The following is a 144,179-nucleotide window of genomic DNA, read 5'->3' as shown; positions in this document are numbered from 1 at the left end:
GAGCTAAAACATAGTGCATACATTGAAAAAAAAACCCTGAATGATCTCCCTGACCAGTTGTGAAAGTGAAAAGAAAAAGCCTCTCATATTTAATAACAATCAGGGTGTTTTTTTTTTTTTTCTTAAATTTCCAGTATCACTTTCAATTGCATCGTTACAGCATGATGCTGTGCTGAGATCAAACTCTTTTTCCGGGGGATCTGGACAGAATGGCGGCATGATTACGTCACACAAACAGTGGGTAAAAAGAGTGATTACAAGAACTAAAAAATATAAATTAAAACATTTACACCTTCTTTAAAACATCTGTGACTTTGGGTTTAAAATACATTTTTTTTGTAGTTCAGTCCAAGCAGATGGAGCTGCCCACATAAAGGCCCTTTTAGAGAGCTCTGCATGTGTACCCTTGGTAAAGACACGAGCAGGGAGCCCTGAGAGCGCAGGCTGTAGTTTGACATTGCTGCTGTAAGTAAATATGAGGGCAGATGTAATGGAAGCTGTGAAGAGTTTACTGTTCAGTTCTTAAAATCCAAAACTCTGAAGACAAACATTTAGCTATAAAAAGGATTAAATAATGACAGTTTATTGCATAAAAAAAACGCAAGTCCAACATACTAAACAATAAAGTATGTTGTTTGTCTCTACAGCTGAAGTTTAGTTAGGTATAGGCAAAAAAGTACTTGGAAACATAATTGGGGTTTAAAAAACGTTCTTAGGTTTAGTTTTTTTTGCCGTGATCGTGGTCATGGTTAAACGAAAATGACGAGTGATCTCTTGTGTCTACTTCACATGATTTGCTGAACCCTCCATCCTCCCCTCCTCCAGGTTTGATGGCACTAATATCATCATACATTCACCTTTTTTTCCTGACAAACTGAAGTATGATTCTTTTCTTTTCAGTTTCATCTCAGTCGTTATTTTTGGACCCATGAGAGTACATGTCGTGTCTTATCCCACACTCAGAAAATACAGCAACAAAAACAGCTTTCCCATCCTCCCCTATTCACTGTTTTGTCACGAATGCTGAATGACGGACAGCGCGTTTCCATTGCACCAAAAACTGCAAGCATAGATCTTCCAATAAACTTTCCAAAAGTGTGCCAATATGCAAAACCGCAGCTGTGAACTATTCTGACAACCCCTGAGAGTTTCCTCTTCCTCTCCTCACCTGCAGTCTGTGCTGGGTATGAAAACGTTCCTCCCCGCTGCTCACTAACAGCTCGGCGTGGTCAGAAAATCCTCCTGATACCACTGAATATTTTTTTTACTCAATCTTTTTTTTTTTCAAACCTGACGGTACATTATCATAAATATGAAGATCATTCTGTTTTTTAAGTTGTATCTCAAATGTAAGTTCACTGATGTGTTTTTCAAATTTTAAAGGGAAGGTTTACCCCAAAATCAAAAAATCATTTTTTTCCCCTCTTAACTGTAGTGCTATTTATCAGTCCAGATTGTTTTGGTGTCAGAAGCAAATTGCTAGAAATATCAGCTGTAGAGATGTCTGCCTTCACTCCTATAGAGTGGAACTAGATGGCACTCAGCTTGTGGTGCTCAAAGCAGCAGCAGCAATCTCTGTTTCCAGAATTCATGACCCGGTTACTCGGCGTAATCCACAGACCTTGTTGTGAGCAGTTTCATGCAGGAACTATTTTCTTTCTACCAAACTACATCCACTAACTGTATCACCGCATAGAAGGCTGTGTGCATCTACTCATGGACTAGAGGCTCGTGCTATTGATTGCTTTAGATGTAAATATCAAGAGATGTGAAGAAGAATCACATGACTTGGACTCAAGTCAGTCACAAATTTGATGACTTTAGACTTAACAAAATCACACTCACATCACAGACTTACAACTCGACTCGGACCTAACTCCAGTGACTCACGATTTCACTTGGACTTGAGTTTTTTGACATGAAAATACTTAAAACCTTCCCTAAAATTTCAAAAAATAAAAGTGTTTTATTTAAAAGGTGTGTAACAAATCAATTAATTTCCCTTCATTTGTGAATCAGCTAATGCCAGTTCTTAATTACTGAGCGCCAGTTGGAAAAAATTATACCAAAGATCATTTCATTTTTGTAAAAAAAAACAGCATGGTGGTCAAAACAACAAACACATTTCAGTTTGCAAAATGGGTCGCAACAACTGCCAACAAGCTTCTTTAAACAAAAAAGTACAGTGAAAGAAAAAACCATTTATGATTTTTGTAAATTTAATATATTATTTCTCTGTTTTTTTATTTTAAATCTAAATCTAAAATAATCAAATGTGTGTCTTGAATGTGACTTGAATCCAAGTCATGTGAGTCTATACCTCTGATAATTACATCCCTTGCTGTCACAAGGTGTAGTTCGGTAGACAGAAAATAGTTCCTACATGACTGCTCACAACAAGAATTGTGGATTATCTTGGTGTATTTTTTAAATGTATTTGTTTGGTGCTTTGAGCACCACAATCCGAATGCCATCTAGTTCCATCAAATTTGAGAGAAAGCAGACGTCTCTACGGTCGATATCTCACTTGAAACAATCTAAACTGATAAATAGCACTACAGGTAAGAGGGAAAATATATATTTTTTATTTGGGGGTTAACGGCCCCTTTAACTTTAACAGAGGGGAAAATGCTGAGTCACTTTGCATTGAACCACACTGCTTCAGCACAGGTCAGACTCTAATCAAATTGACTTATTGGCTGCTTAAAATGTTTTTAGGTACATTGAGTTGTTGCTAGTGTAGTGAGGTGTGTGCAGAATGGGCCTCAACAGAGAGACAGACAAAGACTCAGACAGAGAGACTCCTAATCAATAGCCCCTTAATGGTCATCTTTATAGCTGGACAATTGTCCTATCAGCCTGGCGCTCTCTGTTCTCCTCCCTTGCACTCGGGGTGTGGTGGTAGTCAGCCTGCCTCTCTCTGAAGGACGTCCGAAGAGTTTCAAAGGCGATAACAAATCAAACTGTTCCCTGAATCTAATATCAAACAGGCCTGGTGTCAGCATTTATTAGAGAAATCAGATTCTCCCCCTCCTCCATCCCCTCGTCTCCCCCCCTCTCACTCTCCCACTTGCAGTATTCCAACACACAGCGGCCCTTTGAAGTCGAAAGAATGCAGGATCGCAAATTACCCAGGAGACGCAGCTGATAGTCTTTGAAGCCCTCCTTTGATAGTGTTGTTTTTTGTGCTCCCCCTGCATCTCTTTCCCTCCATCTCTCACTTGCTTTCTCCTTCGTTCCACACACAATGTAGCCTGCAAACACTAATCTGCACAATGGTGCGATTACACACTCACACATACTATAACACTTAGATTCAGTCAGACTAATAAGCCTGACCTGCTGAAAATGGACAGAAACATTTTAAAGGAAAAGTCAAAGCGATTCTTGAATCCTTACGACTTTCTTGTATGGATTTATTGTTTTGCAGCGCAAGTGATGGACCACTCTTCTTCTTCATCTTTCTTTGAGGTTTAAACAGAGAACACACAGCTCTGGTTTTGATCCACCTGCCAGCATGAGGATCTTAGTGCTGCTGTAACTCAAACTCTGGGCCTGTGGCATCGCCAGCTCCCTCTTTCCCCAAAGAATGACAGATGGAAAGTCCATGGGCATGATGTAATTTTCCCTTAGCCATACTCTACTCACAACTTCCTTCAGTATCCTCTGTGCAGATATAAGCTGTCATGGAGCATTTCTGTTTACTCTGGTCTCTCCTCGGTACATCTTAGGGGAATAAATGTAAAGGCACTCAGAAGTTATTTCTCTATATCAGACAGTCTGACAGCTAATGCAAGGACGTATCTGCTTAGGAAAACTGACAACAAACTCCCACTTGTTAAATGGCTGTTATTTGGTTTAGGGCTGACAGAAAGAAAGCAAAGTTGTTGTTTTTGTATTTTCAACAGATGACAAGGAGAAAAACATTATGTATAAGCTGGAAAACTGAAGGGGAAATTTTGTTCAGCATATTGCCCAAAAAATAGTATTCTCTGAAACAAGTCCAGAGGTGCCTAGTACCATTGGTATAGGGTTTAATTTGTGCCAAAAATGACACTGATACAATACAATTCAATACAGTCAGATTCGGCAGTTCAGTACTAATATTCGATGAGTCTTTTTTTTTCGTATAAACTTTTGAACCTTGAAAAAGGCTTAGCGGGATGTTGAGTGTGACAGCGTTCATGTCATATAGTAAACAAGCTTACGGTGCTAACAAAGGCTCACAGATGTGCAACTTTTTTTTGTTTTTTTGCAAACATAAAAAAAAAAATCACACAAAAGCCAGTAACTGTATCGTTTTAAGTTACTTTGAGCTGTAAATTCACCACTTCTGAGCAGAAGAGAGAAGATAATGTTATCACAGAGCTTTACACTGCAGAGCGTCTCTTCCTCTGTGCAGCTGCAGCATGTACACAGCTCCATGTATCAAAGAGTATCGAGGAGGTCAAGAGCGTTCACTCCTCAGCAAAATCTGGGGAGCAACATGCGCTCAGAGGGACAGCACACTGACTGGCAAAAAAACAAAAAAACAACTGCTTGACGTGAAGCAATCTTAGTCGACTGAGGGATCTCTGGCTTTAAAGGAGCAGCCCTGCAATACTTTTAAAACATGCTATCTACAAGTCAGCTGCACTTCTGACCAAATTACAGCTTTAAACTTCTCTTGCCTTTGAAAGTTAACCGAGCTTTGAGTTAAGTCTGTGCTGCACATTCACAACACTCCAAAAGCTATAGCCCATTCACGGAATAATCTGACATTTTGGGAAATATACCTGCTCTTTTGACAGAGTTAAGTAATTCGCAATGCAAGTTACTACTTTTTCAATGGTTAATATGTATTGATCAATAGATTATATATATTTTCAAGTGGCTGCCAACACTGGTCTTCTCATCTAACTGGCTGAATAAGCGTACATTCCCAAAATGTGATACTCATCCTTTAAGGTAATCAGCATGTTAAGAATGTATCCATGAAAGGTTTAGTGGCGATGTAAAGGTTAAAAACTGCTCTGCATTTATCAGTCAGATGTTGTGTTACACCACTATTATGCAACTGTGACAAAGCAATTGCACATCAACAGCTGTTTTAACCACAAATGAGGGCACACCAACAGAAGACATCAACAAAAGTATCGCACAAAGCCAGCGTGATATATTTATAGTACAAATGAATCCGCCCACAGGTTGCCAGTTTCATGTGCAAAACAGGCCATTATTTCGTCTTATGTTATTGGCAGCTTCCCTCCTGTGAGAAACAGCAGGATTAGATGTGCTGTCTATCGGTGATATGTTGTAATCCAGTCAATACTTCCAAGGACACTTTGACCATCTATGTTCTAATCTCTGGCTTTTTCAGTGGGCACTACACCGACTAGACTGTCATGACTCACCAACACACAACATTGAGTCATTATGTAAATGTGCACCGGGCTGAGGGCACTTTTTAAGTAGAAGTGAAGAACTTTTCTTTTCTTTTTTTTTAAATTTTTTTTTTTATAAATGTCAAATATCTTTTAAGTTTTCTTCCTTTTCATGTCACAAGATCTAAAAGTTTCGTAATAGTTCTGAGCACGTATAAAACTGATACCACACTCTTCCTGTTCTTTACTTTTAATCACCAGGGAATTCAATGCATCGTCTCCACAATCCAGATCATTTCCTAAGAGATGATGCAACCATTTTGAATTCCAGTGTAATGACAGTCCATTGTAGTTGGGTTGTAAAACCCTTTCATAAATCTTAAATGGCCTCTGCTTCATTAAAGACATGTTACTCAAGAGCTCCTTAGTGCGCTTTTGTGTTTGACAGGTTTGACAAACTCGGCTTCACTTTTGAATGATGTTCGAGGAAGTGATTGCCTTCCTGCGAGCACGACATACACTTGAAGGGCAATGTGTAATGTGGCGGTGATGACGGTAACACGCAAACACGCACCCGCTCAGAGTGTCTAACAGTGGTTTGAAAGTGCATATTCACACATACCCTCCCTGATGTAGAGTGCTAGCTGCATTCGCTCTGGTGGTTTGGGAGCCTCACGTCCACTTAGATAATTAACAGTGATCAAGGGTCGTCCTGCCTGTCATAGTTGCCTCATGTTACTGCCTGTTCAAAAGGACTCAAACTCACTGGCCTGAGCTGAAAGGAAAGCTACACACAGGCTCATATTCACATCCAATAAGCTCCACAGTAAATGTGAGTATAGGTTTAGGAGGTGGGGGCTGGAATCTGACTTATTTAATATGAACAAGGGAAGATCAAGCGCCTTCCACCCACATCCACCGAAGGCTTTGATAAGGGACCCAAATTATAAAGCACACCATGTATGCCATTCTAGCATTACATACTTAAACCCTGTTTAAGACTATGAGATCTAGATTTTTTATATTTATTCAATTTGCCCATTTTGGTATTGTTTTTAACAGATCTCCCATAGACGATTGCATGATATTGATGTTTGCATGATGCTCTTTAAATAGATCTAAAACAAGAACCATAATAGGCATCCATTCATTTTGCAGCAGAAAGCTAAAGCTGCATTCACACTACAGGCAACACAGCAATAAGCGTGCCCGTGCTACATTATCGCCAGGTTGTTGTTGAAGTGTTGGTCAAGCGCTTGTTTTTAGTCATGAAAATCTATCAATCTGTACTTATGATCAGCGTCTGAGCTCCATTTTAACATCTCATGTAACCGCCCTGTGTGCACAGCCAAACCACACTACGTGGTTTTGCACCACATGCACTGTGGTGCCAGAGGAACAAAGAATGCCTTTGCACTCATAAAAAGGAGCATATCTTAAAATCTTAAAAAAGTACCTAGTTAAAATAACTGATGGAGTGTAATTATTTCTTAAATGACATAAACAATTGAATCTATTTTGTCAATATTTTTTGTGTGTTTTTAATTAGTAAAATCTGATGAAAAAACATATTTTTTTTTTTTTAACTTTTATACATTATAGTTTATCAACTCACATAACCAACAACTGCACTCATTACTATTTTTGCTCTTGTTTTTTGTTTTTTGTTCTTTTGTTTTGTTATATAGACTATATTTTTAATTCTTTAACTCGATTTTTAACTCTGTTGTGCCTGTGCACTTTACTGTTTGCCCTGTCCTGTCTGATATCTGTCAACGCATGGGATAGTGAGAAACGTAATTTCGATTCCTTTGTATGTCAAGTACATGTGAAGAAATTGACAAATAAATCTGACTTTGACTTTGACTTTTGACTTTGACCTTTTAGTTCAGTTAGTACAGATTTTAAGGATATGAAACATTTGACGATACTCCAAGAAACAACATCACAATGAGCAAAACTACCAGCGTAGGCACTGATGGATCACTTCTATCATAGAGTTTAATGAGATTTTTTTTAAAATGCCAACATACACTACTGTAAAAAAAAAAAAATTCAGTGCATGATTGCACAGCCATTCTAACACAAACACTCATGCAAAGAATCCTAACCACATCTCAGAAACCCACCAGCACCCTCGCCAGCTGGTTATTGTGGAAGGTTCTTCTCCACCACAGTGGAAGTGCTACTCGTCAATACCACATTGGCTTTTAGCACTTCTCCACTATTTCTCCAAGGGGACAGAAACCAACCGCAGAAAAAAAAGTGAGGAAAGAAAGAAAGATGTTCGAGAGGGCAGACCATGTTCTCGGTCATACCGTGTTCTTTTTTTGTCAGCCCCATCAGATGAGCTCAAGTATCCCTGCATCACCACCACAAAATGTGTTCTCCTGGATGGAGGATAAAAAGGATGTTATCAAACAGTCTTAGGTATATTAAGTGGCTATGGGTATGATGTTTTTCTCATTCATGATAGTTTGGAGCGGCAGAAGCTGGACCATTTATCCACGGTTTTTAGCGATCTATTCCAACCTCTCTGCTCGCTGGCTAACTAGTCTGGCACTCTCAGTCACAGCACATGGTGTTAAGGTGTTAATACTGTCTCAGGTTGGTGGGAGATATGTCCTCTGAGGTCATCTTATTGTTGCGGGTATAAAGAACAGCATCAGCCGTTTCAGTAAAAACCCAAAACAACCTTTATAACTCGGATTTATAACTCGTCAATTGGGAGCAAAGACGAACAATAAGGTGGTCCAGGTAGATGGACAGGTCAACAAAAGACGGAAAACAGCCTTCCTGTTTCCTTAACCAAGTAGTTATTTTAAAGGAATACGGCACTATTGTAACTATCAGCCTGACATCAATAATTACTTATGTGTGTATTTATCTTTTCCCTCTTAATTTACCAAATTTTAATCGCTATGTTTAGATTAGCTGAGCTACTCAGCAACGTGTACTGGAGTACACGTAACACCAGTTGGGAATCACTTTGTCTCCCTGCTGCTACACACTGGACGGGTTTGTAATAAGATGACTTAACTTTGCAAATCATGGAGTGGTTCAGGGGGCCACATTCATAAAGGTTGAACCCTATTTGGTTGAAACCACTGAGCCACTGGGATTCCCCGTCTTTTTGAAAGTTTTAATCATGTTTATTTATTTATTGTGGTTGTTTAATAGATGTGGCTTATTTTGTATGGAGAAGTTGTAACGCAGTATGTGTGCCGGGACACTCGAAAGTGTCAGAGGAGTCTTTTTTCTGTGTCGCACTGTTTAATTGAAGCCACTGGTGTGCTTGGTGGCATGTTGTGTGCTCTTGCCCTTTACACAGCCGGAGAAAAGTCACTGAGACTGTGATGTTGGTTTTTCTCTGAAAAAGAAATCAAATAAATAATTGCGAAAGTTGAACCCACATTATTTATTCATGGGTAAAACTTGGAGTTTAGGAACAATGTTTTAGACCTAAAAAAGCAGTTGGCTAGTCGATCGACCAAAATACAATCAACTTTTTTGTAAACACATTAATGGTGAAATTAAAGCCAAATATAATCTGGTTCCTGTTGTGTGGATTTGCTGCTTTTCTTTAGGGGATAGTAAACTGAACATCTCCTGGATTTTGGACTGTTTGTGGGACAAAACAAGACATTTAAAGATGTCACCTTGAGTTTTAGGAAATTAGGAATTTTTTGTGATATTTCATATTTTATTAACTGTTACATCAAAAAAAATAATCAGCGGGTTGATGGCTAAAGAAAATAGTGGCAGCTTTGCGACTTTGATTTATCCAGGACTCTGAAAGACGAGATATGTAAAGGTCAAAGCAACAAGAAATAAAAAAATATGCAGATTGGTTAATAGCGATAATGTAATCATTCATACAGACTGACATTCACTCATTCAGCCACTCGTCCCTGTTGTCAGCTCTAAAGGAAACAAAAGTGTCCTCCCTTGGCTGGACTGCAAACGCTCTCTCCCCTCCACAAAGCACATTAAAACAATGCCGTAAGCACCGCTGTGCGTCTCTCAAGGTTTCAGCAGTGCAGTAATGCATATTGTACGCTCGTAGAAAACAGCCTGCCGCACACAGGGGCACGGCGTCTTTTCATCTCCACATTATCGGCATGAGACTGCTAATGAGAGCTGTTGTATTTGCCTGTAACGCCATCAGTTTGATCCTATTGAGCCTAGTGAGCACGCAGCCAGTTCTTTGCCACAATGGGACTTGGAAAAGATGTGTGTGTGTGTGAGTGTGTAATTAGGGTTGAAGAAGAGGGATGGAGGGGTTAAACTCAACGCTTTGCAGAACCACGGTATCTGGGAGAGGAGACGAGAGAAAGCTTCTCTCTCTGCACAGTGATGCGCAGAAACATGGGATGAATTATTTTTCTTTACTCCTTTCTTTGGTATTTCATCATCCTTTAGTGTTGTAAGGCCAGGAGGGAGGGAGGGGGAGACCCCTCTGTTGGGACGAAAGGAATCTAATCTTAAGATTGAGGGGGTGGAATTAATATACATTAGAAATGCGGAATAGAGGAGGAAAACAAAGAAAGATAATTGTCTGATGACCTTGTTTGCCTTTATTTCACTTATGTGGACAAAGCGTACAAAGATATACTTGGGGTAGTTTCTTTGCTTGAAAACAGCAACTTCTGTGTTACTGTGTCAGTGCGTGGCTAAACTTCAACATTTATTGCTTTCTACAGTGTAAATTGTAACCAGTTTGTTTATATGTCATTTGTCAGCCTGAATAAAGGGCTAAAATGTACTTTATTGGTCTTTAGGTCTCCGGCTAAATCAATAAGAGAGTTTTATCTGTTTTATTAGCTTTCAGATAAACAATACCACTGGTACTTGAAGGGATATTGTGCCTATTTTTAGCCAGCTTTGTATCATTGTGGGGTGGGTAGCAGTGGTGGAATGTAACTAAGTACACTTAATTAACTACTGTACTTAAGTACAAATTTGAAGTACTTTACATGAGTGTTTTCTTTTCATACTAGTTTAAAGTTTCACCCCGTTAGGTTTCATACGTTTAACTTCACTACATTTATCTGACACTTTAGTTGTTTTACAAATTTGCAAACAAAAAAAGCTTATAAATTACAATGTCTGTTATAAATTAAATTCTCAGTTTATACAAGTACAGCTGCATTGATTACTTTATTAATCAGTCAGTAAAATCTTTGTGGGTGTTTTATTCATATTTTGATATAATTTTGAGATTTTTTTGGGGGGGTGTTCTGTTTTTTTTCTAATCATATGGAGTTTTTTTTAATGTTTTTTTTCTTAATAATGTTGAGTTTTGGGGTGTTTTTCTATAAAAAAAAAAAAAATAATTTTCAGGTGTTTAGGGGTGCTTTTTTTTCTATCTTTTGATCATTTTAATTTTTGTAAATTTGAGGGGTTGGGGCATTTCTTAAAATAATTTTGAGTTTGGGGATGTTTTTTAAAAAAAACTTTTTAAATAATTTCTTGAATGATGAATTTTTTGAGTTTTTTTTTCTTTTTTTCCAATAACTTCCTGGGGGCTTGTTTATTACCAGCGTGCTTTTGTAGCGTAATCCCATCAAATGCTTTTGTTGACATCCTCATTGGTAGCGGCATCAACAGAAGACAGAAGGATACCTAGTGCATAACGTATAGACGCGGAAGTAATGAGACTTTGGATGAGAACATGTTGGTGCAGCGCAGTGCATTCTGGTAGATGTAGGTTTTCTACCTCTTGAGCAAACGCAAACGCCACAGCCCTTGTCCTCTTTTCTTGTCTAGTCATGTAGCACTAATTTAAGAAGTACTTGTGTCTTCCCCCTGCATAGGCAGCCCAGATTTATGAAGAGACCATCTTTCCAGCAGTCAAATACTTCTTTAATTTATTCTAAAGCTACTGTTAATACAGTCTTTCTCTTATCTGTTTGTTTTACTGCTCACTGCATTAGCTCTAAGACTGGTTCATACTACACTCCGTTTCTTAAACTGTATTCTGAGCTGTGAGAGACTATTTTACCTCTGCGGTTTGCACACTCAGTTTGAACTGTAGAGCACCCCAAAAATATTTCCAACTTATGTTTTCTTGTATTAATGTTCCTCTGTAGTTTTCCAGCTCCACTGGAAGAGAGGCGCCTCCTTTGGTGTATTTCTGAACTTTTGAATAAATATTCAGTCAGAAAAAGATTTAAGTGAATAGAAGCGGGCTGTTAGCAGGACAGTGAAACATTATGCAGGACTGTTGTTGTCTACAGTATGCACAGCACAACTCAAGCTTTTTATCTTAGAAATTAGAACAAACTGAACACTAGCACAAAGAGCAGTGGTGGGGTTTAGAGAGGCAGAGAGAAAAAGAGGAGGTAGCATTAAGTTATTCCAGTTCTTGTGGAAAACAGGCATCATTTTGCAGTCTTGCAATCTAAAACCTTATCCATATTAGATAAGGCTCCATGCAGAAACAAATTCAGGAAAAAAAAAACTTATTAAAGTTTGGATTCCTTTTAAGCTACAAGCCTGATTATCATATCCTACAAAGCTGAGCAGATTACAGGAATGCATTCTGCATCTAAAGGTGGATTCATACAACAATCTTACAAAGGCTAATGCTAAATAATGGTTTCAAACTTTTTTTCATAAGCAAATGTTTCTAGCCTAACCAGGAATAATAGTCAAATTTACACATTAATGCATGTGTATTTGTCATGGGGCCCCTGGAAGGCTCAATGTCTTTTGTGGCTCTGGAGAGGCTTTGTAAAGTCTGAGAAAATAACCCTGATTGTGTTATCAAGTCTGGGCATATGTCGTGTTCTCGTCATATAGATGGATGGCAGAGATGGGACAGATTCCTATCTATGGATGGAGCGAACGTTGACATCATCTAGACGGCTCACTGATTACAGAGTTGGGCTGTGGTTAAAAGGTCAAAAAATGGCCTTTCCTAACCACTTCTCCTCGACCTCCATTGAAAACATCACAAGGTCAAGGAAAGATGTGAAGATATTTTGTCAAGACTTGAACATCTGGATCAGAAAACGGTAAACACATGTTAAATTATGAGAGAAAAGGGGAGATCATGTTGTGGGCGAGCAGCCTGCCCCAAATCCCAAAATGTGCCTGAAGTTCACTAGTTCATTAGTAAAAATGAAACTGCCTCTCTCTGCGTTTGTAGTTCTTTTGTTTGTTTTAGAAAGGGAGAGACCTCTGTGGATAATACAATGAAGACTCAAGGATATCTAGCCGGGAGAAGTTTCAGCTGGTTGCAATCTGCAATTGACTGCTAGAAGCCACCAAATCCCCCTAAACTTCTCACACTTCAACTTTAAGATATATCAGACAGATTTTGTAAAGCAGCCACTTGTTCACACCTCTTCACATTTCTCACACTTCAGTCTCTCCTCAAAATCTGATACATAATTCTGGACACTTTCTGATCACAGAGTAATGCTTGAAGAGAACTTCTGGCTCATTTTCTACAGCTTAGAAATACTCTCCTATGGATGCTGTATGTCGTTTGTATATGTGAAAAGAATCGTTTTTAATTGGTTAATAAGCAGAAAACTTTCAGAAACTTTGTACACACTGTGGTTTGGTGCAAAGTCTGAATTACCTTGTTTTTTGTTGGCTACCAAACTGAGACAAAGAAGCGTGTGACATCAATTTAAACAGCTAAGTCACTTAGTATTGGTGACTGTCTGCTCATGCAGCCACTGCGGGGTACGCATGCTAAAATGTAACAAATGTCTACCAAAGAGAAATACCGCTTGAAGTCAAGATATGACAGAGCCTATTAAAACTCTGAGCGGCTCAGTTTGACAAGTTAGAGAAAGATATCTATATACAGTACAAGTATCCCCCTCTCCCAAGACTGCTGGACTGTGCATCCTGCTCAGAGCGGAGCGGGGGAATTGCAAACCAGAGACGATATCAAGCGCGCTGAAGAAGATGCAGAAACAGTCATTCATATTTCATAAGCGGAGCTTTATGCATACCCCCCCCACCTCCCTCCCTCCTACCTTTAACGTTTGCTTATTAAATTCGCAGCTGTCAAAGCATACCTCAAAGCCTCGGCGCACACACACGAGCGTACACACAAACACATGCAATTATTCTCAAAATCCTGGGTGTGCAGTAATGTGCTCACACAAGGCGCAAGTAACACACACGCACGCACGCACGCACGCACACACACACACACACACACACACACACACACACTTTCTCTTTCCATTCCCAAAGCTGAGACAGGTACCCTGGCTTTAAACTCATTACTTTAGACAAGGTTTTTAATGGAGGCTAGAGCCGGGCACACCAAGGTACAGAAATGAATGAGATGGAAAGAGAGAGAGAGCGAGAGAGAGAGCGAGTAAACTGTTATTTTCAGTCACCCCGACACCCTCGCCCTACTTGACCACAGACCTAATTTTTGTGAGGAGGTAAAGCGCACCAGCTGAAGAGAGCCTGAGGGCCACAGAGCAAAACATGCAGCCTAACTCCATGGCCGGACCATGAGACAATGGGCCCCTGGGCACAGATATGCAAAGGGCACCACCACCTCTCCTGCACAGGAACAAGACACATAGACCTTGTTGTGGTTTTGCCTCTTTTTGTATATCGTTATTCTCCTTTTTGTGGTTTCCTGACTCCTTGTGGTTGTTGTGTGTCTCTTTGGGGGTTTTTTTGTCTTTTTTGTGTCTCTTTAGACTGTGTGTCTACTTGTGGTTCTTTTGTGTCATTTTGAAGTCATTTTGCATCTCTTTATGATTGTTTTGCCCATTTTTGTAGTTAATTTGTCTCTTTGTAGTTGTTTTGTCAGTTTTTGTTTTTATTCCATGTCTATGCAGCTCCTGTGCATATCGTTGTTGTCATTTGTGTCTCCATGTGGGGTTTTTTGAGTCTCTCTGTGGTTACTTTGCCTGGTTTAGTAGTCACTTTGTGTCTCTAGTGGTTGTTTTGCCTGTTTTTATGGTTGTGTTGTATCTCTGAGGTATTTTTTTGTCATTTTTAGCATTTAGTATTATTATTATTTTATTAGTATTTTTTGTCTTTTTTTTATAAATCATTTTTTGTCTCTTTGTAATCATATTATGTCTCCTTGTGGTGGTTTTATGTCATTTTGCAGTCATCTGGATCTTTCTGTTGTCATTCCTTGTATCTCTAGGGTTCTTTTAGTCTTTTTTGTAGTTATTTTGTGTTTCTATAGTTCCTTTGCATCTCTTTGTTGTCATTTTGCATCTCTGTGGTTGCTTTGTGCCTGTTTTGTAAGTTGTTTTTGTTTTGTAAGTAATTATTTTGTGTCTCTTTTCAGTTCCTTTGCATCCCTTTGTTTAAACTTACGTCTCTTTGTGGTTGTTTTGCCAGTTTTTGTAGTTATTTTGTGTCCCTTTGCAGCTATTTTGTATTTCTCTGTAGTTTTTTTGTAGATATTTTGTGTCTCTTTGTGGTTATTTTGTTGCTGTCTGTGGTCCTTTTTTAATCTCTGTCTGGATTTATGTGTTAATTTGACATTGTACTGTGTCGTGAGGGGGTGGGGGGGTGGGGGGGGTGGCCTTCACCTGAGCAATGTCAAATGTCCAATTAACACATACATCCAGGAAGTCACTAGGCCCCTTCAATAATTCATCCATGCCTAACTTACATACATACTCTCAAGTTTGGTTTTCCACTCTGCGCTCATGAAAATCAAACTTTGTGTGACCTAGCGTTGCCTCTGTAACGCAGCAGACATTTGCCACCAGGGAGTCATTGAGCAACACCGACGCCTGGGGTGTCATAAAGACAATATTGCACCAGCAAAGTGCTAAATGACAGTGAGCTCACAGACACAGTGGAAGAAGAGTGGCGCAGATGCACTGATCAATGAGCAATCAATACGACCCTGCCAGGTAATCACAAAGCACGGTGATTAACAGCAAACAATCAATTGCCATTAACCCCTGCATGTACCAGTTAAACGACGATCAGCGACGATGTGCGTGATGAATGCCAGAAATTATCAGAGGCTCTTTAACATCCGTCTGTCTCTGTAAATGTCAGCAGGCAGAAAGATTAGATCTGTGAGTCACTGTGTTTAACCCTACTCCCATGTCTGGCCTGACTAACAGCGCATAATGAGACATAAAACTTTGACGCATTGGGCAAAACTCTCTAAAGTTTGTGAAAAAAGTCCTTGTTGAGGGTGTTTTTGTGCACATTTCACCTGACATATTACTGTCAGTCTAATTATACAAAAAGAGGAAAAAAATGAGTGGACAGAGTTCCTCAGAGAGACAAATATAAAGAAAAGAGTGGATTTTACAGGCAGCATAAAGAAACAGAATATGAGATATTGCAGTTTCTACTGTTTCCTCCTTCACACCCTCACACTCCCATACAGGCATGTAAGCACACACCCACACATGGACACACGCAGACGCTGGATCATTCTCACACTCGTGGGTGTGACACAGCTACATGCAACACGCTAACTCCATGTTTGCACGAAAAACTGAGGTGTCGAGGATAAAATAAATCACTTCTTATTGCCACAGATAAGAGACATTTGTAGCCCGTTTTTCCTGCATTCACAGCCATCAACAGCTTTCACCTATTTTAGTGTTGAGAACCGAAATCCACTCTGACAGCCGTTGTTAACAGGCAAAGTGATGCATGAGCGTGTTCAGATGCAAGTAATTTGTAAAAAGCTCAATTTCACTGCAACTAATGAGGAATGAAAACACTTCAACAGTAGTTTTCTGGATGTATTACTTAGTTTGTGCCAGAAGAGGGAGCTCCTACTGGGGCCATGCAGCATCCAAACACTTTAAAATAGGTCAGAGAAGTCTTTCTCTCGCTCACACCTGGCTGTACCCACTCGCTTCCTCTTCTCTCTTTAAAATCCAGCAACACAATAGCACCCTGTTCTTTCTCTTCCCCCTCTTTACCCCCCGCCACACCGACTTTACCGAGCACTTTAGATGTGCCCCCCCCCCCCCCCCCCCCCCCCAAAAAAAAAAAAAAGAAAAAAAATAAAAACAAATAAAAAAAAAACAAAAAAAAAAAACACCAAAAAAAACATTATATAAAAACAACAAATTAAGTGGGTTGGAGTGGGGAAAAAATAAAAACAAAATTACAAAAAAAAAAAAAAAAAAAACGAAACAAAAAAACAAAAATTAAAAATAAAAAAAAAAAAAAAAAAAAACAAAAAAAAAACAAAAAAAAAAGACAAAAAAATAAAAAAAAAAAATCAAAAAAAAATAAAAAAAAAACCCAAAAAAAATAAAAAAAAAAAAAAAAAAAAAAAATAAAAAAAAAAAAATAAATAAACAAAAAAAAAACAAATATTTAATTAATAACATAATATATAATAGAAATACGAAAAAATAAATACCAAAAACAAAAAAAAAAGATAAATAAAATAGAAAAAAAATAGCAAAAAAATACCACATAGATAAAAAAAAACAAAAATAAAAATAAAAAATAAAAAAAAATAATTAAAAATAAAATAAAAAAAAAAATAAGTACATAAAATTAAACAATAAACTATACTAATAAACAAAATAAAAAAAATAACAAACAAAAAAAATAAAAATTATTCAACACAAAAAAAAAACAAAAAAAAAAAAAAAAAACAAAAAAAAAAGAAATTAACAAAAAAATTTTAAAATAAAAAAAAAATAAAAAAAAAAAAAAAAAAAAAAAAAAATAAAAAAAAAAAAAAAAATACCAAAAAAAAAGCAACCGAAAAAAAAAAAAAAAAAAAAAAACAAAAAAATAAAACAAAAGGGAAAAAAAAAACAGAAAAAACTAAAAAAACAAAAAAAAAAAAATAAAAAATAAAAAATAAAAACAACCCCCAAAAAAAAAGAATAAAACAAAAAAAACAAATAAAAAAAAAAAAAAAAACAACATAAATAAAAAAAAAAAAATTAAAAAACATAAAACCCAAAAAAAAAAAACCAATAAAACCAAAAAAAAAAAAAAAAAAAAAAACCTAAAAACCCCAAAAAAAACAAAAAACAACTTAAACAAAAAAAAATAAAAAAAAAAATTAAAAAAACAAAAAAAACTAAAAAAAAAAAATTAAATAAAAAAACAAACTAAAAAACAAAATAAAAAAAAAAAAAATAAAATAAAAAAAAAAAATAAAAAAAAACAACAAAAAACTAAACAAAACAAAAAAAAAAAAACAAAAAATTTTTAATAAAAAAAATAACCTAAAACGAAAAAAACGATACAAACAAAAGAAAGAACAAAGTAAAACAAATAAAAACTTAAACAAAAAAACAAAAAAAAAATAAAACAAAAATAAAAAACAAAAAAACAAAACAAACAAGTAAACAAAAAACCTAAGAACAAAACACAATCAAAAAACAAAAACTACAATTTACAAAAAAAACCACCATCAAAAAAAAAAAAATTAACCCACCCCTCCAAAAAAAAAATAAAGAAATATAAAAACCAAAGCATATTGTGTCTTGCGCCACCATCTATAATAGTTTTACTCTGTTTATGGCTGTGAGCGCCGGAAACCCTGTTCCACCCTTCTTCTCCTCTCGTCTCTCCCGCTCGTTATTGCACGGCTCAGCACAACTCCCAAACTTCAGCCATCACAGAACTCTGACAAATATTCCACACCACGAAGGACTCACTGCTTACTTTGCTACCACGCTAACCTTGAGCTCGTGAAGGATGCAGGAAGCAGGATGGATGCTCCGTGTGTAAGTGTGCCGTTTCATCAAATGCAGATCAATATCACTGCAAGGTCACTTTAAAATTCAATTAATATGAAAGTGAACATCCCATGAGCCCTCGCCACCCCTGGGGGGCCAAAGCCAACATGACCCAATCCCAGGGCACATGGGTGGAGAAATGGAGGAGATGTGGATAAATTCATATCTGTATTATTAAGCACAAAGCCTTGTTTGGAGATGGGTTTGTCTGGAATGAGTGTCTCACCAAGTCCATGTTTTATTAACGGTCGTGAAGCAAGCCAGCAAAAGCATATTGTGTCTTGCGCCACCATCTGTGTGTATTTTTCTTTGCATGTGTTTGTGTGCGACCAAATGTGTGTTATTTGCGTGTGAGCGCCTATCCTGTCATGCGCAGTGCCTCATTAAGGTCAGGTAAGTGCGTGCAATCGGACTGCTTCGGATCATGATAGTTAAGTTTTGCTGCGTTGAATAACGGTATTGTGCCGCCTCATGCATCCACACAAGGGCTGCATTAAAATATGCATGTCGAGCCACCACTCAGTCTTAATATTTAAACCAGCCTGGAGGTGAGGCCCGCTATAACACAGCCTGACAGACCGTGTGTACAAAACACTGGCTGCCTCCCATATAAACTCACTGGGTGCGCGCACACACATGCAGCCGAGCGGTGCGGTCGCGAGCGACAAACAGACAAACACATACACAAGAAAATAAACACAAGCTGGTTTAGACAGAGCCATAGATAAATCCATAAAATGTGCGTCCCATATGGAAGGAATGCTTTTATTAGCTAAGTCTGAGCCACAGGGGCTGCTGGGAGGTCTGTGGAGCTGGACCGCAAGGGATGCGACCAGCGCTCGTTCATAGCGAGGCGTGGATGAGGAGTGGCGGAGAGAGAGAAAGAGAATGTGACCCACAGAGGCCCAGGTGATCCAAGCGTTAATTACCGTCTGCTAATTACGAGAGAGACGCATCATTAAGCAGAGTGAGCCACCGGAGGGCTCGAGGACTCCCTGTCTCTCCTCTTCCCTTCTCCTTCTTTCTTCCTGACCCCGATCTTCTGTCCCAATTAGCACTGCCCTGCTCCCCCCCCTTTTCCCTCCCTCCCTCTTCGCCCTCCCCTGTGTGTTTCCATCAACACTGCTGCAGCCGCTGTCTAAACACAGGCAGCATTGGCGGGACGCACCATAGGCTGCAGGCACCGCACCTCCTCGAACACGCGCACGCAGCCATTAGAGGAGACAGCGCTAAAGAGGCAGTGTAGACACCTCTGTCTTCTTGCACAATGACTAATGTGGCGTCACAAGCTGTCATCCATGCCTCGCTGAGTCTTCCTTTCTCCCTCCCTCATTGTCTTGAATTTCTATCTGTAATATGATCTGTCTGCTTCTTCTTCTCTCAACTCCCTCCCCCTACTATTCAAGTTTTTTTTTTTCGTTACACAGCACTTGAGTGATGGCAAAGTGTGTGTGCTTCAAACAACTCTGAAGTGCAGGCACTTTCAAAGAAACAGCCTCAGATTGTTTGAGGATGAGATGCAGTAAATGACAGGTTTGGCTGTTACGCAATCTCTCCCTCAGCCCCCCGGTCCCTCTCCTGTCCTCTGCCTCTCATCTCGCTCAAGATACGTGTTCCCTCCCCCGGACCCCCTGGGGTTTGAGGTAGGACAGGATCAGCTGCCGAGGGGTCAGTTCTGAACCTTCTGCCAGCCAGACCATCTGGAACCCCACGACCATGAGGTCCGGGGCCGCGGCCCCACCACCAGGAAGGCGGAGAGGAATCAGAGGTAGAGAGAGGGGGAAGATGCAGATGAGTGAGAGAAGCGGAGAGGAGGGAGGGGGATAATGAAGATGAGGCGCAGGGAAAAGTGAGAGAGAAAGATGGTAATGGATGAGAAATGATGGCGGTGAAGGGAAATAAGGGCGGAACAACTTTCTGTAACAAAGCTGAGAGTAGACTTTGCTGTGACATGAAGGAGATGGTCTTTGACTAAATGCAACCAAACTCATGAACCTCATTAGTGCACAAAGATGGAAATCAAGTCTATCAAAGTCACTATACTTTGTTATTACACGCAACAGCAAAAAAAAAAACAACAACTGTTGACCTTCATTCATTTGGAAGAGCCTCATGTGACATTCATATTTATAATTACGAGCTGGAATTGCCTGCACGCAGCTCTCAACACGGACGTGGCTGAGCCGGTGGGTAGGACCAAACGGTGCTAGCAGCAAACTACATTCATGCGAACACACTGACCCGTCACTGTGGGTCAAGTGTGATTAGCTAGGCTGTGGGACACACTCACTTGCCGACTTTCCATCACAAATTTGAACAAAATTTAAGTGATAAAATGATGATAAAACACAGTTGTGGGACGACTGCCTTTCCATTCAGTGACATTATGCAACTTCTCTCACAATGTTCTGCAACTTCTCTTCTGGTGATAACAAGAAGCATGGCAACGGGTGTTCGAAACATTAGCAGGTTTATTTCTATTGCAGCCACCGCACTAGCCGTCATTATTTCCAACTCAAGGTGACAAAGGTGTGTTATGTGATGATGGAAAGGCGAGCCCCTTATACGTGGGACCAGCCACGTATCAGGGATTTCTGCAAGGTGATAATTCAGTGTCTTTAAGCTTATTGTTTTCATTTTACAGTCCACAACTTTACTGTTTTGGTTCACCGTCACCCATTTTCACTAGTGGTGCTTTCAAAAGTAGTACAAACCCATTTTGCGTAAGCTTACAGACAAAGTTAACAACTAGCCAGTGAACACAGTGAAGCATTTAGCAGCTACAGAGTCACAGACTTAACTCAGGAGTTGGTGGCGACCAAAAACAGTGCTAAAAGGAGAGGGAATGTAGGACTTACCGTCATCAGGTGGCCAGAAAATGCTGACTCCAGTGAATGCTGCATCTGTAAAACAAAAAAATAACGTCAGTGTTGAGTCAACACCATGTTTCCACTGACCCCAAGTTGCCGAATAGTAAATGTAAGTTTTAGTATGCAGTGTGCTTTAAAAAAAAAAATCAATGGAAGAGAATTTAGCACCAATAATTTCACCTTCCAGTAATGTCATGTTTTATTGGCTCCAGCATGTATTTCCAAAGCATAAAAAATCCAAAGTCACAGATAATGTGCTAATTAGTGGATCCCATGTAATGTGTTTATCTTGGCAACCCACCAAGGCACTGGCTTCCTCGCTGGTGAATAAATGTCATGTAAACAATAGCAAGACATGCAAATAATTTATGTAGGACCGCTGTGGTCAAACCACCAGGAATGTGTCCACTGTCCCCACCAAGCAGAGAAACACAAACCTCTCATGCTAAGCTGTCATACTATCTGCAGTTTCAGACATTCAAAACACCTTTAAGTAGCTAAACTCTAATTTAATCAAACATTACTCATTCCTTTTTTTTAAGATACTCGTTTTGACAGGTTGTTATTTATTGGCACTCAGTTAAATCTTTTGGTTTTCTCCTCTGTGTAAAATAGGAAAAAAAAAAAAAACATCAAATCACCATGAGAATTGAAAAGCTTCCCAGAGAGACATTACAGCACTTGCGTGTGTGTGTGCAAGCTGCCAAAAATAAGATGAAGAACAAACTGGTCAACACTATCAAAAGCTAAAATGACTTACTGCCACACAAATATTACTGCAAAAAATATAGCCTGTAAATTAATCATTGAAGAATTACTCATGGAGTTGTGTGGTGTCCGTTTGTCACACCAAAGAGAGAAAAAACTGAAAGTGAAGGAAGAACTGAGACGAAAATAGAAGTGACCGGTGTCTCTCTCACAGCTGTGACTTCTGTCTTAAATGAGCCAGGGAACTGTTGACTGTCTCTACACATGCTCTCACTGCTACAGAATCTGTTAGAGATGCGGAGAGCTTAACTCATACAATGAAGTCTTTCATTTGATGCATGATAAGATACATAAACTGGTGCTCAAAATGAAAAAGAAAACACCTCTGAATGACACCTGTGCACATTTTCTTTGGTGTGCAGCCTCACCACGCTGGCCAAATCCAATAGCCTAACGCATGTTTTTTCTCTCAGTTTTGGCCTTTTGTTCACGCTAAGACAGCAATTTTCACACCAAAAAATGTTCAAAACGTTTTCTAGTGTTGATAAATGCAAAAAAACCCAAACCCAAACACCCACACATTTCAATCTGTGCATGAAAAACTGAGCTTTTGGACGTCTATGATACACTCACGCCTTGTTGGATGTTGCTACAATTTTGTCACGTTTGCTGGCCCTATGAGTAGAAAAAAAAAGATTTTTCTTTTTTTACTCTCTTTTTTTGTATTTGGACAAACCTACCTGAAACCTAATGTAACCTAATAATGTTTTAAAACATAGTCAGTGTTTTCAGATTGGGCCATCTAAATGCGGATGTTTCTATTGGCCCTGACACACCAAGCCAAAGGTCGTCCGTCAGTGAGCGTCTGACGCTGTAGTTTTGGCGTAGTGTCCCACGCTGTTGGCGCTAGTTGGCCCTTGTCGGCTTTAATTAAAGGCCAATTCAGCATGTTGAGCTGTCTTGGGAGACAGTTCGAGAATGAAATCACTCTGTGGAAATCACTCTGAGGCTGCAGTTCAGCTCAGTGCACAAAAAGAGAAACAGAAGTAAGGAAAGCAAACAAACACCCAAACACAGACAGTGGCGCGTCCAGACTTTCTGAGGAGGCCCAAGTGGGGCCCTGGCTATATATTATATTATCATATATTGCAGTGTCTTAAATTCCTTTTTATAGTTTAGTTTTAAAGTTAAATAGATCTAACAATCACAACACAACAGACACTTCACAACTGAAAAAAAAGTAAATAGTACAATATCAAATATAAAGTGCTTACAAAATAAACTGCCAAAAAATTAAAATAAATTAGCTTGTGTGGACAAACTTTTTAATAGTCGTATCAATCTACTTGTATGTGAAGTATTTCAGGCTAGACATTACTTTGGCACATTACCGCCTCTCAGGTTTAAGACTGAGTAACAACTATGAGCAAAAATTCAGAAAGCTAATCATAAATATAACCAGGCCACTCCCTAGACACGCCCCTGAAGACAAGAGGGTGTAAGACTGTTATATTTGGTAATATTAGTTTTTTTTAGCCAGTGAGCTCTTAAGCAGAAACAGTTTGTAATTATTTGTGTTCTTGTTCGCTAACACAAGGTAAATATGCTTTGTACTTTTAATATCTAGGTGTGTTGTTAATGTGCTAACTGGCTAACTAGCATCTTGAATCCTTTCTGTCAATGTTCCCTTTTTTTAATGAAGAATGCAGACTTCTCTCGGCCTGTTGCCATGGAGTTACTTCCTCTCGTGCAGGTGCATAGGGTACACACTAGTTGGCCAGTGGCTATAGTCTCTACAGTCTGTTCAAATGCACATTTTTGGCAGAGACACAGATGACACAGGCGACATGATGTAACGCAACATTCAGCCTTTGTTGCCACTAGTTCCTTGATGTCGGTTTGGTGTGTCTGGGCCTTTAAGCTCTATTCATATGGGACTAGTTTTACCAGGGGTCCTACTGTGATTAAGTGGTCCCCAGGCAATACTAGTCCTGTGTGAAAAGGGCTTTAAGTCAAGATGAAATACAAAAAAGCCCTTTTAACCCTTTTAGATCACATCCCCAGTCATATTGGACACCTATTTAAGAATATATGCCACAAAATACTAACATTGCTTTTGTGTCTGTTCAGTAAATATAAAGGTACAAACAAGTGCTGATTAGTTTATCTTAGTACAAAGACTGGAAACAGCGAGCCTAGTTCAGTCATCAGACAACAAAATCCTCCATCCGGCACCTCTAAATCACTCATTAAGATGTTATATCTTGGTGGCTGAACAAGAACAACAACAACAACAACAAAAAAAACTCCTGATCATCAGCAGCAGGGAATTCCTCTCAAGAATGACGACTGCTTGTCCTGCTTCAGTCATTTTATGTGTTGCCAAAGTTGTTGTTTTGAATCTAATTTATGTTTGCAATTTGTGCTTTTGTTGCCGTTTTACATCAGTGAACTTAAAATAGATAAAAGTTAGCACTTGTGTTTCGTGGAGGATTTGACATTGTAACTTTGTAGCTAATAATGTATAACTGAAGTCAAAGTTGAGCCAAACCTTGCACAAACCTAGGCTATCTATAAAAAGACACAAATACTTTTGAAATTGGTGCTATGTGACCAGAGAAATCATGGAAAAATGGGGCTTTTGCTTAAGAGGTAAAAGGTGAAAAGGTGAAATGGTCTGTGTGAAACATAGCTCAGTAAAACAGTAAGCTAAAACATGTTTTTTTTTTTTTTTAAGATTATTTTTTGGGCCTTTGCCTTTATTTTAGACAGGGCAGACATAGCTTTAAAGGGGGAGAGAGAGTAGGGATGACATGCAGCAAAGGGCTGAAGTAAGGCTGGAAGGCTGGAATCAAACCCGCGGCCACTGTGGCGAGGACACAGTATCTGTACATGGGGCGCCCGCCCTACCAACTGAGCTACTGGGCACCCCTAAAACATGTTTCTGAAAACAATTTAGGCGAGAAATATGCCACACAGTAACTTTTTCGGCGTCGGATTTCATTGTGCAGGAAGCAGTGTGGCGCCCACTTCCTGTTCACAGACTCTCACCATTATGAAAACATTTTAGGTAAGAAATAGACAGTGCAATAATATAATCTTGATTTATATTCGATCAGCGCTGCCTTGTTTCAGTGTTTGATCAGATTTCAGTCTGAGTTTGAGCAACAGAGAGAGGGACAGGTGTGTCTCTTGCACAACCGTACACTCTTTGAGTACGTGTCGGGCAGCGATTCGAGCAACAGCCCTGTAAATTAAGTCATTTGGCGGAGTTTTGCTATGGGGGAAGGGGGGATATCTAAGCAATGGTTAGATGGAGGAAATGTTACCACAGTCCATCTACACATACCCACATTCTTTTGTTACAAAGCTGGTAAAAAAAATTGGCTCCCTTTTACAGGGAGGTGAAAAAAATAACAATATTCTTTATTGGCTGAGACACACAAAGTATTTCACTGTTGCCCAAACTGAAAAGTAAAATTTGCACACAGTAAAGGTGGATTTTACGAACCCACGGGGGTGAGATATTTATTTTATTGATTCGTGTGGATGATGCCAAACTTTCAATGACAGGCGACTTTTAGTAGAGGACAGAGCAAACTCTGAGTTGTTTGTTTGTCAGGGAACGAGTGAAGGGATCGCAGCTGCAGTAGGGGGTGGGGGTGGGGGCAGGAGCAGCTGACCTGTTTGCCTTTTACTCCCCATATTTTTATATTTAAATGCATATGCATCACAATGCCAACTGCAAAACTTTTTTTTCTCTGTTCTAAGTAACAAGCAGGATGATGCAGATTTGTCCTCATATAAAACCATTTTTCTCAAGATGTGTAGTACTGTGTTGACAGATGCTAATGGTTGTTCTGTACATTGCATGCTGATGCATAAATTAGACTGCAGCTTGTGTTGATCAGGCTGAATCTGGGCTACAACGGAGCGAGGCGAGGACTTTGGTGTGTTCATACTGCAGAGGCTCCCCGTCAGTACAGGTCAGTCAAGGATGGCTCGATAGCGGGCTTAATATTGCAACAGAGAACATGAATAAAACAAACCTGATACTGACAGTACCACTCCCTCCATCCATTACTTACAACAGCAAGATTTCAGAGCAGTCCTCTAGGTTTGGGAAACCAGACACCCTTACAGTTTGAGGCCCTCGGTAGTCCCGGGAAGTTAGGATGCATGTCGTGTAAACACAATGACTTAATGCAGATCTGACTTAAACGGAGCTGTCAATCAGTGGCAGTCCTTGACCCCGGTTGGCTGATGAGGGTTCTCCTGAGGCCTGGGCTACCGTAACCGTCGGACAGTTGGCTGTCAGAGTTACGCTCATCAACAATGCAGCTCCATTACAATCACAGAACAGCTGGAACATCAGGAGGATGACATTGACAGATTAATGTGCAGCGGAGAACATTTATAAGTAGCTGCAATTACATCCAGATCAACTGTCAAAGCAGTCAGAGGAGTCAGAGGAGACAGTAAGGAGTTCTTGCAAAGCCTGATCAGTGATTTTACAGATATCATATACTTGATCTGTGTGTCCTGTGTGGGCAGACGGGTGGGAGCGCAAGCACAAGGCCTGATGATATTTAAATGTTGACAGCATGCCTAGCGCCGGTGTCCTCAGTCACTCTGTCTGCATTTCATTTCACTCCTCCGAACACGCTGCATGAAATCAATGTCCATGAAGCCTACTCATGCTAAATGACACAACCGGCAATATAATTTGTGTAATTTAATTCTTGGAAAATGCTCTCATTTGTGTGATTACAGTGTTCATCAGTACTCTGCAATCATATTTCACTGGGATTTGGAGAAGTGGATAAATAACTGATGTATAATATGCAAACTAGGGGGAAAAAAATGGACAGTTTCAGCTCCATTACAAGCAAAATCACTAACCAGAACGCTATTATTAAACCATTATGTCACAGTCTCTCCTGCCTCTTGTCCTCTCACCTGACTCACTTCCTTTCAATATGCAACTCCCCTTGTCACCAATGTCCTTGTTCGTGTGTGTGTGTGTGTGTGTGTGTGTGTGTGTGTGTGTGTGTGTGTGTGTGTGTGTGTGTGTGTGTGTGTGTGTGTGTGTGTGTGTGTGTGCGTGTGTGTGTGAGGTGTCAGCATTTTATCAGGAATCGTTGAGCTGATGGCCTGTCACCCCACCTTAAGGACGTGGCGAGGAGAGGCGAGGCTCACCTTTGCCACGGCTGACATTTTAATTTGTCACCGTTGGCCGTCCTGTTTCCGTCAATAGTACATCAATGCATCAGAACAAACGCCGAGGCACACAAGGGGATTTCTGGATTCAATATTATTGATACGTACGTCTGATTAAGGCTTCAGTGCCGCAGCTGCAGAGGTAGCCACTATAGGTGTGTCAGGAGAGGAGCGAAGAGCCGAATGGGGGAAGAGTGAGAAGAAGACAGATCACAGCGGAGGAGATAATAGAAAGGTCAAATCTTCAAACATATAAATCTCCATTAAAGTACAGGAATGTGAGGTCATTAAGAGTCCAGCAAGAGAATTACAACAGTTTCCCAAAGCAATGCTTCATTCTCGTGGAACATTTTTATATTTCAGCATGCTCTACTCTCGTGAACTCATGGACAGCATATCTTCACTGCAGTGATTCACCTGCAACCGATGAGTTCAAAAAGGCAGAGTTCAAATAATTCTCTCTGATGACATCTGTCCGCGTCTTCTAAGATAGAGTTTCAGAATGATTTTGTTACAAGAAACACTAAAACAATGTCCTGTACAGTAGGAGCAAGTTTAGATCACTGGGCTCCTTAGCCAAGAAATTAATACCAAGAACCTATTTTAGATAATGTGTGTTCAACAAGTCAATGTGTCCACAGCTATGTTAGCAACTCAGCTCTTAAAAGCTCAGTTTTTCAGTTTGGCAGCTTCTACAAATGGGTTCATAACGCTGTTGGTGGTTCATTCAGCACACAGAAGCCTTCAGGCATTTTCGTGTCGTTGGCTGGAAGACGTTAGTGTCGAGGAAGCACCTTCATGGAATGCAAAGTCAATGGAAAGCGATGGATTATTTCCCCCTGGTGGCTGCGAGACTTTACATGTGCTCTTTCTACATGCTGATGTTTCGCAGGTTTACCATGTTCACCATCTTCTGCTACGCAAAAAAACAAAGTACAGCTCAGACTGCTGAGAATATCTTTAACTAAAAGTCACATATTTGGTCATAAACTGAAGTATTTCATCTGGAGTTGTGTTCAGACCAAAGACGAATGAATGTTTTGCACAGCACAACTACATATAAAATAAAAGCAAAGACTGGAATACCAAGCAGAAACCACCGGGGCTGAAAAATAAAGCCACCACGAAAAAGTTAACCCCCCAGACACCCATGGTAAAATCGCCAACTTTACAGTATAAATAAACATGTTAGCAGCCTGATACAAAGAACGGTTTTGGTCTCTATAGCTAATTTTAACATACATAACAACTGTACGAGGGGTGAAATTTTATATAACTCTCCTGTTTACATCTTCATAAGGCTTGAAGTTACATATCCATTGCTCCACCCTCACTTCTGGCTACATAAAAACAAGTTGGCGATGCCTGAAATGCTATATGTAAGGCCTTAAAAAAGGAGTCCACAAACCAATGATTGCCCCATTATTTTATACAGTTTACAGTGAATATGTGCCGGTAGGAGTTGAAATGTATCAACTTAAGCAAAAAATTCAAGTGACGCTATATCAGGAAAGGCAAACTTTTTGTCGTCATCTGTGGTTACCCAGAGCTCTACGACTAAACGTTAGAACTAGACGATTCCTGATTGTGGATTTTAAAAGGACAATATAAAAACTATAGTTACGAACAAGAAAAAGCAGAAAGCCTTTTAATAAGCTGATATCTTCCAGCCAACACCCCGACAGCAAAGTTTGTATTTAACTCAAAATTACTGATTTTACCCCCAGGACATGATACACACATTTTTAACTCCACAATATTCAACACAGAAAAAAAAAGCACTACTAGTGGTGATGAAAACTGGTTACCTCCTTTTTTCTTTTTTTTTTCCTTTTTTTTAAATGTGGGTATAACAAAGAGAAACGATTTTGCCACACAGAATTCTCAACAGGGAAAGAGGCAGAAAAGAAACACAGAGAAATCAGAAAACCTAAATACAACATCAAATCACCAAGATGCCTGTTCGTATGGAACTAATATCATGACATCTGTGATTGGAGAAATATGGCAGATCATTTTCAGCAGAATTTTTACTTAATTAATCGCGGACATGGGAGATTCGTACAGGATTAACATCTAAGATGACGTATGTGATTATTACAAATTGGGAGGGTTTTGGGAGTTGGTCTTAAGTTAATACCTAATGTGAGAAAATAATGGTTAGTTGAAGTTCGAGAATCACCTGAATGTGGTATCTATCTATATTTACTGGACAAAGTGTTGTTTCTTAAAAGTCCTCAATCACTTCCCTAACTCTCTTAACATGCAACACTTTACTCTAAACACTGATACACTGATACACACACACACACACACACACTCACACACACACATTTATGCACCTTTTCCCTGGCTTGCACAGTCATTAAGCCCTCATAGTGGCGTCCGTCAGTGCGGCCGAGACACCTCTCCCAGACGTCAATACAGGTTTGGCACACCTTGGCCCACGGTGCCCTCTGAGACCCCACCAGTGTCCTGCACGTGTCAGCAGAAACAGAAGCCACTGTGTCAGGCTGCTGTTCCCTCCCTCCCTCCATCCCTCTAAAGCCCTCCATCCATCCCTCGCTCCGTCCGGTCCCAGGGGCAGCAGGTCAATCCTAATTGTATGCTAATCAGGGCATTGCGTGCGTCTCTCTAACTGCTGACAATCGATGGGTGACATCAAGGTATTGTAGCCAATGCAAAAGAGAGCCTCCGGAGTAAACAGGGAGGACAGGATGTGGATGCAGAAGAAGTGCCTGTCAGTCTCAATGGCCCTCACTCTATATACTCTATATCCACTTTCTTTACTATAATTTGAGGGCTATACAAAATAAAAAAATAAGGACAAACTATGGCGGAAGTAATCCCTCTTAAATACCACTTATTAGTTACTAGGAGTGTATTTATCTGCAGAGACTCTGACCTCTGCCTGTATATTCAGATTATACTGTGCTGGCAACAGCCACAGCCAGAGGGTATGTTTTCAGGTTGTCTGTCCATCTGTCCTATTCTCAAGAACGCAATATCTCAAGTATGTCTTGAGGTAATTTCCTCAAATTTGGCACAAACATCCACCTGGACTCAAGGAGGCACTGATTAGATTTTGGTAAGCAAAGGTCAAGGTCACTGTAACCTTCACATATTTATGAATACGGTATCTAAAGAACACCTTTGGGAAATTTTCTCAAATTTGGCACAAACATCCACTTCACTCCATGATGAAATGATTAGAATCTGGTGGTTGAAGATCAAGGTCGCTGTGACCTCACAAGCTACATTTTTGGCCATAACTTGAACATTCATTTGCTTATTATGACAAAATTTCTCACAAATGTGTAAAAGGATCAAATTAAGAATTGATGACATTTTATATCCAAAAGGTCAGAGGTCAACTTCCCTGAGACTAGGGGTGTAAATCACTGGTTTCATCACAATAAGACATTAAATCGACACTTTGGACAACTATACGATATTTCATGATATTAAAAAGTTGATACAATTTCGATTCAATTCCATTTAGGGGCCTGCGATCAATATGGGCCGATAGGTGCTCATTTCACACAGTTGGTTACAGGAAAAGCTGTCACCCCTTTGATTGCCTTTAGCCAAAAAATAAAATAAAAACAACAGACACATAATTGGAAATAATTAAAACTGGTTCATTCTGTATGAGAACGCTTTCTGGAAAAAATGTTTAGCAGCTGGCAGTGTATATGCAAGCACTGCAGGGAGGAGGAGCCAAGTTTGAATGTTGTGTTTACAAACAGTAAGTGAGAATTCCTGCATAGTGTACCTTTAACTTGCTCAGTAGAAATGTTTCATTAAAGCATAAATTTGACCCATATTATCAATCCACTGCATTTGACAAAAAATCAGATCATTTTATGAATAGACTTTTACTCATCCTGAACATAATGGCTGTGGCAATTGTGAATAAATTATGCTGCAGACTCAAGGTCTCCATCCACTGCCACCGTTGTGTCTCTCCATTTGCCTCTCACTTTCTCCCTCTCTCCATCCAAACACATTATAATGACTCCCCTCCATAGCTCCGATAAATCTGTTCTGACTCCCAGTTAAACCAAAACTGGCAGTTCTAAATGAATGAAACATGGATAAGCGGCAATGACACATAATGTGATGAATAAATCCCTCAATATGGGATGTGGGTTTGTAATAAGCCACTCTGTATGGGCGTATGTGTTTGCTTACGTGAGAACATGAAAGTGTGAATGCGTGTTTCCATGTGTGGTGACGAGAGCACACACAAGTTCACCAGCTGCAGTGCAACTTCTAATTTGAACTGTATTAATGTCTTCAATGGTGTCCAAATCTTGCTGAAGTATTGCAATGATACAGTCTGAAAATTACATAAACATGATATGGCTGAATAATTCAGTGAATGTTAAAGGGATAGTTGTGATATTTTTGGGATTGTATGGGTTACGTTACTTATCCACAACCAGTGTACTGCATACAGTAGATGTCAGCCAGCCCGCTCCAAGTTTGGAGGAGCATACTGAGGTCTTACACTGAAACTAAGCATATGTACTGCTGGGGACTTGGTAAGCATCAAAACAAGTGACAGGACAATCTGCTTAAGTCTGACATATTTAAATCTTTCTGCTTGTAATGTCCAGTAAAAATATTTCCTTCTGCAAATATATAGGCCTAAAACCCTGTCCCAACAGCAAGTAAGTGCCTCTCTGTCCACAAAAAGTCTTTTAATTGTTCATATCTGTAAAGTCATGTAAACAAATCACTTCACCTATCAGTTGTGCACTCATGTAAACAAACCATGTAAGATATCAGCCATGCGCACAAGATCATACTTAACCACATAAAAGATGGGTGAGTACCTCCTATCTTCCTATATTTGTAATTTTTAAACAGAAAACCTGTTTTATTTTGTGATATTTACTGGAAATGACATACAATGTAGTCAATAGCAAGTAAGTTGTTGTTAGTGATGGTCTTTAAAGGAAACATTCACCTTGCCCTGTGATTGACAAGTTGCTACAACGGCAGTGTCCGCAGACTCTCAGTCAGATCCACCCCTCTCTGCTCCACAGCTCCACTCTCTCATCCAAATATGGTCACTTCTGACAATTAACAAAATCAAGATGGCCATGGCCAAAATACCAACCTCATGTTCCAAAACTCCAGCTGACCGTCTTTATGCCCATTATGATAAAAGCAGTACATGTTAAGTCCAGGGTAAACAATCAATATTCTCACCAGTTCACAAACTATGTAAAAGACATCTTTGCAGGTTTCATTTCTTACATTTTCTGGTCTTTGTAAAACCAAAAGTAAGCACATCCAGAATGTCGGCAATAATCAGAGAATCTAGATATACCACCACGTGGTTGCATGCCTCCGTGCACCAGTCAAGCTGCACTTTACATCCATCTCTGTGAAAACATGGACGCTTCACACACACATGATCTTTCTTCGGCATCACATAAGATACAATCAACACAGCTATTTCATTCTTCAGTCCATGTGGATGTTTGTGCAGAAGTTGAGGAAACTCATTAAGGCCATCTTCAAATATTTTGTTCACGAAAATGAGACGAATGCAAGGTCAGCGTAATCTTGATCTTTGAGCACCAAATTCTAATCAGCTCATCCTTGAGACTAATAAATAAGTGGTGCCAAGTTTGAAGAAATGTATTCAAGGTTTTCTTGAGATATTGTGTTCACAAGAATGAGGCAGATGAGGTCATAGAAACCTTAACCTTTTACCTATGACCACTAAAATCTAATCAGCTCATCATTAAGTAAATGTTTGTGTCAAATTTGAGGAAGCTCCCTTGAGGTGTTCTTGAGACATTATGTTCATAAGAATGTGCCGGACAGCTGGACGTACAACCCAAAAACATCATGCCTACATTATGCTTCCGGCCTCAGCTATTGCTGGCACGGAGGCATAAAAAAGTTTGGTTCTTCCACACAAGTTTGGACTACCTGGGGAGTCATTCATTACCATTCATTCTTTGCCTGACTCATTTTTTTCGCCCCACCAGATCACTTTAGGGCATGTGGAGGGATGGCCATCAATTTAAGACCCAAGTTTAAGAAACCAGAACTATTCTTTAACCTTCTGTGCGTGCTACACCTCTCAAAGAACACTTTTTGTCTTTTAATCTATCACCGTTTCCCTTCTCATGCCTCCACCCGATGAAATCTTTTACTCCGCTACCCCACCATCTTTTCTATTCCTCACACATCTCTGATCCCACACAATTATCTCCCAAATCCCTTCCCAACTCCCCCTCTCCTCTCCTCTTCCCTTCCATCTCTGTTTCTCGTCATTTATCCACCCTCATCTAACCCGACAGGTCCCATGGTTCTCTCCCTCCTCCACTTCCCTTTGCTGCACCTCTTTCCCCCCTCATCTTGTCCCAGAGGCCTCCTGATATCAGGGTCAGTGTAATCCCGCCATACGTAATCTCCAGTTTAATCCTCTCAATCTCCCACGATTAAACACAAAAAGATGTCCGAACAAGAGCTGGAAAAATTACGGCCCATTGCGCAACAGGCTCCATGGTTGCTTTGGGAGGAGAGCGAAGGGGTGAGGAAGAGGGGAGAAAGGTAATAAAACAGGACAAGGTTTTATCTAACCTGTGTAAACACCTTCTCTGCTGGTTTACCCCAATACTGGAGACTCAGTGAGTTTGAGTATTACTGGGGCAACAGAAGGTCATCTAAGGTAATGGGACTGAGTGGGAAGCAGCACGTCTGCATTTCAGCAGAGGAGAACAGGGTGCCTTGAGGTTAACAATGCAGAGATCTTCACCATCACTCACTAGTCTTTCATCTCTCTATCCCTTTAACCCCCCTCCCTGCTTAAGGAGGCAGCGTGAAAATCAGTTCATCATGACACTCTCTGTTCAACATCTTTATCACTCTTTGTATAAAAGACCTCTGTGTTTTAAAAACAACAACCCTCGGTGTACAGACAGAATGGAAATCTTAGTCCAAAATCAAAAATTGCCCTTGAAGAATAAAAAGGGTAAACTTTTTGTTGCAAGTCATGACAGAAAAGCTCCCCAATGTGAGGCCCTTCTGTCATCCCACAGGTACACACAAGGTCATAAACTTCAGTTGCAACAACACACAAACTGTCACACACAGTCAGACTCAGCTGCTGTGGTCATGTGTGTGCTCCGTGATGGCAGCGGGCCAGACCACATGTGTTCTGGAGCAGGGGCGGATCTGGACCCCGAAGGGGAGCAGGGGCCATGTGATGCGCTCCAGTTAGGAACGCCTGGATTCCCTGCTGACAGGGGCACGGCAGAACCGACCCGACAATGCCACTCCGGATCGATCCCGCAAGGACAAAGCAGCTGTTTTGAGGGAGAGATGAAAATGGCCCCGGTGACTGGCCCACTGGTGACTTCTCACCACACTACTGGGGAGAGAGGTGACCTTTTTGGCTCTGGATTGCAGCAGCTGCTGTGATCTGAAATTTCTGAATCTAACCCAACACAAAGAAGGTGAATGGAGTTTTGTTTGATCACAGCTTGGGAATGAAAAAGTTAAGGGACAGGGCTGGTAATATTCCTTATGTTAATTTTGGTCACCAAATGATCCTGCTTATAAGTATTGCTTCCACAGACCAGCTTTGTTGTTCAAAAACTATTTAAAACACATATATGAGTGACACCGCTGTACTGAGTGACACTTTTCCTAATTATTAGGGCTTTACCTGCCTAAAATGATGCCAGTCGAATTGGATTTGGCTGTTAAATACGAATATACGATTGGTTTTGTTTTACAGACAAAGTTTTAACGTTTAACAGGCTCTGCGGTACGCTCGATATAACAGCGGCATTCACATCAGAGGGGCAGCCCTACTAATTATAGTGAACATGGGCACTGTAGTTTTGGTCATTCAACATAGTGTTGTCACAACACAGGAATTTCTGACTTTTATAAGATACCCTAAAAAAATATCCATATTCAATACCATTTTTCGATATCACCATTGCTGTTTTTTGTTTGCATTTCACACTTGCTTCGGTAATGAAAATATGGGCCTGTTGTTACCATGGCAATAAAGCCCACTTGAATTAAACTGAATTAAGTTGGGAAGACACAGTAAGTGAGAGAAGCTGGGGCTATAGGGGGCACTGCACTCCTGCAGTTTATAAACTTGCTGTGGAAGAGCAGAGAAAACAAGAAAGAAGTATTGATTATATTGATACTGCAGAAAATGAATATTGAAACTAGTGACAACACTAATCCAAATACATCCAGTCTGACATCCCTCTGTCTTCCACCCAACTCGGACTTTCTTGCTCTCTCTACCACATTTTTATCATTATTAAGCCCGTCTCACACAGATGCTGTAAGGTACCTGGTGCGTTGGTAACAGAAGACAAGGGCCACTAACCAGGCTGCTGTATCTGACCCCCTGGGAATGAAACCAGGTTGGAATTGACTTGTAGGAAATGGTGTCTTTTAAATTTTGCTAAAAACAGAAATAATCCATAAATTACATCAGATTGTTTTTTAAAAAGCTAACATCCCTGTCATGACAAAATGAATTAACTGCATAATGTTCCTCTGAGCAATGCTACAAGACTGGATTTTTATTGATACTTAACTGACAAATGTCTGTCCTGGCCTGGATGTTCAAGTTTGACTCCTGCTCTCTACTGACTGATGTACATTGCCAGTTTAAGCAAGGAAACCTAGTACCTAGAATAATGCCAGTCTTTTACTTTGAAAAATTCAACAGCAACATGTCTTTGTGTCCCTGTTATCCTCAATCATCCACACAAGTGAGTGTGAACAGTTTTCTCAGTGACAATCGTTCACAGTGTGGATGTCCTTGTTAATCTGGTAACAGGGACATTGTCTCTGCAAGAAGATTTTCCTGTTAGATTTTTCAAAATGTATTTATTCAATGCTGCGACTTTTTAATCAACCCTTTAACACACACACATGCACATATAGAAACATGTACTGTAGCTGTTAGATAAGGTGTAAAAATCTAATTTCTCTCACCCTCTCTGTCACCAACACAAATACACACCACCTTCTTTACAAACAAACAAACAAACATTGCACAATTTGATGGTCACCGAGGACATTTATCACAGGCCTCTTTAATGGGGAAACTTGAGCCGCGGGGGGGACAATGACAAACTGTACGACTTCCGCTTCTCTTCTTTCACACACTTATGAGAATCCGATACGACTAGAGCAGCACTGGCCCTATTCCCTTCCTCTGCTCAGCACTCCATCCATGTGGATAAGTGAGCACAAATACAGGGAGATGGTAAGAAAGAGAGAAAGAGAGGGAAGAAAGTGGTGTGTGTGTGTGTGTGTGTGTGTGTGTGTGTGCAACATCAAGACTGATAGAAAGCGATGGAAAAAGGGTGAGTGAGTGCAGCAGAGAGCAGAAAAAGGAGGAGTGTGGGGAGCCCGGGGGGCAGCATGCAGGAGCGGAGAGGGAGACTTACAGTTTTTTGGGAGACATGATTTAAAGTGAAAAAGATAGAAGTGTTTGAGATGAGAAGATGAGTTGAAAAAGAGTGAAAGAGAGAGTGGAGGAAAAGTCGGAGGAGAGAAAGAAAACAGCTGGCTTAGAGGAATGCGGCGGCAGAGGAGAAAAAACCCCCACATGTGAAGACGAACCTGCATAATTCATGTTCTGCTCCTTTTAGAAACAGCAGCTTCATCAGGACAGGGCCGCTTGACTGTAGCAATGCAGTTTGTGTGTGTGTGAGAGAGAGAGAGAGAGAGAGAGAGAGAGAGAGAGAGAGAGAGAGTGTGTGTGTGTGTCGGACTGAATTCTGCTTGTAGTGGCATGTTTGTTAGTTGTGCGCTTTCTCTGTGGTTGTACTTTTCACTGTGCTGCTGTGGACTGTATCTAAGCACACAGATGTTCACGTATGTGTGTGTGTGTGTGTGTGTGTGTGTGTGTGTGTGTGTGTGTGTGTGTGTGTGTGTGTGTGTTTAACTGGAAGTGGAGCTGTGTGCCTTCACCTTGCTCTGCTCTTCACCCTCACTCTCCCTGACTGCACTCTACAAGGCCATTAGAGCTCCCTGAGGCCCGCGGAGGCTGCTCGTCTCTGTGTCTGCTTTCATGTGTCAGTGAGTGGGCTCAAATGTGTGTGTGTGTGTGTGTGTGTGTGTGTGTGTGTGTAAGTCAACCCACTGGGTGCATGGTAAAGTTGAATGGTAGTATGTTTTTTTCAAACCACTATGAATGGATGCATGTGGGTGTGCAGGCCGTGTGTACCTACATGCTTCTGCTTTCATTATCAGAATGTGGACAAAGACATTTTTTTCGGCTCCTTTGTGAGAAATGTTAATGCACAGGTGTGTGTGTGTGTCTTTGTGGGTGTGAGACAGAGAGAGAGGGAGCATACAGTGTGAACCCCTGCTACTCTGGTAGCCTGTGCATACAGTGTGTGCAGCTGCAAACAAGCCTCGGTAGGGTTGCGAAGGGAACTCAGCAGGCATTGCTGGTCTGATCAAAAGATCCCCGGGTCTCTGAAATACACAACTCGGGCTTTACCACTGTTGACTGCTAGATTAGCATGCCGAGAACAAACATCACCATACAAATAGACGGATGAAAAAAACATTCTTAAGAAGAGTCGGCGCTCCCACCCACTCTCCTCACAACCAATATGTTAAAATGTGACAAATGTTGTTACAGCTCTGCACAGAGACACAAAAGGAGAGAAACAGAGGGAGAGAAAAAGAGACATCTTTTCTGCTGGAAAGAGCAGTGTATTAGTCACAGTAGTTATCTCAGATACACAACAAATATCATCAGAGGGAATATTGGGCAAACGTTTCCAGTTTTATAAACTGATTACAGTAGCATCTCCTCCGCTGATCTGTACAAGACCCCAGAATACACACACGGTGAATGTGTTAGCGTGGCATAAACTGGAAATGAAACACACATAAAATCATGAAGGGGTGAAGTTCTTCATTACTTCACCCTCACAGCAAGCAAGTAAGAGACCCATTAACAATAATATTACTCACTTAATAATAAGCCATCAAGTCTGCAGTTGTGAATATTAGTAAGCTGTTAATAAATTGATTGCAGTCCATAAAGCTCTGCAGCTCTTTGCTATTGAGTAAAAGGCTGAAGTTATGAATTAAGGAATCTGCAGGACTCCAGACTACAACGGTAGAGTTGCACTTTGAAACCATGGAACACGATTGCGACTTGCAAATGCATGAACTGGACAGCTGTTAGTTAGTTTCCTGAACTTCTGGCCTAAGATGAGTCAGGTCTTTTAAAATAAAAGCACCAGTGGTTCTGCATTGATTTATTTAATTATAACAATATTGATTTTACTTTATTTTAACAGTATTTCATTGAACCTGAACATTCTTTGTCGAACATTATTATAACAGTTCTTTATTTATTTTTATTATAACAGTACTTTATTGAACTTTATTATAATAGTATTTTATTGAATTTTATTAAAGGACTTTAGTACTTCGGTACTTTAACTTTATTATGACAGTAGCTAATGTATTTAACTTTATGTTAACTGTAGTTCAGGTTTCAAAATATATATATCCACTTGTGTGTTTGTTCATGCTAAAACAGGTCTCTCCAGATCTACCCTTTGGTGAAAACAACATCAGGTGTTGTTGTGGTTGGTTAAAAGCAATATTGTGAAAGTTAGCTAAGTTTGGGCACAGAGACAGAAATATATGCTTTGGATTGCATTATGGTTATTGTAGGATCAAGTGTTTTTGGAGCTTGATACACATCAGGGACTTCAAATGTTGTTTGGCCTTTGATGCTTTGCTTTCGATGTTTTAAAAAGAAAAAAAAAAATCTGTCTCTTGTAACTCCCCTATCTAAAATTGCAACACACTTCAGTACACAAAAGTGCAAAAAAAAAAAGAAAAAAGAAAAAGGGTAATGCTGGAGAATTTATACCAACCAAAGGTAGTTTCATAATTTGGCAACCCAAAAGTTGTGCTTACAAAGTATGTACCATTATAAAATTACATTTTTTATATGTCATAAGCCCTGTATAAAGCACGGCTTATTAGAAAGTGGTACCTCAATTTCGCTTTACTTTTTATTTCCAATTTACTCCACCCTTTTTCAGTGAGGAATTCATGGTTTATGAAACAGTTTGTTTAATGATTTCTCCATGTTCTCTTGATTTATTCTAAAATGATGTTCAGGACTGTCAAAGTTTGCGTAGTTGTGCCCAGCCGACCCTGTACAGAGGTCATGCAGCTGCACGCCGAACACATGATATGAAGAGTCATGCATGTAATGCAGAACCAAAGTTCCTATGCACAAGCTCCAACTGGAAACTTTTAACTATACGCCATTGACAACAGGTGCTAAAGTTAGCACAACAAGCAGACTGGCGTGTTAGACAGTCACACTACGGCGAGCACAAATGAAACAGTAGAGCTGGAAGTGGAAAACCCGCCTGCTGGTTCCCAGTCTGCCACAACAGCCAGAGAGAGAGAGAGTTGTGTATAAGAGAAAGATGGCATGTCGGCGATGCTCCACTGTCTTAGGACGTGTGAATGGAAACACATCAAACAAGCTAACACACATGAAACAGCACCACCCAGATGTGCCAATCACCAAGGCCAAGGAAAAACAAACTAGAGGCAAACTTTTTATCACCACTGTTTAAAAGCAACAACAGAAGGGGATAAAACAATTTCTTAAGTAGCTGGCATTTACATTGGCATAAAGCCAGGGTAGAACTAATTAAACAGACAACAAACTGCAGGTTTTTAGCACTGTTTGAAAGTTTAGGAAGGAGGCTGGAAATGGTCGCACAGACTAGACTTCGGCAGTATCGCAGTATTACAGAATATCAGGGTATTTCAGAATCTCAAATATTTGTTTCTCAATACTGTGATAAATACAGGCGCTCCTCTTTCTATTAAACTCATTGTATGTAGTGCACAGCATGTACCACCAGAGCTCAACGTGCAATGTCTACTGGTGGAACAGGCAGCGGAGCTGAAAGACACCACGAGGAGTTACAGAGTAAGTTACAGGTCTGTAAACAGCCAGTGGCCAGCATCAGCAGAGGGAGACCCTAGGGGATAACTGGATGTTTTTTTACATCTAACTTGGTGCTTTAAGGATTATTTTGACCAAACCAGAGCTGGTGATTGTTGGAACAGTGGATTTATTGACTAGATCACTAGCAAGAGTAACAAATATGGTTTGTTTGAGTTTTATTTTGTTGCTGTCGGGTTTCAATGAAGTGTGTTTCATGATTAGTTAATGAGACAAATAAGCCTAATCAGTCTTCCGTGAAAGCCGAGAGAGAGTTGAATTCAAAAGGTGTGCAGTTGTATTTCTCTTCTCTTCTCTAGTCTGAAAAGCTTAAAGTAAGTACCGCACTTGCTCTGTGTGTGTGTGTGTGTGTGTGTGTGTGTGTGTGTGAGAGAGAGAGAAAGAGAGAGAGCTAAACACAGATGTGTCATGGGAATTTTAAAAATAAAGGCATATACTGAATTGTATCTTTTTCACTTTGTCTACATGATAGGCCTATGGAATTGAACAGTCTTCAGTCTGAAGTAGTCAAATCAAGTATCTTCCAAAGTTAATCATCTTAGTTTGAGATGAACTTTTTGTGTTTCCCTGGACAGTGTTTTCTTAGTGAGCTTGTTGTAAAAAAAGGGGTAAAAAGGAAATTTTGTTTAAAAAGTCTCTAAAGTCTTACAAAGCTTTGGCTAAACTTTATAATGCATTTTTTCATGACACAAGGACACAAGGATTTTGTCCTCTATCACTTAACATTGAAATCACATCCGGGTGAATGGACATGTGAGCACTGATTTACAATAAAGAGTAAAATGTGAACCTGTGCTTTAAGTTTTATCCACACAGTTTGATCAACAGCCTCCTGCTGCCCAGCATAAAACTCCCATCAAAATATCAGTGGGGTTAAATTTTCATTCAAAATGCTGCCTGTGGGCATAGCCATGTGCCAAAGCTTACCTCAGGGTTTTAAATATGTATTTTGAAGGTTGTTTAGGTTTTAATGTTATTCAACAGAGTGACTTGATGAGCAGAGTGTTTGTCGGATCCCTTCCTATTACTCGGGATTATAGCTCGTCCAAACGCTTTCATTAGAGTGGACCTTTGAGTTTTGATCTGAACATGGATTATAGGATATTTACCTCTGTGCCCTCTAACCTGTGTACCAGCCCCCGCCAGCTTTCATGCTGGAACGAGTGCAGCGGAGGTCATGGGAGAACACAGGGAGGCCCTCTTCTCAGCGAGTGTGCAACGCCCATAAAAATCAACTTAAGTCCGCCACTAAACAAGCAGCTTTTTGATTCTCACTAATTATGAAATGGTTAAACATTCTATGCGTGTTTCACTCATGCGCTCGAGTTGACACACCCTACAGCCGCAGTCTTCCACCGGCCCTCAGATGCGGCTCGTCAATTAGAGCACAGGCCGAAGCGCGGCATGTTAATTCGCGGTAAAATATTCCTCCTCCAGCGCTAATTAGGTGCTAGCTGTGGTCGAGGAGCGCCGTTCGCCAAGCGAGAGCAGTCTGTGCTGCATAGCAGTCCCCCGGTATCGTTTGGCTGACCAAAGCAGCCACGATAACAGGGAATTATTTTAATTAACCGGTGCCGCCTTCTGCAGCTAATGAGCCTAGTTAAAATGAATCCGACATCTTGCTGCAGCATGCATGTTCTCGGCTCCACCACCGTGGATCATATACTCAAAAAACAAAATGTGCGGATAAATAAATTACAAGGTGAATAAATAAGAAGAGTACATGCATAGATAAACAAGTGCTTTGAATGCATATCGGTCACACCGACACTGATGAGTAGAAGGCATCAGGGGAATGTGTGAGTGAGCGGATCGAGAGATTTAGGGATGATGGCCGTGACATGCAGGGAGCGACACCGGTGACAATAGTCTTTCGCTCCTGGGATCTTTTAGTCGACATTCAGAAAACAGAATGATGAATTTCCTGTGTGAATGTGGGAGAAGGACAGTTTTTTCTTCTTTTCTCTCCTTCCGACTGAGTCAGAGTGAGAAAAGAGGAGGCTTTGAAACTCTGCCCAGTCTCCTGCACAGAGCAGCAGAGGAGGGAGGGAAAAAAAAGCGAGTTGGCCCTCATCGCGGTTATTACTCTTCAGTTGTGTAACAGCGACATTTGCCCCAGTCTGAAGCACATTCATCTCTACCTCCAAACCACCTGCATTCTCAGAACTGCTGGCTACGGATATCGCATCTTCACCTACAAAAATATCTCAGTCACATGCAGGTGACACTCATTTTATTAGCGCGTTGTACTGCATATGGATAGGGGAGTTAGTGTAGTACAGTCGGGAAAGATGTTAACAAAGCTGCCGAGCTGGCAGGAGCAGAGACCTGCAGTATCGCACTGTGACAGCGACTTTTAGTGTCTATGTGTGCATTTGGCGAGGTGACGGCACAAGAGCAAAGCTGTGTCTTTTTGTAGTTCCGCGTCTGGGGATGAGGCCTCTGCATTCTGGGAGCTGACACAGGCGACCAAATCGTGTCAACGCTGACGAGGTAATCACCATCAGGGCCCGAGCACGGTGAACTACACCATTAACTAAGAGCTCTGAGACAACCCGCACCACCCTCGTGTCCTCTCATACACACACTGCAGATGTCTAATCTGAAATCAGCGGCCCTGGACTGTAGGCTGCTCTAAGTGTGCAGCTGCTCTCATTACCTTTATGTTGGAGCCCAACTTTAAATTAGTCAGCATGGCACATTCATTAGCCTGCTCGGATTTACCTCTTCAAACCTGCTAATGTGCAATACCATACTTCATCTGCACATCACACATCTTACTATCATACTTAGCCTCTCATCTAAAACCAAGTGATGCCGGCGGCGGCAGCAGCAGTCAAGGTCATTTGATGAGAGCTGGAGGTGTATGTGATGTGAATTCACTCACCGGATTGATTCCTCCTGTACGTCCTAATGATCAAGCCCTGGCGGATTTAGAGGATAGTCAGGCCCCTTCATGAGAGTGTGGAGGATACTGATGCACAGGGAAATGAGATACTGTAGGTACACACTGTTACAGTAGAGAGGGGCCAAATGAGAGGCTGTTTCATGGTTTGAACTGCAGATCATGTTCGCAGCGAGAGAGGAATAACCCAGCTCGTCTTATTAATATGAATTTGACAAGCTTGCAGTGGAACATCTACAGTATCTTTCAGCTTTCTGTGTTTTAACAGGATGTATGTGTTGCATAAGCACTTTGCGAGAATTTCCTAGTTATTTAAAACTGCGTGATGAGAAAAAAAACGGTGGGAAAACAAATTGAAAAAAATGCTGCTGTACCGCTCTTTCAACATAAAATAAAATCTTATTATGGAGTTACACCAGGTTCACAAAAAATACAGTATATTTTTTCACTTTCGAGTTTTTTTCTCAGGCTGTTTACTGTCTTTAATATTTTTACTGCCACCCCAACACAATTGAGGCAAATATCCTTTCATTTTCAGTGCTCAAAGCACTAAAAACTATAATTACCGCCTTGCAAACCAGTCAAGGTGCAGTTAGAGCTTACATCAAATGTGGATGCTTTACACACATCTCCCCTCAGCGGCACAGAAGATCTATACAATCAGCACAGTTTGAAGGTGGACGCCCACCATTAGTGTCCCCAATTCAGTACCTGACTAAATGTCTCCCTGTCTGCTCCTGAGATATGATGATGTTGAATAATGGTCAGAGGAGTGTTTTTGCGAAACATTATAATGTCACAGTAAAGTTGACCTTTGACCTTTCCGATATAGAATGCCATCACTTCATCATTTTATCCTGTAAGACCAATGTGTGAAATTTTGTCATAATTAGTGTATACATTTCTGAGTTACAGCCAAAAACCACCAAATTCTCATCAGTTCATTCTTGAGTCCAAGTGGACATTTGTGTCAAATTTTAGGAAATTCCCTCAAGACAATCTTCAGATGTTGCCTTCACGACAATGAGACGCACACAAGGTCACGGTGACCTTTGACCTTCGACCACCAAATTCTAATCAGTTCATCCTTGACTCAAAGTGGCTTTTTGTGCCAAATCAAAAAAATCCCCTCAAGGTGTTCTTGAGATGTTGCGTTCACAAGAAGGTGACAGACAAGGATGCAGTGACCTCAAACTTTGACCTTTGTCTACTAAATTTTAATCAGTCCATCCTTGTCTCAAAGTGAGCGTTTGTGCCAAATCTTAAAAAATCCCCTCAAGGCGTTCTTGAGATATCACAGGTGTGCGACAGACGTATGGACAGACAACTAATGCAACTGACCACGGCTATCGCCAGCGTCGAGGCATAAAAAATTCAGCAGCAACTTCTCAGTCCAGACAAAGTGTCGTGGTTACACTGGATAATGTACATGTCTGGCTATGAACAGTTTTCATTACTTGTACTTTATATCGAAGACGTAGCCCCTCAATAAAAACTGCAATGAACCAGCCATTTAAACGATTTTTTCATCATGATCTTATTTATATTTTTGTTCTCCTGCTTTTATTCACTGTGAAGTCGGTGTTACCTGTTTTATTGTTCTAAAGGTGTTGTAAAATAACTTTAATAGCAGGGGAGGCAAGGAGAGCAACAGAAAAGAAGAAGACGAAGATAAGAGAAAGTAATCTGGAAAAGGTGTGGGGAGTAGAGAGAAAAAGGAAAGGAGAGGAAGGTCATTGTAATGGAGTAAAAAAAAACAACAAGCTCCAAACATAAAGAATGGGGGTGACGAGACGGAGGTCTGTGGTATTTCCTAGGTCGCACCTCCCATAAATCAGACTTTGTAGCCAGAAACTCATTTTGGATTTAAACACGTCTTTGCTGGCTATGATTGAGCAAGTGGACGCGTATGTGTGACAGTACAACACGGCACTAATGAGATCCTAAACCAGCACCCAGCGACGCTGGAATTAGTGCCTTTCACACCCCCTCCTCCCCCGCCTCCTCCACCCAACAACCCCCTAATTCTCCCAACCCTTCGACTGGCTTTATTAAAACCTGGACATGACTCAGAGTTGAAAAATGAGCTGAACTCAATCTCAGGCTTTAGATGGGTCTTGCTCCAGAGGAACGGCGGGAAATGACCTATGAAATACAACCTTGTCTTTGAATACAACACAGCCCTTGTTACACACACATGTAGAGTTACAGTGTGGGCTGCACGCACACACACACACACACACACACACACACACACACACACACTCATGCGATCCTACGCACACGCATGCACATGCCAAGCATCAGAGCAATTACATGAACAGTGTTTCATGTAAGAGATGGAAGGAGAAAGAAGAACGAAGTCTTTGTCGAGACAAAGCCTGAGCAGCTCCAATTCAACAGATTACGACGGAGTAAACAGTTAGCCACGCACAAAATAACGGAGGTAGGAACATGATACACTTTGAGTAAGGTAAATCAACACAATCTCGCGGTGTCCGCAGCCAACTCACACAGTGGGCCTACCAGATGCCAGCGCTTAGAGAAGTAAAGCAAACACTGTGCTGCTTCTTATCAAAGGGCTCCTGCTGCCTCTGACTGGTTTTAATGAGGAATTAGCAGTAAAAGATAAACAAATGATTTTACGATTCACTCTCGTCTTGCAAAGCTCTGCCGTGATCCTCGTCCCCCCCCCCTCGTCCTGCCCATCAAAGACCCAAGCAGATCTGAGTGATGGGAGATTTCTTCACTCAACGCCAGAGCTGTGAAATCGTATTGGCTCTTTGCAGCTCATGCTTTTTTCTGTGTTCTCGTTTATTTTTTGTTGTGTTTTTAAAAAAGGGTTACAATACTTTCTGTGTTTGACTGACCAAACTTATTAGTTGTGGCTCACAGAACAGCAGGGAGTATGTGTTCCTTGTCATTAAGGTGCTTTGCTGGGTCATTAGCAGTGGAGCAGGACTGCAGCAAGGGGGAGCATTGCATAAAGACACACACACGCACAAACGCACACACACATGCACACACATGCACACACACGCACACACACGCACACACACTGGATAAGCGTGGGTGGGTCACCACCGACTTCTGCCCATGGCCTCGCTCTACAGATGATTAAAGCCAGTGGTGACAGAGAAAAACATGCGCATGTGTGTGTGTACAAAACATACAAGTGAGCGCAAACACACAAAGATGAAGATGAAATCTGCACAGTGGTGGTGCCGCAGCACACCCAGGCGAATAAACAGCTTTTGATCAGCTTTCAGGAGAAAGCTGGACCACAGAAAAAAAAAAAAGCAGCGACAGTGGCAGAACATGTTGTGCTGCTCAGTAATACAGAAAGATCATTGGTACTCTGCCATAAACGGTACAACGCCGAGTTCAACTTTAGATGACAGATTAACATTTTAAATCGAAATGTGGAGCTAATCTGCTGGCTGCCTTTTTTTCCCCGTGCCCTCTTCCTGTTTTACTCCCTCTCATTAGTCAGGCACATTAGCTCTCATGCAACTCTTAGAGCCAAAGAAAGGAAAAGAGAGCCTGCGGCAAAGTGACCTTCTGGGGATGGAGAGAGGCCAGGGGAATTCTCTGACACCACTGATCTCCACCAAGTTCAGTCTCGGCTCAGACAAAACTCTGATCTGATGCAGCCATCACTGATTGACAAGGGAGATGGGGTGAATTTTAAGTGTCGTTTCTGTGCAAGGGGGATCATTTGACTACAGACTGACACATCTGGTGATGGCTGTTGGCAAATTAACCCTTGAAGAAATGTCACGAGGAGAGATCTGAGGTGAAGAGAGATCTTAGGTTTGATTAAAGCCAGAGGATGCACACGGGAGAGGGCTGATCAAAAACCCGGCTCCCGGTTCCTCGTAGAATTAACCTGATAAATGAACTCCTGAAAGTCCTGTGTACAAAATGATGAGATTTACTGACCTCGAGACTCCGCTCTCTGAGAAGTAGTCGGGGCAGCATAATTAAAGGTTGCTGTTTGTGTTTTTCTTGGTTCTCACCACTGCAGCTATATCAAATTATGTGGCCATAGCTCTAGGCGACACTTGAGAGACCTCCAGTGCCCGAGTATCACCGCTAGACCCTGTCACTGTCAGCGCTTCTGCACAGAACATTGCTCAGCATGACACATAACCTGCAGTTCACCAATTTTGTTTGTGCAGCCTCACACATCTGCGCACCAAAAATAAATACAGATGGATAAAAAGAAGTCTAAAAAACCCGATAAAGCAATACATTTCAGTTCAAGCAGAAGTTATAATAGTTCATTATTTATTAAAATAGTATATTATATGGATGGTATTATCCGCTGCACATATATTACAGTAATTCTGTGCACTCACTGGGAGGATAAAACCATGGTTTTAGCACCTTTAACAGCATAAAATAAAGTGGAACTCTCCTAGAACAGAGCTACATAGTAGTAGAGCTAGTGCAGTACCTGTTGTTTTTAAGGTACAAAATGTGCACCTCTTTAAGGTACAAGATGAGAATGTGGTATTAAACGTCCAGTGTGTAAGATTTAGGTGGATATACTGTCAGAAATGTGAAAAGAAAGTATGAACAAAATGTTTTTCTTTAGTGTAAAATCACCTAAAAAAAGGAATTGCTGTTTTCTTGTTACGCAAGGATAAGCTATTTATATCTACATAGGGAGTGGGTCCTCTTATATGGAGTCCACTATGTTTAACTGCCATGTTTCTACAGTGGCCCAGAGTGGACAAATCAAACATTGGCTATATATATATAGTGCACTGATCATTTGTGTTTTTACATCAGCCATCGTAGTTAGCAGCCCCTCTTCAAAGAGCTAAACAACACTGGAAAAACTCCTTTTTAAATGAAACTATAATTATATATATAAATAACTATAACTATAACTAACTATAATGAGTGTTTTTTATTCATTTACTGTATGAGCTTTGCATGCAGACAGAACAAGCCCTGAAAAAGGCACACCCTGCTTCCCGCACAGAAGTTGTGCTCTATAAAAACAAACTTGACAGGTAAATGTGCACACCTGTAGGAACACTAACCCAAATAACTTTTCCTTAAACACTTATCATGTTCCTGGTAAAAATCTCCAGATCAATGAATACTTAATCTTAACCTTGAGTCCATGCTTGGACATGGAAAGTTTAAGCTGGTTGCAATCTGCATCCTCACCACTAGATGGCACTAAATCCTACACACGGCTACTTTAATTTTCTCATCTGAATCTCAGTTTTAAAAAAAAAGCACGTCTAAGGACGTATATTTTACAAAGTGCTGAACTACTTCTTTAAACACATTCAATAAAATTATTAGCCCGGGTATCAATAAGGATATTTAAGTACTTTTGATATTTTTCATTCATAAAGAGGCTCCTGACATCAGATATTATTTAAAATATACTATAATCATACTTTACATAATGATTGATATATGTGTCAGATACATTGAATCTCTGTAGTGCTTAAAGTCTCGAAATGCATGCAGGTAAAACTACAAGCCTCAACAGTCCATTTAAGCTATTTGTTACAGCCAAAGCACCAGATGCTACCACAGCCTCACTGGCCTTGCAAGACAATAAGGCCACAACTGAGGGTCGGAGGGCTTCTAGGAGCAGCTCAGTAGATGATAAGCTGACTGAATGAGAGGAGGACATCAGTTATAAGTGAATAAAAGTCTTGTGCTTCAAACCATATCAACATGATGGTATTTGATTAAAAAAAAATCAGTTCAAAGTAAAAGAAGAAACTGCAGTGCAAGGGTAAAAGCAAATTTCTAGAATCAAATATATAGTCACAAAAATATGACCAATGAGTGTGAACATCACAACAATGTAAAACCATATTTAATAAATAGCACACAGGCAGCCTGCAGATAAAAAACGGAATTGAGTGACACAATATTTTCTTGCTGAGGCCGACAACTATAAATGCAGCGTGCTGTCATCAGTGTTGTACATGCACTGTGATATGGTACACCAGTCTGGTCAAATCAGTCTGTGCTGTATGACATAATAAACATTGTTGCTGTTTTAGAGGCTAACTTGTCACTGTCCGTGAATAGGAAAGTGTCATCTAAAAAATGAAAAGTGTGGAATTGTACCTGAAATTAGGCGAGTAAAAACATTAAAACTTGGTTTGATGTCACACCAAACAATGGACAGGACCATTATATCAAATTTTACCAGGTGTTGCTCCTGAGTGGAACATAATTATCATATTGTCATATTACTTATTACTAATGCAATACAAGTTGTATTTAGCGATGTGACAACATCCACACAGATTGCTGTTTAATTTGCCAGAATGTGTTATAATGACAAATGTTGGTTCCACTGATTTTCATAATATCAAGCCAGTTTAAACTCACTGGACTGGCAAAACTAGAAAGCCTGTATGAGTAAGCGCCATCGCAAAGATAAATAAACAAATAAATAAATAAAAGAAAGAAAGAAAAAGAATCAATACACAGCAACCTCAGCTTAAAGAAACAGTTTAAGTCAACCAGTATTTCCCTTTCATCACGAATTTTATACAATCAATGCATTTGGTCTTCAAGTAACTAATCAAAAACTACAGCAATTTTCTCAGCACCTTAAAGCTACTGTGGCGAGCTGTGGTAGGCATTCAGATAACATTTCAGAGGTTTTATTCTTGAATGACATTTCTTTCAACACAGTTGGGTCGAGTTGCGTGGACTTCTCGTCTTGCGGCCCTCTTCGCCTCGACTTTAACTTTTTCTCATATTTCCCATTTTCAAAAGTCTCCTGGTCAGATTAAAGGGAGAAATAAAAACAAGCTGCCAGTCAGCACCAACATCGGCACTAAATAACATGCTACTGCACCCCACTCCCCCCCAGCTCCCCATCCTTCTTGCTCCACCTCTTTCTTTTTACTCGGTATGAAGCCTCCCTACAGGATTTCTGTGTTTTCTTCTCAGTTTGTTTTGTTTGATTCAAACTCTCATTCTTTAAAAGACGCTGCCAGACTCCACAAGACAAGCCAAAGGATTCAGGCTCTGTGATCTGGAGTCTGCTGGTCGGGTCCAAGGACAAGTGTCAGGCCGAGCCGGAAAAGAGTCCACCATAGATCTGAATAATGGCGCATTTAAGGTGGTACAACAGTTCCGTTCCAGCACAACTCGGCCAGCAGTGGGGGTCATGTTTTGGAAAGATGGTGCAGAAACAGGTCCAGTATGGTGCTCGTGGTTGGCAGAGATTCAGCTTGAAAACACACCATTCATACATAGACCTTAGCGTGTGTGTACATCTGTGTATATCCAATGTAAGTGTGTGAAGGAGAAGGGGGAGAGGCGGATGGGTGGGGATGGGTGGGGGTGTGCAGGGGTGCGCTTGATGTCTTTATTCTGTCGTCTCACTGGGGGGGAATAAAGCAGGTGCTTACACGGCTCAGCACTTCCCTATGACTGTGCCAGCGCCAGGAGCAACCACACATCCAGTGTTAATCACCGTGTTCCCTGCCATTTCACTCACAAGCATGCCTGTGCACACTCACAGAAACACACACACACACAATGAAAAATACAGACACACTTGGGGCACCCCAAACGCCTGGAGGGAAATGGGGGGCTAATCCGACAGTGATCTAGTGACTCTGGAGAGAAACCCCATGCACAGAGGAATGTCACTGGCTTAGTGAGAGGGGGGAGTGTGTGAGTGTGCATGTGCTTTTTTCTGTCTTAAACTGCAACGTGGGATACATTTTGGACTGGGAACCAGTTGACTGGGAGAGACTTTCCCCACTGAGAACAAAACAGGTGTCCCAAATGTTGTTTACTGCAGTTAAAATTGATCCTCATTGGGGATGGTAAGGGGTAAGTTTCATTGAGAAATTAAAAAGAAAACGAATCAAAATATTTTTGTTAGTGAGACTATGGCCAACCTCAGCATGCCAACATGCCAACTGCTATCAACTGCTGTGTCTCCAATCAGACGTTTCGGCACTAATACTTGGTGTTTTGAGTTCATAAGAGAGTTCACACTGAGAAGTACGGGAAAAATGCAGTGGACTATGAGTACTTAAAACTGTCAGTGTGGATACGTCTTACCCTCATTGGTTGCCTTGTTACCTACATAGACTGCAGAAGGGGCGGGACCACAAACACATATCAGACTTATGACAAGGCGGCCGAGGAAGAGACTAACACGACAAACATGGAAGTATTGTAAAAATGAAAGTTAAGTTATACACATCACTGTACTGTTCTCAAATCGAAACTACCGGCTTGTTTTATTGGATTATTTCTGTAATAATTTAGCACCACGCACAACAAGGCAAATGTAAACGTTAGATTACTAGCGAGCTAACAGCAGCACATTTTATCATAAGGCATTGACATTACATTTGTTGTAGCGTTATCTTGAAACTGGAATTTCTAACTTTGATATAATGTCTTGAGAATATCAATATTTAATACCACTGTCAATACAATGGTGAAAAATGAAAAAATATTTGTGCGATACCCTAAGAATAAGTGCCCTAAGAATGATGTTACGCCATATATGTAAAGCTACGTAATTAACATAAAGTTACTGAGGTTAGGGTAAGTGAAGTAAATTTACTGTGGTCACATTTGGGCAAAAAGAAAGTTGGTGGCGATGTACCTTAAAATGACTCAAAGCTCACTCAAGTATGAATGGTTCCTAACACTCCTGGGAGAAAGCCCTGTGCTTTTCTCTTTAAGTGCACTGGTCATGTGATCGCAGCCTTTTAAAATGAGTGGATTATGCACAAATTACTAGCTCAAGATTATGTTGCATATTTACGAATGTTGGTGCAGCGAATCAGAACAATCTGGTTCAGTTGCAAATTAACGAGCAGAAGAAAAGCTGTCAAATCTTGCTATTGTGTGCAACAGCGGTGTTCAATGAAGACAACACTACCCTGTCAAAATTTGCACACTACATGACTAAATAAATAGTATACACAATGTACTACATGTAAGTGTACTTACCGAAAGTATCCACAGCAAATGTTAACATACACACAGCAAATGTTAACATACTGATGTTAAACTGATGACAATACAGCTGAGAAACATAAATGTCTGTCAAAATGTTGTGCCAATCCAATAGATGTCAAGCTATTTCACTAAATTAGACAAAACCTTAACGTAATCCATCTGATAGTTGTTAAGATATTTCAGCATGTACCAAAGTGGTGGATGACCTAAAAATTAACAAGCCAACATTACCATCCTTAGAGACCATAAGCACAGCTAACTATTATTCCAGAATTCAGCTTTTTTAGCTTCATGCAAGTTACAAGGGAAGGCAGGTAATGATACACATAATTTAACACTCCTAAGGAAGGATAAAAAGGGTAAAATCAAACAAAACAGAAACTGACAAAGATGATAGAAATTTACCAGATACAGGAGAAAAAGACGTTTGGCAAGAGACACAAGGATGGCAAGAATGATGAAGCAGATAGATGGAGAGAGTTGAAGCAAGCAAACAGTTTGGACTCTCCTGGGAAGGATCTGTTCATCCCACACATATCGAGGGATGAAGGAGAACAAATGTTCCCGGGCCCACAAGTCACATAACAAAGATCGGACCGTGCCACAGCTCCATCAGATTCCTCTGAGTGTCTATTGTTAGAGCGCAATCCCCACAAGACGCCATGAGAGCGAGTGTGGATAAGCAGCTCAACCTTTAGAAAAATATGTCTCTTTTTTCTCAGACTAATGATCAGAGGTTGTGGTGGGACACTGGGACAATGGGCTCACACTGAGTGTGAGATCTGACTTGTCCAGAGCTAAAATTTACAGGAAAAACACATTTTGACTTATTTTAGTAAACAAGGCCAGTGAGCCAGCATGGACAATACAAGGGCCTTGGAAATGGGATTCAGTCCTTAAAGTTAGAGTTAATAATCATGCTGTCAGTGTGCTGTTTAAAGCAGCTTTAAGAATATATCACAGGAAATATGTTAAATAAATGTGACTTTTCTTTCTTATTTAAAATTACGGCTATGACAAAACAAAAAACACAAAGCAAAGCCAAGAAGAGATAGTTTCTGCTGAATTTAGTATACACACCATTCAGCCTATTTACAAGATATTTATATTGTCACTGTATGCAGACAAGCAGCAGGAAGACAACAGGTAGCACACGTCAGGAAACAGATTTCAGGCAGGGGGAGGGCAACAGGAGCACTAATTGGAGATGAGGAGCAGCTGGAAAGGCAGGCAGTAGTTTGGCGGTGATTAGGGAAGGACAGGAGGGCACACCGAGGGCATCTGGTGGACAGGTGAGGAATGGCCAAAACAGAGAACTGTAAGCAGGAACACCAGAGGCGACAGGAGAGACAGACAGAGAGGACAGGCCGAGGGGAAAAAAATGATAGAAACCTCAGGAAGAGCAACCGTAGATGGATCCCTAAAGGCAAGAAACCTGGCAGAATATAAAGATAGACCCTTCTCCTGCAGGCCTCACCTTTCTGTCCTAAGCCCATCCCACCAGAAGATCACTGGCAAATGCATACACTTATTATACACTTATTTTATCTTATTTCACTGTAGAGCTCGCTCGCTGTTAATCAGACCTCAAATGAGACAAGAATTAGATAGCTAGCCATCCCACATTTCCTTTGCCTTGTACCCCGTCACTATGGACTGCTTCCCCGAGAGGAAAGCGGGCATCGGCTCAGGAGACGGACCTTCAGTCGTCGGCTGTACTGGCAGTACAGTGGGCTTGTTGCCTAAGGTGGTGGCTGGGGCTAAACTGTGTAAAGGCAGCAACTGAAAGTTTTCTGATATGGTGGGCTTTGTGTTGGCTGGATTTGGCTTGCTGCTGCTGTAGACCAGGTGTCTGTCTCTGGAGCTGCTGCACATTCTCCACCCAGCGAGGTGGTCTGTAGTGGCTGGGAGTGAGGTGGAAGACACGCTTTGATTAAAGGCTCGAGCTAATGTTAGCTACATAACCGTGAACATGAAGTCACAGGTGTGAGCCTTTGGCTCCAGTCAGCCAATATTAGCCTAGTAGCAGAAGTGGTACTAGTTCATTTGGTACCCTAGTCAAGCTATTACCGTAATTGTTGCCACTGGCTGCCTGGAGGTAAAGTTAATCAGCTCTCCCTCTACCGATTTCAACATAACCTTGTTTCTTTTTCATTTTCTTTCTCTTCACACTTGACTTATACTTGGCACTACTATAACTTTGATGTTACCCATCAAAGGTCGCATTGCGTGTTATTCAGACTGTAATGACTCACTTGAGTTTTTTCTCTGGGCGTAATTTTATTGCCCCCCTCGGAATGGTGCCCTAGGCGGCCGCCTGTATTGCTTATAGCAAGCACCACCACTGACTATTAGCAACATTTTCTCTCCATCTCTGAAATGCCTCACAGATATTGACACTTGATTTGTTTTGTTTATTGTCAGACTCGCTTTCAGCCTCTCTTTATTATGTTTTAGGGCTTTTTCCTTTATTACAGAACAGTTGGAGAGTGATAGGAAAGGAGGAAGAGGGAATGGGGGTGACACACAGCAAAGGCTACAGGTTGGAAGTGTACCTGTGCCAATGCTAAGAACTCAGTTGGGAATGGGGCACACACTATCTAGTGAACTAGAGGTTGCCCCAATTAGACTCTCTTTTTGATAAGTCTACAAATGTTGGAATGGCTACTTTCTCTGCAGAATTCTCCACTATTGAATCAGGCTTTTAATGAGGGGACATGCGCGCAAATCTGCATTTTTATAAAAGCCAATTGAAACGCCTTCTCTCTGAAATGGCCTGTGTTTGTCCAAAGTCTCCTGTCAAAGGCTAGATTGTAAGACCTGAAAAAAGAGCCAAGAGGAGGAGTAGAAGTCTAGTTCACTGTCAGTCCTCTTGAATTACAATATGCTCAAAGTTTGTTATGGGATTTTTGCCCAACAACGCCAAAATGAACCTGCTTACCCCTGCTTTAATATAGCAAGTTGTTACTGTATAATAAGCAATAGCTGCACCTAACAATGTACTCTTTAAAAAACAATAGCTGTACTGAAAAGCTCGCAAAGGTCACCAAAAGCAGAAAAGATGAAGAACTGTCAGAAAACGTGTCAGCTTTTTTTAATATTATTATTTTGAGAACAGACAGAATATTAATACTCACATAGAGAAACTGGCACACTGGATGAATAATAACCAACCTAACCTTGCTGAGAATTATATGCTCCTAACCTTCAAAAGCAGATTTTTCTCTGGGTAAAAGCCTGTGAACTTGAGCACAGAGCCACAGAAGTGACACAACAATGAAACGCTTATCAAATATGAATTATGGTCTCCCTTGACAACCAAAAACTATGCCATTTAAAAAATCTTTCCGGGTGAGAGGTTGTCAGAAATGTATGCGAAATAGAGGAGTGCAGCAGCTGTCCCCTTCTTTCAAGGGGCCATGGTTAGCTCAGACATGTCATATAGACATTTTTAGACAGCAGAGATTACGGAACTAAAAAGTCGGAAAAATACTACTTTAGAAAGTAAAACCACATTAATGATGATAAAAGTACTCATGCTGCTCAATCTTCTTGGGGGGTTGTCGTTTTTTTTTAGTGATCAAAAACTGTCGAACTTGAAATCATAAAAGTTTCAGTTCCTTTTAGTAAGTGCCATACTGGATGCCAATTTGTCTGAGAATATGGAAAGTAAATCCCATGAACACTTTCTGTCTTTTTTAAAAACATAGATAAAAGGAATGCTAAATGAGAAATTGCAGCTGAGATTTAGCTCTCTATAGCTATCTCAGCTTGTCTTGACTCTATTTTCAAGCATACCTTTATGAATGATTTAGTTTTCTCTACATTAGAAGTTAAAAAATAAGTTTTTGTCTCAAATTAAATACACTTTTCTTCAAACTATAATTGGTCAAGAACAAGTTTTGTCACAGTGAACTTGACACTGACCTTTGAACTATGACCACCAAAATCTAATCAGTTTATCCTTAAATCCAAGTGAATGTTTTTGCCAAATTCGACAAAATTCCCTCACAGTGGTCTTGAGATGTTGCGTTCACAAGAATGGGATAGCCGCATGATCACACTGAACTTGACCTTTGACCGAAGACCCCCAAAAATTTAATCAGTTAATGGCTGAGTCTAAATGGATGTTTGTGCCAAATTTGAAGAAATTCCCTTAAGGTGTTCTTAAGATTTCACAATCACGTGAATGAGACGGAACTGACAGACAAGCCTGAAAAGATTACGCCTCCAGCCACAACTATCGCCGGCGCAGTGGCATAAAAAGCATGTAGCATCTAAGGGGAACTGGACTTCATATACTTCTGCATTGCCTCAAAACTTAGCTGTATTGGTTGCTGCTTAGGAGCCGTTCGTTGAGCTTAAATGTGTTCAAAGTGAATAATTTCACCTATAGTATGTGATACGGTACAGTAAGTAAGTTCAAAAGAAAAAGGACATGGAGTTGTGATTCCCACCTCATGGTTCGGTGGTTTCATTCTCTCCTTTTAGTTGTGCAGGTCTCACAACACACATATTGATCGTGTTTACATTAATGGGTACGTGAGGAGCTGCAGAGAGAGGCCCGCCCTGCCTTTGCTGCAGTCCTGGGATCGCTCAGACAGAGGCGGGCTAATCTCTTGGCCAGACCTCCACCCACTACCTGCTTCATTCCCACCCTGAGAGGACAGAAGAGGTACTCCTACTATCACCCACCACACATCATCCCAACACTGTATGCTGTGGGAAAATCGTCCAACACTGCTAAACTCTAAACTGATCAAAGTACACATATACATGGACTGTATAGGAGCAGCACTAAAAAGTGAAAAATGCAGAAAAGTAAAGACACTGTTTGTATGGGGAGGCGCACATGCTGTTTCCAGAGAGGAAACATACACACACAACACACACTTTGACAAGCCCTGACCCCAGCAGACAGACTTAAAAGCATGAAGGAAATCATCCAGTTGTGGTGGAGAAGCGAAAATAATTGCATGAGGATCAATGTTCTTTGTCTGGATCTAATAAGGGAGATATCAGAGAGTGGCAGAAGAAATGCTTTTAAATCCTGCAAACCTTTGGTCTGTACTGAAGTCATACATTGAACCCTGGCAGTGTGCAGCTACTGTAGGCTGCTGGGTCTCATGGTAATTAGCAGAGGTTCAATCTAAGACCGCCACTGGTGGCACTGGGCCCCTGACGAGCTGCAGTTGATGTATGTTCACAGGCATGTTTAAAGGCTTTTGATGCAAAGGGGAAAAAGAAAAGGCTAAAGGCCACAGAACACTGCATGGTCGGGACTGATGTTCGGCGGCATCCAGCAAAACAATTTGTGTGAGAAATCAAACAGAAAGTTGAACCTTTAGATGTATGACACTAATTGACAGACTAAAAAAACTTTTTTTTAAGATTCTAAATTGTATATATATATTTTTAAATACATGTGTTACTGTTATCAGTTAGCACCACTTAGGACCTCAGTAGGGCTCATGGGATTGCATAATGTAATTGTGACCTTAATTTAAATTTGTTGTGATAATTTAGAAAAGCCACAAAATTTATTACTGTAGGCTTTAGACAATTTTATTTATCGTTTTGAGATTGGCTTTAAATGTAGAAAATGAAAGGTCCTCTGTTTAGGATTCAGGGGAACATATTGGCAGAAAGGGAATATAATACAATAAGTATGTTTTCTTCAGTGTATTGCCACTAGAAAATAAGAATTTTTGTATTTTTGCTATCTTAGAAAGAGCTGTTTATATCTACAGAGAGCAGGTCCTCGTTTACAGAAATTGCCATGTTGCAGTGCCATGTTTCTACAGTAGCCCTAAAAGGACAAACCAAGCACTGTCTGTAGATAGGGACATTTTTGTTTTTGGGTTAGCCACCAAAGTTAGCTGCCCCTCCACAGCTAGAGTTTCAGGAAAAAAAGTTTTGGGTTTTTTTTTGTATTTTCTATGTGAAAGTACTTCATTCAGTATTTAAGAATGTCCTGAACAATGAACACCAAGGGAATTCTAACCAGAAGTTTCAGCTGGTTGCAATCTGCAGTCCTCACCACTAGATGTCACTAAACCCCTCTTAATCTTGTGCTCATTATTTTTTTGTCATAATTTCAGTTTTGCTTTTATTGTTGTCCGTTATTTGGTATTGCTGGTATTGGTTTTGTTATTTTATTTCATGAAGTGTTTTTTTTAGTGCAGCTATAATGATGATGGGCATGGATATAATACAGGACATAATGCAAGCGTGCACACACACACACTCACGTTCGTACACACACACACAGCAACATAATATAATATAAATAGATTCCTCCAATCTCATATCTACTTCCCTCATATCCGCGAAGTTGACCCATGACCTGTTGGATGTAGAGCTTCCAAAGACACAAGCCTCATTACCCAGGCTCCTCTCTGGCAGAGCAGGGTCTTATTTAGCCCCGAGGAAGGACAGAAATAAACAAAGACCACCACTGATCAAGTGATGGAAACAAAACACCACTGCAGTTAAAGGTCAGAGTGGCCATCTTCCTGTTCAGTTCCCACTGGTTTTCAATCATGAAAAACTCAGAATGACGCTCATCTGTGACATTGTCTCAGTAATGGAAGAAATGTCACAGCATTTACACTTGTCCATTATATCACACGGAACTGTTTTGGACTGAACTGCTATTACTGATAGGTTGCAAACAGTCTGCCATCAACAGTTTGGCAAAATTTAAACATTTGAAAATTTCCAGCTAGAATACGAGTTATGTGCTTCATCATTAGAGAGTAAGAGATTAGACAGTAAACATTTTAGAAGTCTCGAATCCACAGTGTAAGAAAACGCAGAAGCACAAAAATAGTTGATGCTTAAGTGAAAACCCCTCTTGGGCTGTAAGAAACAGGAATTTTGTCCATCAGGACCAAAAAGTAAGTCATGTGATGTTATTATTAAGCAGCAAAGTCCACAGAGGGAGGAGGGGCGGGTAAAAAAAATGTTGGACTTAAACAAGAAAGAAACTACTGTTTGTTTCCCATTCCTTATGAACACTTAATGCTGGTTTCTTTATAAAGGACAGTTCAATCAAAACAACAAACATATTTTCCTCTACCATGTAGTGTTGTTTATTAATCTCCTATGTTTTGGTGTGAGTGTTGGAAAGTGTTGGAAAAAATCGGCCATGAGATGTCTGCCTTCTCTCCAATATAATGGAACTAGATGGCACTCGGCTTGTGGTACTCAAAGCTCCCAAAAATAATTTCAGTTCAATTCAGTTTTATTCATAAAGCCGTTTTCACAAACCACAATTTGCCTCAGACGGCTATACAGCATAAAACACCCTTCTGGACCCTCACAGCAAATGAGCGAAAACCAACCCCCCAAAACAACCTTAATGGCGGAAAAAAATGTTAGAAATCTCAGGAAGAGCAACTGCGGAGGGATCCCTCTTCCAGGATGGACAGACGTGCAATAGATATGACCAAACTATCTCCCCAACCATATCACCTCACAGAAGGAAGCGTGCATCTACTCATGAACGAGCAGCTTGTGAGAGAATGAGACGTAAACATTAAAGGTGTCCTGCTCGGCTGTTATGTTAGCTAGCTCAGTGGTGCTAAGTGAGCTAGCAATAGATGCACACTTCCTTCTGCGCCGGATTTCCATTGGTGGATGTAGTTTGGTAGAAAGAAAATAGTTCCTATATGAAACCGCTCACAACAAGCACTGTAAATTATCTTGAGCCTCTTGACATCTCTAAGGCCTATATCTCCAACACTCAACAACCCAAACATAAACAATCTGCACTGATAAACAGCACTACAGGTAAGAGGAAAAATACGTATTTTTTTATTTTGGGGTGAACTGTCCCTTTAAACATGACTTTATGAAGTCATAATGTTAACACAAACTTAGTCACAAACCCCTGACTAAGTTCATTTGGTGAAAAACAATGCTGTCTAGCTGACAGGATGTCAGATAAGAAAATATCTATGTCCTTTATTCATTTCCAGGAACTGTTGGGTTTTACTGTCTTGATCTCGTTAATCATGTTCGCTATGGTGAACTGCACCATTCATACACACAAAGCAAACAAGGTAGATAAAACTTCATATTTCACTTCTGACTTATTCCTTAATCCTTTTTTAAAAAACATGACATCATGAGACCTCTGAGAGCTGCTCTCACAGTGTCACTGTCTCCAGCCGGTGAAATGGATAGGCCCTATATGTAGATAGACGAATGAACGGCGTTCACAGGTGACGGAGAGGGGTCAGCCTGGCGGAAGAACCTCTGGGTGGGACGAGGGCGAGGTTGTATGAGCAAATCAATGAGACGAAAAGCTGGTATTGATCCTGCTGGATTTATCCCCCCCAATGTCAACACGGAGCGTCAGTCTGAAGAAGAGACTGCGCCCTGTTTGCCCCGAGAGCAGCAGGATAAATCTCATTCTCTCCTCTACAGCTCATTTAATGAAGGATATAATGGTGTGAGTAGGCTGAACGACTGTTAGCAGACCATTCTGTTGAATAGACTGTAAATCTTTTATCCTCCTCTAGACCTGACTTTAATTTGCTGCTAAGCCTGAGTTATAAATCTGAAATGGCATATAAGTGGCTCTGCAGCCACATGGCAAATAATGTGTTCATCTTTGGTTACATGAACTTTTGAGATTCAATATTCCCAATGCAGTGTTGAATAGAAGCTAATGCTAAAGCAAAAGCACTTAATTCATGCTGATGTAATGACTGCTAAAATAAATCAATAAAAACACCACCATAAAAAGGGAAGAGTCAATAAAAGTTGAACATGTTAAATCAGGACTTATCAACCCTCTCTCGCCTGAAATCCCATTTTGAGGTCCTTCCGACTTTCAGATTCTATCTTCAAGAGCATGGATGGAGGGAAGTGTTGATATATATAGCAATCCACACATAATGAACTAATCTCCAATACAAAATTATATCACATAAACATCAATTTATCAGTCAATAACATCTCCCATGACCTACTCTGCATATTCAAAGAAATGAATTGTTGAGAAACCTGCATTAAAGGGACACTCCGCTGATTTTCTTATCAAGCTTTCGTATTGCTTATTACTTATGCAATTTGACTTGGATTTAGTGCTGTGGTAAGCTACTTTTAAAATTGTCAAAATGTGTCCCACTGACAAATGCCAGTTCAGTTGGTTTGCATAAATCAAACCGGTTTAAGCTTGTACGCCATCTCGAATAGGGAACAGAGTAGAATTGGGAATTTCAATATAGGTGTCTATGGGGATTTACTCACTTTGTGAATCAGTCTCAAGTGGCCATTAGAGGAACTGCAGCTTTTGGCACAACATTAGCTTCATTTTTTGCCCTGCAGATTGCAGTTTGAATCACACACACCTGCATTGTATGTATACAATTTCAACTTCATGTGACACATCACAAATCCCCTCAGAAACTTTTTGTATTCATCACAACTTATATATGACACCAAACAGTAAAATCCACTTCAGTAAATCGTCCTCAGCAGTGTGCCCCTCCACATATGTAAAAGAGACGTTAAATCACAGAGCCATTCACTACTGAGCGTGTGAGAGTGAGTGAGTCAGTCAGTGAACAATGAGCTCACTCATTCACTCAACGCATGAATGAGTAAGTGAGCAGTGCGATGGTTTGAACGACTGCATCGGTCATGTCGACGGTGAGTGCAACTTCACATCTGGTGACGTGATAAATGAGCAAGTGAGGACGAATGAGGAAGTGAATGACTAATTGATTGATCCATTGAGTAAGAGGGTGAGCGAGAGGCTGGGTGTGTTACCGTAACCTTCAGTGGCGACAGACACATTGCAGTGTTGAAGAGCAGAGAGAAGTGTGGTGTGTGTGTGTGTGTGTGCGTGTGTGTGTGAAAGGCACCTCCAGAGGTTTGCATCGATCACTGGATCACACGGGGACACTGAGGAGGTTCAGTCACACTGCTGCCGACAAGCAGAAAAGAGGCCACGGCACACCTACTGTACAGCACCTGCACAAACACACACACACAATATGTACCTCACACATGGATTCACCTTTCACATCCCGGCAACGCTGCGCACACACAAAATGAGTATAAACAATGCCTCTTTTGTATGCTCAACCCCTCTCACACACAAACACACACACCACAGTAGATTAGTGTTTCTGCTGCTGGCCCAGTGTGGGACAGGACACCAACTGGGCCCTCCGCAGATGCTGTTAAATCTCAGAGTCGACGGCTTGTCATCCCTCCTTATAAAGCGACTGCTATGCGATGTAGAAGGATGAGCCATCAGGTGTTATTTCTGCTCATTACAGCTCACTTGTTTTGCATCCTTAGCCACTGCATCCACTTTAAACCGATCAGACTTCTCAGGACAAAAACCACAAGAGAGGTCAAACTAAACTCTATTATTATAACAAAAAAAGGAGGAAAAACTGCCTGTGGTTTTAATATTTTTGGGGGTTGCCTGGGTAAAAAGATTACATGTGGTTTGTAGGATAGAGGTGAAGTGTGTGTGTGTTTCAGGGTCACTCCAGGGTTATTTTTGGCTTCCCTGGTGGGCAAACACCTGATGTAAGTGAAAAGAGCATCACTCCCAAGGTAGGACCCACTAATTAGGAGTTGCTAGGAGACCATGATTGGTGTATGTGTGCGTGTGCATGTGTGCACATGCTTGTGCATCTCTCTCTCTCTCTCCATTTTCTGTAGGACCCATCTGGTTGTTTAAAGAACATCATATGTTGGTAGTGACAGGTGTTCTGTAGTCTGGGTGAATCACATAAGGCTTACTGACCAAAAACAAAAATATGGCATTGAACGTTGGTAATGAAATCAATCACAGCTTAAAAAACAAGACATGAAAGAAGAGCAAATGTTGACAGGCAGTTTGATCTGAGTGTTCCTTCATCAGATGAACTATTAAAGAAATAACAATATTCTGATTTATTTCATTGAATCTCCCAGGAAATTGGGGAATATTTGAAATAAACAAACCAGAAAGTGATTTGTCTTAAAAGTAGTATTCCACCAATTTAGCATTTGCATGATTGACAATTAAAACTAGAATTACTGAATCCAACAGCCAGTCAAGTTACAGTTTAAATCCGTGTCTATCCACACTCATATGTTGCCATGACAGTAGACAATGCTTCAAATATACGCCTGTTTCTGCAAAGATGCTATATATTCTAAAACGAGGATGCTTCACACACATCTTCAACCTGGCAGCACAGAGGAGCTATACAATCAGTGCAGGATCAAGTTGGACACCAAAGCTTAGTGTCACTTATTCAGTATCTGACCAAATGTCTCCCCTTCTGTTCCTCAGATGTGACAGAAAGTCAAACACTGAATGTTTGCTCAAGAGTTGTTTGTATTTTTGTATTTATGTGTATTTATGTGAAACAGTTGACATCCTGGAAGGCAAGACGAATTTCAGAATTATTTCTGACAATAAAGTGAAATCAGATCAAATCGAAATAATGGACAGAAAATTGCTTTTACGGAACTTTATGATATCACAGTGACGTTAACCTTTGACCTTTTGGATATAAAATGTCGTCATTTTTTAAAATCCTTTTAGATATATGTGTGAAATCATTAATTCACTAGTGTAAGAATTCTTGAGTTATTATCAAAAAATGTGCGAGATATAACTGTGACATTTGACCACCAAATTCGAAGTGGACGCGTTCCTGAGATATGGGCCTCACGAGAGCGGGACAGACTTGAGGTCACAGCGATCTTTGACCACTAAAATCTGATTCGTTAATCCTCGAGTCTAGGTAGACATTTGTGGCAAATTTGAGGAAATTTCCTCAAGGAGTCCTTGAGATGTCATGTTAACGTAAAAAAATGAATGAATGGATGGACTGACAGATAGACGTATGAATAAACAACAACCTGAAAACATATTGCCTCCGGCCATGGCTGTTGCTGGCTCAGAGGCATTGAACAAAAAAAAAAAGAAAAAAAAAAAAGATACAAATCAATGCAGCAAAACCAGAAACATCGTCCTTCATTCCAGACATCTTTTTTACCTTGTCAAAAACTTGGCACCTACATTAACCACAATGCCCTCAACCATAGAAATTTGGTTCAGAGATTCAGGTGTGTTATGCTGGTAGCAGCTAATGCAGCCATAGACCTCAAGCCTCAAGAAACTTGCAGTCTCCAGCTCCAAATTACGCTTTATTGACGTTCATCATATTTTGCGCAACTCCTTCTGCAGCCAAACTGTGGCTTGTACAACTTTTTTTCACATATGCAGTAGTTTTCTACTCCCAAAGACCTGTAAACACAGTTTCCTTCCCTGTAAATATATTTTCTCATGAATGTATGGCCCTGTGAGCTGATGGCACTCTCCTGGAGGCATTAGCCTGTGTGTACTAGCATAAAAGTGTATACTGTATCTATCTGTGTGTGTGTGTGTGTGTGTGTGTGTGTGTGTGTGTTATTGCATTCTGGCCATCTGGTCAAAGCATTTCATGATGGATAGATAAATTATTTCTGATCATGCACAACTTGTTTGGGGGCCTTCCCAAAGTTCTAAACTGATTTATGTGAGAGCGTGACTCCCGCGCAAGTTGACTTTTGCGTCATCCTTTCGACAAAGAGACAGAGAGAGAGAGAGGGAGGGGGGGGCAGGGAGGGATGAGGTTTGTCCTGAACCTTGTCCAAACTCTGCAGGCTGCCACGATGAAGGGTATATTTTTTATCAAGGTCTGCCAGCCAGGCTACTCTGACAGTTCTATCCTCTGCCAAAACACAACACGGAGAGAGTGAGAGTGAGAGAGAGGGAGAGTATAGAGAAATATGGAGAGTGACAAAAAAAAGAAGAAAAAAACAAGAGGATGAGTCTTGTCATCTGATTTTTGCCACTCGCTGACAACACAGCGTTTGACACAACTTTTCAGATTCGGTGAACGCACTCCGGGGAGCTGGATGATTCACGGAACAGATTTCTATATAAACTGTTCGATCAGTCTCAAAAATTACATAATATTCACATGCAGCCAATTCAGAATTGAGTCTGTTTTCGGATGTCTAATTTTGCACTGCCGACTTTGAACACAGCGTGGTCGAGTCGCTAACACTGTCGCAGGAAATGAATGCAGCAATACCCTGTTGTGGCACATAGTGTAGTGTGTACAGGTCTATTAGCCAGGACAGCCTGTTCTATTGTTATTGATGCTCTTATTTAGTTAGACATAATTGAATTCCAAAATACAATATCACTCATTCATCATGTTGAGCGTTGACATTTCTATCACCTTATTGATGCACATTCAAGTGAGTTTAGTTAAAGTGTCAAAGCGTACATAGGTGTAGAAAATGTGGCTAAATACGATTGTGATTTTGGTTAGAAGCACAGAGGCTGCACAAAATGCTATCACTGCCTACACATGTAATCCTGATCCATTTGTGAAATAAACGTTTTGGAGCTTAATCATACTAAGTCACGTTTCGAGCGCGGCTGATGCTCTCTGACCAGCGCTGAATCAGTGATGGACCTCTGCTTTAAATCACTCGCAGCAAGCAAGCGAGAGGAAGGGGGGACAGGAGAGTTTGGTACACAAGGTCTCAATTTTTCTGAAATCGGAAAACCTTTGGAATATTGAAAGCGAAATGTAAGCTTTTTTTTCCCACCGCCTCTGACAAATGCCACGTAGTTTGTGTTTCATCTTTGACTCAGAGGCCGTTTAACAAATCCAGCAGGTTTCTTTTTTTCCCTTCGCCCTGGTGCAGCGGCGATTAAAGGCCTGTGTTATTCTATATCAAGAGCTTATTATAGCTGCCATATTTGTGATGTGCAATTGATTCCCAAGGGGGGAATTTGTCTTTCAGTCAGGCCCCGTTCACAGTGCAGTGAAGAGGGGGGCGTGGGGGCTCCTCTTAAAACACCTCAGAAGCACAAAAGGGTTAAAGCTCCTCTCAAAGATGCGACAAGAGAGGGAAGGCCCTGCAAGGACAAACTATCGATCCTCTCCTGGGTGTACTGCCAGTGTTTCATAGAGAGGTTCATAATTTCCACTGAATCATACAGCTCTTTCTCCCTCTGTCCCCCCCTTGTCTTTTGGCCTCTTGAGTTGCCCTAAAATGTGACCATAGGTGTGAATTATGTAAGCCCAAATGCATGTCAGTCACCTCTGAAGTGTGAATTACAGTGTCCTGGCTCGCTATGAACTGATTATACACATCTGCTCCTGTGCTGGCAGGACAATGGTGTTAGTTACTTCAGTGGTTTCCGAAATGAGCTGCAGGGACCTCGGGGGTTCTTGAGGATGATGCAGCAGGTCCCAAACAGAATGAGGGATTGGTCAAAATCACATTTGTGTCAGTTCATTTTAGCTGCTATAAAGAGAAGGGTCTGATCACTGGTGAAGTGTCCATCGGTGGTGGAAGAAGTTGCCCCCCCCCCCAGAGCACAGGAGATCCCTACAATCAGCACAGTGTGAAGGTGGACATCCAAGATTAGTGTCACTAGTTCAGTATCTGACCAAATGTCTCCCCTTCTTTGCCTGAGTTGTACAGTTTAGCAATGGCCAAATGTCTATTTGACATTTGTGTGAAGTTTTGCTATAATTGGCCCATGCATTCTTGAGTTATGGTCAAAACGTTTTTTGCGAGGTCACAGTGGCCTTTGACTGTCAAATACTAGATTTGCGCAAAATTTGAGGAAATTCTATCAATGAGATCTTGTGTTCAAGAGAATGACATGGACACAAGGACACAGTGACCTTCACCTTTGACTGCCAAATTCTGATCAGTTTATTACGGAGTACAAGTGAACATTTATGCCAAATTTTAGGAAATTCCCTCAAAGCAATATTGGGATATTGCATTCACAAGAATGGAATGGACAAGCCAAAAATATAATGCCTCCAGACATGGCAATAGCCGGTGCGGAAGCATTAAGGGATAAATATAGAAATACTTTCATAGAATAGTACTCTGGTAGAGGAAAAGTACTCCATTCAATCTTCTCAAGTATGAAAAGTAAAAGTGCGCATTATGTTGTTCTTGTATTTCAGAGCCTCTTGTCTCTTGCTTTAAATTCAAAATCATTTTCATCAACTTCTTACTTGTTTAGTAGGGAAAACATTTTTCTTCAAGGAAACCAGTAGGCCTATTTGCAGTGGTCAAATAAATGTAGTGTAAAAAAAAAAGTACAATTTTCCAATGAAACACAGAGGGTTAAAAGTACAAAGTCGTACTTAAGTGCAGTACTTAGGTAAAAATCCTTATTTACTTTCCACCTCTGGTATCCACCAATGACAACAGTATACGACAACACCCTTAAATAATGAAATGTCCACCAATAACTCATTGTACCCTAATACACCTCGGGTGATTCTGTGATTGATTTTTTCTTGATTTCACTTGAACTGTTGTTAGAGGCCCGAGGAGGTCAAATTATCTAGTAATTCATAATTAAAAAGTGATTTTTAAAAGGGAACTTCAGGAATTCAGCATTGCACTTCAATGAAGTTGAGGTTCTCACAACAGATAAATTCAGGATGCAAACCAAAAAGTTGGAAAACTTTAAGCCTGTTACACCTCTGAGTCTCACATCCAGGTGCTCACTTCTATGTCACTGCTGCATGGTGAGGAAATCAGCAAAAACAACATGTTCACCGAGTGGTAAAGGTCAGCAGAGACCACAATATTCAGGCTTCTAGTCTTTAATATGTGTCAACATATTTCTTCACTGCATGAAGAGCACAAATCACATATGTGGTCCTAAATGTGGCCTCTGTCCGAACAGTCACATCGAAAATGTATGTAACTCTTACAGAGTTCACAGATGGGTTGCCTGAACTGAGAGTCTTGCCACCAGAGTCTTGTAAAGAAGTGCTGACAGATGTAGTGAAATGTAGCCCTTGACATCCTGAAATTTAGGATGAAATCTGTTTTAGTGAAGCCATTCACATCACGATCCTACCACTCCTGGCTCCGACTCTGCATCCACACACACCTCCATACAGACGCAGCAGCCATTGCGCCACAATAATTAAAAAAAAGAGTCTGTCTTTCTCCTGGTCTTCATCATCGTCTGCTCACAGATTCACTGCACATCAACTTTGAAATGAAACCCCAGTGTTACCCATACATTGATTTATTGCCACAGTATCAACATTGACCGCTGCTAGGAGACTACTGCTGTGGGAGTGTGTGCTCCATGCCAGGAAGAGTTAGTGAGTCCGCCCACACACACACACACAGTGACAGAGCTAACTGCTAGCATCACATGGCTAACGTCACCTAAAAGACTGGGTTTGACGATGGACTCAAGACATTTTGGCCTTGTTTTTTTGGGACCAATAAATAGCTCGTGTTGGGTGTTAGCTGCTGCTGCTGCGTATGCGGAGGACTCATTGAAAGCGTAAACGCTGACTTTAGTGGCCTGCATGCTGACTTTCGTGCAGAAGCAGTATATAGCGAATCTGTACATGCTATGGAAATTGATGGTTATCAGACTGTGCACATTTGATTATCCACAGTTTAGAGTAATCTCCCCTGTGCATCTCCTTTCCTCCATGGCTGCCTTTTTTCCTTCAATTAATAAAATGTTTCAGTTAAAATAAAGTGTTTGTTCAACCAAAAAAACATTTAATAAATAATAAAAAACAAAAATAATAATAATAATAACAGTTATTACTATTTATTGCCATTATTATTATTGTCATTATTATTATAATGCAAAAATCTCATTATGTAGCAACCCCAGATGCGTGTTACATTGTTGTCGTCGTTTTTTGTGCATGTCTGTCAGTTCAGGACTAAGACAAGTACACACTGGGATCTAATATTGGCCACATTTAACAAATAATGTGAAAAGCCCTCCAAAAGAATCTAAGCAATTAATCCTGAATTGGGCGAAAAGGTTTACAATGTTAACATGGTCTTACATGCACACTTTGTTTGATCCTCACACTTCCAGTTTGCAAGATAAGTGTCTGTGAAGGTGATGATATAATCAGGGCCATTTTTTCAACATTTTGAAAAGCTCCCTCTACAGCTATAGATATTATACATGGAACATATTATGCAATGTATTTTACAAACCGGGTAGTAATCCTCTTGATGAGCAACCTGAACTACATGGATAATATCAGTGGGGGGTCCCTTTTAAGTGTTTTGTTCTTAAGTGTAGTTTTGAAACTCTATGGACAATTTCACCATGAAACAACAACAACGATGACGACAACAACAACCTGACAAAAATCACTTTCAACTGTGGGGGAAAGTTAATGCAAGCTCTCTGCATCAAGAGCAAAAGGCCCTGCTCCATATAAGCACCATGGAGAGCGCACCACTCTGCAGCAGGATGCAACATGACAGAGCTCTGCACCTGACCGGTCTATATTTTATCTATAGTGTATATTGGTACATTACATTCAGATCTACTGATAATCCCTTATAATAACCCCATGGATAATCAATTCAAATGCAGGTCGAAAAAAAACACAGAGAAAGTATCTATGGGATCTTAAAGGTAATGTTGTACAGTAGCACTATAAGAGATAAATAATACAACAAAGTAGGATAAGGTTGTACTACAAGTCCCATAAGGAGTGTTAGAGAAAGATTTTTGATGCAGGGACAGCTTTGAGTTTAGTGTATAGGGCGAGTTATTTTTATTTTTTTTTTACACGTCGGGACAGATAAAGGGCAAGAGTACAGTAACACCGGGTCCCCCTTTCCCCCACTGGTCCTTTAAGCCTAACAGGGTGCAGAGCGGACCTGCTGGAGAACAGTTTGGAGCAGCAGCAGAGGAGAGGGGAAGTTGCACCGCCCCGGTTCAGGCAGCAGGGCTGATAAAAGCTCAGATAGTGATTGAAAGTGATGGTAAAAGGATTTAGCCTGGGCATTAACTGAGAGAGAGAGAGAGAGAGAGAGAGAGAGAGAGAGAGAGAGAGAGAGGAGGAGAGGAAGGAGGGAGGGTGATATTTTCCATAAAGCCTTTTTTTTCTCTCTTTCTTTCTGCCCTTGAGCATCCCGGGTAAACCCGAGCTTGTAAAGTGGGAAGAGGAGGAGGAGAGGGGGGAAGAAGGGCGGGCACAAGCCTTTCCTCAAAGTCAATATTTTATACTTTTGATACTCCTTGACGCTGGATTTCGGTCCTCTTTTCCCAGCCGTTTCTATCTAGGACACCGATCTACCGGGCGCAGCCATCCACGGTGTGATAAAAAAGTATCCGGCAGAAGGCAAAAAAACAAACAGCGAGCCGGGGCAGGCAGATAACGGGAGTACAGTGAGGACCGCGGCGGGGAGCGAGTACAGTGGATCATCGGGGGGGATCTTTTCTTTTCTTTTTTTAACCCAAAGAGGGGAACGTGCACCACGCAAAGTGCTGACCTGTCTGGCGGATGCATGCTAGAAGTAAGTGCTTTATCTGATTTGATAAAAACATCTCGATGCATTTCGCTAAAGCTCTTTGAAGTCTGCACCGAGAAGCTGCTCTGAGTGCAATATCCGGACCACTTCGGGATAATCAGAGTGCCGAGGGGACTTTCGGCGTCATTTACACCATTTTAGACATCAATGCTTTGATTTATAAAGATATGTTTATATATAAATATATATATAGTGTGTGTGAGCGATGCTGCGCAGTGGGGTGCACTATACTGTAAGAAACTGACACACCCCTACAACACTGTCAGCGCCGGGAAATAGCTTTGGCGACTTCACTTGTCAGCTGAACTAAGTCAGAGTCCACAGGGCTGTGTGGGATAGGGTTGTGCAAGGACCCGGCTGCTGTCAGTGTGGGATGACAGTCGGATTATGATCAACGAGGGCACGCTGCAAAAAAAAAATGTCAACCATATTTATTCATTTATTCATGTATTCAGCTGAATATTACAATTAAATTAAGTGAATAAATCCGGCAATAAGGCTGCTTCCACTGCAGTTTGTTGAGCTTAAAGTTTATTATTCAACTAAAGACAGTGTGCTGAAGTAACTAAGAGTAGTGAATAAATATGCCTATAATGAGTAAACGTAAATAAGATGAAGTTCATTTGTGCGTAAAATTCTCTCCCCTTTGCACATTTTCTCATATTTTAAGATCATATGTCATAAAGGCTGGTAAATGTCTCCATTATATTGATGTCTTTTTTTTTTTAGCAGTGCAATTGTTTAAAAAAAAACCCCAAACATATGTACTCTCTACCTCTAGCACTGGAGAGCCATTAGAGCAATTACAACTCTGGCACGCACAGGCGGCACCCGGCAGCAGCACGTGTTTTTACGCACAAGGTTATCCACACAATGCGGCGCTTTTTAGTGCCTTTTAAACGTGTAACTCTTTGCAATAAATATAGCAGAATACACTGCAGGTTTAAGCACTGAGGTTTAACCAAACGTGCCCTTCTTATCCTGCTGTGCCACACATTCACCTAAAACTTCTCCTAGTTTAGTATGAGAGGAATGAGATGCTTTTTTCCCACTTTCTAAGATAAATAACCGCAAGTTACTACATTATAATCAAGGAGTTAATTATGCCACAAAATAAGAACGCAACCCACTCATCCGCATGTATATTTCAATGACTGGCATTAAACTTTTATTCATGCAAAAGAGAAACACCGCGCAGGATACATTTCATCTCAAGTCGAGCTCTGGAAATTTATACCCTTGCGTTTACAGTAAGATCCAGGATGTGCCGAAGTGACGCGGATACATTACTCATCACACTAACTCTCACATTTGTCCTCATGTCGCCCCACAGGACAATCAGAGGAGCTCGGCCAGTGCAAAACATCCAATGGATATACCTGAAGACGCAGCAACTTCTCCTTCATCCTCCCCGAGCAGCTCCATGCAGGACACCGCTCTCTGAGCCATGGATCCGCGTTAACATCTCCAACTCCCCCCTGCAGCACTATGGTTAAAGTGCATGCCGAGATTAATCTCTGTAACATTATCTGCCTCTCCACCCACCGCCCATCTTCCTCAGGAGGTCAGCCGTCAAAACAAGAAAGCGTCCCTCTCTCGGCTGTCTGGGAGCCGTCGATATCTGTGAAGAGACACTGAGCGAAAAGTTGCCGATACTCTTCTCCTGTCATTTAGGGGAATTTATCAGCCTGGAGTTGTGTCATTTTACCCACACCTCTCTCCAGTCGCAGTACAGCAGTAATGGTACTAGGGTTGTCCACTGTTTCCTTATGATTATCGCTCCATGCGCTTCACCTCTCCTCTGAGCTCCGTGGCCCCCTCACCCTGCGCCGGACCCCGCTCCAAACACCCCCCCAGCCTGCCATGCTCCTCCAGGCCGTGTTTGTGCTGCTGCTGCACTGCTTGGCCTCCACTCTGGGCCAGTACGAACTGTGCAAGTCCCTGGTGAGCACGGATGAGGGCTCGGTGTGGGAGCAGTACGCGTGCCAGCCCAAACCCGCGTCCATGAAAGACTACATGCGGATCAAGGTGGATCCGCCCGGGATCACATGTGGAAACCCGCCGGAGAGGTTCTGCACGCTGGTGAGTTCATGTCGGGAGTAGCGCGGAATATTTTATACTTTTACAATACTGTGCAAAAGTCACAGGCCACCTTGAACTTTGTTATTTTAGCAGTGATCATATATTTATTTCTCAGTAGTCCCTTCACTAAAATACAACCAAAACATACACGAAATATTAAAAACACAAATATATCTGTTAAAAACAACTTCAACAAGCTAAAGCTGCAAATAATTAGTGTAGCTTTTCTTTCTCCTTAGCATGTCCTGAACTCTCTTGGGCAGACAATATTAGACTTCTAATTTTCTGGTATGCCAGAAGATTATTTAAGAAAACTTAAAGACAGTCTGCCCAGGAGAGTTCAAGAGGTGCTAGGTGTAAAGGGAGGTCACACTAAATATTGAAATATTGACTTCAGTCTGAATAAGCCATTTGGCTCTGACTTTTTGGGCATTTGAATGCATTGTACATGCTCTCTGTGTCTTAATAAAGAGACATAAATATACATAAATCCTCATTGCAACTTTGCAAAAAAAGAAATAAAATCACATCTATGGTGGTCTAAGGACTTGTGCACAGTACTCTTTTTAAAACTTTCTAACAATATTTTAGAGTGACCACAATCGACTACGCTGGCAGAAAACCTTGGTCATCACTAAAATAAAAAGTCAAACTATTATTTTTGGAAAACAATAAGGTCACAGGGTTATGCAATTAAGCTGAATAGTGACAACAGTGAAAAGTAATGAGAGAAAAAAAAGGTCAGAGCAGGATTCACACTATAAAAGCTATAGGGAGCTAAAAGGGATGACATAAGTGCAATGACTTGGCAGGGCTCGACCTCCCTCAGAGAGGTCCGGAGGTGTTGTTTACATTAGTATGGACTTGGCAGCCTGGGATCCGGTTTGATTTGGGCTTCTCGGGGACCTCACATTTCCTCTGATAAAATGCATATAAGCGGGGACCTTTTTAGTTCCAAGGACACTGAAAGGGTGAGCTGCGGGAAAACTCGTTAAAATGTCTGCTCCAGCAATATTTAACACACTTTAGCCTGCAGGCTAGTTCCCATCCTGGCTAATGTAAGTGTAATAATTTGAAATAAGGGTTATAAAATCATTGTAATCCTAAGAAGACTGCAATTAAACTTCCCCCTGCCTCTTCAGAGGAAAGTTTTATATTTGAGGTGGTTTGACTCATAAAGATTTGACTCACTGTGTGAGTGTGTGTATGTGCGTGTGTGTGTGTGTGTGTGTGTGTGTGTGTGTGTGTGTGTCAGACTGCAAGTTCGTCCTCTTGATGATCGCCAAAGACTGTCCACTCGCTGAGTTGGCCGGCATTGAAGGTGCCAGACCTGTCTCAACAGCCATGAGTCAAGATCTCACAACAAGTGTTTCTGGAGAGTGTTTAAGCCCATCTACGTCACATTATTCAGTCATGTCAAGCTGTTAATTATTTGTGTTCTGTGTGAGTGGAGATTTGTTACCTTAAGACAGATTTTACAAACAACCTCCACCCAAGTCTCTCTCCCTTCCTCTCACTAATAGTACTTGGGGGTCATTTGACAGGAGCAGGAAAGGATATCGTGCACCGTGGATACCTAATGGTTAATGATTTGTTTAATGTAGAAGGAGCGGAAACCACTGTCGTCTTGAGAGAGCCTCTCCGATGACTTTCTCTTGAGACGGGAGACGGACGGAGGCAAGGGAGGAGAGGGGGAGCGGAGAGAGATGCTCGCTGCCATAACATATTGACGTCTGCCCCCTAATGGCCCCAGCCTGGAAACTTCTATAACTATGTTTCTGAGTGAGCAATGATGAAATATTGATGGGCTCCTTAATGGGCTTCCTTACAAGGGGTTGGCCAGCATTGCTCCATCCCAAGAATCCAGAGTGTGCTGCTGGGCTGATGGGAGAGAAAAAGCAAGAGAGGGACAGAGGGCCGGACAGGAAGGAAGGAAGGTCTTAGTCAGCACTTTTGCATCGGACGGGGTTTTATAGTGGAAAGTTGTGGTTCTTCTCAGGTCATGTGTAGCTTTGGGGATTGAACCAGGCCCCCTAGTGCTCTGGCTGGGGATTTAGGGAGTGGAGATGAAAGTTTACTTAAGAAGTAAGAGATGTCAGACTCAAAGTCCAATATAATGAGAGAGCAGAGTGGGTTTCATTCTGTCACTAGATAATTACATTTTTGGCTATCTAGTTGGGGTGGGAATCACCAGAGCCCCCACGATATGATATTATCACGATACTTAAGTCACTATATTGGGATATAAAACATTAAGTGATATCCTGAGTATTGTGAAAATATATATAGCAAAATAATGTTGAGGACACAACCTAAATGGGACGCCCGCTCTATCCACTGAGCGACCGAGCGCCCAGAATATTATTTTTATGAAAAGATAAGGGAAAAATTATAAGAATTATATATTTAAAAATATTTTTACGGAATAATTCTAATTTTAAACATATTTTTTCAGGCCATTTATTCATTCATTTAGTTATTATTAACTTTATGGTTGTTTTTTTGTTGTTTGTAATTTATTTTATCGCTAATTTTCAGGTAATTTTCTTGTACATTAAGGCTATTTGTTGCTATTTTATTGGTTGTTTCTTCTCAAGAGTTTCATCGCCTTCTTCCCTTGGTTTTGAAAAAATACAAAGCCAATTTGCCCAGGTTTCAAAGGGCTATGATAATTTTTTAAAGTTTCTCACTTCAGTGATATTGATTTCAGCAAAATGTATCTTGTGGACTGAAAAACAATTGATTTAGTTGGCTATCAAAGGTCTAATTTGTATTTCCAATATCACTAAGTTTTATAACTTAAAAAAACCTATATTTGGGGTCTGTGTATTGATACAATATTGCAACAGAAAATATCGCAATACTATGCAGTATCAATTTTTCCCCCCACCCATACTATCTACTAGCTTCTTATTGAGCACAAATAAAGTGCTTTTCTGACATTAAAAGCAAACGTTTTGCATGTATCTAATAGTGAATCTTTTTAAGGTTTTTAAGGTTTTTTTAAGGTTAAGAATCACTCTATATCATCCATCCAGGATGCTCCAGCAAGGCCAGTACATCTCTGTCTTTCTTTTTTGGAACCACCAACGGAGTATTACTTGAGGGTTATTGGTATACAGATCATTTATTTTCAGGCAAGCTGCATTTTTTTCCCCCTCCTCATGCCCCCGGATTTGGCAGCTTTACAGAAAAGCCGGTTTCTTATCTAATTGGTGTACATTTACATTCACTCATTCAGCAATCCCACAAGTCAAGGGAAAGTCGGGGCACTGGAAAAAAAAAAAAGACTGCATCACCCAGTGCGCAGAGCTGCTCATCCTTAATAAGACTTGAGACATACTGCGGAAGATGCAAAATAATGTTTTTCACTCTAGGAGTGCTACAGTGTGTTCCTAAAAACTATGGAAGGATTCACTTTTTTGGGGGGGGGGGATAGATGTTGAGGCATACTGTAGTTTTCCTTGCTTGGTGTACAGTAGGTTTTGGTCCCTCCATCTCCACAGGGATGCATTTTTCCCCTACTCTATTTATCTCTCTCATTCCCTGGGAATGCAGCATCCTTCCTCCACAGCCAAAAAGGCCAGCATGTTGGCTTCTTTCAACATGACAGGCTTCCAGTACTTTGACAAAGATGCTACTGTAACCAGTGCCGTGTTAGGAGCTTCAGTAGTTTCTTTGTAGTTTCTCCGTATGATAGCTACTATAGAGCCTTAGCTTGCCGTTGAGGATGATGGAGGAAGGTGGTACAAGGAGGGTGAGGTGGAGTGTTGCAGAGGGGGATAGCTAATGATGAGGGAGAGGTGAGGAGGATCCAAGCTTAGCTAAGCAGAAAGATGAAATCAGACCACAGTTCCACAGTAGTACACACACTGTCGATATAAAAATGCATTCAAAAAGGTCTCGCTGTGCTGTTGTTTGTTATTTCGTTTTTTGGTTTTGAACCGAAACCTTCAATCAACCGTCTCCCTTGGGTGCCGAGAACAGAGAGCAGCCGAATGCAAATGGGATGCGTGCATGTGTACGGGAATGTACAGTGTGCCGTGACGTTCGTGCGGACCAGTAGGGGTGTGTGAAACATGTGCGCAAGTTGGCCGACAGTGCACGGTAGTATGTCTAAGAAAGACAAAAAACACACACACACACACACACCTTCCTGTTCCACAACACATTTGCCCGTTTTAGAAGGTAGAAATCAGCCAGCTCTAAAAATAGACATGAGAAGAGAGAGAAGCCGCGCAGCAGCGGAAGGGGAGCATGCAGGAAGGGGAGGAAGATGGCAGCTGGTAGCGTGGATCAGTGCTTCCCAGACTGGGCCTATGGCCATGCTTCATACTCCCTGCCCAGTGTGGACCTGCCAGGCCCCGGCCGGCCTGCCCTGCCCAGCAGTGGGCCATCGAGGCCATGCAGAAGGGCCACACGCTCCCAGCAACGGGCCATCCCTGATGCACCTCCCCGGTGTAAAAGCTAGCCCAAGTGGCCGGTGTCCTAATAATACACCCTCAGAGGGGGATCTGGGCGCAGCGTGAGCAGGTTTGACAGTGCAGGGCGTAATTAACGAAGGGAACAGAGAGGAAGAAACAGACAGCTAAAGAGAGCAACAGAGAGTGACTGTACGAACAAGGGAGGTGGGGGAGGGTGTAGTGATGTAATGGCATGGCATGCTTCCCCATTAGGACACAGTTGAAAGTGATCACAGAGTGTTTAGATGTGTTGGCAGAACGGGAGGATAGTTATAAGTGAGACTTATCCCTGGCTGAGGTGATACTAAGAGGGATTGGCCGTAGGGGTTTAGACAGCCTGAGGTGAACTTAGCAAACTGCCTTGTCTCGCCCGTCAGGATCTCAGGACTGATGGCTGTTTGGAGAGGAGAGACCACAGGTTTAGCAGCTACAGAGCCAGTGTGCGAGTGTTTGTACTCGTGTGAGAGATGGACTGGCCACAGCATTTGAGTGATAATTCAAAAGGACATTTGAAGCTGGTTGTTATTATCATATTTGTGTCCCTAATGACTATGATTCATGATGAAATTTTTCTTACCACCTCCACTGTAAGGATTTGAAAAAGTAAAGACAAGTGTGAGGAAGCACGAGCCTCTTAGCTTTCCAACAAAACTTCAATGCAACAGAATCCATTTCAAAAATACAGACAGAAAGAACTCCCCTGGAAATGCCTGTAGACAAGTACTTGAGATGATTTCTATTGATTTGAAATGTCTGGAAAGTTGTTAGAGATTCACATTCTTTGCCACCTTTAAGGCCTTATCTGCACGCATACAGACATATTTTCCGCAATTCTTTGGCCTCTCGTCCACATGCGAGCACGGTTTAAGAACACCTTCTTTTAAAACACCTTCTAAAGGCAGATTTTTCAAAGTTGTGGATTCTTTTCATCCGTGTGGACATGTAAGGGCAACAATGACATCATCTCCTAAATTTGCACTTGCCTATTGCTACTTTGTGTAATAAATATGCCCCAAAACAATGACAACAACGACAGCCTACTGCTATGTTTCTGTTTAGTAGCACTGTTTGGTCTAAACACTAATGGACACTTGAAGGTAGTATTGCTGCACCACTTCACAGATGAACAGAGGCGTCTGCTGTGTCACTGAATGGGTTTACCGGGCACAAGCCCAGGCCCCAAGTTTCAGTTGGCCCCCTGGCTGTCACCTGCAAAATGTCACTCAAATTACCACGACCAGGAAGAGACTCAAAATGACAACAAAGTGATGCAATGGAACTGCAAAGAGACACATAAAGACTGCAAAAATACATGATATGACCTCCAGGAGACACAAAACCACTACAAACAGACACAAAACAACAACAAGGAGATACAAAACGACCCCAAAGAGATATGAAATGTCTATAAAATACAAAATATGACCTCCAGGAGATGCAACATGACTACAAAACAACATCAAGGAGATACAAAATGACCTCTAACAGACATCAAACCACAAAAAAGAGGCAAAACCACCACAAACTCTGTGTGTCTTTCTCCCACAGGAGAGTTGACGGAGGCTTTTGTATATCTGTGCCCAGGGGCCCATTGTTTCATAATTCACCCACGCTCAACGTCCACTGTTTAAAGTCTGCAAGAAAGACATAATATTGATGTAACTTAAATCACCACCTACTAGTCTGGAGTCATTTTTGCCTTTTAGTTTAGACAGATATTAATTGAGGGTTGTGTGGAATTATCTTAATAATCTTAATAATCTTAATCAGGGTAGGGAGTCCCAAACTCTCTCAGGGGATAATTTCTGTGTTTACTTTCAGTCCGATTGAATGAGATGATTTCTGTTGATTTAAAACTTTATGGAAATCCATTGGATGCACATGCCCTCATTGCCCAAATTTGACATTGTTCTTCTTTGAGTCTGCATTTTCCAAAAATAGAAGTGGTGTGTCAAATCTTATCATAGCCAAGGAATATCAATATCTCTTAACACAGCTCCTCAATTAAGGCGGAAATTTGCTGATGATACACATCAACTTCTTGGACAGTACGACGGTATATGTGAAAAAAAAAGTTGTTCAAAACTTTTGTGGCTCCAGAGGGAGAACTGGATAGCTGTCTGGCTCATAACCTTTTTGAGTCTGATAAATTGCCTCAAGTGATGTCACATGAGTCGGGCTCTGTCAGAAAGACTGCTGGTGTGGAGTTTGAAAAAAGACCTCTGTGGCCTGCTCTTCATCTCTGCTTGAGGCTAACAGCTTGAGGCTACATTAGCCGCATAACACACTTACATCTCTGACTGAAATGTGCTTTGAGTTGCATTGTGGGTAATGGAAGTGTCAGGTCTGACAAATAAGAAGAATGCACAGAATAAAACATATGATATCTGCTGCACCGATTTTCATCCATTTTTAAAAAAAAAAAAAGTCTAATATAAAGATCATTATTGCACAATCCACGTCATTCGTCTCAAAACTCAACATCCTTTCCCAGCTTGTCTACCTCCCTTTATCTACATCTCCTTTGTGATTGGTTTAGATTTAATAACAGACATCAATAAAAGATAATAGCTTTTACCTGAATTCACCTCATCAGAAGCAAAAAAAAAGCCACTCTCCCTGATAGTTTGTTCTGTCAGTACACTGTATCTGCTGTTAAGCATCACCAGATTTCTAAGAGAAGTTCTTAATATAACTCGTCCAGGTCTGACTGTGGCGATCTGAGCAGGACGAGCTCTGCTGCTGCTTCGGAGCAGCATGGTGTCCCTGCTCTGTCCTTCTTCTCTCCTCCTCCAGCACAGTCACACGTTGCCTCCAGTAAACATTTACTTTTGCTTGCACGCACACACACACACACAGACAGACACACACAGACATAAACAACACCTGCCTACGCAAACACACACCTAAGACACATTTACACTTGCCGACTGCTGTTTTGCGAGACATTTTACAGCAAGCGAATAATCACCGTTTCAGGTAATTAAAGTCAAAAGATTTGTAATGCGATACGTGCACAAAAACATGTACATTTTTCAGACACGCCATATTCAAGCACGGTAACAAGATCCTCCAGTATGATAGAAAAACCTCCAACAAAATAAAAGATTAACGTTATAAGTGAAAAAGCAATATCCCTTTCTCTTCCCCTCTGTGGCCTTTTTAATGGGAGGGTCATTTCATTCGATATTTCTCCAAAACAAAATAAATTGTCCTCTCTGAGTGTGTCCCTACCTTTATTCCCCTTGCTAGCAATATAACTTAGAAACTTCTGTAAGTGGAGGAAGAATGAAAGAGGAAAGAGAGAGCATGCAGGGCGGTGACAGAAAATATTTTGGGAGGGGGCAGAAATGGTTGTAAAAGCGATGAAAGAGACGGCGAAGGGCACGCAGAGCGCAGTTTTCTTAGTGCTTTATTTCTGTGTAAATGCACGCCGGCAGTTTGCTATTTCTGCAGACAACCAGCAATGTTTTATTACTGCTGTTGTGTTTAAATGCTGAAATGACTCCTATAAACTGTAAGATGAGGTCACTCACAATCGGTCCTCTTAGCCGTGGCGCTCGGCCAACTTTAGCACTTGAGGAGTTAATAATGACTGTCTAGAATCCTATTGTTATCCCGCCAGTGAAAACAAGGAAGTCACTCATCGCAGAGGCATCATGGCGGCTGTTGTCGTGGAGACAGGATCCCAGCGAGGATAATTGCTGGAGGGGCTTAGCAGTGCGGGCCACCTGCCGCAGCAGTTGGCCGGGATCTGTGTGTGTATATGTATGCGTGTGGGAGAGTGCAGGCGTGTGTGTGTATCCTGGCATAGATATAGTGGGCTGGGGCAGAGTAGTGGCAGGAGGCAGAGTGGGATAAGGAGGACAGGGCACACAAAGGGCTTAAACATAACCTCGCGCGTAAGTCTCTCATGGGGGATAAAAATCTTCCAGCCTATATTACAATACATATCACCTCTACTGTAGTTAATCCTAATGGGCTCGGAGAGGTCAGAGCAGACTGGTGAACAGCAGCATGCAGCTTTCTGACCCGACGCTCAAATCCAACAAAGAGACAACAGGACGTAAAAGAAAAACCAAAAAACTTTTTGTAGGTTTTGGATCTGCCTGCATGCAAACACACTTACTCTCAGAAACGTAAATGCTGTCACTTTAGCAGCTAACCTATATGGAGTATCTGGGACAGTGTGACAGTGCGATCATTTTCAATAGGATTTGTAGGTCGAGGGTCATCCCCAGAACAACAGTCTACTAATCCAGTCCCGTGTGTGTAAACGTGTGTCTGGACTAAGGTCAGGGAACGCACTAATGGAGGGAACAAAAGCAGCAGGACTGCTACAGCACGGAGCAGCTTTCCGCACTATAAAATGTGACAAGTTGATTTTACTACTTAAATCTAGGAAACCAATTACCTCAAAAAAATGTTTAATTTACTTGTTTAAAAATCAACCTGAAAACAGCAAACAATAACATACAAAGAAAAAAAATGTAAGTAAATATACTATTAGTCTTAAGTTATGGTTACTTTATATCAAATTAGGTTTACATAAAATGTAGTTATATTTACTTAATTGTGTATAGTTGTTGCAGCTCAAAAATGACAAGTTTAATTACATCGATATTTCCAAGTTTTAGCAACTTCAGTACACTAAGTACACTGAGCTGGTTGCAAACTAGCCAATGATATTCGTATATTCAAAAACATGTCGACAAAACAGAACTTGCAGATCGCCTTGCTTCATCATTGGCAAAATCTTCTTTGTCTGGTCAAGTTAAGTTAGACTAACTCAGACTTCTGATGCTGCTAACAACAGAAAACTTAATTATATATAAAAAAGTAAAAATAAATCAAGATTATTGGTTATGTTTACTTTCTTTTTTCAAAGCAATTGGATTTCATGATTATTTTAAGCAAGATCGACTCGTCAGATTTTACAGTGCACAGCAACAAGCTCCTCTCATTCACATTACCTTTTCCGGTAGCAGTTGTTTATGAGCGTGGTAGATTATCATCCTAAGTGCGTTTGCGCCGACAGTGATCTCTATCTGAGTCAGTGCAAGGGGGATAATTGGGTTATCAGATCGAGGACAATGCTACGATGTCGTCCCAGTGAGGAGGGACATAGATTATCTGCAGGTTTGGCGGTAGAGAGGCTGTTGTTTAGCTGCTGTGTCTTCACATGCATTATGATCCTGTGTAGTGTCTTCTGTGCTGTACAGCTTCCCTCAGCACCGGCCCAGCGTTTGCTTGTGTTTGGAGTTTTCCCCACTCTGCGTTGTCACCATAAATCAGATGATTTATAATCTCAGCCTCACAGAATTGTAACTTTTGCTTTTGTTATTAGACCACTAGAGTGGGTTTGACTGACTGCTCACTTTCCCCTCGGTAGAGTCCAATGACTTTGTTCAAAAGGCAGAACTGTCTGCAGCTTCTGGGCAACAGACGTGAGAAAGCGAATGGTTGAAAAGACGCGGTGACACATGATCTGTGCTTATTGCTGTTGAAAAGGCCAGGTTTTTTTCATGGTCTGATTGTGATTATGTTTAGGGTGTAGCTAGGCGTCCCCTACTGGACATTTGGACATTTACATTTAGGCAAACTCGTGGTCACCCAAACTAGGACCCCTTTATTCCGTTGGGATTTTCGTGATATAATGTGTTGCTGGTCTCTGAACGTTCCCATGGTTATTGGTTTATCCACCTACACTATCAGGATTGTTGTCTGTCTGTGCAATAAAAGACTGACATATAGTTGTGTGTAGGTTCTTCGCAGAGCTATGTGCGGTGGTGTGTCTGTGAAGTTCTGCAATTATACCTCCAAAACGAGTGCACTATAGTTTGATTTAAGTAACACACGTAAAGCACACATTAAACATGGCCTAATAGCGACATTATTAAACAAAAGAACGATCCATTATAGCTCATAAGGTTCACAGACAAAACAACTGTCTTGTTCTAGACACCACACAAATTGTTTTGCCACACAAATACAGCATGCTAACATCATTAGCATAAGCATTTGACATTTTAAATTGTATAAATTAGCTTAGCGACTTCCTCGACTTGCATAAAGCCAGGAAAACCAGCATATATTTCGCAAAATGAAGCACCATTTTAATGCAAAAGGTTCACAGAACCAACACCAAAACAATTGTCTTATACTAGACTTGTTTTCCCCAAAAATACAACATGCTAATATTATTAGCAAAGGCCTATGACAATTTCCATAGCAAAAAAATAGCCTCGTGGCTAGCTGACTATTCCTCTACTCATACAACGCAAGGATAAATCACACATAAGACTTAAAATGCTATTTTGCTGGGACTTTGTGTTCTCAATTTATTGGTTCTTATGTGTGACATAAAACTTAATAAAATACTCCATCCTGAGTCTTGTGAGTATTGAAGAATCAGCCTTTGCAGGCTTGAGAAGTTGCTGTGGAAAGTTTGGTCGGCTTGAATTTGTGTTTATTACAATAAACTCTGATGGAAAAATATCAAAACAAGCACAGAAATATCTCAAACCACTTCTTAATCCACTATCCATCTGAATGCTCGGTATGTTACACACTCATAGGTCCTTGAAAAATCTGGCGAAATACACCATTTGCATCTCAATATGTAGGCGTAACTATTTGATGTGCTTTCATCACAAATAACTACACGCTGTCAACAGTCAACTTTTTTTTTCTTGCTTTCACAGACCTGCAGAAACGTCCGGATTTATTTCAAGAAGTGTTGATACTTGAAAATTTTGGGGGGTGATATCACTTAACAGTCATTAGCTGAACTGAACTTAAAGAAGTTGCAGCATTAAGTAATATTAATGTTCCGTATATTTGTGTTCTCAGTCTAACTGCAGTATCTTAATCATGGCTGTAATTTGATAAATGGCTGAGTAGGCGAGTTAATGTTATGCATCACTCTAATCAGAGTAAGCATGGATCTGCATAACATTTCACTCTACATTGCCAGGATTAAGAGGTGTCTTTCTGCAAATTTTCCTTGAGTTTAATGATTTATATGGTTTAGAAACCTCTGGACGTCGAAGAAAAGGCACATTAGTCAATCTTATTATTATCATCAGGGCCTGTATTCATCTAACGGCTAAATATCAAACTTGGGAATTAAGAGAAAGATAAAATCGACTTTATGAACTTTTCGAATTAAAGCTTTTATCAAATTTCTTAGGGCTTTAAAATTCTGCTAAATTCAGGAGAGCTTCATGTGTGATTCAGATTTGGGTAGATTTAGACTAGCTTTTGATTACAAAATTTCACATCACTTTGGGGGTGTTTTTGTTTTGTGTTTAGAGGTGCAGACAAGAAGAATAAAGATGGAAATAATTTTGTTGCAACCACTTTTCATGCATCTTAACTGTCCCTAATTGTCAATGTGGTAAACAAAATTTCTTGCTTTCTGCAGTTTGGGTTTATATAATATCAATTCTAGTCAAATACGCATTATTTCATTCATATGTATACATTATTATTAATATATCATAAACAACACACAGTAACACAGAGTAAAATGTAATGCCTGGGCCTGACTGCCTGCATGAGCATCTCATGACAGCTACCTTGCTGAACTACTGTGGCTCGCATGCGTGCAGTGTTAACACAGACAGTGTTGCTGCTGCAGAGCTGCCTATTGCTATAACTACTGTATTTCCACAATTGAAAGCCTGTACTCCACTCATTTATAAAGTCGTAAAGCTACTGCACGGTCCTACTAATATTTCACAATTCCTGTTGTTAACAGATGATTGTATTCTGTCCACAGAAAAGCTGCCATAGAGCTTTTATTTTGAAATGGAAACAAAAAGTGTCGAATAAAAAATAGTTATATATTTTTTCATGTCTGTGACAGGTATAAACACTAAAACTGAAGAGAAAGGCGGTACCATGTTAAAATGATTATCAAAAGACCATTTTCACTTTTTTTTTTTTTTTGCTGAAAAACTACCCAGCTGAGTAGCAGCTACGCTGCAACTGAACAGCGCTACTCACGTGGGCATTAACACTGCTTTAACTGCATTGAGGCTGCTTTAACCTGTCAGCACGGGTGCAGAAAAAACAAGATTCTGCAACGCACACATGCTGGTCATACAGGCAGTGTGGCCAGGAGGGGCTGATGTCGAGTAAAATCTCGTCTCTGATTGGCTGTTTGTGCTCTGAGTGTACATGCTATCAATCATGTGATCACCTGAGAGTCACTCTTAAAGGTTACTATTACTCTTTGCTCTTCAGTGAGTCTTTTTATAAATGCGTCTTCTTAGTCATTTTTGGATGCTAAAAACACACAGTAGAAAGTTTTTTATTGTACTGAGAAGAAAAGATAAAACTGGTATGTAAACAGTATGAATTGCAAACAAGCTACTGTTATTCATGTCTCTGTCACATGCAGGTCAAATGTTTAAAGCGGCAAATATTTGATGTCACTGGGGCTCAGATTTGCCTGCTTTGCCTCTTGCTGCTTGTCATTTGTTCTTTGTCATATAATATTTAAATATCTAAAAATATTCCACAAATAATTCTTGAAGTAAATCTGCTTTTTTTTCCTGTAGTTGTTGTTGCCAACATAATTTCCATTACTTTCCCAAACAGCATTTCAAGATGAGCTGGTCGCAGTCTTAAACACTACAATTAGAAGTAGTAATAACACCCAAGAGCAAAAATAATAAAAGGAACAAAACAAAGAAGAAAGGGGAGGAAGGAAGAGGTGGAGGTGGGAGAAAAAAAGAAGGATATTTTAAGACATACTCTGTACTCCATCAAGAGCTTGCTAGGAATGCAGTAAAATTTGGAAAGACTATTGGATTTCCAATAAATAAAAGAAGAAGGATAACATCAGCTATAAAATGTAATCAGCAAGTGCAGAGGTTGGAAACACAGTCGGGTGGAAATTTCACAGGCATCAGCAGCTAATTCTTAACCTAAATAAAATTGATGTATTGTATTTAGAGCAGAAACTGATTTAGGTTTTTTCTCTGGACAATGAAATATATCATTAAATGTGATGACAGCGATGGAAACAACAGTTTTGGGGCTTGGAATTCTCAAGTAATGGTACAAATATGAAACAGAATTTAAAAAAAACACTGCCTATGTGTGATAAAGTGGGAAAATAATACAAACAATGACCTCTTTGATGCAATTAATGACTGTGACTAAATATCGGAGAAAATAATAATCCTTCTCAGTTTAATTAGTACATCCTGGGGGCACGATGAGCCCTCTGAATGTGATACAATCCAAACAGCGTCAGAGCTGCGTTTTGCAAATTAAGCACCAGGAGAGATGACTGTGAGGATCTCTGGGATTTCTTTGTGTAAATATTTAACTTCTGGTGGTGATGTGAATGTCAGACAACTGGCTTACAACAGTAAGCTACATCAATTTTACCGAAATGTCTGCAAATGTCTCAATATGACGAGCCAGTAACTGAGGAATTACTAATTCTTGGGAAACTTATCTGAGGGGAAGGGCTTTACATTTAGAAAAGTTTGGTGAAAACTTGCAACAAAAAAAAAAAAAAAGGTCATGAAAGGTACGGGACCTGACATTTTTTCTAACACGGAAATGTAGGAATCTAAATGTGCTGATTATGAATTTGTCTTCTTGGTAGAAAGAGGAGGATGAGAGGCGTGAGATCTCCTATTACGGAGTGAAAGGCGTTTCACAGTGCAGGTAGAAAGAGGCTCTGTGTGTGTGAGGAGTGTGAATAATCCCGTTGACTTCTGAGTTGTGTAGTGGGGCCACGGCTTGAAAGTCTTGGCATCACTAGAAGAGGAGGATCAATTCTCTGGAGTTAAAAGTGCAGCAGCACTCTGCTGTCTATGCAAAGACAGTGATGATGCACGATCCTCTTGACCTTCACACTTCCTGTTGTGTTGTTTGGCAAGTTTACTTTTAAGCTCTCTGTCCCTCCGTGCCTTGGCGTGGAGTTGAAGGCACTCATTTAAACACACGCAATGTTTTGTCGGAACAATATGGAGGTTTTTGCGGAGATTCATAGACAGAAAAAGCATTTAGTGTTCAGTGTTTACTTCTAAAATTCTGGAAAACGTAGCTCAGTTACAAAATAGGAGGTCAAGGAAATTTAGAAACAGACCATGATTTGGCAATGATTTCTAATGTTTGTGTGTGGCTCAAACATCCTGTGTATTCACAGGATGTCTCTTGTTGAAGATTGATTATGCAAGAACAAAATTTTTGTGATGCCAGCACTCGCTATATAAAACCCTTTTCATCCTGAGCCTCGAGTCTATGGTTTTTCCTTTCTCTTACCACGACAGCACAAGTCGTTTAAATCAGTACTGATATGGGAAACATCCATACTTTATCTGGAAGACTGGGAAGATAAATTGTAATTATTTGCCTTAAATGACAGTCAACTACTCTGTTGGCCACACGTCCACTCAAACAACAAATTTTCAAAAACACTTAGCTAAAAATTTGACCACAGCACATTTTGTTTTCTCGTTAATTGGGAGATTTTAGCCGAGATTACATTTTGACAAAGTCTCTGTGAGGCTGGATTGCCAAATGTGCAAACCATGAAAACTCCCCCAGGGACCCCAAAGGCCTCGTGTACACTCTGAGGCAATTACTTTGTAGTGATTTGATTAATAGCAATTTCTGATGGGGAAATATTCACAATCAAAGCACATTATAAATTGAAATAATAACCACATTGAAACCTTCATTATATCAGTTCACTTTATGTTTCTATAATATAATGTTTTCTGAAATTACCACTAATTAACAGCAAGCAAAACTGGGGCCACTTAACAATGGAGCATTGTAGTGCTTGTTGGTTTCTGGGGTTCAGGGTAAAATATAATTAAACTGCCCTGTGTGATCTGCTGCTGTGAGCTCTGTTGTGCTCTGTAAGTACTAAGTACTATAAGTACTAACAGGCAATGGACACATGCACAAAGAGCGGGGGAAGCTTGCCCTATGGCACCTCAGTTGGTTAGGAGGAGTCTGTGACCTGATACCTGATATATATAGATATAGATATAGATATAGATATACTGTATATATTGGTCAACAACGAAACAAAGAAAACAAGTGCTATTTGAAATTTATTGACTGAACAACCACGATTCAATCTTTCTGTCTTTGCCATTGACGTTATGTTACATGGGGTAGATGCAGCACTAAAGGACCGTCTCAGAGCAGATCTCTTCCAGGTCAGTTTAGCAGCAGCTGACATCCGACACTGAGTCTCTTAATGGACCCAAAAAACTCACATAGATACCAACTGCTCAATAAAACCTGTTAAATACCGGCACTGGTCCTGGGAATTACTGAGATTTTACCCATATTAAATAGTAAAAAATATATGTTCACATTTGCGAGGGGTGGTGGTGGGTAGTCTACACATTGAAAAAATATTGGCGTCCAAACGAGTACTAGAGCACTCATGCCCATTCTTGTATGTATATACACTATATAGTATACAGTATCAGTATATGAGGCTACTACCATTGGAGTCATTCTAAAACCCTGACTGATGTATTTCTGCCGTCTTCATCTTTCTTTTAGGAAAACCCATACCTGTGCAGTGACGAGTGTGATGCCTCTAACCCAGACTTGGCCCACCCTCCTCAACTGATGCAGGACAAGGAACGCAACGGTCTAATCACCTACTGGCAGACAGTCACATGGAGACGCCACCCAGAGCCACTGCTGGCCAACATCACCATGTCGTGGAACAAGACTCTGGAGCTCACAGACGACATCCAGATCACCTTTGAGTACGGCCGTCCGACCATCATGGTACTGGATAAGTCCATGGACTACGGACGCTCCTGGCAGCCATACCAGTTCTACGCTGACGACTGCATGGACGCCTTCAACATGCCACCCAAAAGTGTGCGTGACCTCTCGCCCACAAACATCACACGGGTCATCTGCACCGAGCAGTACTCGAGCTGGGTCGGCGCAAAGAACGACAAGAATGTGAAGTTGGAGGTGCGGGCGCGTTTTGCTGTGTTTGCAGGGCCACGGCTACAGAACATGGACAGCCTGTACACTCGCATGGAAAGTATGAAGGGATTGAGGGACTTCTTCACCTTCACCAACCTTAGGATGCGGCTTCTTAGGCCCGCCCTTGGAGGCACCTACGTCCAGAGAGACAACCTACTCAAGTACTTCTATGCCATCTCCAACATCGAGGTACCTGCCAGGTGAGGGTCAATGTTGACTTGGTCAGTGATGCACATCTTAACTCCTTTCAACATGACAGGATTAATTTCAAAAGAAATGGAACACTGCAGTATAAACACAACCCTTTTATTACATTTTGAAGTAACCATTACCATAAATTTACAGAAGGACGAAATGAGAGCTGAAAATCTCAATGCAGCTTTATAGTATTGGCAAGCAAAAAAATCGTCTGTGGCAAAATTCAACAGAGTCAGAAATTTACAACCAAATTCTCACAATGTTACTGCTGCTATGACCCACGTCTACAAACCAACCAATCAGAGCATGACTTGAAATGAAGCAGAATACACTGGCTGGCAATCCAACCAGACCAGGGCAAAAGAAAAAGTCTGTGGAAGCTGCATTTTCAAAGCATACACTGTGAGCTGCTCTCCTTACGGTAAACAATAAGTTCAACTTCTGCCAACAGCAGAAGACAACAGCAGCAACTAACAACCAACACCAAGCCATTAAACAACCCCAACACACCGACATCAAACGCCTCAGCTCTATTGTTAAATACGTTATCACTGATAATGGCTTTACAGCTTTGTTAGTCATGCAAGCGTGGTGTAGTTCATGCTTAGACTAACATTAGCTTTTTACTTTATACTTCTACATTTAGGCAAAAAAACATCATAAAAGTGGTGTTCTTTGGGTTAACATTATCTTGTTAGAAAAAACATGTAAGTATCATATAAATTTGTTTGCCACAGCTTGTTTCTGCAATAATAATTTAAAATAAATAGTAAAAACCCCATAGACTTTTTGACAAGGAAACCAAGGCCACTACCTTCCACAATGGCCTACAGAAATATGTCATCCCTGAGACACTTATATCCAAAAAGTCAAACATTTTAGTCTAGCACTACTTTCTGCATAGCTAAAGTAGTAAACACCAGGTGTAAGTGAAAAACACCTCTTTTTACAAGTTGGGAGAAATGAACATTAAAACAAATCCCCTTAAATAATGTCTATTTATACATAAAAGACACAATACTGCTATTTTTTTTTATCTGTGAAAATGACACCAGCTAAATCGAATCAATAACAAAAGTTCAGCAGATTTTAATCATAAAGCAATCTGCATATTGTTGAATATCTTTTCTCAAACATGACATGTAAAAGAAAGCCACCTGGTGATGAACAAACCCTCTCAACTGACACACAAACAAACACACATACACACACACACACACACACTCACTCACGTGGCCTCTCTGATCTGAGGGCGTTAAAAATGACCCCATCTCTCTCAACATGAATCCTGGTGTGCCTGTCACCGGGCTGTGAGGACAATGATTAATGACAGAAACATACGGCCTCGGTGGTCTAACGTAAACCGCCATCCACATTCTGCCAGCGGAGCCGGGAACCCTTACATGGCAACTTTGTGACAGTGAAGGATGCTCGGGGCCGTCACGCGCCTGCTTAGCATCAACAAGCCATCTCTCCTACCTTTCAGAATTATCATTCCAATCAATACGGGAGGCTGACATTTGAATGGTATTTAACATCCGTGTTGGGATGGCTTGGAATGGGAGGGTGGAGGCGTGAATTTGTGTGTGTGTCAGTGTGTGTATGTGTGTGTGATGGGACTGTGGGTGAGAAGGGGGAAAGTGAAAATGAGCGACTGTTTGAGAGGGGCGTTGTCCGATGGGGGCATCTTGTGTTTATGTGTGTGTGGAGTCGTGGTATGGGGCTTGTTTGATGAAGTCCTGAGTGGATGCTGACACAGCACACACACACACACACACACGCACACACACACATATGCACACACACGCACATAAACAGCCCTCTGGCACTGTGGAAAGGGCCTGCAGGTATTGATCACAGCCACTTTTCAGGCTCAGCACAGAATCAGAGAGAGAGGCAGAGCTCAGCCCAATACCCTCGGGGCGAAACAGTCCATCACCACGCCAGAACCTCCACCACAGCCGGCAAATTTAATAATCAAGTGTGCCTGTTTTGAAATTTTTGTGCTTATTTTTTTATTTAGTAGTCCGCAAGTGCACCACATCTTAGAATTCATCATATGTCTCGAATTCCCTGCCGAGCCGCTTTGCTTGAAACACCCCCCTGCCTTGCAGATTTCTCTTCATATTTATACTTCCAGAAAACTTTCCTAATTTCTCTCTTCATCCCGAGAGCACGGCTGATAACTGGTGGCAGCTGGAGATAGTGTCAGTGTGCGCTGGATCTGGTAACAAGAGGACCCAAATTTAGCCCTGTGGAGATGACTGAGGCCAGTCCGTCTTCCGCCCCGGCCACCCACACCTCCCGTAACATAATCACTAATCAATAAGTTATTCTGGGCAGCCAGCAGGAGTATTAGGTGATAGTGGTGGGGGGTCTTCAACAGTACAGTACAATCAAGAGTGTCTGATGCTTACGGCTAGGAAATTGATTTTGGGGAGCGAGACGATTAGTCAATGTTCCCTGGACAAAAGGCTAAGCTATTTCATCTCATCTCATCTGGCCTTAGTAACATATTGGGATTTCCAATGCTTAAAATTTGAATAATGAATATTCCACTCGGCTGGTGCTCCGGCGGGGACGGTGCACTGAAATGGGTTTTATATGATCAAGACCGAATGGCAGTGTACCGCAGGTCGCCACGGTAATGAGATATGCTGGTGTTATCGATGGAGAGAGGGTTGTAGTCACTTCCTGGCCGTATTGTATGTCCCCAGGCCTCTATCTGTGGCTCTCTGGCTGAACCCAGTTAAAAGTAATTATTATTAGTTAACTCTTCTTAATGGCCTGGGTTGAGCATGAACAGAGACAGCAAAACAAGCGCTTTTTCCCTTCAACTGGTGTAAGATGCTACCTCTATGGGTCTCTTTTATCTGATGCTGCATTGTCAGAGTGACTGGCTGGACTCTAAAGAGCTGGCGCAGGTATGCGGGAAACCAGGTACTCAGGGCTAAATAGTGCTGCTTTATCAATAAATACGTAACCGGAGAGGCAGTTAAGTGCAAACGCAGGGAAGCTAGGTTTGATAGGAGGGGGGCTGTAAATTTAGATTTGTGGACGCTTTGAAAACGCTCAGCAAACTGGATCTTGAGCAAGTTGTGAGAGGGCATTTAAGGTGGAGGGCAGCCAGAGGTGGAGCAAGGATTTTGACAACAGGAGAAGGTCAAACAGAGGCAAAGTCAAATTGGATAGAGTTGATAGAATATTCTGATTCAGCATCACTCACTTTGTGTCACAAAGTTCTCCCAAGGTTAACTGTAATGAGCTACAGTAGTGACTACAATATAAACTCTAAGCTAAGGTGTTTGGGGTTTTGAGAGCCTCGGGCTTCATGCTCATTTTACAGGCTATATTCGACCCTTAGATGTGGCCATTTCCATATCACTGATGGGCCATGTGAAAGCCATCTCCAACCATCAAAGATAGAGTAGCAAAGCTTCAACTCTATCATCATTTACATCAGTGAAATCACATTCACCGGGAAGCTTTACTCAGAAGCGCAGCTCTCAAATTCCCCCTCATTCATTGGACCTCCATCTCCATTTCTGTTCAGTGTTCCCTCTGTCACATCTGTCAGCCGCCCTGCTGGACTGTGGCGTGGACTATAGGCTTGCCTGTAGTCTGCATTATGGATTAGACGTGGGGTCACGGATTGGGCCTTTTTAATGAAATAAGCAGCAGGTCGCACGGTGGGTCTTTATAATGGAATAAAGGAAAGGCTGTAAGCTCAGGAAGAGCCAACTAAGTGGATTAGGGCCAAGACGGGGAGAAGGAGATAGAGCAGAATGTGGGGGAAGACAAAGTCTGCATCGTTTTGCTCTCCTGGCTGGTAGTCGCTGCACCATCAGGTCTTCTTCTCCCCGACTTCTCAATTTGATTTGATTGGCTGACGGGGGGAAGAATGACATTTAAGAGAAGCCAAGAATGCAGTCCAAGTGTGTCCTACTCCCTGATGTCAGACGGCTGAGCAAGGAAATGTTCAGCACGTACAATATAGCACTGCTGTGCTGATGTCACCATCCTTTATCCTTTTGAAATTCACATTTTAACTCATAATTGTGCACACACAGTTTATAGTATATATCCTGTCAAACTGTATTAAAAGATGAACACACTACTGGCATTTGAGGCAATCATTTTTTTATTTTTAATATTTTTTTCAATACTTTTGTGAAATACCATTGTGAGTATTGATATTTTCAGGGGTTTTAATTTTTGTTTCGTTTTTTTGGTTGTTTTTTTTTTAGAATGGGGTTCAGTCAACACTAAATATTTTTAAAAATGGCAAGAGTTAAAATTTAAAAATTCACCACTTCTAAGCAGAGGAGAGATGATAATGCTACCACAGAGCCTTACTGTGTCTCTGTGCAGCTGCAGCATGTATGCAGCTTCTTGTAAAGAGTATTGTAACGGTGAAGAGCAATCACTCAGCAGCAAAATCTGGGGACTAAAACATCGCAAAAAGTACACTGCACAGCATCCTGACTAGCAAAAAAAAAAAAAAGAAAAAAGACCAAAACAACTGTTCGACTTTAAGAAATCTCCATTCACTGAGGCGTCTCTGACTGATGATTCGAATCTTTGACTTTAAAGGGGCAGCCCTGCCAAAATCAATAGGATTCATCATCTGGGATGCATGAATGTTTGCCAATCCACTAAGGTGTTGACATATTTCACTTTTAGATTGACAGTTTCACCTCCACAGCTGCTTGCCTGGTTAAAATGTAGAAAAAATAGTGTATTACTACCACCACTACTATTACTGCTACTACCAGCAGGCCACAAAACAATGCAGTGATGTAGTCTTGTGGCCTTAAACCCTCACTGCATTTGATGGGCCCAGGCTTGTCCTAAAGCCTTACCTTTCATCAACAACTAATTATTTTCCAGGAGTGAGAATTAGTTAAGAGTAGACCTGCCAGAAAACAAGCCGTATAAATGCTAATGACATTCAGAGTGTTTTTACATGGTCATGTTGTTTCATGCCTGCTTGACTCATTCATTGGTCATGTGTCTGTGTTTCTCTCAGTGCCATCCTGGCCCCCCGCTGACAGAGCTAATGTGCTGAGAGGTTTAAACTCTCCATCTCCTCACAGACTAGAACAGACTGAAACGTGTTAATAAACACCAGTAAGGTTTTCTGTGCCAGAGAGTAGAGAAAGGACAGTCAAAGCAGTTTCGAGACAACAACTTCTTTAAGCCTGTTTTTCTTTTGATGTTATCACTTGTCTGTTTGTGGGAAAAAAAAGAAGAAATTGGAACTGTAATCATGAATATCAGGGGGAAAAATGCTTTATTTCTGCATTTAGACATCTGATCTGAGAGCCTTTGCGTTTAGACCTATATTAATGTATTCTGGTAGTTTGAATTGGCCTCCGTGGCACGTTCAGTATGACAACGGCTATCACATTAAACTAGTAAACAAGCTAACAACGCTAAAATCGCTAACAGCAGGTCGTAAACGTGCAACAGTATTATCTGCTGACACTAGATGACTAAATGAAAGCTAGAGACTGCATGGTATTAACTTGCTGTGCCATTGCTCTCAAACATTAAAAATTCCTGTTGCTATGACTCAACTCACATCAACTAAAACAGTGCTTCCAAAACTGTGGTTTAAACCTCCCTCAAGGAATCATAAGATAAATACAAACAGTTGTAAGATGGTTATATTGTCTTCCTACCAAAATTTGTGTGTGTATGCAGTTTTTTTTTTATCCAAGCAAACCCATTAAATATAAGCAATTGACAGCTTTCCAGTTGTCTGTAGACCAGAGCCGCTAACACAGCTCTGCGTTATAGGAGTATGTGTTTTGTTTTTGTTTTTCTGAAATGTAACATTCAATGTACACACAGGCCAGAAAACAGGTAAACAAACAGTGGAAAGCAGCATGGAGGCCAGTGAAAATGTTACTTAATTACTTCTTCACTTATTCAGTCTCTCTTTCAAACTCTGTGCCGACTACATTTTGAATGATGTTCAAATCCTGCTTGGAGACGGGCAGTATTTTGAGGTGGCCCATTGCATCGCGTCAGCAAAGAGTTAAATTTAGCACGTCCACGTGGGTTTTGCATACCCATTACTGCCAGTCAGAGCCGATAAATGTCTGTGGCTACTGCAGAATCTTTGTCCCGAAAGTAAATGCCAATTGTAACCTTTCCCATTAAATACAAAAGACAGTGTGTCAGTGGGTTTTTTGTCCAGTGGGAAAAGTGCTGTAAAGGGGGGCTCGCCCAGTTTTACACATCCTCGTGTAAACTTTCCAGAGCCGTAAAACCCCGTCAGTGAGTACTACAAACTGCTGTTCAGTGTTTCAGCGTTTCATAAGCCTTTAAACGCATTAATCTGTTACTCCAGCTGGACCTCATGGATCTTACTTCATTGTCTCAGCAGTGCCCTAAACATGCCCTCACCAACGCAGCCCTCCCCCACTGAAACCTGACTACAGTTGCTTTATGGGCAATGTATGCACCAGAAAGAATACTGTGTAGATATACTGCGTCAATTTTTATCCTTTTTATTTAAGACAACTGACTATTGTGAGTCTGACAGAGGAGTGAAGTAAAAAGCCAGGTGCTGAACAAAACAGGGAAGAAGAAAAAACAAACCAGTCCAAACACTCGACTTATCATTTATGCAAAGAAAACAACAACGCTTTAAATTTTAACTGCGACATACTCATTTAAGCTCGGAAATCAGGAACCTTCAACATCCCTGATCTGTACTCATGTTGCCTCCTGAAGGATGGACTAATTAGACTCTGAATTGTGGCTAAATCTGACAGTTTCAAAGGTTTATTGTTGCACTGGAAGCATGAATCTCTGTGGCCTCGAGGCTTGTCCATCATCTCCACTGGGGAACAAGGAAGAACAGATGATTTTCCTTTGCTCCCTTTTTGGAGCCTCCAGTCTTTTTGGTTATCCATGTAGGGTGACTTTGACTTTGGAGACTGTCACCACTACTTTTGAATTACACTAAAGTTTTCTTTCGTGTCCTTTGCGGAGTGAAGGTGAGAGCATGGTAGGTATAAGCCCGGATCAGGGGGAGAGGGAGAGAGAGAAAAGAGGGAGGCAGATGATGGATTAACTCCTAGTTTCATGGGACTAGCTGGGGTGTGTGATTTTGTGATGAATGATGTGAGGTGTGATGCACTGTAAATATTATTCTCCAGTTCACACGATCACCACACAGCAGAGTAACACCGTCGCCACACACATTCTCTGTATTTTCCACCTTCGGTTGAAAACTTCCGCCATCTATTCTGTTTCATGAGAAAACCGCTTTGCACTTGAACAGTGCCACCTTCTCCCTCATGAATGAAATATACGACCCATTCTTGATGTGTGATGGGGTGTGTGTGTTCTCGCCAAAGACAGGAAGCCTTCATGCGTGGTCCCTCCCACCCCGTTAAGACTCCTCCCCTCCGAGCTCCTCTTCCTCCGAGGCAGCCGAGGCTCGGAAACAGATCACTTTTTAAATCATTCATGAGCACTCCGCAGAAAAGAAAGGCATGCAGAAAGCTGTGGGACTGCAATGAGGAATGTGTCATTGTTCCCCTCATATGCGATGATTTATGACACAATGGTTGTAACTGATTTGATAATCACAGTTTATTTCCCCTCAGAAGGAGAGAAAGTTAAAGTCAGCGATTTTGCCTGTTTTCCTTTCATTCCCCCATCTTTTGTTTCACAGATGAATGTCTCTTTTTTCATCCCCTCCCTCTTCAATAGATTTTTCTTTTCTTCCTCCACCTTCCCACCCCTCCTTTTTACTCATCCCATAAATATCCTTTTAAATTCACAAATACAATAAAGAATTCTCCCCACTAGCGCCTGCACTGTGCCTTACCCAGCATCTGGTGAGAGGGGAATCTCTTGATACCGCAAGCGTGCTTTAAAGCTGAAAAGCATGCTGGGAATTGTAAGTGGGAGAACATGAGGTAGAGGGAGGGTGTCCTTGGAAAGATGGTTTGTTCTCAGTCAGCCACATTAATTAGCATAGCATTATTACAGGCATGGTGTGTTCAAAAAACACACAGTCTTTACTGTCGCTGTCATTACAAGCATGTAGACGGATAAACAACTCATCAGTTTGGAGAGACAGAAAATAAGCCCATGTGCTTGTCAATGAGAAACACACCGACTCATACTGTGATCAGTTGCTTTTTTGATGTCAGAGACTTTCACTTGTCCCATTATGGGCTGAGGAGGGACGGCAAGTTTTCAGTCCAGCTTAACAAGACAGCAGGTGATGTCACAGTTTCGAGCCAGACTGGACGTCTTGAGGTGTAACTATAGGCCCTGCTAATTAATCAACAACCTAAAAGTAGAGAACTCTCACAGGACTACGTAGATGACAATTACCACTTGATTACTTTACCGGGTTTGCCAATAGAGTTTGGATTTGAAGAGAGAACAGCTAAGTTTCACTTTCTTTTTCACAAATTCAGCATAATATGGCGTGAGTAATTCCGATACAAATGCTTATCTGGGGGCTGAAGCATTCCTTAAAGCGAACTGGTCCAATATACTCAGGAGAAATACATCATTATTCATGATAACCAAAGCTAATCTACCCGGTGCACCTAATTGTTTTTCTTGATTAAGCAGACTTCTGATACTAATTCTCTTGTAAAAAATCTGTATCGACGAAGCAGGATGCAGTGTGTTGGATTTAAACCTTTCACAGCAAAACATAGTTTGCAGGAAAACTAGATACTGAAAAAATACAAAAATATTTGTCTAAATATTGCTCTATTGTACTATTGCTTTCTGTTTGATCAACAACTGGTACAATGAGTCAGTTAAGTGATTAGTGGATCGACAGCTGTTGTGATAATCATACGTCTTTGGACCAAAAATGCCAAAAATTCCGTTGTTCCATTTCTTAACTGTCATTGTCAATCACATTGGCTTTTTGTTGAGGGAGCCATGGTGATGTTAACTTTCAGGTGGACCAAAAATGTCATCCTTTAAACACCACTTATTACCGTTCAGTAAATACAATATCAAAAGAGGTTCAATTTCTATTCTTGCAGAAAACGTATCAGTTCATATCATAAGTTAAACACTTTCAATGACACATGTCGATTTATGTCCTTCAAAAAAACTTTTAAGGCCTTGATTGTTATTAGTCAATTGTATTTATGTCACACAAAGTCACTTCAGTTCCCCACACTTGAACACTGGTACAGAGCAATGAGACAAAGGTAAATGTATATTGTTTTCTCACCATCATGCATTTTAAATTTAATTGATCAGTGAATTGTTTTAAGTCCTGCTTACGGCCCTAAACGGTAACACCTGCTCTTTGTTATCTATGAGTTCATGTGCTGGCCACTGTGCAAATTCACTGCAAATATTAAGTCCTTCAGTAACTACGACTTCATAAAAATCTACACAAACCAGAGGTCATTTCATTAATTACTAAATACTTTTGCTACAGTATCATTATGGGTTCAGTTCAGATACAAATCAGATTTCCAAAACATTTCACCACAAGTAATTCAATTATGTAGAGATTATTCGACAAAATATCATAATTACTGGCTAAGCGAAGCAGTTTCTGCGACAGCTCAGAGCACTGTAAACACTGTCCTCTCTCTTTTTTTTTTTCTTAACAAAGACCCCCAAGTTTTAGTCCTTGTACTAATTGTCTTGCTAACTGCGCTGGTGTGTTTTGAAGCACCCCCCACCCTCCTTCCCCTCCTTCTCCTCCTGTGTCCTCACCTCCTCTCCTCCTCTGGCCCGCGGCTCGGGCGACTCTTTTCTCTCTATGACTAATGATGTTCTTTCAGTCTCAAGGTTTTAGCGGGATAATTATATTAACCCCTGTCCTCTGGCTGATCCCAGCTCAGCTCTTCCTCCCCGGGCATCCTCCCCTGCGCGGTCTCACCGGAATTAGACTCTAATACACACATGGCTATACTGGAATACACATTATGTGAATTGTATTTCATATTAGCTTTTGCCTGTAAGTGTGTAAGTTTTGGTGACTTTTGGGAGACTTTATCCGAATGAGTTCACATGTAAATGAGAGGAAATGCAGCCAAGAAAATAAGGGAGGAAAAATGAGGTGCATGGGTGGAGATGGGTAAAGGCCTGCAGGCTTGTGTGTGTTAGCGTGCTCATTTATAATAACATGCCTTAACACATGAGGGGTTCAAAAGTGCGTCTCTAAAGTTCGTGTGGCGGGCAGATTGTCTCAAGGAGAAGGCTCCGAGTGTGTTCTGTTCTCCGCTCCGAAGTTATTCATTCTGATATATACGCACACAACAATCATAAAGATCCTACAAAGATCCATATCGCCCCCGGGGGTCCACAGACTCCGTGGGGGGCTGCACAACAGGAAGAACCTCCCACCAAACCCCCAAGTTGTTTCTGTCTCTTCATCACTTTTTCATTCCTCTCATTGCCTCCCAACTCCCTTTACTTCTCCTTCTTCCTCGTTCATATCTTAAATAAGGGGAGACTGTATAATAAAGCCCCCCCCCTCCTTCCAACTCATGCCCAATTTCCTCTCTCCCCAGGTGTTACTCTTTGCTGTAGTGTTCATTAAAACACATTCAGCAGCGGTAAGGACTCTGCAGGGAGGTTACACTCTAATATCCAGCGCTGTTACGCAGTGATCTCAGGACGAGCGGAGCCGGATAGAGCCAGGCCCAACTCTCTTTAGTGGGAGAAGCCTTTAGAGGCGGTGACATGGCTGCTTCAGAATAAAACAGCCATTCTGCATCATTCATGCTGCATCACGCTGCATGAATATTACAATGCTGGCGTGCAGTGTCTTAAATTACCACCTGCCAAGTGCCAAATGCCAGTAACATATGTCTTGTGTGGACGAATTAATAAGGGTCACCCACCACAGTGGTCAGTGAGTTTTGAGAGTGCATCTATTCATAGGTGATACCATTCAGCATGTGCTATTTATAGGACAATAACTTTTTTTATTAGTGTCACGTAGAGACGAGCAGAGGAAACTGGTATAGGTGAAATTGCTGATGCAGGGCTTTCACACAGTATTTCATTTATGTCTGCATACTAAGCACAGACATATACTCTTATTTTGTGCAAGAAAGACTGGCTGTTTAGTTATACCGGAAGGTGATTTTATATTAAACGTAAAATATTTTGGTAATTTTTTAAAATGTATTTATTTATTTTTTGGACACAGAAAGAATCTTAAAGAAAAATCAGTTAATTTAAATTGCAGTTTCCATTCTGCAGAGTAGATCTTTTGAACAATAAGAAACAGATTTAAATGGCACTTGACATGCAAATATAAATGGCATAAATATAGCATATATTTGACTTCTTTGGTTGCATTTGTTTAACCAGTAAAAAAAAATGTTATGGAACTGTTTCTATATACATATTTGAGCAATGATCAGTAGATATTTTTACATTTGCACAGACATTTTTTTTTGTTTTTTTATTGACATTTCAGTTTTTTGATTTGTTGCTGAGTTTGTTTGACCTGGTCACAGACGACTATAGCATTTTAATGACTTAGTGGGGGTTCAGATAAAAAATGCTGCTTTAAAAGACAATTAAATACGACTCAATTAGTCCAGGTGGACAAAAACAGATCTATAAGAATGAAGGATTATCAGCCACCAAAACAGAGCGCACTTAAAATGCTGCAGAGAACACTTTTAATTTTTGTTGTGACCGTTGAGATACACAGTGAATGTGCTCTTGTACGTATTTGATTGGCCAGAGTCTTGCTGAATGATGTCCCTGTGCCTTCTGGCAAATGCTAAGCAAGGTTCGACTTTTTTGTTGGATGACCTTGCAGGTTTTTTGCAAAGAACCAGAAGGTTGCATTTTTCATCCAGGGCCAAAGCTGGCCTGAATGTGGTCTTATGCAAGTCTTTGGTCTATTGTACGCCGAGTTTAACTGTCACTCTTTTTTTGATTTTATTTTATTTATGTTTTTATTTTATTTTAAACTTTTAAAAAATTATGCAAAAATACAGCCATGTTGGGCTTTTTATACCACAGCGTGTGTTCCTTCAACAAATTTAAGATTTTAGATCTACAGTCCCAAAACACTCATCAAAACGCCCCAACTCTCATCGTTAAACTGTTTCTCAATGTTACCTTTGTGATGAACAGTTAGCTCTGCTACTGTGTGTACGTGGTATAGTTGCAACGGTGTGAGATTTTCACAGTACGATAACTGTCTCAGGAAATATCCCAGTATTATGGAATTATTGTTAGTCAGAATGATGCTTAAATTAAAACACAAGGGTTAATTTTGGTTGAGCAAATGTCTTATAACTATAATTAAGACTTAGAAATTTTTTTTAATGGAAGTATGTATAAAGTTGTCTTGCTTTGGAAAATAACTAACATAAAGGTGAGATTATCAATCCAGTTTTGTTTTTTTCAATATTGTAGATAAGCAAATGCACATATTATGATAATTGTCAACTTCTATATCACAGTATACCAGAAATCCGGTATAACGCTGCAACCCTAGTATGTGGTGTGGAGCAGGGCTCTCATGATAAAACAGAGAAAGAAAGAGAGGGAGGAAGGTGCTGACCGAATCAAGATTCTGCACACAGCTCAGCAATGAAAAAACATTGTTACCATTTTAAATAGTAATGTTGATACTGTGGTGAGCCGCCACAAAAAAACATTTGTAATTTCTTTACTGTAATTTCTCAAAATTGAAAACTGAGTACCCAAAACACAGATATCTGAATGGTCAAATTTGGGATCCAGTTGAGATCCAGCCCTACAAACTAGAGAAAATCACATTCAGGCCCAAAACAAAAAAGGTTACCATCATCGAGTACTAAATATGTGTCCATGCATGCCCACATAATCTCTGGTGTCCATAGCCACTGTGATATAAATGTACACACAGCCGAGAACTGACCATACATTGTCACAATCCGGGGGTGTACAATAAGTACAATTTTAAGTAAAATATCAAACCACATTCAAGAGGGGCACATAGACCAACATATAGTGTTAGCTGCAGCCGGGTCAATCTGCTTACTGATATAATCAATAAAGGGACCCCAAATCTCAGCAAATTTACGCTTCGAGCACCTAAAATTCTCAAAATAGGGACCAGAAACCACCGAGGAACTTCTTCAAACAACAGTTACATCCACAGTTAAGCGAGCGAGAAAGTTATTTACAAATTGTAACTTCGGCTCATACACAGTGTATCACTGGAAACAGCCGGGGTGACAAAATCCTTTGAAAGCTGCATATTAATTACCCCTGCAGTTTGAAAGGCCAGCAAAAACAGTGCATTTTACACAGCTGGCATGTAACCCACACCTGAAGTGTTCTAGTATCTCTCTCTCTCTCACACACACACACACACACACACACACACACACACACAGAGTCTCTTCTGTGCTCATGAGAGCGGTCCTTTGAGGTCTGGACTGGAGAACAGGATGTGCCCAGGCTCCATTATTTAGTTATTTGGTCCTGTGCATACAGTACATACTTCAGAGAGCAGGTAGCTCAAAGTGGGTCTGACTCTGCCTGCTGCGCTTTACACGACCAAAAGCAACCAATCAGAGAGAAGCTCTCAGGACTGGGCATGCACGCAATAGTCATTTACTGTATCCTGTGTAAATAATTTACTTGTGCGCTTAGTCACACACAATCTCTCTCTCTCTCTCTCTCTCTCTCTCTCTCTCTCTCTCTTTCTAGTGCATCAAAAAACTAAAAGAAACACTTTTTAACTCAGAGCAAACTGTGCTAATATAATGAATCCTCCCACAAACACACCAGGGAGGTCACACATCCCCCTACACTGCATTGTAGGCAAACACACACAGGCGTGCACACACACACACACACACACACACACACACACACACACACACAAACTACAAATACACACAGGGTGTGGATTGCAAAGACAATCAAGGTCATTCCTGCGCTTTGAATAATTTAAGATGTCTTTTTGCTGGACAATTTCACTCACACTCTTTTTTCACAAGCCAAAAACACCCAGTGACCTCTCAGCATTGAACATACAATATTATGAGTGTATGCATGTGTGTATGTGTGCGTGTTGTCCTCAAACACACGGTCTCTTTGGCTGTCTTTAGATGCGCTAGTAGAAAGTGTTTTCTATCTAATGCATAAAAAATAAAAAATAAAGAAAACTGAGAAACTAAGAGATGGAAGGCAACTGAGATGACACAAGAGGCAGAAAATGTAGCTTAAGCGTTTGTGGTCTTAACAACTTCCATTAGATAATGATAAATAATGATCTTGGGTGGAATGATTTGTTTATAAAATGACACCAGTTCTGCTATTGATGACTGAGAGAGAGAGAGGGGTTGATAGAAGCGGCTTGTGGTTATGAAAAGAGGACCGATGTAATCCTTTCTCACCGCATGATTGCAGGGGAGGTCAGATATAGATTACCTGTTTAGCCTAGAGGGAGAGAGAAGGAGCGCACATGTGAGAGAAAGGACGAATGGTGGAGAGGAGAGGGAAGGTTTGAAAAGACTCACGCTGCTCGCCCTGCTACGGGAGGCTGCACTCGAGGAAAATCGATCCTCTCCCTTCAGAGAAAGAAATTTATGAAGCTGGAACATAAACGCAGTCATGTCCAATTAGCTGCTCTGAATTTACGAGGCAAGGCGAGGGAGGAAGTGGGAGGGGACGCTGTGATAAAGACTTCAGCAGAAGCCAATAAGGCGTGATTCTGATCAATGAGCCCAGCTTCACGCAACACCCACTCCTCGCTTGGTCGCTTCCTGCTGCGCTAGGGATACAGTGTCCGAGGACTGGGCTTTACTGCGGGCTGCCCTCCAGCAATCACATTTGAATTGTGGACACGCTTTAATATTGCCTCCAGACATGTTTAAAGTCTAATATGATTTTTTCACAAAAAAGTTTTTTTTTTTTTTTGCTTTGTTAAAATGACATCTACTTATCCCCCCTCATTTAAAATTTAAAGTCTGCATGCAGAATGTCTCTTCCTAAACCAAAAAGTTCACTCTAAGTGTGCTGGTGGCTTAAAGTTTCCACAATACACTTGAGTAAGTTGCAAACTAGGGCTGGCACCATCTGGTCAGTTGGTCGATTAGCTGGTTGATAAGCTCTTGTCTGACCAAACTGTTATTAGTCGGACAATCACTGGTGTTACTTTCATAAAGTTGTGTGTCCACCATGTTTTTTTCCAAAATAAAAATACCAGGCAAGCCGCTGAAAATGCACAGTTTTGGCCTATGTCTGGATGCAGATCCAAAAGCTTTGAAACTTCAATCATTGCCATGGCCATTGCCAACTTCAAATTCAGTTTCATTCAGTCTTACAATGCTTCAAGTTTTGTAAAGGGAGGTTTGTATTATCAGACACAAATGAGACCAGTACTCTAAGCACAGTCAAGGACAGTAGCCTCCAGCTCTAAATTGGCGTTACAATGAGGAAAAGGAACAAACAAGATAAATTGCAGACGGTTATCAGCGGCTGCCAACTGTAGTGAAGCACTTGCTTTGCATCCAGCGACAAAGTCTAACCGGCAGCGTCCTCAGTTTTTAATAACTTACAGAAACATTGCAATAGTCCAACTTCTCTGTCTTCTCTCTATCACTATCTCTCTAATACACATACAGCATTTCTAAGTCCCACTAAAGTCAGCTTGGGTGTGGGTGGTTGATTTACATATATGAACATAATTGTCCCCCCCCTAAATCGCCCCACTCCAACATCCAGTCGTGTCCCATCAAAGCTTTGAATATTCCAAAGTAATTATTACTGAAGCTTCACAGCCTCTAAAATGGTATTTGGTACAGCCCTAGATGTTATGTTATGAAATATTTGCAGTGGTCAAATGTCAGCACAAGGCAGAATACTCGCTCTGGATGAGGAACGCTCAAACACGTCAGGAGACCCTTTGGTTTATGTGGCCAGCAGCATTCAGTTCTCCTCCATGGTTACTGCTGTTTAGCACTCGTACGTATGTAGGATGTGACGGCTTGTATTTGTGGTATTTCTCCTGTCCCTCAATGACTGTGACTGGACGGCTTGTTTAAAGTGACAGTGACGGGAGCAGCGTTTTACCAAGAGATGAAAATTTTTCAACTCTTGGTGACCAGTACAAAATGCTTAACATGTAGGGGTATAATGATACAATAGTAATGATGCAAAGTGAAACCATCAATACATATTGTCATCTTTATAAGTCTCTATTTTGAAATTCCCATGTCACATCTGTGTTTTCATTTCCCTCCAAGCGCACCTCCTTCATAAATATTATAACAGTGTAAGCAGCATAGCCCCAGGCAGATAATGGTTTGCAAAAAAAAAAAAAAAAAAGACGATAAGGATATTTACTGATAGCATCTCATGTCAATCAGAGACCCGTGAATAAAATAGAATAAAATCATGTCATGGAGGACTTTGTGATATCAGTTAATACTGTATCGTTGTCCAAAATGATGTATTGTGATGAAACTTGTGAAGTACACCGCTATAAATGTGCAGCGTTCAGTGAAGAATAGACTGTCAGCACATCAAAATGCTTCTGGTATTTGTAGCATAGTGGAAATAGTGACGCTCTCATTGCAAAGAATTTAAAAAATAAACTGCCTCAGAGAGAAAAAAAATGCCTTGGACACAAAATGTTCCGAGGTGGGGCGCAATCATGCACCGTGGCTGATTAAGTTAATCTAGAGATAACATGCAAATTTTTAACCCCATCAATTGATTGGTTGAAGTAGAATTTGAGTCAACCCTGATTTTCTTTTGGTTGAATGCAGCCCCATTGCTTACAGGACCATGATCGGTTTTTAAGTTGGAAAGTCATAAATCATGCTTGCACGAACCCGTCTCAAACTCAAAGCTAAGAAACTTTCTCCCTTCATCAGATTGTGTATGAACAGCCATCTCGTGTCAAAAGCTGAGTCATGATGCAAAGTGAAGGTCAAACATCCAAGCAAAGTCTCAAACACATCTTTTAGTGAGAAAAAAAGTGCCCACAGTCACAAAAAGTACAACCTCAAAACTTAAAACATGAGTTGAATGGTGTCCTCTGTCTGACAAAAATCAGATATACATTCATTAATGTGGCGTGACCTGTAGGATTATCTGTGGGAGAGGAAGTATTCAGTTCCTTTACTTAAGTAAAAAGTACTAATACCACACTGTAAAAATATTCTGTTACAAGTGTCCTGTATAAAAATGTTACTCAAGTAACAGTAAAATCAGGAAAATGCACTTCAAGTATGAAAATTAAAAGTATCCTATTCAGAAAAATCTGAAAAATTAAAGAAAATACTCCTTAAAATTAAAAATAGTTTATTAAATATGTATTAAAATATTAGATATTAAAATAATTGACTAAGTACCCCATAAAAAAATGACTGGGCCCACTCGCTATTCACAAGAAAAGTTAAAACACTCCAAAAAAACTATTCAAATAAAACTTAAATTTTTATCAAAACAGTTGCCATTTACTTTCCCTTTGATCAGCTAATTAATTAATCAACTGATTATTTCAGCTGTACTTGTTTAGACCACTGGGTACTTTAATTTGTAACAAAACCTCATATTGTATGCACTCTTCTGATGTTTTTAAGAAAAAAAATCTTTATATGTAACGTAACCCGTAACTTAACTTAACTTTGCACATAGACCACCGTGTCATGAGTCAGCCCTGGTTTGGGTGTTAAGTCTCTCTCGGACAAAAGCACTGACACTCATTGCCCATTAGGCTCTCACTCTACTATTTACTCCAGCAGGTTGTGTAGCCGGTTGTGTATTTTGTGGTATCAGGGGAGGGAGCTGTTGTGAATAGCGAGTGGGCCTTCTCAGTGACGGCTGATCGAACACAGAGTGGAAGAGGAGGAAGATCTCCTGCTGGGTCAGAGCCGCATCGATGCGGTCTGTCATCGCAGGTTAGAGCACGTCAATGCGGACCCTCCTCCTGCTCCTCCTCCAAGTCTCACCACTGTAGTCGGGGAGGCAGGCAGACTGTCAGGGCTTTGACATAGCTGCCCTACTCCCTGCTGTACTGACTGCTCAGCCCCCCGCATCGTCTGCACCCCCCAATTTTCTCCTCCACCCACTCCACTCAAACACATGTCCACAACCCAATTTACCCAATGCGCTTCTCCGTGAGCACTGGTGCAACGGGCAGTAGCAAAAACGCTTAAGGGGAAAGGGCTAAATAGACAGACGGAAAGGGAAGTAAAGAAAGAGATGGAGGATAAAATAGGAGATCAAAGAGGAAAGCAAAAGAAAAGACTGGAGAACTGAGACGGTCACAGTGGATGAAATTCAGGAGCAACAGTAAAAAAAAACAAAAAATATGGTGGGAGGAGAGTGCAAAACCAAAAATAAGAGAGCGGGAGTGATAGCTGTGTCCCTGGAGGGAAATAGAGGAATAGGCGTCGACTTCAGTAAAGAGACAGATAAAGCCCCATTAACTGCTGCTTCCAGCTGCTTTCTCAGGCTCTGCCACCACATGACTCCCCCCTTGATGTTTGTTTATCTTTCTTATTATTTATTCCCCTAATTGCAGCGTCTCTGCCGTCTAAAACAGGCAGTCGTCGCATCATTAAATACACAGGGCCGACATGACTACACAGAGACAGACTGCGCAGAGAATGGACGGAGAAACGCATGACACAGATAAGCCGACAACCACTGTATCTGTCTCTTATTGGATGCAAAACATAGTGTGAGTACGCAGATATGTAGATACTGTGTTATACATCGACCAGCCATGTTTCAGGAGAATTACATTTGCATCCTATTAAAGGGCTTGAATGTTTTGGAGGACGTGTCATTTCTGGCTGGATTATGTTCACCGGTAACACCTGTCCACAAAGTGAGACTTCTTGTAGCACACAGTTATCACAGGGAGGTGGTCGGGGTACATGGTCCAGGACTTTGATACCAGAATACGGGATGCACATCCTGCTCAAGGTTAAGTTACAAAAAACACTGACAGGGAAAGACCATGGCTTTAGTTAAATATAGATAGAGTACACAAATTCTGTATTGTGTCACTGCTGAAATATTTTTTTTTTGTTAGTAGAGTTAACCACGACCACACACTTTCTCTAACCTTAAAAGTTGCAAAAACACAACCATGAAAAACCATACTTACTGTAAAACAAATTGCATACGATGTAAGTGACTGTTCTACAGATACGGTCAATTTTATTTGGCCCCACCCCCCAGTAAAAACATTAAAGTCACAGAAGACTTAAAAAAAAAGAAAAAAAAGAAAGACATTTACATCATAAACTAATGCAAAAAAAGGTACAAATCACTGCATAAAAAATCCCCAGAATTGATTCTGAAGGACCCTCATAAGTGTCTTTCCAAATGATGTAAAGAAGTCTACATGCTTGCTTAAGAGGACATAAAAATAGCAAGTATGAGGTACATTAAAATGACAATAATGACTCTCTAATTGGTGTTATGTCATAAAGGGTTGATCAGAAAAGATTCATTAAGGAATAGGTCAGTAAGCAGTAAATAACTGGGTCATTAGTATCCAACTGTCTTTTTTTTAAGCAACTTATCTGCTATATACCTTCATATATATAACATTTCATTATCTGTGACGGAGTCCGCCTTTCCTGCAAGGAGATTTAAAATATTTCCCCATAAAGGAATTCACAGGAGACAGTGGATGCATGCATTGTAACTGTTACGGAAAACATAAGCAAGTATACGTCTATACTCGACGGGAAAACAACAGTCAGTGTGGGACGATATTATTAAGTCGTCTTAACTAAAGCCTTGAATGCAATGAACTGCTTAAGTCCGTGACTTATTTTTTGGCTGTCAGTCACCAACGCACACGGGCCCCCTTTGCGTCTGTATGCAGCGCACTGGGCCTCGTCCTTGCCTGATGCTCCGAGCAACTGCCACAGTAAAAGAGCAAGAAAGTCTGATTAGGGTGGGTCCGAGGTTTGAATGAAGGGTCAAGCAAACACAGGACTTTCACTCCTGTTTATGTCCTGTGTGAAACCAAAAGTCAACAATGAATTCATTTAACAATTTAGTGTAGTATGTCACATCATGAACGTGATGTATGTCATGTGGCAAACGTGACATTATGTTACAATAGCCAGACGAACTTATTTAACCCAAAACATGATTTTTTTCTGAACCAAATCACCAAATTGTATTCCCTAAACTTAAGGAACTAACCTTAAAAACAAAGTAGACTTACACTGGATGTGCATTTTGAAAGCAGACTGTATTCATTTAATGACCACAGATTGTACATTTCCTGTGAACACTTCAAAAGACACAATGTATGTAACTTTACATGCCATCCCTGAGTAATGCAAGGAGTGTACTTAGAGCGTCATTGACATGCAGCGCCATTGACCAAGTGTCAGTATTTGACAAGTTGAGAGTGACAATGTGTTTTTGGGACCCTGTATTATATGAATATTCTGGTCATCATCACCAGCTATAAAAGGCGTCACCAAAATAACCAGCACAAAATTCTCAGGACCCGAACTTGAACAAAACCAACCAACAGTCCAGGGGAAAGGTCATAATTTGGATTGATTAAGGTTACAGAATAACCACAAGAAACCAACATTCACTTTCTGTCTGTAAACAAACTGCGGTCTCCAGCATTAAAGCCTGATGTTCTGTTGGCCAATCCATCCACAACGACCTCTTTTCTCTGCAGACTTTGTGGCTCTATGATAACGTCACCCGACTTCCTGTTTTGCTTGCAACAGACAAGAGTCATAATTTCTGCAGCTGCTGGAGGCTTTTCCTCTTAAATGTAAATGTAAGTCGTTTTTGCCTGTTGGCTGAAACGAGTGATACTCTCATTTTTCTTGGGAGGAAAGTCTCCGACAGACTGATAAACAGAAGTATTGACCCATAATTACACCAGCTAATTAAAACACCACCTTGTGTGTGTGGTTTCTAATGTAGACTGGAATAGATTTGAATCACTTATTTCCTCCTGCTCCTCCACTCTCTTTCTCACCCCGCTTTCTCTTGCCCTTCTTTGTCTTTTCCTCCACTCACCTTCTCTAATTTCATCTCTCCGTCTCTCTCTCTCTCTCCTCACTCTCTAAGTAAATAGACAGGGTTGTGATGGATCCAGCTGTCCCGTCTTAACTTCCTTCAGCTCAGAGCTGCTACTCCCACTTTGATGACTTTGCAGTGAAGGCAGACATCTTGCACATTAACATATGATTGTGCCCATGTATTATTTCTGTGTGGAGGGACCGAAGAAGGGGGATCGGGAGAAATCCCAGTGCAAGCTGTCATCCGAGAGAGAGAGAGCTAAAGAGAGACGGCACTTGAAAAGTCGGAGTGTCACATCATTCATGCGGAAGGAGTGCAAGTCAAGAAGTACTCCTGGTCTTCCTGGGTGGTGCTGTGTGGTAGGAGTCAAAAAAGCAGGTCAAGGGGATGGAGTGTCAAAGTCGTGAAAGTTTCGACCTGCAAGCTAAATTTTGCTTCAATGATTAAATGAGTTAATATTAGTTACTGGCATGGAGCCAGTGACATTTCAACAAGGTAAATTCATGGATCCGGACTCGTCTGCTCATGCAGGCTTTAACCTCAAACGTATGTCAACTGTCCAGATAATAGACAAGAGTGAAGCCATTTCCTTTCGTACGCCGCAGCCATTAGGCCTGCGAGACACAAACTGCACAGCAGCATACCTCGAAAATCACTCTGTTCTTTAGTATTGATTTTAAGTTACAACTTCTAGATCCTGCACTCAGTGGCGCTTCCACTTTTAAGATGAGACAGATGAGATTTATCACCGACGACGCAGGAGATGAGAAGCGGTGATATGTTCGGCGCTGTCAGTCACTCAATCCAGGCATTAGTCACCGCGCCTCTGCTTCTCTGATCTGTTGTCTGTCATCGCCGCTCTCAGACAAATGCATCACTATCACACAAAGCCGAAACACACATACACACACACACACACACACACAAACACACCTGTCTCATTTCACACACACTCGCTCTCTCTATTTCCTCCACAAAAAAGAGATGTTCAATTTCCCGCTTTGCTAAGTGGACAGCTTGTGTCCTTCAGAAAGCGTGCAGGAAACAAGGCCTTGTCGAAGGATGGATTCTCCCTGGCACGTCCTGTCAGCTCGACCAGGTGATCAGAGGGAAACGTGGGTAATTTATAGGATTGCAAGCAACAATGTGATGCGAGACACAACTCACCATGATCGACTGTCTCCATTTCTTTTCCCATGAAGCTTACTGTGCGTCTCTAAGTTTCAGTCATCGTTATTTTGCATGTAAAGTACTGCCTTGAAACTAGGATTGAGGTTGGTGGGCCGACAGAATAAACCACAAAAAAAGATAAGAAAAACTGATGAGAAAGCGTAGATTAGTGTGAGGAAGGAAGATTGAAGTATTCATCTCGCTAGAATACAGGGGCCATTCTTTGAATATTTGATGCAGACGGATAGCTGTTCACTCCAGTGGAACAAACTGGATTGGAGTCCAGTCGCTCATCTGGAAAAGGCTGTAATTTAAAGTCATAGCTGCCGAATGTCCTTAAGATCCTCATTTCCTGCCCAGCAGAACTTCGACCTCTGGATCAGCCCACCTGGGCCCTGCCCTCTGCTGAGGATGCTCTGTGCACATACATATGCACACATTTTGTTCATGCATGCACACTCATACACACACGCAGTCAAGATATCTGAATTTCACAGGAGGCATTTGCAAATAACAATTTAAAATGGGGGTGTTGGATAGAGATTGGGTAAATAAATTACCAACAATCTTGGAGCAACAATATTTTGCATTTAACTTTTGTAAAGTGTACTCTCTTTTTTCACTTAACATCCTGCTCTATGTTTTCCTGCACTCTAGAATTATTTAGAAAGAGGAAAAGCAACAAGTATTGCTTACTTTACATTTATTTTCTGTGTGACAATCATATTTCGCTTTAAAAATGATCAAATAAGCAGAAAAAATACAGCAAAACTATTTAAATATTTTTGAAAGTATGGTGAGGACATTCATTTAGGGCTGCCTGCAACTCATGAAAGTGTTTCCCATACATTTATATATATAATATAAATAAATATAATATATTTGTGGCAGCCCATCACGATTAAAACATCTGTGGCCATGTATTGATTTTATATTTTGGAGCTGGAGTGTTCTTTAGGAGCGCTATACTCCTGGAGCCTAGAGCATACTCTGGGCACAGATGGAGCAGCAGAATACTAGACGCAGTGAAAGTGAAAGTTAACTATTGATTGAGTTTGATCTAAAAGTTTGCATTCCCTCCCCTCTGGCAGCTACTAATCCATCGATCTGATCAGCTGTGATTGCATAAATGAATCAATTTTCCACCATACGAGTCAAACTCTACAAACTGCTGTGAAGAGAAAAAAGATCTCAGAGTTCCACCTGAGCTGCGCTCACAGACGCAGAAAAAATGTCTGAATTTAGAGAGGGAATACAGGATAATACCAAGGACACGCACAGGGAAAAACCCTGAAATTTGATGCTTCACTCAGTTAGGTGTAGATACAGTAGTAAAGCTGGTGGTGAAATCAAACAACAGAATCAGATGAACTGGCAAATGTGCAAACTGCACTGGAAAACTTCAACACAGAAATGGGTGCTGTAGCTCTGCCAGTGACTTACAACAGAAAACTGAATTGAGACTAATAACAGTTAACATGGTAACTGTGATATTTGTCTTTATGAAAAAAATGTATTTTTCAGCCAATTTATCTTGATGGCATTGCGGATTCATACTTCTAAGTCTGTTTCAACTCTCATTTCTGCTTTATGAAACATTTTAGCAATGCATGCATATGTATACACACCTATAACACCACACATGGTGTAAACGCTCTCACACACAAAGTTTTGTTTGATCGGAATTTTTTCTTACTTTTTACTCTCTTTTTTTCCCGGTGCTCAGTGTGATTTACTCTACTTAGTAAACAACAAATTACGTGCAACCTTACGTATCTTATCAAATATTTGTGTGGTTGTTTAGAAATCATACAGAGGCAGAAATTACTATTATATCAGTCCTTGTTTATTAATTATTCATCAATCACACAAAAAGTTTGCACAAGTGATGGGGTCATCTATAGCGACCACATAGAAAATCCAACTCCTCTAATACATCTCACATCTTTTATAGCTTAACAGAGGTGTGTCAAACTTTCAGTCTCTCTTACTAAACACACAAACAACAGTGATCTTACAATATTAGGCCTTCCCTCTGGACTGCTTTCCTAGAATCTAACAGGAACACCGCCACTTTGTGTCTCTATGCTCCGATCACCAAAAACGACCTTTTGGCAGGACAAGTTGTATGAAATGAGTTACACATACTTTGCCTCACCATGTCATGAGCTGTTTGTCTCAGCATTTCGCTTCACACAGAGTGCAGAGTGTAACTAGTTACATGTGTATATGGGTGTGAAAGTAATTCCTCAACATATAGGAAGAACAAAATAACATATGATAATAAAAATACACAACAATCTTGATCTTGTTTGATCTCGTATTGCATCAATTAATGCAATTCACCAACAATAGATCGATGCTCTGTCCCTGCATTTTTACCACACAGTATTTGAACTCTCTCCTTTTTTTTATCCCCCTGGTGTAAAAATGTTATAATATCCAAAATCATTATCACTTACAGTACAACCAGTGTGTGATGACAACTTTCACTTCCTGTCATCTCATCTCACCCTTGTCATGTATATTCTCTTTTGTTTTAAAGGTGTAAGTGTAACCTCCATGCCTCCCAGTGCCTGCTGCAGGATGGGAACCTTCAGTGCCAGTGTGAACACAACACCACTGGCCAGGACTGCCAGCGCTGCAGGAAGGGCTTCAAAGCCAAGTCCTGGAAGGCTGGTTCCTACCTGCCAACACCCAACGGAACCCCCAACACCTGTACGTACCAAAAACATGTTTATCTGTTCCTACTGTGTCGATCCAGCTCATCAATCTGACACTCGGTTAGATACAATGCTGCTGTCTCTTTACATACACCTTAGCTATGGATGTCTGTCGGCTTGCTTTACTGTTTTATGCATGGATACAACGATATTACTGGTGATTAATCTCAGCTGCAACACTTGCAGTAAATATGTAGCACCAGTATAGTACTACAAACAAGGGATGTGTCCACGAGGGCCTAAACACTGCAGCAAATTTTATTCTGCATTTTACACCTGGAATTCACATGCAACTTTGGTGGTAAAGTCAGACACTGACAGCTCAAAGTCAGACTACTGCTGCAGGAGTGTGAGCTCCACGCAGGGGGCAGTTTAATAAGAGTCTGTACGCACATTCAAAGCGAAAGGGCTAACTTCACTGGTGATGGTGTGAGTTTATAGGGGCCGATTAACCGTGGCTGCTGTGTTTGCTCTTGCTAACTGGGCAGATGCTGAACTGATCATTCACAGCGAGAAGAACAGCTCCTGAGATGGTCCCTCAGCGCTGCGTCTAACCTGTGTTAACGGCTGTCAGTCAGGAAGTTTGCTTGTCGGGACAGGACGTCAGCTGACAGGGCCAGGACACATTAGCGTAGAAAGTAATGCTTTCGTTCTCTCCGCGGCCCAGACCACCATGTTATCATGCAGTATGCAGCTCAGGCCATCTCCGAATGTGGTCTGAGTGATCGGATCTCTGGACTGCTGAGTACACTGTCCACTTGTGAATCAGTCACCCAAGATGCATGTTAATACCAGGTTTAAACAGGGCCAAAAGTTACGAGATGATTGATATCGACTGATAGTAGCCGGTTAGCTTAGCTTATCACAAAGAGTGGGAACAGGGAAACAGTTAGCCTGCCATTGTAAAAGGTGACACAATTTTGTATGGAGATGCAAATTTTATTACCAGGCCAGTTGTTTCCGTTTCCAGCTGTTATGCTAAGCGAAGATAACCCGCTGCTCACTGTAGCTTATTTACTGTACAAACATGACAGTGACTTCTGTCCTCTCATCTAACCCATGAAAAGTACTCAAATAGGCTTTTTTTTTTTTCACTGGTGTAATTAAATGTTACCAATAAAAAGCTGTTAAAATATACCAACACAGTAAAGTTAAGAGATGCTAAAAATGATTTCTGGAGTTTATGAGAACTGCAGCAGCAATCCTCTGTGGGTTTGTCAGTACAAGTGATGCTCCTCACAAGAGAAAGTTGGAGATCTGAATCGCCAGTTAAAAACCGGTCGACTGAGACTCTTAAAGTCGAGCAGTATTCTGTTTTTCTTAGTGTGCAGTGCGCTGCTGGGGACATTTCATTATCACGTAAATGACTGTCACACTGAACATCGACACTGACCTCAATTCAAACTCTATATAGAAAAAAAGGAACAGATAGTCGAATATTCGAATATTTGTATCAGCAAACCAAATCTGATCCCACTGAAATCATTCTGAGTCCTGCTACAGCATTAATTTGCATATAACAAGTAGAACACAGTTAATTCTTTTCCAGTGCTTTTTAGCTGATATTTGCAAACTAGAGAGCTAAGACTGAAAAGAAATTCATCTTTTACCATTCTGTGCATGGCTAATAAATTGGAACAATAAACTGGTCTGATGAAAAGATGTGCCTCCGACTTCAGAGGAACTGTGATGGTCACAACACATTAGCAAATATTCCTCTATGCCAATGAGATCTCTAATCTCACAACAATAACGTTATATTCTATATTGTCAGTATCTAATTTTAATGGTTTATTTTCTTTTGTTCCCTTATTCTATTCACATTTTTGCTACTTTAATGATCCGGTATTCTCCTGTGGCATCAATGCAATTCATTTCAATCTTTCAGAACAACTATAGGTCTACATGCAGTTATTTTAAATCCTGCAGCACTCTTGATTGATGGATGTATAGGTTTTGTCATCACTCTGAGGCCCTGAATGAAAAGCAGGATCAAGGGAACAAGTTGAAAGGAGAGGAGACGTCGAGAGAAGTCGATGGAGAGACAGAGCTCTCCGAGTTGTAGCCACGTCGGTGCAGAGAGCAGATCAGAGCTGTGGAACAACGTGGGAGTGCGTGGGGGGAAATCCTCTTGGAGAGTGTAGCCAGCTACAGTAGCTAGCTATGATAAAATAATAATCTAGGGCAGCCCCTCCCTACTTTTCTCCTTTCAAACAAGCATTCACACACTCAGAGAAAAACAGGCAGAAACACATTCGCATACACCTGTACCTGCACTCACTGCAGAGCATGACTCTATTGTCAGCACCCCTTTTTTAAAAATCACACTATTGTTTCCAACCCAGTTCTAATGGCACTGACACACACCTTCAGAGCCCATCACCACCCTTTTAAACTCCTGAATCCCATTAGTGGAATTTAAAAATTAAAATGTTTGCTACTTGCTCAGCTGAAATGCTACACAAAATGGCCAGGGCTCACGAAACAGTTTGGTCTCTGCAGATTGCATTATGCATGCCGAGCTAAGCTAACTATAAATACAATCTCAGAAAAACATGCAAGAAAGGCAAAAAGTTTTGATTCAAGCGTAGCGGAGTGGTAGCGCTCTCTTAAAACATACATATATGATGAGGACCTCTGAATGTGAGGATTTATGGGGAAGGTGTAACAGGTTCAATAAGGAAGGATGGGGGAGACGGCGCAGACCCTGTAATTACTCCAGGACATTGAGAGGTGGTCTACAGCAAACCCTTATTTTGCAGAACAGCTCTTAAGCGTTCTCTACCACCTGAGTCTGATAAATGAGGCAGAGTCAAGTCTTTAGGCAAATTGAATGCATAAATAAACAAGCTCTCATCTCCTCTCCCTTTTCTTATTCTCTTTCAGGTACAATTGCTGGTTCCCCCTCCGGTTCGAGTAAGTAATAATGCAAAGCGAAGCAGAGGAGTTGGTATTCCACACTCTCTCGCTCTCTCTCTTCCTGTTTTGTCTCTCCCTCTTTTTTGTTGCATTGTTTTTAAAATGTAAGTTTTAACCCCATACCTCGCTTCCCGCATGTCTCCTAAACTCTCCCTCTCTCCTGTGATTTTCGGCTGGCTCTCCAGTCACTCATTTCTCTTTTTCCTGCGTCTCCTCTCTCAGTGCTGCAGCTCGGGCCCTGTGTGCTTCATTATTAATAGGCCTCTCTGTCGCCATGTCCTTTCATCACAGCACATCACACTAACCTGCACAGGAGGAATTCTTCCACAGTTCTGCTTTTCTTATTTCGACTAAAGACAGTGCTGCAGATGGATTGAAGAAAAAGGGGGAATGAGAGAGAAGGTTGAGTGCGAATGGGCGGTGGATTGGAGCAGCAAAGGGAGCCAAGAGAGAGAGAGAGAAGAGACAGACAGAGAGAGAAATGGTGGAGAAGGATGTGGGCATATGTTAGTTTGTTGTAATGCAGTGTGATTCCGGGTGAGGAGCTCGGGGAGGCAGGAATAAAAGGGAATTTGATTAGGGATTCTCTCTGTGGAGAGGCTCTCAGCCTCCGAGCTGTTAGACAGAAACGATCGGCAAAGTGGCAACATCAACCCTGACAGCACTGGGCTGTTCTCCACATGGCCGGACAGTAAAAGGCTGATGCATGGATAGACTGAGCAATTGGACTGCACTGCACAAGTCTGCTTTTAAAAGGGCTCCTCTCACAATTAGATACAAAATGATGGGTATGATTTATCAAAGAGAAGAACGATGCTTGCTAATGGGCGGATAATGAGTTTAGCGGCTCAGTTTCAGGTTGCCACAGATTCAGTTTCTGTATTTTAATCTGCATTTTTTTACCTGTGTTGCTGAATAGCCACAACGTCAACTTCACCTAAGACGTTAACTGCTCCTGGAGCTGAAGATGAGGGTGAAGCTGAGGGTAAAACTGAAGGTGAAGTTGAAACACAGGGTGAACCTGAAGGTGAGAGTGGACCCAAGGGCAAAGCAAAGAGCACCACAACCGCCTCGCAAGCTGAACGGCCCACAGCTATTACCCATGAGCCCTTTGGAGCCCCTCGGGAAGGTGCGGAAAAGTACATTAGCTGTAGCCAGATGTATTTGACAGCTGTAGTTACTAGTTACTTGATAGATAAGCATATTATATACTGCACACACTGCAGAAATCTCTATCTGAGTCCTGAAAGTCTTCTTTTCTTAAAACAAGTGGAAACCCCTGCCATTGCAGAGACAAAGTTTCCACTGAAGACAATAGATTTTCCCATTATTCCGACTTCCTTCAAGATTCGCACACTTCTTCAAGGAACAGTTTGACTGGTTCGAAATACGGAAGTTCACTTTGCTGTCAGATGAGGAGATCGATACCACTCTCCTGTCTGTCCGTCAAATATGAAGCTATAGCCAGGAGCTGTTCAGTTTAGCTTAGCACAAAAACTGGAAACTTCCTATTTGATGGACAGATATGTAAGTGGTACCAATCCTCTCCTGTATCATCTGCCTCTCTGCCAGAAGGCAGATAGGCGTATTTCCTAAAATGTCAAATTATTCATTTGAACAGTTGATTTCTGCAGTAAACAAGTTGAAATAATCTAAACAGACATGCAGATATTTTCACTTTTTATCTTAGCTATCTGTTAATTTCTTAGGAAGAAATTAGTTTTCTGAATCGTACAATTATTTAGATCCACCTTAACCAGCTAACATTAAAATGCACCTTACAGCTTAACACATGCGTAATAATTATCCAAATATATATAATATTGAGGTATTCCACATATTCCTTTATTTGTGGTGACCCACCACAATGAAAATGTGCTGCCACATACTGATTTTCTATTTTGGAGCTGGACTGTTCATTAGGAGCACTATTAGCATATTCATACCATTCAGTTATTCATTGCACCACACTCATGCAGCACAGAGTGTACTCTGGGCGCAGACGGAGCGGCAGCACGCCAGGCACAGTGAAAGTGAAACTTCACCGACTACTGCGCTGGGTCTAAAAATTTCCTTTCACTCGCCTCAGCAGCAGCTTCTCCTCTCATCCATCCATCTGATCTGATCAGCTCTGACTGGATCAACAGATAAACTATCCACCCTGTGATTCAAACTTTACAAACTGTTGCTGAGGAAAAAAGATCTCACTAAGAGTTTTACCCACACTGAATTCACTGACTCACAGAAACAAGTTTAGAAAGAGGACACACAATGATACAAAGGACACTTACACGCACGGTAAAACAAAATCGACACTATAATCCAATTATATATAATATGAAGGGGCCATTCTGCCATTTTCTGACAGCAATATTCGTTTACTTTTACTGAAGTTTTACTTGTACTAGAGTATTTGTACAGTGCAATATTTTTTACTTTAACTTAAGTAAAGAATCTCAACACTCCTTCCACCGCTAGTCACATGATTCAGCCGCAGTGTATTGTGTCAAATCCAGCGTGAGTGCCTATGACTGTGCTTATAGACGCTGAAAAGCAGTGTGTTTGTGTCTGTGTACATATCATCCATAATTCATCCTGCGACTTACTGGAGTTCTTAGGCTGCACATGGGCTGTTTCCCTGCTCGTATATGTCTCTGACGTTAATGTCAGACGTGGGCTGTCCCGTCTTGAAAGCGAGGGCGTCAAACTGTATGGACATTTAGACTTTTATTTGTTCTGACTGACTGATTTTAAGCAGCTCAGGATGGATGGGAACAGATTCTGTCAGCCGCTTGAATGTACAGTAAAGTGGACCTCAAAGCCCGGCTCGCCCTCATGCTAAATTTAAACCTGCCATCTTGGTAGGCAGCAGACCTCTCATGTTCCAACAGAAAAGCACTTAGGAAGTGGGAGGTGAAGGGATTTCGGCACCGCTGTGATGTCGTCAGACTTTTTTCTTTTTTGTGTGAAGGAAATCCATTAAGAGCATTTGTTGAACAGCACAGCACTTTTGTTGTTTGGCTGACATCAGTAGGGAAGTCGAAGAATTCACTGATTAGCTGTGATTTAGGAGGGGCTGACAGAAGCTTCAGCATTGTACAAACAGAGTTACAGTCCTTTGTAAGCTTTCTAAAGCCCGCTGTGAAGGACACAGAAACATCCCATGTAGACTATCACGTGTTCTCAACAGTCAAGCTGGAAACATTTGAACAATATTTTACTTCAAATATAGAGCAGCAACTAAATGTTATTTTCATTATCAATTAATCTAAGGATCACTTTTGCAAAAAAAAGTGAAAAAAAACCATCACAAATTTTGTTTTGTCTGAGAAACCCAAAACCCAAATATATTCAATAATCTATCATAGATAAGTATGAAAATTCATATTTTTTAACTGAGAAAAATAAAACTTGCAGAGCTGAAACCAGAGTTTTGCAATTTTTCCATTAAAAAAATACTTATTGATGATAAAATATGTTGCCTGTTTGTTTTCTGTCAACTGGGATTAATCAAATTATAACTACAAGTTTAATGCACCTTATTTAAAGCATTATTCAGACATAGGATGAACCTTTTTTGGACAAAATTATATTCATTCCTTATATCACTTGCATCTAAATCATGAATTTGCAAAATACTATTACTGCTACTATGTCAACTAATAATAACAATAACAACATTAATAACAATAATAATAATAATGGTAATAATAATAATAATTAAAAAATCAGGTAATTTGTGGTATATTACATTTAAAAAAAAGAGGACAGAACTACTCAGTTATACTTCTAGGACATAAGAAAGGAAGATCATATGACTGTGGAGTATCCCTGACTTTTTTTATCCTAGGTTGAGAAGTGTATTGGGCTTGAACCTGACCCTGATGTGAGCAAACCCTTGTTATCCGTGTGTGTGTGTGTGTGTGTGTGTGTGTGTGTGTGTGTGTGTGTGTGTGTGTGTGTGTGTGTGTGTGTGTGTGTGTGTGTGAGAGTTATGGCGGCCATATGGTGCAATTCAGTGAAACCCATAAATCATCTCCATCCCCTCCTTTTACTCCGGGGATCTGAGGTCTTAGGTTCCATTCTCACAGTGCGTCCGCCCACACACACACACACACACACACACACACACACACACACACACACACACACACACACACACACACACACACACACACACAGGCGTTATTGTATCATGTGTGGATGAAGGTTCTGTGACATTAAAAACTACATCACATTACAACATAAGTGATCTTTAATACTATCAGCTGTAATCTCAGTTATCTTCTATGGCTTTTAACTGCATGAAAAGCTTGTATGTTATTTTGAAAAAATGCTAATATGAGTGCAGAAAATGTTGACTCTATTTGTGAACTGGGTAGAAAAGTGTTCAAGCAGCCTGGGATTTGTCTTTAGTTTTCATCCACATAAAAGTCGGTTATATAAATCATAATTTCAGTATTATTACTTTTCCAAGGAATCTGTAAATGCATATCCCAGCTTAGGTTTGTAGTGTGTGATTTTACTGTGAGATCAAAGACAAAATTTGGACTGTAGTCTGTGCTGCCGCAGCAAATGCATCCTTATACACATACAGCAGGACTTATGGGTTGGACAGCATGTCATAGTAGTTGCACCCTTTGTCATGTCCCTGTCCCAGTTAAGTCACTGAGCATGCTCAGATGAGGATTAGCGATCTATTGGCAAGAAAGTCTGATCCACAGAGCCCACAGCCCATTGGTCTGCTGGACAGATGGGTGTGTGGCAAAGGGGGAGGGGAGGTCAGACAAACCAAATCCTAAAGCCCAGTCATACATCTACCTATCCAGCAACCATGACCCCACATGACTTCATCTTCCCAAAGCTGTAGGATAGCCTGAATGCAGTACAAGTACACACACGTATACAGGCAAGTGTATGCAAACACACTGCAGATGTACCACCAGATCGACCACTCGCACGAACACAATCATCTCTGTACACCATTCTCATCTTCCAAAATCCTTGCATTTTTATAAAGACTGAACTTGGCCTTAGACTCGGAGAGATTAGATCATGTCTGGAAAATCATGTGACATATTAATAACACCCATGCTGTCACTCCGTCCGCTGCCATTAGCCGTTCCGGCAAGACGTTAACTGGTCCTGAATCACAATGTCTTCATTAGTGTGGAGCTAAATCAATGTCCAGCACTGCGCTAATAAATGATGAGAATGCTAAGACTGACAGGTGGCATTAAACATTATTGTTATCATTTCTGGGGCTACATTAATACAAGTGACAAATGATCTCATTATATGCAAATGCATTTGTGCAGAAGACACCTAAAAATGTGTCCCACCAGAGACTGCACACTGTACGCTCGCTGAATTCTGTATGTGTGTGTGTGTGTGTGTGTGTGTGTGTGTGTGTGTCAGAGAGAGTGTCATGGGACAGTTTGTGAGTCCATCTGCACAGACAGACAGGCACATGTCATAGGATTATGTAATGAATCAGATTAGATTGTTGGTGCATTGCGTGAGAGAATGATGGCGCTGTCGCATGGCTGAAAATGACACTAAGACCTTGCCTCTGTTATTTTTTTATTTATTTATTTTTTTGCTTTTGCTTTTACTCTTACATACAGAGTCCATTGCCTCCAGTAACTCTGTTTCTGGGGCTGGAAATGAACATTTCAGCTCTTCAAACCCTCATCATTCTGATCTGAGTAAAGGTAGGCTCTTGGAAAGTAGGTAGCATGAGACTTGTTGTCCTTAATGTAATTTAGTCACGATTTTAGTGTGATTGTACTTGAATAGCGAGCTATAGGAGTGTGATGGTTAAAAGTTATGCAAACTCCTGCTTTTATTGATGATGCAGAGCTTACAAATCCCTGGTAGCCTGAGATTAAAGCCTGCTTGATCCCCCTTTCCTGTGTCTGGTCGACATGTTCTCAAACTCTGTTTTCCAACTGTCTAGTTTAATTTTTAAAGAAAACAACAAACTTTAATACAGAGGTGGAAAGCCCAGTGTCCGCAATGAAACAGAGTGGTTAAACATCTGAAACAGCTGTTTCCGGGTGGCTGAAATCTTCAATAGTTCTCCTGGTCCTATTCTTGCAACGCCTGGTGTAAATATTGTTGTACAGCTGAATGAACCACTCTTTGCACAGCCTTGTGGTCCCGGTAAACATCATTTCCTGTATACTGGAAAATTATGTCACCCATTAGAACATTCTTGATCATGCACGAGTAAAAATCCTTCAGTGTTTGAGGGGATACCCAGAATTTCCTCAGAGTCAGAATGCAGCTCCGAGGTCAGCTCCTCAGAGATGTAGACACCAAGGTACCAAGGATGTCCACCCTCTCAACCAAGGATCCTCTGATAACAAGGGGAGCGTAGTTCCTTCCCTGCATCTTTGCAAAGTCCACTATCATCTCCTTAGTTTTGCTGCAGGTCAGATCCTCTCCTTCTTTCAGGTCAGCCTTGTCATTGTTATCTGTGATCAGGCCCAACACAGCTGTGTCCTCAGCAACCTTGATGATGGTGTTGGAGTCTGAGTTGGTAACAAAGTCGTGTGTGCGCAGGGAGTACAGCAGGAGACTCAAAATGCATCCTTGGGGTGCTCTGGTGTTAGGGATCTCACCACCTGGGTCGTCAGGAAGTCAAGGATCCACATGCACAGTGAGGTGTTTAATCTCAGCTTCTTGAGCTTTGTGCACAGCCTGGGGGGGTTAATGCTGTATTTAATGAACAGCAATCTTACATAGCTTCCTTTCTTTTCCACATCAGATAGGGTGGTATGGAGGATGTGTGCAATGATGTCGGTTGGGATGGTGGGTAAACTGTAGCTGGTGTGCTGGTTAAAGAGGATGTAGGAGATGTATACTTTGACCAGCTGTTCAAAGCGTTTCATCTCTACAGAGGATAGTGCCATTGTTTTCTTGGGCACAGGAATGATGGTGGACTTCTTAAAGCATGTGGGTTTGACAGACTGAGCCAGTGTCTAGTTGAATATCGTTGTGAACACTGGGACTCGATCAGCACATACTGTCGGTTCAGGACCAGCCCGCTGGTATCGTGTGATCATGCTGCTTTCTTTGTGTTGACAAGCTTGAAAGCCCTCCTGACATAATGCTTGGAAAGGGAGATAGGTGTGAAAGGTGAACCCACTCATGCCTTAACCTCTGCTCCGTACATCACACATGTATTGCTTGTGCAAAAGACTGTTTTGCCCAGTGCATGTAACATCTCAAAGTATTGCAGCCAAAAGTCTGAATCCCTAGCAGCACAGTTATGCTATTTTCTTTCATTAACTGACTTATGAATAAAAATGTGGCCACCAAACTACTTTAGATTCATATGAGCGGAAAGAGTGTGATAATTAGCCAGGACATCAGAACAATTTCAACTTATATCAGTACTATATTGTAGCACTGTACAGTGCCATATTTATAGATAAGTAATTAATTTGCTGTCAAGGTGAAAAATGAACATTGCTGTTATTTCTCATCTCTCAGATTTGGAGATGACAAAACCGAGTGTGTGCAAACACATATGCGCACATCCATACACAACACTGCAAGTGTAAAACAGAGTAATACACTTTGACAAACACTGTGTGATTTTATTTTACAACCATATTAACAATAGTCACACCTTTAACAGTCACTGTTTTTTTGCAGAAACAACACAATTTTCCAGCACTAAAAGGGTTGTGGAACAGCTTTTGAGTTTAGCCTATCTCAGCAGTGTGAAATCACACTATCATTGTGTGTTCTCACTTCTGTGTGTGTGAACGTGCATGCCTGTGTGTGTCTATATGTGCACATTGGAAGTGAAAAAAGGAAAACTAGGCTTTCTTTGGAAAAACAATCTGAGGCTGCATCTCTTATGCTAATGTCTTAGCTTGCTCATTCCTCATTGCATTTACATTCTCTGTCCCCCTGCAACTGATGCAACAGACAGGAGAGCTCCAGCAGCAGAAACCGGAGTTACAGACAGCTCAACCTCACTAACAGACAATGTGTTACACACCAGGCCTTTGTCTGAGCCTCCACTGGCACCCATGGGAGAATCTGACACACTTCCTGTTACAGCTGAGGTTCACCCTCCTTCAGCATCCTCTCCATCAGAGGAGCACCGAGTTTCCCTGACACCAGAGGAGTTCACACCTTCAGAGACAATCCCCGAACATTCACATCTGTCTCACCCAGTCCCAAAGGAGTCCACACATCATAAAGTCGTTGATCTTCATCATCATCAACACCATCCAATCACAATAAAGTCTGTCCTCACACATCTTCACCATAGTGCAAGCCTGCATGAAACTGAGGAAAAACACTCAGAGCCGAGGCATAGCGAGAGCGGAGGTAAGGCACACCCATAGCTCTAGATGATAATAGATATAGAGTCGAGGCTGCCAGAAAATAATCCAATTTTGAATCAGGAGATCATTTTCATTTCAAGTGAGTGAGATTTTTATGGTGTGGAACCATTCTGAAATGGGCAATTTTCAGGAGGTGAAAGTCACTAACATGCTCGTATACACAAGCTTTCATAATCTTAATGTTGTCCAGCATCATATCGCATGTCAATTGTTATTCAATTTAGGTGGTGGCAGTGAAATCTAGTTAACATGGGTGAGTGAGTGAGAGGCAGTATGAGCACTGCCAGAGGAAGGTTTGCAGAAAAGTCTGAGCTCAGTTGACATTGTCTTTGCATCATTCAGAGGATTGTGGAGCATCAGCCACTGGATCAGAGTGACAGAAAGATATGAAACAGGGAACAGGAGAGACAGAATCAGGACTAAGCCCAAAACATCCCACTTAACATTAACCTCAACTTACTGTGGTACATTACAGAATGCTATGTCATGGGGCGGGGGCATATATATACGAAGTGTCGAGATATAAATAAAACAATCAAGCGGCCTTTGAGGTCCCTTCTGTCAGTCAGCGTAGAGGAAGCGGGAACCCCGAATGCTCTGGCTGCCAGAGTCTGATGTGAGACAGTTCAGGCTGAGCTGATTGAGATTAATGCCAAGAACTGTTCGAATCACTCCTACCCCCAAGGCAGCATGGGTTACCGAGATTAAATGCATTTATGCTCACTGCTGTGCTACATCAGCCCTTTGAAACAACCGTGATTCAGAATCCTGCTTTCCCACAGGAGATTTTTTTTTTTCCAGTGTGTATGCACGTGTGTGTGTGTGTGCAGCCGTGACTGATGTGTGAGAGTAGGTCCGGTGGGGCCAGAGTCGGACATGAGTAGAGGTAGGCAGGGGTTACTTTGATGAGATGTAATGATGGCATGATGCCAGTTGTGTGAAATGGTTCAGGGTGCTGCAGGAACAGCTGCTGGCGTCCTGTCTCTCTGGAGCCCCAGGGAGGGGGAAGGGATGAAGGGGAGCGAGTGGGTGGGAGACAGCCTGAAGGGGGACGCTCCGCAGGGGAGCAGGATGCTTGCAGGATGTCCCCCTCTGAAGAAGAACTGGAGACGTACATCGCCTGTACAAAAACACCTCAAGGGGAAACACAGATGGATGCATGAAGCATTGTTTTCCCTTGTGGTCCGGTGATCATTAGTCCCTCAATGACGTGCATGGTGTGGTCGCTCCATGTGATTGGTTGTTTGTATTTTTAGTCTTAATCACCTCTGTGAGGAGGACTGTGGTGTTTTTGATTTATTGAATTGTGCCTGTGTTGCAGTAAATGGAAAGGTAAAAGGAAGAGGAGGCTTGATCCATAAACTGAACTAGTTTCACATCTCTCTTCTTTCATTTGTAGCCCGAAAAACTTGACGCAAAGGATCCTGGGAATGGCATAAAGCCCTCTGGGAAAGTGGAACACACAAAAAAAAAGGGAAAACTTGAGCAAGAGACAATTAAAAATGCAGGAAAAGTGGGATGTGTGCGCGTGGTTGTCTCTAGTATTGATTTGAGATATTTTGTGCAAGTGCACCGCAGAGAACATAAGAAGGTACACTCATGAGAAGATGCTACTGTAATATATTACAGTATATGGCATTCTATGAATATTCAGATTTGGTTAAATACAGTTAGAAATAAGAACAGAGGCAGATCTGAACAAAGAAACCAGCACATATGGAGAGTTAGTGCAAGTAGCAGTCTGAAGATTTCATGACATTCAGATAAAAGGAAGTGCATGTCATTTCTTTCACACCCAGAGTGAAAATGTAGTGATGAAGGAGTTTCTCAAGCCTCTCTGATTCTCACAGCTTTTTCCCAAGCCCAGGGCTGAGGCCCCTGATGGGGCAATCCACTATCTGACAGAGAGAGAAAGGAATAGAAAAGGAAAACAAGGTCTCGGAGGAAGACGGGAAGGGAGAGAAAAGGCAGACGATATCAGTAATCTTTACCCAGTGCAGTATCAGCCTAATTATAGAGTTCTTATTGTTTGGCGTCCGTCTGCAAGAGTATGTAAAATACTTCATACAATGTCTGTTCTTGTGTTGATAGTGTCAGTCTCCCACATGTCTGTGGGACATGTGACTCATGGCCACAAAAAAACATCCTCATCTCAGCACAGGGAGGAAGAAAAGGAGGCGGAGAAAGACAGAATAACTGAAAAGACAGGTATTATTATTTCATACGTAGTAGTGGCAGTGTTCTTTTAAATTTATATCCTGTAGTTTACTTTTGGGCACAGTAAATATTCAGTAGATAAACTTTTACTATGAGTTAAACCTGACAGCTCACAGTGAAAACTGGAACCCTAACAACTGAAAAAGATGAAAAACATATCTAAATTCATCTCTTCACTGACATGTTACTCTGTCACTCAATATAAGCATTAGAGCAATATCATAATTTTGGCACCAATAGAGGTGTCATATTTTTATCTGAGTGGCAGTAGAAATGGATGAGGAATTTATTTATTGTGGATGCGTTGCTGAGACAAGTGCATATAAAATTTATACTACTGGATGTTCTTGCTTGTTATGTCAATGACAACTGCGGTGTGTCAGTCCCCTACAAGTCTGAGGAACACAAGACTCATGGCCACAACACAAAAACCTCATCTGAGCACGGGGAGGAAAGAAAAGCTGAAAGAAAAGGTATCTCTTTTTTTTTAATGTAGTTGTAGCAATGTTCTTGTAGTTGTAGCGATAGCAGTGTGGTAGATAAACTTTCACCCCCGAGTCAAACTTGGCAGCTCACAGCAAAACATGGTCCCCTAAATAAATATAAACTTTAGAAATATATCTACATTTTTGGTTGTTATTTTGTGGTGTTACAGTCTCCCACAATTCTGAGGGACACAAACATGAGACTCATGACCACAAAACAACAATCTCATCAGGGCACGAAGAAGGTACCGTATCTCTTTTATGTATGTCATGTAGTGGTCATGGCTACAGTAGTTAATTGTAGTGGTAGAAATACTTTCATAATGAGTTATACTTGGCAACAGAAAATGGTCTCTTACCTATGAAACTGTATTTTTGTGTTAATTATGGCTGTGGACTTTCAGTCTCCCGCAAATCTGAGGGACATGCACATGAGACTTATAGCCACAAAACAACCTCCTCATCTGAGCACGGGGAGAAAAAGGAGGAGAAGGAAGAAACAAAAACTGAGGAGACAGGTATTTCTTCTACATGGAGAGAATATATGAATCTACTAGATTTATATACGGTAGTTTACCACTGATGTTAATTTAAAACAGACTAAAGAAAAAACTTGGCGACTCACAGAGAAACATGGGTCCCTAAATATTTGGAAATAAGAGAGATATGTACATTTTTGTTTGTTATTTTGTGGTGTTTCAGTCTCCCACAAGTCTCAGGGACATGTACATGAGATTCATGGCCACAAAACAACAACCTTATCCGGGCACGGGGAGGAAAGCGAGCGTGAGGAGCATAACGAAATAAAAGCTGAAAGGAAAGGTATCTCTTTTATATGTAGTGCAGTCAATGTTCACCAAGATTTACATACTGTAGCTTACTTTTGGTGCAGTAAATATGCAGTGGGTAAACTTTTCTCACAAGCTAAACTTGCAACTCAGTGTAAAATGTGCCCCTGTAAACAGGAAATAGCAGAAATGTGTCAAAATTTTGGTTGTTTATGTTAATATAGACACTGGTATGTCAGCCCCTCACATGTCTGAGGAACATGAACATGAGACTCATGACCACAAAACAACAACTTCATCTGAGCATGGGAAGGAAAAGCATGAGGAGGAAAGAAATACAGGTACATCTTTACTATACTGTAGTTGTAGTAGTAGCTAACAGGTAGTGATGGAAATATCTATTACATTACCATGGGTTAGACTTGGAAACTAACATACAGCTGAACCTCAACCTGGTATAGAGTGACTGAAAGAACTGAAAAAGGCGAGGGAAATAAATATGCTTCAATAGGTTTTTAGGTTGCAAAGAATAAAATTTACCTTAACATCTTTTTGCTTGTTTTATTTTCAATCTTAATTATGGTGTTTCAGTTCCCAACACGTCTGAGGGACATGCACCTCATGGCCACATTCAAGAGATCCGTGGTCATGTAAAAGATACTCATGGCCACACACCTTTAACTCATGGCCCTATTCAACAGAAGCATGACCCCCTTCAAGAGACTCATGGTCACACACCAGAGGCTCACGGCCATGGTCATGACACTCATGGCCACACACATGATACCCATGGCCACACACCTGATACCCATGGCAATACACAAGAGACTCATGGCCGCATACCTGTAAGTCACGGCCACGTTCAAGAGGTTCATGGCTACACACCTGAGACTCATGGCCATGTTCAAGAGAGTCATGGTCATTTTGAAGAGACTCATGGCCACACTGAAAAGACTCATGGCTACACACCTGAGACTAATGGCCATGGTCACAAAACTCAAGGTCATGGTCAAGAGACTCATGGCCACACTGAAAAGACTCATGGCTACACACCTGAGACTCATGGCCATGTTCAAGAGACTCATGGCCACACTGAAAAGACTCATGGCTACACATCTGAGACTAATGGCCATGGTCACAAAACTCAAGGTCATGGTCAAGAGACTCAAGGCCACAGTGAAAAGACTCATGGCTACACACCTGAGACTAATGGCCAAGGTCACAAAACTCAAGGTCATGTTCAAGAGACTCATGGCCACATTCAAGAGACTCAAGGTCATGTTCAAGAGACTCATGGCCATGTTCAAGAAACTCATGGCCACGTTCAAGAGACTCATGGCCACACTGAAAAGACTAACGGCCACACACTGGAGACTCATGACCATGGTCACAAAACTCATGGCCATGCGCAAGAGGTTTATGTCCACGTTCAAGAGACTCAAGGTCATGTTCAACAAACTCATGGCCACATTCAAGAAACTCATGGCCACGTTCAAGAGACTCATGGCCACACTGAAAAGACTCATGGCCACACACCTGAGACTCATGGCCATGGTCATGAAACTCATGGCAACATTCAAGAGACTCATAGCGACATTGAAAACTCCCATGGCCACACACTGGAGAGTCATGGCCACACACTGGAGAGTCATGGCCACACACTGGAGAGTCATGGTCATGAAGAAGAGACTCATGGCCACATTCAAGAGACTCATGGTCATGTAACTCTTGGCCATGGTCATAAAACTTATGGCCAGACACCTGACACTCATGGTCACACACAAGAGATTCATGGCCACACACTAAAGAGTCATAGCCATGGTCATGAAATTCATGGCAACACACCTGACTCTTATGGCCAAGCACAACTGGCTCATAGTCACGCACAAGAGACTCATGACCACGTTCATGAGAGTCATGGCCACAAAACAACCACTTCTTTTGGGCACGGGGAGAAAAGAGAGGAGCATTATGAAAGAAAAGCTGAAACATCAGGTATTTTATGCATGTAGTGGGAACAAGAACGCTGTAGTTTGCCTGTAGTAATGAAGCTTTGCGCTTTTACATTAATAAATTAGCCTAGCAGCTAGCGGACTTTTCCTCTACTCATACCTTAAAACTAATTCTTCTTTTTTTTGCTCACTTTTGGTTTAAGTCACTGCATCTCCCGACAGAACTGCACGGTTGAATTTCAGTGTGCATTTTTCACATTACATTTTTCTAGTCTAACATTACTGAAAAAGAGCAGCTATAATAGCCATAGCAGGAGCAACAAGTTGGCAGAGTGAGATGGCTGGAAAGGTTCATTGCCATAAGTATTTTGTCTCCTCAAGGCATTGTTTGCATAGGGCATATACTTTGTCTGTTGACCTGTCTTTTCTCCCAAGTCCCAAATATTTCCACACTGCTGTTTATTCCCAAGAGGGGAGTAAATATCCTTGGTGTTTTTTCTTGGCTGCTTGCCATTAACAGCCTGGCACTGTTTGATAGTGACACAGACGTTCAATGGAGATTTCAAAGTAAAGGCGTACCCTAAAGATGATAATACAGATTGATGTTTTGTTGGATTAGTGATCATTTGACTGGTACATAGACCCGGATCAATGGATTGTTACACCCCTAGTACCAATGTCCTTGTAGTTTTCTGCTGTAACATACCAGTATTAATATGCAGTAGAAAAGTTTTAGTTAGAGCAAAAAATGGGCCCCTAAAAAATAGAACATTAACCTGTAGTGATGTAAATATGTAGTATGCAATTTTATCACGAGAAAAGTAGACACAGAATAAATTTAACAGTTTTTTTCTTCATTGTCAATGAAAAATGTTTTAATGTCAGTCCCCCACAAGGCTGAGGGGCACGCATATGACACCCATGGACACGTACAGGAGACTCATGACCACAAAACAACTTCATCTGGGCATGGAGAAGGTATCTCCTTTATATGTAGCGGCAGCAGTGTTCTTGTAATTTTATATAATGTAGAGTACCTGCAGTGATGGAAACGTGCAATAGATATACTTTCACCACAAGTTCAACTTGGCAACTTGCCCCTGTAAACTGGATGTTTTTCTATATTTTTGATGGTTATTTCCATGACCATTTTGATGTTTCAGTATCCCACAAGTCTGGAGGACACATACACGAGACTCATGACCATAAAACAACAACTTCATCTGGGCACGGGGCAGGTATCTCTTTTGTATGAAGTGGTGGCAATTTTTTTTCACAGATTTAGATGCTGTAGTTTACCTGTGGTGCTGTGAATTTGTAGCAGATAAACATTTCCCACAAGCTATATCCACTATAAAGAAATATAAAGAAATCAATAGCAACATAAACATAGCCTTTAGAGTTAATTAATTAACTTTGCAACTTTAGGGAGAAGAATGGGAGAACCAAGTAGAAACACAGGAATAGACATTGTCTAAATATTAAGACTGTAAGGAAAAGGATCTTATAAATTTGTCCTCATATGATGTTTTTACTTGTTATGTCAATTATGATCGTGGTGTGACAGTCTCCCACAAGTCTGAGGGACATGGACATGAAGCTCACGGTCACAAAACATCAACTTCATCTGGGCATAGAGAGGAAAGAAAAGGTATCTCTTTTATATGTAGCAATGGCAATCTTCTCATAACTTTTTATTTACCTCATTTTTGATTGTTACATCAATAACGATTGTGGTGTTTCAGTCTCCCATAATTTTGAAGGACGTGCACAAGAGACTCATGGTCACAAAACAACAACCTCATCTGAGCACGGAGAAGGTATCTCTTTTGTATGTACTGCAGTGGTTGCAGCAAACTGTAGTTAATTGTATTTGTGGCAACGTCCTTGAAGATTTACAGTAGCTATATACAGTGGATTATTTGTGGTGCAGTAAATATGTAGTAGATAAACTTTCGCCACCGGTTTAACTTGGCAGCTCACGCTGAAAAAAACAGAAACTGGAAACAACAAATGTATCTAAATTTATCTCCAAATACATGATAGCCTGTCAGTCAACATACGCTATAAGGCAAAATCTTAATTTGGTACCAACTGTTGTGCTATATTTTTCAAATGAGATGACGACTGACACTGTAGGGCCAGAAATAAAAGGCAGGAGGATGAAGTGGGGGAAAAAATGGATAAACTACAAAAGGAAGATGAATTTGACATTGAAAATGCTCTTGAAGAAAAGGCACTTTCAGGTTTTCACAATAATTTGTTAAATTCTTGATGTCTGATTAGAAATATTAAAAACATTCGGATGATATTTTTAAAATATAAGAAAATATTCTAAATACCCATCAGCACCTTATTTCTTCAGTCAATTACATTATAAGGGAGTAGGATCTATATTGGCAAAGGTTTCTCACAAATCATTGGATGTTGTCTAGTCAGTAGTAGTTGTTCTTTCTAGTTTGGTAAAACAGCCAGAGATAATCTGTGCTACATCAATACAGATTGATCTGAAAGTTGTTGCTCCTTTGTAGTGCACAAACTTGAGTGGGAAAGATGGAGCCATGTGACCCCAAAACACACTACTGGGAGAGAGGATGAAGAAGAGAGAGAGAGAGAAAGAGAGAAAAAGAAAGGTAGAACATGAACATGTGCAATAATAGTAGTGCAGTGATTCATAACTGGTTGCAAATTGGGACCCAAAATGTGTTATGATGAGGTTAATAGGTGACACAGTATTGCAGTTATAGCTCCATTAAAGGTGGTCATTTAAGTCCACAGCTGATCATCATTTTCTGAATCTTTGAACTGACATTCACCTATTCACCTTAAGCACCTTAAGTTTAATATGTCTATATGCTTTTTCTAAGAAATTAGTAAGGATTTTTAAAAAGCATAGTTCACTAACAGACAATACAATGCAAAATGTTTCCTACAACAGTTTTTGATTTAAATTTTAAAAAGTCTTTGGATTTTGCAAAAGAATTTGATTATGTTATACGATTTTCAGCAAATTGAGTGTGCCCAGTTGTTGTGGCAATAAAGAGGACTTCTCGACCATATTGGCTTAAAAGTTGAGACTGAGAGTTAATTCTTGACCTTGGAGACAAGGGTTGGCAAAACAATCTCACCAAAAACAATCAAATCACACACTTCTCCAAAAAGAAGATTGTGTGATACCATAAAAAAAAACTCCAGAACAGCCACTAATCAATGGACCTTGAGGTTGGATTGCTTTGCCAACTTCTCCAAGGTCAGAGATTGACTTTGAAGTTAATCTTTCTGAATAGTTTTGAAAATTATATTGTGTATTAATCTTACCTATGTCAAGCTTTAAAAAACAAGACACATCAGTTTCTACACCAGGCCAGATATTAACAATACTCAAATATTAGTAAGGTAGTAAGTGTTACTGATATTAGATGGTGTTCAAGCACGCACTGATTACAGACTGAATACATTACTTGCCCACCACCTCAATACTTAGTGATGACAGATGCTACGATTATAAACTCAAAGTACCTGCTACGTATAGCAGCAGTGTCACAGCACAGAGTTTTTTCAGAAGCAAGTCGGTCTGCTCAACGCATTTTGTGGAGAGGGATGAGCCGAGCTAAAACATGGACAAGAACATGTTTTGTGATATCACAGTGACCTTGACCTTTGAACTTCAACCACCAAATTCTACTCAGTTTGTTCTTGAGTCCAAGTACACCTTTGTACCAAATTTTAATAAAGTCCTCAAGGTGTTCACAAGAATGGGATGGTCGAACAACCTGAAAACAAGCCAGGGCCATCGCTGACGTGGAGACAGGAGTTCATAAAAAAGAAAGCATGTGCTGCCACACCAACTGTTTTCCTTTAAATTTTGGTCAAAGTAAGGAGAAGATCCTCAGATCAAACATCACTAATCAATGAAAGAGATACTGAGCGTCATGGATGATTATCTTTTCTTCTAAAATGTCTGGTGTAATGGGTAACATTGGTTTTGTTCCAAGTTTATTAAGTGGTGGGAAAGTTTCCTCACCGTGGCAACCCTAAAATTCAGCTTTAGCTTGAAACCTCTGAGTCATGGGCAGCACTACAGTCGTTCCTTGCATACAGACTCATAAAATCTTCAGAATGACTTCTGGGTTCTGTCCAACCAGTTAAGAAACACTGCACTGGGTGAAGATTATGTCAGCTTTATAGAACAAAGCAACCCTCTTCTTTAAAGGTAGAATCTAGTGGGAATCCCATCCATCTAATCCATACTGCCTCTCTGTAGTACTGATGCTCATCTATACCTGCTCCAGCTGTGCAAAGGTATAGGGCCATAGATGACTGTAGCACAGTGAATAATGTGCCGACAAATCTTAAACAAAGATTCCTTCATCCCTCAAGGGCTTCTGAAACTCTTGATCTCAGGAGAGCCGCAGGCCAAACAGTTGTTTGGGATCATATACGATGATTTCAGAGGTAAGAGACCAACATGAGCAGCACCTGGCCTCAAGATACAGAGGGGAGACTCGAGCTTGGTTAATCCTATTGGTTGGTTCAGATCAGTGGATTAGAAACTCTTTCTGTCATTTGACTTAAGTGTATGCTGTTTTTAAAGAAAGAAACCTGTGGAAAAATTCCTTTCATTCCATGTTTTATGTTTTTCATTTTGTTCATTCTTTCCCATGCAACTCCCTCTTGGTTGTGTTTGCTTTATGTGCATGATCAAGGTAAGTCTTTGGACTTTAAATTCGTATTAAACCATCAAACAATTGCCAACACCGACATTCCTGTTTATGGATTTTAGAAAGGATTCTTGTTAGTAAAATATATCACTACTCCTTCAACTTCAGAGACTCTTTGATGCTCACTTTCTCTCAATGTAACTGTCTTTCACCGTTAACAATCCGAAATTGATAAACACCAATAAAGCAGCATCTTGACTCGTAATGTTAATTTGTGGAACAATGTCCCATTGCCTCTCTGGTCTGTGGAGTAATTGGCCATTTATATTTAATTAGGCAGTTCTTCCCCCACTGCTAGCATGGTTTCCTCAGTGCTGAGAGAGGCACTTTATGGCGCTGCTCTCGCTGACTTCCTTTTAAACCAGCTCATTAATATTTCAGCTGGCATCATCAACCAAACAATAATAAAATAATAATGTGACGGCTGATTAAACAGCTAAACTCCGACTTTTTAATGTGCATTTAAATGTGTATTTGCATAAACATGCCTGGTAAACGCCTCTTTAGAGGACAGTGATGCCTTGCAGCACACTATTGCAGCCAACTTCTAAAGCTTAATAAAACCTTAATTAGGTACCAGCCTCAGCCAAGATAATCGTAGCGAGAATGTAGAGCAACACTTGCTGAACCCCTCTGCACAATGCAGATCCTACGGTAAATTATATCAGGCTTTCATTTCTCCCTCTGTGGAAAAATTATACAAAAGGTCTTACACCATTCTCCACAGCATGTCTTTTTTTAAGCTTTGGTTTTAGGGTGTGAAATATGGAAGAAGTCTTAATTTATGAAGCGTACCAGCATGTAGAGTAAAACCTGCAATCAAATCCTCTCAGATAATTCATGAATTACAAAGAGAAAATTTAATTAAGAGCCCTGATTGTGCAGAGCTTTTTGGAAGAGAATTTAAGACTGTGGAAATGAAGAACAAACAGAGAAAAGAAACGAGAGGCAGTGGAGGGTTTCCATCGGGTTAAGTGGTGTCAGACCAATTTCATGGTGTCAGGTGCAGCCTGAAAACACCTACTGTATCACTCACCTCAAACTCCCTTGGTTATGATTCTGTAGCATATAATCTACTCATCCGGTAATGCAATTAAATTCCCAGACACAATTAACATGCCTGTACTCACACGCCTGTATACATATACACAAACAAGCATGCACACACAGACGCACACACACTCAGGATAGTGGAATTCCCATCAGTAATCAGTGCAGCCCAGTGAAGCAGACTCAGCAAACCTGTGAGTGTAGTAATGGAGAGGGAGTGGTCTGTCTTTATTGAACCAATATAGAGTCAGAAAGGCAAGTCATAAAACACACTCAGAGTCATTCATTTGTTCACTGACGTCTAAAACTAAAACCGTCGGGCGTATCTCCCGGTGCAAGTAATTTATCATTTCCCACTGTCACAGAAGAATCCCAGGAGAATGCTTAAAAAGATACTACTCTATCACAAGTATTGACTTCATGCACATGTATCGCTATCTTCCGCTTGTAAAAGAAACCTAAAGATAAATCTCTTTTGTTTCAGACTGTGAGTGCTACGGCCACTCCAACCGCTGCAGCTACATCGACTACCTGAACATTGTCACATGCGTCAGCTGCAAGCACAACACCAGGGGCCAGAACTGCCAACACTGCAGACTGGGATACTTCCGCAACGCCTCTGCCGAACTGGATGATGAGAGCGTCTGCATCGGTCAGTCTGCAGGGGGACAGAGGGAGTGTGTGGCGGGGGACGGTGTGAGTGTGTGTTGTGTGTGACAAGACAAGGAGATGCTATAATTTTCAATGTTTTTAAAATGACAGCAATTGCTCAGTTAAAGTGAGGGTTACACACCAAGGTAGTCTAAATAGATGAATGTAGTAAAAGATACTCAAATATTATCAATACTATACAGCTGCTCTACTGACACTTTATGACACATTTTGTTGTGTAAGCAGGAAGCTGTATTCAGCTAAAAGCTTGTTCTCACTCCAAATTTGTCAAATAACAACACTTGGACAGTGGGTCAGATACTGACACACTCGGGCACCCTTTAGCAGCGGTTTGAGATGCATGGGCCAGGGGAATTTTTTGATGCTCCGAGCGACTGCCTTATGTCTGGAAAACACTTCATGTATGAGCAGCGCATGACGGCAACCTCGACGAAATGCCGTGTGCTGCACTCTCGCAGTGTTCAAACTGACAGCGTTGTTCACCGAGACAGAGTTGTTCCTGCTTCTGCAGGGCTGCCTGCTGCTTTGAGTGCTATATTTCCACATTTATAAGCACATATTTTACTCAGTTATGAAGGCATGCAAGCTCCTGCATTGACAACAGCACAGTCCTGCAGAAAATTCAAAACAAAATGCCTTGTGTCAACAAATGATGGGATTCTGACGACAGAGACCTTGTCAGAAGACTTTTATTTCGAAAAAGAAGCAGTAAAGTTCGTGTAAAATAGACATGTTTGAATTTCCTCATCTCTGACAGATAAAGACATTGAAAATGCAATAAAAGGTGGCATAGAGTCAATCGAATTATCAAGTCACCATTTTCAATATCTATTTCTGCTGAAAAAGGCACACAGCATACAAAAAAAACAGCGAGCCACCATTTCTCATTTTTCATGTGCCCATCTGAAATGCAGCTTAGACGCGCCTGCAAGCGTTGTTTATGCAGGCAGTGTGGCTGCTCTACTAACTTGTTAACATGGGCAACAAAAAAAACTAACAAACAGCAGGTTCTGCAACGCACATGTGCTGCTCATGCAAGCAGTGTGTTTCAGACGATCATGTAAACAGCATGAAAGTATGGATAGGGCCAAACAAAAGCCAGACTTGAACCCGTGGCATTGTGGTTTGTTTTCTGTGTGAAACCAAAATTCATTGAGTTATTAAAATAATGCAGTGCACTAGTATGTGTAGCATACTATATAAGTGACCTATGTCATGTTACGTTAAACACATGTACTTATTTTAAGTCAAAGCATGATGTTCTAAACCTAACCATGTGCTTTTATTGTCTTAAATTAATAAAATAAATCTAAATTGTGTGTAGTGCACATACTGTGCCACCAGAGGTCAGTCTCTGGTCTGTACTGGTGGAGCATTGCACAAAAATAATGTCATATGCCTTATACCCCTGTGAAATTTCAGCAAGGTATGAAGGTATGAAAAAATAGATACCAGCCAAGCCTAGCATGCAACGTGCCAGAATTGACACTCAGTCCCTGAGCATCCAAAATTGACATTGGATGGCTACGTGGAGGGCAACTAACCTAGAAAATGTGTTGACTTGCTCTTGTTTACCGCCTGTGGGATCATACCAACAAGTGTTGGTATGTAATGAGTTGAGAGTGAAAATGTGTTGACCTGCTCAGCACCAAACAGCAGACAGCCAAATTGATCTACTAGCTGGTTAACTTCATTAAGCATTTAACAGTTAAAAGCAGGTTATTTTCTCCAGGAGTTGGTGGAGACCAAACTAGAGCTAAAATGAGGGTGGCATGACACGTGACTAACTAATGTTGCCCCATATCTGCTGGATTTGTAAGTCGAGATTTGTTTGTTGAAATGTTAACAACACTAACTTTAAAAGGTGCTAATAATTTAATGTTGTGTTCATAGCTTCTTGTACTGCCCCAAAAAAACAAGTCATGCAGATTCAAATAAAGCCATGAAATGTAATATTTGAACACAAATCCTTGGCAAAATTTACAACCTGTAGACATCAGCAGGTATTTTCCCTGCAGCTGTTGTTCCAGATCTTTACCTGACTTGGTCTGTTAAGAAATTTCCAATATTTGTACTTAAAAAAAAAAAACATCCTGAGTTATTAGACTCACTGCCCTGCTGCACTGTGCTTTATCTATGGGTGCTACTGTATGCAACGCTTATCGACTAATACTGATGCAAACACCCTCAAGCACCCTTATAGCTGAAAATTAACACTTAATGTTATTTTAAATCCAATGTGCTGGAGAGCCAAAACAATGAAAAACATATAATGGTTGTGATATTTTCTGACTGTAATATAGAAAAATGAATCTCACACATCTTTACGGACAGTGATACACACTGTTTGTATGCTTTCACACAGTATTTAGTCTTATTAAGGGCATGTCCTAACTCCTAATATGAGGTCACTCTGTATGCATAGCTGTGGAGCAAAATCTGGTGTTGATTTGGATCCATCTGTAGGTGGACTGCAGGGGGTTGGAGGGTAAACTTGGTGCGGCTGGGGCACACACAGGGCCAGGCCTTGGAGTCAGCACAAATAAGGCCCCATTAGCTCATCTGCCAGCATACTGGCACACCGAGCATGGCAACAGAAATCAGTTCACACCACGCGTCTCTAAAGCAAGAAACCATGCCCTCTTGAACACTAATGCATTTGCACTAACATTTTGCACAGCTACACATTCAGTCTGAGTGGCTCGCATATAAACCCAAAATTAATGCACATGACCCACAAAGACACTGATGCCAAGTGCATTGCTGTGGCTGTGAAATCTGTTTCACCTTTATGAATATTTTATAATAAATTACATTTTAAACAAGTTAATTTGATATTGGGTTTAACTGAAAGACAAACTATTGGCTTACATCAAAACGTGAGAAAAACTTTGTCATCAACCGACCGGCAGATGTAATGCAAATATGCAGCTCTGCAGTTTTTTACCATCTCTGATCTGCTACAACTGATCTGATATCAGTCAGATTCTATAAATATATGTATTTGTAATGATAATTACTTGCAGAAATGAGAGTAATTTTAAAAGCTAATTAAATTCAATGTCATCTTGTGTTAAAGAGGTAAACAGTCTCCAAATGATCTGACATGAGTCTTAGTAGTTAGCATTTCAATAAAACAAAAATGTGTTTCTGTGATTGGTAGGAAGTATAGCAAGTACGGGTTTGTGTTGTTTTATACGCCACAAGTTCAACAGACAAGGCTTAAGTTTAATTATGCAGCACAACAACTAGACTTTTGCATCTCAACTGCTCAAAATACCACAATGTTCCCGACATGTCTTCTACCTGCCTTTGAAAAGAGATAGTCTGCGATCAAAAGAACTTGCAGTTCTGTTTAGATGGGATTAGTTTACCAAACAACATCTGATATATACAGTACTTTCTGACATCTGTCATTTTATATTTCTTTAAAGAGAAGAGGAGTCACTGTAGTCTCTTCCCAGTATTGCAGGCTGTATGATAGGTGTTGTTTTTAGGAAACCAATGCCAAATCTATTAGAAATCTTGTTTACCGTCTGTGGGATCAAATAGCAATTATAACATGCAAAATGCAATGTGCTTTAGATCACAGCAGTTATAAGTCCAGACAGCATTACATGTAATATTTTATCTGTGGCGTCTACATAAAAAAACACTAGACATGGCCTTTGCATCTGAATTTTCACCACAAAGTTACATGATAGGCAAAACACAAAATTAATTCTGTCTGAAAAAGGCCTATATTTCAGGTCTGAATCTCTGCAGCATCTTGGGACATCTCTGTAGTCTGGAGAAACTCCACCTTACATGCACAGCACTGCAGCTCTGAAAGGCATCAATATCAAAGACAAGTCTGTGGTCCGAATACAAATGCACACATTTTTTGGCTGAACTTAATTCAACTCTCGGTCAAATCCCATTTCTAATTCTAATTTTTAAATGACTCCTATCTCCGTTTCCTCCACCACTCTCTTCTTTCAGAGTGTAACTGCAACCAGATGGGTTCTGTCCATGACCGGTGTAATGGCACGGGCTTCTGCCAGTGTAAAGACGGGGCCACGGGGGCCAAGTGTGACGACTGTCTGCTGGGATACTACTGGAAACAAGGCTGTTACCGTGAGTATGAGGAGGTTGATTTTTGGGGGGCTCCTGTCTAAATATCATGAGCAAATGTTGCAACCTTTGCATGTGTGCTGTGCCACTTACTGTAGCTTGTGCATCTCCCGATGTTTTCTTTACTCCCAGGGGAATAGATCATGTAGCTCATTAGCAGCATCAGCTGGCTCTTTAATTGATGACCCTGTCACTCCTTAACCCCATTACAGGGAATCGGCTTCCCCCACCATCTAACATCGAGTGAGGACTCACATAGATCCACACACACACGCACACGCACACACACACACACACACAAAACCTCCACAGGCATGCATGCCATTTGACTGTGGGTTTTACTCCAACATGAGACATATTGTAGTTAACAGCAGGAAAGTACGTTTTGACATCTTACTCCGAATATTTCAGTGCAACCGAGCCAATAATCTTTGGTGTAATAAAACATGTTAGCACATGTAATTATTTCCTGTCATGGACAACTGATCCTCTCCATTTTTTCTCAGAACATTTTTAGGTCAAGTATCTTGTGCAGTACAACTACCTCTGTGCTTTTCCTAATGCCTTTTATAGCATTTTAATGATGCTATTTCTTCCCCCAATCATTAGTTAATAAATATCACACATGCGGTGTATTCTGCTGGGTTTGAGAGAACGATTTTTACGTGACCCAGAGAAAGTGCAGGCTCAAGAAGAAGGCAAAAAAAACAGCGAAAGGGACTTCAAAAACAAAAAAAAGGCAGGTGTTACCTATTGTCGTCCCCGAGGCAAAGACTTGAGAATTTATCTTGCCTCTTTCCTTCCTCCTGCTTTCCTTTCTACTTTGTTCTCTCTGCCCTGAATTCTTCTCCTCCCCCTGTATCTCTGTTTCCCATCATGCTTTTCCTAACATTGCCCCTCCTTATCTCCCCTCACCTGTCTCTCTTTGCCACACATCTTTCTTTCGTCTTTGTGCTCTTTACTCCCCCACACCATCCTTTCACTGCCTGTCACTCTGTCACTTTGCCGTGCCCTCTTTATTCCAAACTTCTCTTTCTCTCTCATTCTCCTTACCTCCGCAATTCCTCCACTCTCCCTCTTTCCCTCTGCTGCTTTCTGTCTTCGCTCGCAGCTAACGTTTGTGATGAGGAGATGCTCCTGTGCCAGAACGGAGGAACATGCTACCAGAGCCAGAAGTGCATCTGTCCTCCGGAGTTTAAGGGGGTACTGTGCCAACACTCCCGCTGCGAGGCGGGCAAGGACTGCAACGCCGCCTCTTCCCTGCACCTTACCACGGCCACCCTGCTGCTCTGCACTCTGCTAGCCCACCTGCTGGCCACGTTAACTCCCCACTGAGCCAAGAAAAAAAAAAAAAAAAAAAACACCTCAGACCAACGAGTGTGTGTATATGTGTGTGTACGCGAGGCGAGGGGTGACCCGGAGCGGGTAGGGCCGCCCAAGTCGTGGACCCGATGAACACACACCGCAGCACTCGCAAAAAGCGCACACACTCACACAACACTAACTCGCCCCAGTCTCCTTTCAAACACACATATATACACACACACACACACACATGCACACACACTTCACAGGACTGTTATGATACTGAGTGTGTGCTCAGGTGTGAGAAGAGAAAAAAAAGGGGGAGCGACCTTAGAGAAAAAAAGATGCAGACGAAGGGGGAAAAAAATCATACCAACCACTGTTCCCTTTATCCCTGAGCTGGAGCTATGTGCATCAAACCAAAAAGCATTAACACTTAAATCACCACTGTTTCACTTCAAAGGGAATGGCTGTTGTACCCACAAGGACCTTTTTGTTTTTGTTTTTTTCTTGGTTGAGTTAAGGATCTCACCTCCGTTTGACTGACGGCCAACGTGTGTGTGGTCAGACTCAGTGGAAGTACGAGACGTGTCGACACGACGGACGGGTTGGGAGGCGAGATGCGCGTTTGATCCTGCTGCTGAGGCCTACATAGTATATAAACCAGGTTTCATTTTCTTCTCAAAAAGATGAGACTTGATTTTACATTTATTCTATTTCTGCTGCATTTTTTTAAGAATTATATCTTCAGTCATTGTATCTAATGTGCCCACTAACAGTCGCTGAGATTATACATATTATATAATATCCAGGGGGTTACGAATTATTAAAATTTAGTCACTATTATGGTTGTTATAGGAATGAGTGATTGTTGCCACACTTAGCGAGATTTAATCTTCACACAGTATTCAGGAAGCAGAATTTAACAGAATTTAACTTATCAGACGTCTAAAAAGAGAGAGAAAAGATATCGACCACGTATCAATATTATATGACATTATTTGAATATTTTTTGTAGAAATTATTTTTGTTTGGAGTTACAATAAATTATAAAAAATGACATTTACAACTATTCCAAATGAGCATTTTATTACACTGAGTGTAAACCTTGCAGTAAATATGACTGTTATTTGCCTTCTTGCTTGTACTTTTTTTCATTCTATCAATCAAGTGTCCACGATAACATGCTGTTAACATTTTTTTTTTCCAGTGGGGTGAAAAGAAAATATGAGCAAGTTGAGAAAAGAGAGCCATCACTCCAAGTCATCCGTTTGATCTATTTCATTCCACTTTGGACATGGTGTTGAATGTTCATCATTATAAACAGATTATTACAGTCTGTCTGACAATCACAAAAAACTGCTTTCGTGTCAAGAGAATATAAATTATTTTTATCCTGATAAAAGTTGCAAAGAGCTTTTATATGTGGAAATGTCACTTGCAGATACAGAAGAAGATGGGCTAATTAAAAATATATTCCACTGTGCAAACATTGGAGATATACTGATTCCTGAAGGTCCTGGGAGATAGAGCGACTGACCCCGAAGCCAGATTTTCTCATCTTTAACTCTCCTTGGAATCACCAGTCACCATCTAAAGGCTGTTCCAGTGACGTGTTTTGGAAAGCTGTCCTTCAGGTTTTTTTTCCCCCATAGATAAACTACAACATCATTTCTCTGAGAAATGTTCAATTGCTGAGTCAGCCCAGGTACACAGTGGATAAAGAGATGTGAATGCTGCATTACACCGGGATACATCAAAGATAAAA

The 144,179-nt window shown here is 41.0% G+C and overlaps 1 protein-coding gene across 1 annotated transcript; it reads left to right on the top strand.

Moving 5' to 3' along the window:
- The first annotated feature begins 69,789 nt into the window (after positions 1-69,789).
- LOC121959794 (netrin-G2) lies at positions 69,790-143,384 on the top strand. The gene is given in 10 exon segments (XM_042509287.1): positions 69,790-70,160; positions 71,509-71,987; positions 71,989-72,025; positions 72,027-72,257; positions 88,274-88,917; positions 113,643-113,815; positions 116,707-116,736; positions 136,806-136,973; positions 140,975-141,109; positions 142,218-143,384. Coding segments are annotated over 9 exon segments (1,671 nt in total). The 5' UTR covers positions 69,790-70,160; positions 71,509-71,958; the 3' UTR covers positions 142,442-143,384.
- The last annotated feature ends 795 nt before the right edge of the window (positions 143,385-144,179 follow it).

The sequence above is a fragment of the Plectropomus leopardus genome, chromosome 20 (genome assembly GCF_008729295.1).
Source record: "Plectropomus leopardus isolate mb chromosome 20, YSFRI_Pleo_2.0, whole genome shotgun sequence".
Lineage (NCBI taxonomy): Eukaryota > Metazoa > Chordata > Actinopteri > Perciformes > Serranidae > Plectropomus > Plectropomus leopardus.
This window is presented reverse-complemented; position numbering and strand designations above follow the sequence as displayed.